The sequence below is a fragment of the Ostrea edulis genome, chromosome 4, assembly GCF_947568905.1.
Source record: "Ostrea edulis chromosome 4, xbOstEdul1.1, whole genome shotgun sequence".
Taxonomy (NCBI): domain Eukaryota; kingdom Metazoa; phylum Mollusca; class Bivalvia; order Ostreida; family Ostreidae; genus Ostrea; species Ostrea edulis.
The window spans coordinates 20,107,873-20,252,051 of record NC_079167.1 but is presented as its reverse complement, the minus strand read 5'-3'; the positions used below and the strand labels follow the sequence as shown (position 1 = coordinate 20,252,051).

Below are 144,179 nucleotides of genomic sequence, written 5' to 3'. Positions count from 1 at the left end.
AATTGAAAAGTCGCTCTTATGTGATTTTGTAAGTATCTGAGTGTAAAAAAAAAAAAATCCTATAAAAACCAATGACAGTATGAAAGGTCATTTGTCTTTTCTTTTTATATGCCAAGCGACTAATTCAGAAAAGACTAATTTGTTTATGATTATTAAATCTAATATTCTACCTTATTTTTTTTTAATTTTTATTTTTGTCCGAATATGTATATTCACTGCATTTTGTTTTTCAATGTCAAATAGTTGCTCTGACATTACTGTTGCGATTACTATCGATCGTTCTATTCTCTTGATTTTTAAGCCACTGTTTTCCGTCACGTATCACAATATCTGATGTAAAACCATTATTTTCCAAATACATGTTGTGAAAATATAGCCACATCTATTAGATCCCCCTATCTGTGCCGCGCGGGTCGTCTACCAAAGGAGCCGGGGCCGCGGTTTTATCGAAGCCTCGCGTCACTTTATCTCTCCCTCTGAACTTAATGTCAGAAAAAATCTTGATGATACAAACCTTTTCATTCTTTATTTCAATGCTTTTCATAAGATTGTGAAACAAAAATTGCAACATTAAATATTTCAATCTTTGGTTGAAAGCAACAAATATCACTTAATAGCAATCTAAAGATTTTACGCAAAATATACAGGGTTGTTTTTTTTGGGGGGGGGGTTGGGGGGTTGGGTTACATCTTCAACAGAAACATGTTTTCATGACCCCGGAACCGGAGTGGGGCCATATTTGACGCTGTTAAGCAATTAGCAATTAAATTCTTCTAGTGTAATTGCGGCTTTAAAATCAGCCCGTGATGCATTCATGAAAATCACGTTAATGTGCATGCAACCATTGATTTCGATAAACTAAAAATGCATAACAATATTGTTAGATGCCTGCATTAAAACAAAAACTCGTGTGTAAAGTTTTACTTCGAATGTAAAAGATTATCGTAACAGAGCGACTGATTGCATTGGGTCATATGATCGTATTCCATTTTTTGCAATCGAGACGAGTTCTCCGATTCCGCATTGATTTGTCAAATCAAATCAAATACTGAAAGCAATTCTGTTTTACAGGTTTGATCTGTCGTTTTCCCACAGCACACATAAACCGACAATGAAGTTCTCCTGGAATATTAGAAACAGAAGGCAAACCGTCCTAACGAGGCGATAGATCTCTTTGCTAAGTAATCAAGACGTCTTCAGATAATTTCAAAACAAATAGCCTTTTAGTGCCTTCTCTATAGGCTTTCGTCATTATGACCTTTTTATTGTACTATAAGCGTGTAGATATACAAGCAGCGTCAGCACCAGTGTTTTTCTGTCGGGGTAAATATACAAGCAACGCGCATACCACTTATAACAAGATACTCTCGGCGTGCACTCGCCTAATGACGACCATTAGTGACAGAGATCGGGCACCTGCAGCCTCTTGGAGTAACTGTCCTTTTTCTGGTGCTTCCTTGCAGCCGTTCCGTTCTAGCTACCTGTAGAAGACTACTGGATACGTGGTTATGGCGGGTGTTTGTGGGGGCTGTTTATTCTGGATGCTTATTGTCTATGTGGGATTCGTGTGTCCCATACAGAACTCTAAGAAATCCCCAGTGCGAGAGACAGAGTATGGCCAGGTTCAGGGTGTCACTACAGAGCCCATACCCGGACGGACTGTCGCCAACTATCTAGGAATCCCCTACGCAAAACCACCAGTCAACAAACTTAGATTTGAGGTAAGAAAATAGGTCATTTTGAATTCGTATGTATACCTCTGAGAGAGAGAGAGAGAGAGAGAGAGAGAGAGAGAGAGAGAGTTTTAGAGAGAGAGTTTTCCACACTTCTCAGTAGAAGTGACACCTGACTTATTACTGTCGTGATTCTTGCTGCTTTCCCTTTCAATATTAATCCACTACAAGGTTAGGCTACATATTTTTAGACCGAAGGGTATACTGCTATTTATCTGCAACACTGTAAGCATCTCTCTTTTGTTTTTCGAACAACAAAATGTTGAAGTAACTGTTGACTTTGATGTGTTCACTTTGAAATTCTTTAAGTATTTATATTGGGAGCTTATTGGCCTTTGTTTCCTTTATTCCTAAAACCTAGTATCCTCTTGAAAAAAAGCATATCGCATTAATCAACCGACTATAACTCAAAGGATGTTTCGACAAGTAAAACAACATGCGAGTTGTGTCAATGAAATATTGGTTTCCTGGCAATTCTTCCTTCTGCGTGATACCTTATCGCTAGACGCCTCATTATTCCATTCCGAATAACTTCATCGTGTTCACAACTTATCGTCCTTACTATAATTAATAATGCTGTTGGTCTCTTTATAAAGAACACAAATCACGTCTCGGAACGGTCAAGACATGACGATGAATGAATGAGATTAACGGCAACTTTTTGAGATAGAAAATGATAAAACGAACGAAAACAGTCTAAAGTTTCGTGACCCAGTTTTAAGAGGTTGTGGTGAATCCTTTTTGTCATGATAAGAAAACAAGAACATTTTTTAAAGGAAGTGCGCGTCTTTGATAAAATCCAGGGGCGGGTAGTCGTTGGTGAGATTATAAAACCGACCTCAGTATCTAAAGATTGTTACTGTTTGACTTTAAAATATATCGCCTTCTTAACATCTTTACATTCCCTGCATCAATCATCTACAACGAGATAACCAAACAAGATATTTTGTATCAAGCCCAATATACTCCAAGAATTACAGATCTACGACTCTTTCATATTGAACGCGGATTGAAAGAACACGTGTTATATGTAAACAATACGCAATCAGACCTGTTTATGCAATTAGGATTCTGGTATGCTGGTGGCGGAGCCTTCCAGATATTGAATGGTCATATGTGTTATAGTGTCAATAATTTAGGTGTTTATTGGCATCCGGGCTGAGCTCCTAAAATATAAACCATCTTCTCACGATATTGATACAGTACAAACACGGTCCTCATTATAACATATTCTCATTATATTGATACAGTACAACCACGCTCCTCATATTAACGTATTCTCACTATATTGATACAGTACAAACACGGTCCTCACTATAACGTATTCTCACTAGATTGATATAGTACAAACACAGTCCTCACTATAACGTATTCTCACTATATTGATATAGTACAAACAGGGTCCTCACTATAACGTATTCTCACTATATTGATACAGTACAAACACGGTACTCACTATAACGTATTCTCACTATATTGATATAGTACAAACACGGTCCTCACTATAACCTATTCTCACTATATTGATATAGTACAAACACAGTCCTCGCTATAACCTATTCTCCCTATATTGATACAGTACAAACACAGTCCTCGCTATAACCTATTCTCACTATATTGATACAGTACAAACACGGTCCTCACTATAACGTATTCTCACTATATTGATATAGTACAAACACGGTCCTCATTATAACGTATTCTCACTATATTGATATAGTACAAACACGGTCCTCACTATAACGTATTCTCACTATATTGATACAGTACAAACACGGTCCTCACTATAACCTATTCTCACTATATTGATACAGTACAAACACGGTCCTCACTATAACGTATTCTCACTATATTGATACAGTACAAACACGGTCCTCACTATAACGTATTCTCACTATATTGATACAGTACAAACACGGTCCTCACTATAACGTATTCTCACTATATTGATATAGTACAAACACGGTCCTCACTATAACGTATTCTCTCTATATTGATACAGTACAAACACGGTCCTCACTATAACGTATTCTCACTATATTGATACAGTACAAACACGGTCCTCACTATAACGTATTCTCACTATATTGATACAGTACAAACACGGTCCTCACTATAACGTATTCTCACTATATTGATACAGTACAAACACGGTCCTCACTATAACGTATTCTCACTATATTGATACAGTACAAACACGGTCCTCACTATAACGTATTCTCACTATATTGATACAGTACAAACACGGTACTCTCTATAACCTATTCTCACTATATTGATATAGTACAAACACGGTCCTCATTATTACGTATTCTCACTATATTGATACAGTACAAATGCGGTCCTGGCCTCGCTATAATGTATTTCACTATAACGTATTCTTACAATATTGATATAATATAAACAGGGTCCTGATCTCGCTATAACGAATTCGCACAGTACAAAGTTTTCTGACCGTACTAAAACCGTACTAAAACATCTTCTCACTTATTGATACAGTCCAGATACGGTTATTTTCCCTTAGTTCTGTTGTTTTTAGTCCAGTACCGGTGATACCAGCGGGGGCTATAAACGGTGTCTATCCGTCAGTCTGTCTGTTTAGCTGTCATTCAGTCTGTTACACTTGGTTTTCCGCACGTTTTTCTTCACGCTTTTCAGTGTGTGGTTTATTACTGCATGTTCACAGATTTAATTCTCGGCACAGTTGAGTGATTTTAAGAGATATATGGGACTATGTTCCGAAGATGGGTTTCCGGACTTTTTCCAAATATGTTTTAACTTAAAAATCTTAAATTTGATGTGTGGTTACCTAATTAGCAGATACAGATTACGTTTTACTTTTGTTACAATTGACCTATATTCTAACGAAAATTATAAGATTTAGTTTCATGGTTGAATCAACTTCAAGTTTTGTATTCCAGACGTTTTATGTTACCCGAGTCATTCAGTTGACCCGTTGCTATTGATCTTCGTCTGTCGTCGTGCGTTTTTAACTTTTTGATAACTAACCATTCGATTTTTAAAATTCAAATTTTTTGAAGCATCTTGGTATGAAGAATGTTTGAGACAAGGGGGTTATGAATTGTAAATTTCAGTACAACTGCACCCCTTGGACTTTAGAGGTGAGTAAAAAGCTGCCAAACTTTAACCATTTTTTAAAAATCTTCATCTCTACAACCGCACATCTGTAAAAAAAAAAAAAAAAAATACACCCCTCCCCCCCTCCCCCCCCAAAAAAAGAAGAAAAAAAAACTAAGAAAAAACAACTAGATACATAGTCATATAAATCAGGAAGTAATTTCTTATTGATCTTGTACATGTATATATACATGCATATAATGCAGCTGTAAAGACTCTCATCAGCATGGACATCAGTGTTGGATCACATCTTGGTTTATACTGCTGCTGAATATTAGAATTTAGCTTAGATAAGCAGAACTGAAACATTAATATTGATCATAAACCTCGGGGCTAGTGATACATGTACTTTTAACTAATACTCAGATGACCGATGGGACCTGTGGGTCTTTTGTTTTACCATGCTTTGATTTAGGAAGCTGATTTTTGGAATGTGATTTATGTTCACAGATCAAGTTTAAGTCACAGTGGATTGACTTTTACGAGATTTATGGAACTTTGTGCTAATGTAGTTTTCAGACTTTTCACCGCAGTGCCGATATGTGGTTATCGAATGAGGAGGTACACATTGAATTTCACATTTGCTAAAGATGAATTATTCTGACATTAATTCTTGTTCTCTGTCTAGTTCTCTGGGGTTTTTTTGTTGTTGTTGCTTTTTTTGGTTTTTTTTGTATTGTGCGAGATCTACATGTATATAATCTGAGGCATACCGATTTGTAATCGAGTTCGTCTGATACACTGCATTTACTTACAAGAGGTCAAAATTATAGTATTTCCTGGTGTTGAAAAATAATATCCGCCCCCTCGTCCAAATATACATGCACATAATCTGCAGATAATGACATTCTCAAATAAATAGGGGCGCCGGTAGGGTACATATATTGCTTCTGCAATAATCTCGAATGCTAGTTTGACGAGATATATTTTCTAGTAAAATATTTCTTCTAGCATGCTCTATTTTGCAAGTGTCAGATGTCGTCTCTTTCTATACTAAATAGTCAACAGCGAAGACACTGTGGGGATAGAGGACGAGTTTTCTCAGCTGGGGTCAACGTCATAAGCGTCAAATTAGTTCACGTCCACCGCAGTTGTAGCGTAGCAAAACTCTACACTCCATTGCGGTCTAGCGTAGCTATGAATGTTACTGGCGGTCTAGTGTGGCAATGAAATAATATACTAACGTTACAGGCGGTCTAGCGTAGTAATGAAACAATATAGTAACGTTACAGGCGGTCTAGCGTAGCAATGAAACAAGATTTAAACGTCACAGTCCATTACAGTTTAGTTTAGCAATAAAACAATATCTAAACTTTTAAAAGAACTTCAATGACGTCACCCATTGTTATTTGTTGTGTATTTTAACTATTCAATAAAAACTAGTTGGATATTTTAAGTATCCATCTGAAAATCGGTATTTTTTGTTTTCAAGATTATTTCAAAAATGATATCTATCTATCATGCAAAATGTCCAAAGGAATAGTATAAGTATAAAGTTCTTAAGACCATTTGAAAAGACATGACATACACTCTTGAAACATGAATATATTTTGAATGTGTAGAAATAACCCAATTATTCTTGAAAACTGTCAGTCACGTGGCTTCAACTACAGTCACATTGATGAGAAACAAGTGCTCTAAGCAATGCTCTGGCCAGGCACCTTATGAACATAGTACTGGAACAAAAGGTCGACGTTACTGTTCACAGTGGGATATTCATGCAAAATAATGTCTTCTATTTTCAGAAAACACAGAAACCGGACTCCTGGAATGGAGTGCGGTTCGTAGGAGAACTCCCCCCGGCATGTCCACAGAACCCGAATATGAATTACGTCAATCAGCACAGCCCAGGGTTCAATAAAGAGGATGAAGATTGTCTCTATATCAACGTTTACGTCCCAGAGGTAAAATGGCGTCCGCGGCCACCATCACCAAGTCTGTACAATCTAATTTGTTTTATGTTCTCTTGTGTCGCGACTCACTACCTTGCATGACATGCTTATCGCATGAAGGCATCTGAAGTTCCGTCTGCCCTTGTTAGAGTCTGGGTGACTCTACTCAAGGCATAGATTATGCAGTTAAAATGAATTATTTTGTCATTTATTGGTGGACTATCTTCCTAACGTAAAACCCCAGTGTCCCTGAAAACTATAACTTCGGGTACTGATTCTCAATTAAAAAGTATATAGCAATCATCCTCGGGCAAATGAATTGTACCGAGTGATTGGAGGATATAATGAAAACCAAACTTGAGTACCAACGTTCACTTCAAAAGCAAAATGATCCTTAGGACTTAATATTTAGAGAAACATCTGTATAGTGTCACAAGGGTCTATCCAATAACAGTTGATAACATTTAATCTAGAACGACAATTAACTCTTGAACTCTTGAACCAGCATAGTTCTATACTGGTACAACAACCAGAAACTATAATCAGCACAATTCTACACTGGTACAGAAACTACAATCAGCATAGTTCTATACTAGTACAGAAACTAGAATCAGTATAGTTCTATATTAGTACAGAAACTAAAATCAGCATAGTTCTTCACTGGCACAGAAACTGTAATCAGCATAGTTCTATACTGGTACAACAACCAGAAACTAGAATCAGCACAATTCTACACTGGTACAGAAACTACAATCAGTATAGTTCTTCACTGGCACAGAAACTGTAATCAGCATAGTTCTATATTAGTACAGAAACTAAAATCAGCATAGTTCTTCACTGGTACAGAAACTAGAATCAGCATAGTCCTATACTGGTACAGAAACTGTAATCAGTATAGTCCTATACTGGTACAGAAACTGTAATCAGCATAGTTCTATACTGGTACAGAAACTAGAATCAGTATAGTTCTATATTAGTACAGAAACTAAAATCAGCATAGTTCTTCACTGGTAAAGAAACTGTAATCAGCATATAGTCCTACACTGGTACAGAAACTACAATCAGCATAGTTCTATACTGGTACAGAAATTAGAATCAGTATAGTTCTATATTAGTACAGAAACTAAAATCAGCATAGTTCTTCACTGGTACAGAAACTAGAATCAGCATAGTCCTATACTGGTACAGAAACTGTAATCAGTATAGTTCTATATTAGTACAGAAACTAAAATCAGCATAGTTCTTCACTGGTAAAGAAACTGTAATCAGCATATAGTCCTACACTGGTACAGAAACTAGAATCAGCATAGTTCTATACTGGTACAGAAATTAGAATCAGCATAGTTCTATACTGGTACAGAAACTAGAATCGGCATAGTTCTATACTAGTAAAGAAACTAGAATCAGCATAGTTCTATACTAGTACAGAAACTAGAATCAGCATAGGTCTTCACTAGTACAGAAACTAGAATCAGCATAGTCCTATACTAGTACAGAAACTAGATTCGGCATAGTTCTATACTAGTACAGAAACTAGAATCAGCATAGGTCTTCACTGGTACAGAAACTAGAATCAGCATAGTCCTATACTAGTACAGAAACTAGAATCGGCATAGTTCTATACTAGTACAGAAACTAGAATCAGCATAGTCCTATACTGGTACAGAAACTAGAATCAGCAAAGTTCTTCACTGGTACAGAAACTAGAATCAGCACAGTCCTATACTGGTAGAGAAACTAGAATCAGCATAGTTCTATATTAGTACAGAAAATAGAATCAGCATAGTTTTTCACTGGTACAGAAACTAGAATCAGCATAGTCCTATACTGGTACAGAAACAAGAATCAGCATAGTTCTATATTAGTATAGAAAATAGAATCAGCATAGTCCTATACTAGTACAGAAACTAGAATCAGCACAGTCCTATACTGGTACAGAAACCAGAATCAGCATAGTCCTATACTAACAACTCAACTGTATGACAAACGGGATGATTTCAGCTTCTCCATCATCAACTTCCCACATTTATGTAGCAATATTCCATTATCACCTGCATATGGTGTTTATATATCTCAACTGATTCGATATGCAAGAGCTTGTTCTGGGTATAGTCAGTTTTTCAATCGAGGTAAGCTACTGACAAACAAGTTGATGGTACAGGGATTTCAACAGTCTCGATTGAAGTCAGCATTTCGCAAATTCTATGGTCGTTATAACGATCTAGTTCGTCAATACAACCTCGCATTTGGTCAAATGCTGTCTGACGTGTTTCATACCGATTGTTAAGCCGTTCTTGGCACACTGATTTTGACTGCGGATAACTCCGTTTACCTGATCAGGATATGGGGCTCACGGCGGGTGTGACCGACCAACAGGGGATGCTTACTCCTCCTAGGCACCTGATCCCACCTCTGGTGTGTCCAGGGGTCCGTGTTTGCCCAACTATCTATTTTGTATTGCTTGTAGGAGTTATGAAATTGATCACTGTTCGTTATCTTCACCTTGCATACTAGTACAGACACTAGAATCAGCACAGTCCTATACTGGTACAGAAACTAGAATCGGCATAGTTCTATACTAGTACAGATACTAGAATCAGCATAGTCCTATACTAGTACAGACACTAGAATCAGCACAGTCCTATACTGGTACAGAAACTAGAATCGGCATAGTTCTATACTAGTTACTACAGAAACGAGGATGGTTCGATGAAAATCATAACACGTGAAATTTTCCCGAAATTTATTCATGTACTTTGTAGAAATGAATAATGTAAAAGCAATGGCTATATACAAAATTCGAACTTTAAAAAAAAAATTGTTTTCATTTTTGAATTGTCATTCACGAGGAATAGCCTAGTGTGCCATCCGGCTGATAATAGACACAGGTCAGCGATGGTGCTGATAGCCTTTAAAAGTTCGCCACTTAAACAAAAGCACCATGCAATACAATACACATGAAAATGGCGAAGTGCTTTAATGAAATGTTGACCCTGAACTATGGCCTTGAATTCTGTCTGACATATAACTTCCATCTACACCTTACATTTCACCAAAACTTGTATCATGTTTATAATTTAAACGTTATGACCAAATTTAAAATTGCGGACAAATAGCAAAGCAGCCACGCATTTAGGAAGCAGATAACATCCGATCTTAAACCTCGGTCGTGGCAATTTTTTTTTTCGGAATGATTCCGGGAACATGTACTACCGTATTGTCATATAGCATTTCACTCTTCTTTCTAGGGTGGAGTGGGTTTTTTGTTACCCCCTTCCCACCCACCCGGTAGGACACAGTTTTTTCTAAGACGTCAGTTTTACAGTTTGCTCGAATATCTAAAACTTCACAATAGACATCAGTCGTCGTATTACACTCTCATAATAGACGTTAAAAGTAACGATTTTACAGCAGCTGTTGTCCTGTGGACCATTGGTTTTGTAAATAAGTAGCACCATATGGAACTAATGAATTTCCATTAAATGTCAGTATTCTATATAACTACACGTACTGTTGACTTACAGTTCAATAAAATGAAAGGTGAAGATAACGAACAGCGATCAATGACTCATAACTCCTATAAGCAATATGAAATAGAGAGTTGGGTAAACACGGACCCCTGGATATATCAGAGATGTTTAATATGTTTATAACATAGTTATTTATTTGATTGATTCACCAAGGAAACAGTGAGGGTATATACACTTTTGAAGACTGACCCGCAAGAAAAGTATTCACTAAGTCTATAAACATTCTATAGAACCTATGATTATCTAACTTCTACATCAATTGGGTTGTGGTTTATTGTAATATCATAGAAATTTCCCATTTGAAATGAATTATTACATTTAACAGAAGTATAATTTGGTGTATGAAATAAACAAATCTGTATACATATACTTAACTAATCTAAGTTGCAAAAAGTGAATCTGTAGGATGTAGTATTTTGTTTGATTTTATCAATCTGCATTTTCTATCTATTAAAAAGTCTGACTCAGTGATAAGATTCCCAATAATTTCCCAGACAGAAATTCACACAATCTTATCCCCCATGACGACGATAATCAGATTGCATATTGAGAATCCTTATGTTTTAATTCCATTCTACTTTTCTTTTACAGCGAGTGTCTGAGAACACTCCCGTATTCCTCTATGTGCATGGCGGCTCGAACCGAGTCGGAATGGGGGCGATGCTTCGGGGAGATATTTTGGCAGCATTTGGAGACATTATAGTTGTCAATTTTAATTATCGTCTCGGATCTCTCGGTAAATACTGCTAATTACTTGTTCATTTGTGCATGTCGATTTCATCTGCATGGTTAACTGACATCCATCGCGGTATTTCGCCTGCATTAGACTCTTCTTTTACTGTAGGGTTTTACGCCGCTAGAGACGTGGCGTTGACGGGGAACTATGGCTTTTTTGACCAGCTAATGGCCCTGCACTGGGTCAAAGACAACATAAAGAGGTTTGGTGGAGACCCTGAAATGATCACAATAGCTGGTCACAGCGCAGGCGCGGCTGACGTCGGATTCCACGTGATCTCACCATTGAGCAAGGGTGAAGTATCGATAGTGTCCTAATGTATCATTTTGACCTGGATTTTGATTGTAAAAAAATCAAACATGCTTTACAAAGTGTGTCGACATCACATTTTAAAAGATGAACGTTCCTTTTATGCCCATACTTATTCTCTTTAGGCATGCAATGGCAATGTCCAATAGATACAGTTAAATATTAATTTTCTATACACAAAAAGTGTTATTGTTGTATTATAGTATGCTAGTTATACTTTTGTATTCGATACGTCAGAACATGTTCTACGTATAATTAATTTTCAAATCGAGGCAGGTTACTGACAAATAGGTTGATGTTCATCAGTCTCGTTTAAAGTCAACATTTCGCAAATTCTATGGTCGTCATAATGATCTAATTTGCAAATACCACTTGTCATTAGTTTGAATGCTGTCTAACGTGTTTCATATCAAATGTTAAGATGCTTACTTTACAAACTGATCTTGACTACGGATTACTCCGTTTACCTGATCAAGATATAGGGCTCACGACGGCTGTGACCGGTTAACAGGAAATGCTTGGGCCTCCTAGGCACCTGATTCCACCTCTGGTTTGTTCAGGGGTGCAGATTTGCCCTACTCTTAATCTTTGTATTCTGTAAAGGATATCTATATTTTTAATTAACCACTGTTCGTTATCTTCACATTATTGTGTGTTATTGTTGAGTTTTGTGTGTTATAGTCGTGTATTGTGTATTAGAGTTGTATCATGTGTGTTATAGTTAAGCATCCATTAGAGAAAGGTGAAAAGGTGAAGATAATGTACAGTGATCAATCTCACCACTCCTGTAAAGAATACAAATTGCGAGTTGGGCAAACACGGAACCCTGGATATACCAGAAGTGGAATCAGGTGCCTAGGAAGAGAAAGCATCCCCTGTCGACAGGAAATGAAAGAAGAAGAATCTCCAACCAAAGCTTACTGTATTTGGTTACATTGCATTCCTAATAAAAGTTGATAAGACGTTATGGTAGATGGTGAAAACTATTTCGACCGCTTTCACACGTAGAATGTATGCCTTTTGACTCTACAGGTTTATTTCACCGTGCCATGATCATGAGCGGATCTCCTATCGCTTTTTGGGGGCTGGCGGCGCCCCACTGGAGGGCAGGCTATAACATAGACGAGTTCTGTCTCAGAGACCTCTGCCCCAGACATCGTGACCCCAAAACATTCCGAGAGTATTTGATGAATCTGCCTTGGCAGGAATTTACCAACTACGAGACCACGCCCAGCCCCATAGACGTGAGTTATGTCTAACATGGAATCAGATCGCTCCAGTCAATTTACGTTTAAGCTATGTCTAACATGGAATCAGATCGCTCCAGTCAATTTACGTTTAAGCTATGTCTAACATGGAATCAGATCGCTCCAGTCAATTTACGTTTAAGCTATGTCTAACATGGAATCAGATCGCTCCAGTCAATTTACGTTTAAGCTATGTCTAACATCTAGTAAAAATCACGTCAAGCTACAAGCTTCAGTCACTGGGGTGCTGTACTACGTATTTTTTCTATATTTGTGTTTATTTTAGTATCGGGCAATTCTAACGTTTCCAGTGTCCATTATTGATGGAGAGTTCATCACAGAACGACCTGAAACAGCCATACAGGCCAAGAGGTTCAACTGCGATTCCTTCGTCTTCTCGGTTACGCGAGACGAAGGGTCCATTGACGGTAAAATAATAAAGGGGGTCAGCTTCTAAATTTAACAAAGATTTTTCTTTCCCATGAATATACCTACATGTATATGGATTATTACTATGGAAGTTTTTTTCCACTTCGTGGGACAGTAAATTTATTGTAAACCGCAAAATCTGGGATAAGGATTCCTTAGTACACTGAGACCTGTCTAATCCGATATGCTCCGGGATATAAATATTGCGTTGGATTGACTTGATGTCAGACTGCAGAATGTAAAAAAAAAAGTGGAATAAGAAAAATTGGGATTAAAAATAAAGTATAATTCCATAGTGAAAAGGATTACATAGACTGGTTTAACTGTACTTATAATTCAGAACCGTGGTTTGTTAATTTCGTTAATTAGCGAGTTCCATATTTTCTGTCGAAAATCACGATCGATGTGGTCTTTTGGGGGTTGCTGTTCTTCTAAAGTCAAATAAAATCACAAAATTGAAAAACAAATGCAAGTTGGGCTAACAGGGTTTCAACGTTACCGGCATATTGGAATCGCTTTATCATTTAACATTATATCATTTGGAAATTGCAGTAAAGTATGTGCGTGAAAGCAAGATGAGAGACACAGGCAAATTTGACGAGGAAACGTTCCGTGACGTTCTGGACTGGTACAAACCCATCTATCCCAAAGTCGGCGAACTTAAAAGTGAGTAGAAAGCTAGGACTCTCAGTGAGAAATATTGTCCAAACTAGCGGCAAACTAGTCAGGTTACGAAGTCAAAAACATACCCACCCCCAAAGTCACTAACTCATCCATCTAATTAAAATTAGATATTGGATCCGCTTGCATACTCGCTAAACTTATGCGCCATTCTTAGCGGTACAGTACAATATTGAATTCTCTATTGATAGTGCAGTCAAAACAAGGACCATTTATGCTCTGAAAACCGTGTAAATGTGCAGTTTGTTTTGTGCTAGCGTATGCAGAAACACGAGTGTCGGCTCAGGAAGAGGGTTATTTACGTAGCAGATCAACATAAAAACAAAAGGCCCATGGGCCACAACGATCACCTGAGTCAACCTGATCCTGGTGTTCTTCAGAAGAATTAAAACTCAAAGATTTCTATGCTCTTTATTCCCACAAAAAAATTGAACTCATATTATGACCCCATCTAAGCCAAACGGGGCCATGGCTTAACTTAAATCCACACAACATACGGATGCCCTATAATTCATGAATCATGTAAAATTTTATCCCCGATTCTATCCCTACTCCAACGTCGATATTTCTTAATAAAAGATTTTTTAAATCTTTACCTATACATTCTCATTTAAGAGTCCATATTGTGACCCAGCCTACCCCTCCCCCCTCAAGGCATTGATTTGAAGAAAATTGAATCTGCACTACACGGGGATACTTGGTTTGTCTATCTTAACGGCAAAAAATTATGTGGTGCATCATATTCATCCCTGAATCCGCCTCAAAGTTTCCATGGTTACTAATGACTACAAACTTCAATGTGTTTTAATTAAGTAATGGAAAAGCGTAAAATATAATTCGATTCCCCACAATAGTTCCAACTCTGACTTTTCAAAAGTTGTTATTCAGAGAATGTTGTAAAAATTGTCATAAAATACAATTTGATTCATTTTTGTTGCCAGACCTTATCATGCACGAATATGGTGGCTGGCAACATTTTCCAAATCACACGGAGGAAATTAACATTCTCCGGCGTTATACAGAGGTAAGCAGGGACGTAGTATTCGTCATTTTGAGTCAATGTACAGAAGCAGACGATTAACTTTATTTAAAGCAAATGGATCAAATTAGTTGTGTACTTCACTTTTTGTTGAGGACTTGCAAGATTGATAAAGTATTCCTTTCAGATGGAGAGCGACATTGTGTTCGTGGCCCCCATGGTAAAGTTAGCTGACCTTTTAACCTCAGCAGGGGTCGATGACATTACATTCTTTACCTTTGACTACCGATCAGAAGGCAATCTAAGCGAATGGGAAGGTAATATTTACATTGTCCTCAGCTAATATTTACATTGTCCTAAGGTAATATTTACATTGTCCTAAGGTAATATTTACATTGTCCTAATATTTACATTGCTCTTATGTAATATTTACATTGTCCTAAGGTAATATTTTACATTGTCCTAAGGTAATATTTACATTTACCCTAAAGTAATACAAGTATTTACATTGCCGTAAAGTAATACATGTATAAACATTGCCCTAAGGATTAGCCTTTTAGATGTTCACGTCGTCAAAACGCGATTGACTTGTCTATGTACACGCCATTAAAGGCTCTTCTACCTTCATGTCACAAATGAATATCTTTGTGTAAGTTTAAAAAGATATATGTGAATTATTGAATAATAGTCCATTTTTTACAGGAGTTCCGCACGGTGCCGATCTGTTTTATATATTTGGTATCCCATATGTTGGACACCGGTATTTTAACTATGATAAAACAGATAAACAAGCTAGTGCAATGGTGATGACTATGTGGACAAACTACGTAAAAACGGGGTATGTACCGAAAGGAAATTAGTAACATTTAACTACGTAAAGTCGTGGTGTGTACCGAAAGTAAATTAGTATCATTTAACTACATAAAGTCGAGGTGTGTACCGAAAGGAAATTAGTATCATTTAACTAAGTAAAGACGGGGTATGTACCGAAAGGAAATTAGTATCATTTAACTACGTAAAGACGGGGTATGTACCGAAAGGAAATTAGTACCATTTTATCAACTACATAAAAACGGGGTATGTACCGTAAAGAAATCAGTATTATTTTATTAACTACGTAAAAACGGTGTATGTACCGAAAGGAAATTAGTATCATTTAACTACGTAATGACGGGATGTGTATCGAAATGAAATTAGTATCATTTTCAAGACAGCTCGGGAGTATTTGACCTTGAATAACTCCAAGGAATATGTGAACAATTCGATCTTGAGAAGAAGCAACCTAAATTGTTTGCGATTGGCTGTCTTGTATATTGTCGATGGCCACTGAAATAGAATATATTTTGAGCATCTTTTGTAAAAATGGAAAAAAAAGAACGTATGTTCTGCGGAAATGATTCATCAAATGATCACAAGCTGTTCTGAAAATGTTGATATCTTCACGTTCAAGATGAATGAGATGATCACTGATCTGTAAACTGAAGGATGAACTCTCTCTTTTGGACTACTTTACATTTACGACTCTCATGATAACCTTTTAACTTTTTTCCAGGGTGTTTTCAACAGGTTCTACGGACTTCCTGAAGTACGCACAGTCGAGGTCATACAATAAGCTTCATTTGCAGAATGAGACCTTAGTGGTCAGTAAACTGGACAATTACAAACCTCGAAGGATGGCGTTTTGGAATTCCCTACTACCGTCACTCAGCCAATCAGTGCCGTGTTCCGCGGGTGCACAGTGCGCCTCAGTACTCTTATATATTGGTAGTATAGTGTGTCTTATCTTCTACACGACGAATGTATTGTTATGATGCAGCATGGATGAACGAGAGATCTGGACTCTGCTGTAACTAAAAGAACTGCGTGATGAAAACTGCCTCATATTGTGATAGAGTAAACGAGAGATCGACAGTGTGTGTGTAGGGATGTGTGTGTGTGCGTGGGCGTGTGTGTTGGTGCGTGCATGTGTACTTGAAATATCGGATAACAAAAGTCAAGAACAATAGACGAGTCTATGAGATGTTACTTGATGATTGTTTGACCGTTATTTGAGTATTTAAGACTGTATTTATATTTGGTTTCCATGACCGATATTCTGTAACGTTAGTCGCAATGACATTCTGTGACGTCAGTCACAATGATATTATAGCTGTTCCACTGGAGATCGCTTTCTCTCCCACCGAAAATGATGGCTGAAACATCATAGGTTTTACAAGAACCAACTCTCTTGATTCGATAACCATTTTAGAAGATCATACTAAAGTTCAAGGTCACCATAAAACCATGAATGATGACATCTTAAAATGCTTTGGTCTTGATATCTGAGATATTGAGAATTCCGTGATATCTGAGATATTGGGAATCCCATGATATCTGAGAGATTGGGAATTCTATCATATCTAGAGATATTGGGAATTCTGAGATATTGGGAATTCCGTGATATCTGAGATGTTGATAATTCCATGATATCTGAGATATTGGGAATTCCATGCTATCTGAGATATTGGGAATTCCGTGATATCTGAGATGTTGAGAATTCCATGATATCTGAGATATTGGGAATTCCTTGATATCTGATATATTGGGAATTCCTTGATATCTGATATATTGGGAATTCCTTGATATCTGAGATATTGGGAATTCTATGTTGTATGGCGATTGTCGACGTGTTCTGCTAGATCATTGTAGCAGAGTAGATGTATCATTTTGAGCGTGGCGGTCCACCTCTACCCCAGTCCCGCTTCCCTGTACTCCATTCTGTAATGTTTTATATCATTGTAAATTATTTACACCAGAAGTACATTATCTGTTTCGGAAAATAAAATATATATTTTCTACTTTTAAGTTGTGTGTTTAACATGCAATGTAGAATGGTTTTTCCCATCTAAACTTCGGCTCTAAATTTTCTGCGTATGTCAACGTGATTAGGAAAAAAAAGGAATCTTTCCAAAAAGATTTCTAGCAGCTTATGTAAATTATTTTCTTTTTAATCAGCAAATTAGTTTTGTTATCAATAGACGCAAAGAAAAATTTGTTTTGGGGTACAAATCGGCCATTAATATTTCTGATGTTTTATTACAATTGATAAACTGTTAATAACCGGTATCGTACCATTATGATAATGTAATCATTTACATCATACCCTAACATTGATCACAGTCAGGCGTGTAATTTTACCGCGAAAATTTCCCTCAAATCACGTCATTGACAATAAAATCTCTGAACTATCTAGGCCCTATCACTGAAAGGAACCATTAAATTACGAGCGCTAATAAAACATGATATTAAACATGTTAAGCCTAGACTTTAAGTAACTTTTTAAAAAATAAATATTTGAATGGAATGTCAACTTTATCAACATTTCGATAAGAAACTATCAAAAACAAGCACTCATGGCGTTACTTCACGTTCCCGATAAACATTAGAGGAATCTCATCTATACTAATTTGCCAATAAACTCCGAGACGCTTGCTCCAGAGTTACTGCTTGCACCTTTAATATTGTTCCATATGTGAGATGAAGTCTGTAAGCTATAATAGAATCTTACTTCATTAATAAATATCGTAAAATTATTTAAAAACCCACTTTCGATAAACTACCCTGAAATAGCAAAAATGAAAGTAGAGTGGTGGATCTAAGCCATTTTTTTTTAGAGTGACAACTTAAGGATGTACTCTACATCGTCATAATGGCTGACTTCCTTTTAAAACATGGTGGAAAATATAAATATCAGCAATATTTGTCTATTCATTTAAAAATTTCTCCCCTAGCTGAGTAGCTCAGTAGGTTAGCACGTCGACTGCTGAACTGTAGATCGCGTTTTCGAGTCCATCAGGGGTTTTCAATTTTTCTCAAGATTGTTTTCAACTAAAACTGTTTTCTTTTTTACTAAGTAAAGTAAATTTCAAAATATTGTTGTACATATTCTCCACTTTTCATTCATATCAAATTTCCCTGGTGTAGCATACTTCCTTTTAAGATAATCCGATATGAAGTTAATCCGTTGTTTATCGATGCTTGATTTTGATCCTATAGAAGAAATAAGTTTTGATAATTGTTGAATAAATAAAATATGCCTGTTCGTTTCTTCAATCCATGGTTTTAGTCTTGAATCAGACTTCTGGAAATTTCCTGAACAAAGCAAGGCAACATCACAACCAATCACACATTCTCGGGCCTTTCCGGTAAGCCGAGAAGTTGCGATTGGTTTAGAACATTTGTGTAGGTGTTCAGTGTTAGTTATACTTATAATAGTTTTGGCTAGGCCAGATTTCTCATTGTATGAAAATTCATAATTATATTACTTATATATATCTCATTCAACGAAGGTCACCCACCCCCTCCCGAGACCAATGATCTAACACATCGATTTTTTAAAAACGATATTCATCCGATATTTTCGATGTTCATAATTTTTTCCCATGATTATAGAAGTCACCGTTACGACTAGCTTTTTGTAATAAGTTATTAACAGTTACTGATATGTACAAACACATAGATAAACACAAAAAAAGTTTTATTTTGGTTGAACATTTTTGTGATGACACAGATCTTGAAAGTAATAAGTCGAAAAATGTCCAATATGTCAGATATCGAATGGTCCGGGACTGTTCTGGGAAGTTTGCGCCTTATAACTTAAAACATTTTACCGAAATTAGGTTGTACACTACCTGACAATGTCCAAGAAATCAGGCCACTGTTTACAATATAGCAGTTTTTCTATTTGTCATTCCAGTGGAGGATCCAGAGGGAGTCCCGGGGGGTCGGACCCTTTCGTCAAAAATTTTTGCTAAAAAAGGTAAAAATCACGTATTTTGAGGGTGGACCATCCCCCTTGATAACCAAAATTAATGTTAGAATCCCCCACCCCCCACCCTTTAAAAAATTCCTGGGTCCGCCTTTGCATTCATATCGTGCATTATGTTTTCGATTATTGCATTTGACGAGAAGAAACGACGTGTATTCATAATTTAAAATTGTCGCACTGGACAAAAATTACCAATATAAACACATTTGCAATACTCTTTTATTTTAGATTTTGAAATTATGAACTACCGTTCATTTTGTCTTTGGTCAACTATCGGCATGACAGATTACAATTGCATTCGTAAAATCATTATCTAATTTTCAAAACGGAGAGAGATCATATGTGTTACATATGGAACATTTAACTTGGAGCGCTAAGTGACTTCCTAATAACCAAGTTTTATTTACTGTATATCACATCAATAAATGTAACATAACTAATGCACGCGATTATTCAGAAATTGTTCATAATTGAAGTCCTTCCTTTATGCAATATTATTTAATTTTGATTTCCCGCGCTTGCGCGGGATTTCATCTAGTAATATACAAATGTATATTATGTAAAGTCTTTCATCAGAATGCGCATGTTCTGGAACGTTTATGTTTTAAGAACGCATCTTGTTTTATACTGCTGCTGAATACTAGATGTAGATTAGAACAGGAAAATTGTTAAAGACTGGGGCTAGTGATAATTTTAACCAATACTCGGGCGACCGATGAGGTCTGTGGATTGTAAATAAATATACCTTTCCTATCAAATGTATTCCTAGTCTGAATTATGAATGTAAAGTGTTCATTTTAATAGCCAAAAATCAATATTTTTGATGTTAATATTCTCAAAGTTCTCGGAATATCGCTTATGTCAATTAAGTACAAGTGCTCGAGATACCCCCCGAAGGATTTCCGCTGTGTTTCGCTTCGTGCGATGTGACATTGGTGATAACCCCCTCAAATAAAATTCAGTGATATGAAGTAGAGCTACCATTGATGTCGCCATTTTTTAAACACTCACGACACACATACATCATAAATCTTTTTTTAAATCCAGTCACAATAAAGAAAATTGGAGAGAGTCAGATATTGTTATTTAAATATTTCATTCATTTTGTGTCAAAATATAATTTTTGCACCATTAAAGCTTTCCAAGAATAATTGCCATGTACAATTTTTGCCGTTTCGCAGCCTTCCTGATCTTGCTTTCATTATTTTAATATATTTATACCCATTCAAATTAGTACAAAACCAATCATTTCACACGAATGTATTGAAAATTGCTACCTCTGTGTTGGGTACAAGTTTTCTTTTCCTGCAATGTCGGACGTCTCAAAACAAAGCTTGACTATACGACATGTACACATATTGAACATATTACATCTGCTATTCAAGATTTAAAAATATGACTGGTTTTTTTTTTTGGGGGGGGGGGGGGTTATTTTATTTTATAAATGGCACATTCTCAAATACCATATTTAGTAAAAAAAATTGTTTTAATTTTCTTGACAAGGCAGATTTTGGCCAAAATAGGACCTTATTCTTTCAGTTTTGAAAATACATGATCGTGAGAACATGATCTGCAACACATCATGCCGGTACACATTACGCCGGTACACATCACGCCGGTACACATTACGCCGGTACACATCACGTCGGTACACATTACGCCGGTACACATCACGCCGGTACACATTACGCCGGTACACATCACGCCGGTACACATTACGCGTTACATGAAAACGTACCAATGTGAAGCGATGTCGTTCATATCCTCATGTATTTTCAATTTTTTATGTCGTATTTTCACATTCTACTTTCATTTCTATAGGAATTCCCAGCATGTTTATGTTCATGTGTTCTGTATTTATTCGCGTATTGTTAACAACTGCAGCTCGCGTTCAGAAGGAAAAGCCCATCATTGCAATTTGTAAAAATATCAAAGGTAAGCACATTGGAAAATGTAAAATATTATGAAATGATGTGTTATTATGGAAACATTCAAAATTGATAGAGCATAAGTAACACAAATATCGCGCTCTCGTAAATTTCATGTTGCAAAATTTTGATATTACCAAAAGGAACAAAAACTGTATAGTAAGGAGGCACCAATTCAACCCATATCATACTTTTGTGATGAAAATGTGACGCCACAAAATCGCTTTCTTGTAAGCTGTTTGGTAAATTTGTACGGTACTTTAGCAACGTACACGAGACTCTGGACGACACGTGGACACCATGTCGGCTCAGTTAAGCAGGATAAGGCACACTCATGAGAGTTGGCAGTGACTTTTTCGTTGAATCCAAGAGTTGATATGTTGTCGAATGTGTTGTAAAACAGGAATTTACATCTGTCAAAATGATTCATAGAAAGTCATAGAATCAGTTTAGTTGATAGTTTTGATTGAAAGCCTAACTCTGAAGCAGGTTTTTAATATACATGTATGTGGGGTAAAAAACCTACGGACCCTTGGTGAAGGTCGGTAGTTTCTGAATATTCTTGTATGTCATATTACAAGAACTGATAGTTTTATGCGCGGATCCAGAAAGGAGGTTCTAACTTACACCTATGCCAGGGTCTAACATATAGCATTTTAGAGAGGAAACGAAACATTAGGCCAGAGATATATTTTGACAAACTCAAGGGGTTCCGAGTCCCAACCACCCCCATGCCCTTGGATTGGCGATTGAGTTTGTAAACGATTTTTTAAAAATGTAAATAAATGATTATGTTCATACTCTGCTGAAATATTTTACTGCATGTCATTCATATAGACTCATTATCCTTCACGTGTATAAATATTATTAAAACAAACGAAAAACATGCAATCGATATAGATTATATTTTTGAGCGTAATTAAACATTACAATGCTTAATCATTGCATGTAAAGAGTACGTAACATCATTTTATCGATCAGTTGGTAATAAGATTTTTAGAGATTGTGAACACGTGTTAAGTTTTTGACACACGTCTTTATTAATTAGCGGGTGTGAGGTCAGCCGAATGCGTCCTGAATACAAGCTTTGTTACGTTCTGTTTAAATACAACGCTCTTTTAACTTCCCATCATATAAAACAATTGCAGTTATTGGCGCGCAGAACGTGAAGATAAGTTCTTTAATTTTTTGTCCTGGTATCTGTACAAATGTTAAAATAAACGTGGATGATAATTTTCCAGACGTTTCTGACTTATGCAAGATGTCCACGTAAGTATTTGTCTATACTGAGTTCTTGCATGCATCATTACAATCGAAATTTACTTCAAGTAAGCATATATTTTGTGACTATCAATAATTTTCTAGATTTTGGAAATGATGAACAGGTTGCACATAATTACCCAACTGCTCGGTTTTTTTTGTTTTGTTGTTGTTGTTTTTTTGTTTTGTTTTTTTAAATCTAGTACGATTAAAAAGACGTGTAAAATGTCGCTGTTATACAATATGCTATCAACATGATTATACACCAGGCTGAAGATTCATGTGAAGGTATTGCAACATAATGTCGTGATCATATTCAGTCAGGTAGATTGCACAATTCGTCGTCGGAAGGGGGGGGGGGTGCATTGGACAAACCTGTAATTTTACGTACTCGGTAGAACTGGACACGAGATCTGAAATTATTACGTAAATATTAAATAAAAGCATAAAGAGTATAATAAAATGGAAGAATCTAAAAAGACAGAAAACAAATAATAATTTTAAAAAAACCAAACACTCACGTTCATTCATGTAGCTTGTAAAGCATTACAATATTCAATTATGTTTTCAAATCTACCAATGATGTAAAACACTGGTGCTTGTATTTAAAAAATTCATTATTATTCTAAAAATCTCCAAAAGTATATGAAGAAATTGTGAAGTCCTTTGTGCATTCAAACTTTTGTGATTCATATGAAAATCTTGCAATTCAGAATACGATAATTTGCGTAACGAAAATATTTTTTTTTTAAAAATCTTTTTTTTCTTCACATTTTCCGATTTATTTCAGAAATCTGTGATGTAAACTCATTGAATACATAATGTTTACGTAACCGGTTTGTGATTATGAATTACGAAAGATTAAATACAAATTAATTTACAATAATTCAAGGACGGATTCTTGTCATCATTCTAAGAAATTGGATGACATGCACCACACGCGTGTGTATTTTCTTCAGTTATAAACCATCTGGGCCATGAGCCGCATTATTCTTTCTTACTTACAGTTGTAACATTGAATGCTAAACTTGAATTACATGTACAGGGAACTAAATTTTCAATCAACGGCGCAGTAAAATATCGTTTTCTTCTCTCAATTGAAAAATTGAAAGTACTGAATTTAATTTTGCTTGTCGCCAGTAGAACAAAATTAAAACAAGAAAATATTTTCAAAACAATGTGAGTAAATTGTAACTGACAAAAGCAACAAGGTATAGTAAATTTATATGGTTACCAAGAGAACCATTTTTCAAGTGCCCGAATCCTAATCTTTTTCCAAAGAAAGATTGAACAAAAATATATTTTCTCTTTCTTATACGATCCACTACCCCATTTTATGTCATTACGTACCTAATTGCAACAGTGCTTTGATATAAAAACTGCCACACAATATGAATAGTTGAAATATGCCAGAAAATTATCAGAGGAAATTCGGATTACCATTATGGTGTATCTCGAGTTTACCAGTGTTTATGAATTATGCTATACAAACAGACAGAAATATATTCATAAATAGTGATTAGGCTGTAAATTAAAACAAATTTTGTTATGAATCACATGTATCCAATATACACTGGAGCGCACACGTTTCCTCAACCGAAATATTGAATACACATGTATTCTGTTAACCAGACGATACAGCAAGAAATCCACGAAAGCCTTGTGCAGGAACGTAAGGTTTTTATTATGCCCTAAGTTTTAACCTACCCAAGAAAATCTCCGTCTTCTCTCCCAAACTACAGAATGAAAACTCCCTGAGCGCACAGAATCTACCCTTAATCACGTGATCCTTGAGGATTGAAAGGGATCTATATAAACCACGTGATCCTTGAGGATTGGAAGGTGATCTAGAACACGAAGGAGTTCCAGTAGCAGGGTGGGGTATTATGGTTTCGATTCCAATTATCGTCTCCATAGATACAATTCATATCTGCTCTAATGTAATATCTAGGTTCGCGTTCAATAGATATGAGAAGAATCCACCCTCTTTAAGTAATTAGCTATAACGTATTTTTGTTGTAAAAATGTGCTATTGTGATAGTTTTGTATGTAACTGTAACCAGTCATTGATAAAATTAAAACTAAGTTCAAGATTTTATCAAAATAAAGATTTCGGTTCTTTTGGATATATACATATATGTATAGCATTTTTGTGTACGGGAAGACAATAATGTATTTTGCTTTAATCAGAGCCTCTGGATAGGTTTTCTAATACAATCATTAATAACAAAAGCTTGTAAACCTTATTTTTGTCTGTAATTGAAATAGTAAATCACAATTTTGTAACAAAAATTTTCGACACCAAAATGACAGCTAGTTACATAATATTCACTAGATATTAAGATATATAAATAACAATATTTCGAGTATTCATCGTGATGTTTTTAATATAGATATTGTAAACAAGATTTCAAATAAATCACAGAGTTTGGGTATAAATTAATTACAAGCCTTTAAAGTGTGAAGATGCATTGTGTCAATTCTTTCTATTGTTTTATCCTTTATAGCTCTTGCAGGTCTTTTATTAGTATATTATCAATGATTATTAGCACAAACATTGTACAGCGCATAGAAACTATAGGTAATTTTGCGCTTTATAAATGAATAAAATAATAATATACTACTCAAAATTTGATAAGGATCACTAGGTTATATGTGTGTAATTTACCACTAACATAACAAAAGACATAAATTTGACTCAGAAACGTATTTACTCAGGTTATGAATGAAAATTCATGAACGGCATGAACTTTTATCAATACGAAATACTTGAAATCTGATAACAACACCAACAGGCATTTCATTACAAAAAGTTAACAGCAAACCAGAGAAAGAATTACACAGTTTTGGGGGATAGTCCATCATTACACTTAGTCGATGAAGTGTCAATACCGGGTATGGCCTCCCCTTGCATCAATGACGGCTTGACAACGTCGAGCCATGCTGTCAATAAGCACCCGGATGTTTCCAATGGGAAGGTTGTTCCACTCTTCCACGAGAGCGTTTCCGAGCTCTGCCAAAGTCGTGGGTTGTGCTCTACGACGTGAAAGAGTAACCTGCAGCATGTTCCATACATGCTCAATCGGGTTCAAGTCTGGCGAGCGCGCTGGCCAGTCCATACGAACAATTGTCTCCTGCTGAAGGTACTGCTCCACCACCCTGGCGCGATGAGGACGGGCGTTATCATCCATCAGGATGAACTCAGGGCCAACAGTACCAGCGTAGGGTCTGACGTAAACATCGAGGATCTCATCCCGGTACCGCACCCCCGTCATTGTTCCTCTCTCCAGGACATGAAGATCTGTTCTTCTATCCCTGCTGATTCCACCCCAGACCATGATGGAACCACCACCATAACGGTCATGTTCACTGATGTTGGCATCATGGAAACGTTCACGTTGTCGCCACACTCGGTGCCTCCTGTCTGTAAAGTGCAAACAATACCTGGACTCATCGGTGAACAGAACTTGAACCCAATCGTTCTGCGTCCAAGTGACATGACCTCCAGCGTCAAGCATATATTCCAATAAATCTGCCCAGTTGTTCTGTCGTCAGGCGACGCCTTACACGTTGAGGGGGCATTGTGTTGATAAACGTAGTGTAAACACTCAAGTGAGTTTGAAATTTAGAAAGAATCAGACACCGATGCCTGAGTGAAAATCGTGCAATGGTAGCAAAAGCATAAACTGTGATGAGAAACGCATTTCCCATGCCATGAAATGCACGTGCAAGTTTGTTGAAGACGTTTTTTTATTTCACTTGGACACAATATTGCCAGTTATGCAGTTATGAATTTTTTAAACAGAAAAATATCTATGATCCTTATCAAATTTTGAGTAGTATAATTGCATGGTTTTAAAATAAACATGGAAATGTGTTGCATATTATATCACAGGAAGTTTTGATACTGTAATGTTTTAAAAACTATATGAGTCACACGACATAATTCAAGCACATGTGGGTTTACAAGCATTCATACATTAACATGCGAGTTTATGTATATTGATAGCTACTATGGTGGTTATTTTTCTTAGGATGCAAGGTCAAAGAGCATTAACTCTAGCTCTTGCTGTAATCAGAATTTTACACAAAATGGCATTTTTTTTTTTTTTTTTTTTTTTTTTGCATGCACAGCTATCAACAGAGAAAGATAGAACATCATGAAGCATTGCGCCAAACGTTAATAAAAAGCTTCCTAAATGAAAAACTCACAAAGTTCAACAAAAACATAACAAAATGGAAGGCACAATTACGACGGTACTGCGATTCCCCCAAGCACGAGGGTGGGACGATACTGGATGACTTCCTATGTCTTGAAAGGAAGGGACGGATCGCTCCGGGCAAATATGATGAATTGATCACCATGTTCCAAATCATTGACATCCGTGCTGTCGACATCATCAATAAGACAACTGCTACTATTGCGAACATTGAAAAAGAGAGAAAAGGTATACAACCAGGGGTTTGAAAAGACGGCATTTACATGTATAAAAGTCATTCTCTTTTAAAAGTATCAAGATTTTCTTCATAAGGTGGATAGGCACCTTCATCAATTTTGCTGAAATTTGACATTATATAATGATTATTTGATACCCACCCATATAATTTGGCACCAAAAAATCGTAATTGAAGTGCCTTAGCTTTATGGTAACAAGTACACAAGTACACCTTCAAAATGGCTCCCAAGATGCTTTAAAATGCTCTGTTGTGGCCTGGTTTTTTTTTTTATATCAAAGAAAACAAATTAATCTGTTTGGATGAATAAATGCCTTTATTGTTTGCTTAAAGACCAGGTTCAGTATAACAAATACCTAATAAAACATCAATAATTCAAGATTGGATTACCTATTTTTTATAAAGTTGAATAATCAATGTTTTGGCATTTCAATTATTTAAAAAAAATTCAAATTAAGGCTATTTTATGGCATCATTTACAGAAAAATACATCAACAGATGTAGATGAAAAATATGTACAATTTATAATTTAATTCATTCCTTTATATAGAAAATACATAAAAACAACAAATGTGCCGGTCGTTGTCCACATTATTTCGATGCTTACATAGAATAACTCTTAATTTTTGACTAGTTTTGATATTTTTGATAGAGTAAGGATAGATATTGGGGAGGTCGATCTTTACAGTACATTACCAGTATGGTTGGACTATCATATCAGCAATGTATTTTTTTCATTATACGTAAACTCATGCAGTCAGTGACTGTCATAGCGAAGATACGAAGGTCTGACATTGTTTGAGTCTATATAAATAGTTTCTCTCCTTTTTAAGAAAAGAAGGCTGAAAAGAAAAAGTATGCTTCATTGAGATCCGTCATTAAGAAGAGCGAGATCACTCCTGACCAGCTATCGACCTTGTACGACATGATACAGCAAGTTCTACAACACAGCAAAGTCTCACCACACTGGGAGACCGACTTACAGGAAGTCCCAAAGAATGACAGGATATCAAAAACTCCCAGAAAAATCGGAACTTTACAGAAATGGAAATCTGCTGCAGATCCGGTAAAACTAAGACAGTCTGTTTTAGAAAAAGGAAATTCCATCTCCAAAACACAAACAATGGATTGGAAGGCACTGTCGCACATCATTAAGTTTGTGAATACTTTCCGGAAATTGAACGAGTACTCTCTTGAGAAGGTTTACCCGGACGGCATGTATGTTACGGGTTACGAAGACGAGCTTCGAAAAGACGATCAACAACTAACGGTGATACAGAATATAGGAGATTTCATGGTGACGTTTTTCTCTTTGGCTGGATACGATATGCAGGATGCGTCTGTTACGACACAAATGAACTTCATGGAACAGGATGCCTTTTCGAAATCCTTAAAACGACGTTTGCCAAGCCAATCAAAACCCAGACAGGTGCCCGAAGCCGGTAATAAATATTGTATCAGTGTTGTTGGAAGATAAAACTTTTTGTCTTTAAAGTTAATAAAAGGAAACGAATATTTTGAGAGATGTCATGACTGCCATGCTACTTGTAAATATTTCTCCCTTTCCAGGAAGAAATTATTGATAAGTGTAACAATACCTACCTCATTTCATTAAATTCTGTTGAACATATCGTTCAGATTACTCTTCAGAGGAAAAAGCCACAGGAAAACTGAAACACTTTGACGTGATGATAAGTTACCAGTGGGGATCAAAAGATGTGGTGCTGAGGGTGAAGAGTTTTCTGGAGAAAAGCAGGGTCAGCTGTTGGATTGACCTGGACAACATTAAAGGCTCCACATTACAGGCGATGGCGGAGGCAGTGGAATGCTCGGACCTCTTCCTAATGTGTTACTCCTTTAAATATTTCACCAGCAAAAACTGTCGACAAGGTACTGTGTCTGTAACTCTAGTATAAACAGGTGCGATATATGAGGATGAGCTGAAATAAAAAAAAACATCAGAATTACCCATATTATGTTCATCATGATATATAACACAACTTACATACGATCTCACTGTGTGTATTTTGTTTGCGTTCAAAATGCTGTTGCGATTAGTATATCAGTTGTAATATATAGTCAGTTTCGTCAAGTATTTCATGCTCGTTTCTTTATTAGTGTTATATTTTTTTACAACCCTCAGAGGCTGAGTACGCTAATAAGTTAAACAAAACAATTATTCCGCTGAAGATGGAGAGGGACTATGAACCGAGAGGATGGCTAGGGATGATTCTGGGGGCCAAACTGTTTTTCGAGTTTTCTGGAAAATATCCGTTTGACCAAAAGGCCCAAGAGCTGCTCAAGGAAATCAACAGTCATTTACAAAACATCCCGGAAGTGACGTCTTCAGAGAATGTCATGACAACAGAAAATGATGGTAGTAGGAAGCCTATGACATGTAATGGTTGCTATGATAACATATGAATGATAGAGCTCATTATGCATAGGCAAGAATTTCTGTATATGTGTGTTTTCCCTTATGTTTACAGCGAGATCGCAGAAACAGTTGGAGTCTAGAGAGAATGAAAAAAACGCAGGTAATTTTCTGTTATGATAACGAACAGAGATCTAATTAACATCGTTAAGGAAGTAAGAAGTAAGATTTGCTCGCTAAGAACTTTAACTTGATTCATGTAAAACAAAACAAAAGAATGTATGACACAATTCACACGCCCTTCTCTGATGTTGAAATAAAAGTCAGACATATTACTGTTTCTGATTTATGACGTGTCGGTATCTTTCATATTAATGAAAGCAAATTCTGACCGTGCTGCTTATTTATTGGCAGGATGATGATGTCGATATGGCGTACAAACTTAAATAGACTGGAATAAAAATGGATGCGCTATAAGGAAATTGTCAAAAATATCGATAAATAGAAATTTTCTATCTAAAACACAATGTAATAAAAGAATGTATGTACCTATATTCAAATCGATTACATAGATCTAAAAGTGACACAAGCTAGCAGTAATAATACAGTTAGTATATTGTGAATTTACAACAAAAGACGATCTCGAACTGAAGAAAACCGTAGCTATGTCGCAAATGCTGTGGAGGCTATACATGTATAAGAACAATTGAAAATAAGGAACAGTGATCAATCTCATAAATCCTAGAGAAGGGGAAGACATACCAGAGGTGGGATCAGGTGTGCCTATGAGGAGTAACCATCCCCTGTTGACTGGTACTGACGCCCTTAGCTCTATATCTTCATCATGTAAAGAATTAATCCGTAGTCGAAATCAATATGTAAAGAGCAGCCTTACAACTGGTATAAAACACGCCAGACAGCATTCGACCCAGTAATAGCTTGTACTTGCAAATTAGATTATCATAACGACCATAGAATTTGTAAAATGCTGACTTTAAACGAGACTGTTGAAACTCCTGTAACATCAATTTATTTGCCAATCTCGATTTAAAAAATCCGAGCGGCACGTTAAGGAACATTCATTGCTACGGCCCTGAGCGCTAAGCATAAATCTAAATGAATGGTATTCACCTACAGCTGGTGACGTCTCAATATGAGCGAAAAGTTCCTGACAGGACGTTAGACAAACGATTTAAAAATTGAGCATACGCAGAACATGTTCTCGCGTATCAAATCAATTAAGAGACATAAACACAATATGCAGGTGCTAATGGAATATTGCTACACAAATATAGGAAAGGTAACGCTGAAGAATCTGAAGTCATCTCGTTTGTCATAAAGTTGTGTTGCTAGTTTGATATGTTCAATAAAATATCCAAATACGAAGTAGATATGAAAAACTTTGTGGTGTCTATTATTTCGTGTTCACTGGGATATATCGAATCGACATATGAAAGAAAATAAAAAGAAGAAGACATGTATGTTTCATACCTTACGCATTTATATGTTGTAGACGGCGATAGATTGACTTCGATCAGGAGAATGAAAGCGAAAGTGAAACCTGGTATTGGTCAGATCACGTGTCGTGAGGGACTGACCTGGCTAGGAAACGGTAACAACGTGCTGATTTCTATCGACAAAGACGGAAAACAGAAGGACATGGTTTGTCTGCGAGATGAGGAAATTAAATATCACGCATTCACTGAGGAAGGTGATATCCTTCTCATTCACAAAAACAGCCTGATGAGGTACGTTAAGAGGCAGTTACGTCCCTTTATATCTTATTTTTCTGATGGTTATGTGGCCACGTTTGTCGCTTGTTCAGCGCAGAATGGCGATATTCTTATTGGACTTCTTAATAAAGATGAACAAAGTGCCAAAATTGTCAGATTTAACAAAATCGGAAAAGAACTTCACGTTTCAGAAAAAGAATCAAATGGAAAACCACTTTTTGAATCGCCTATGCATGTAGCAATTAAGAAAAATGAAGATGTTTGTATATCTGATTATAAGAAAGGTGTAGTTGTCATTGATAAAACTGGAAACCACCGTTTCACCAATCCAGTCGCTGATGCTATGGGACTGTGTATAGACAGCCAAGATAATATTCTAGTTTGTGATGGAAGCGATAAAATACATATCATTACGTCAGAAGGAAAATTACAGCGAACAGTATCTGTCAATAGACCGGGTGTGTCAGCCATTGCGATCGATACAAATTCTACGTTTTTGATTGGATTTAAAAAATCATGTGTAGTTGAAGTTTATCGTTACGAGTTCGTGTAGAGAAATGGCATCCTGTGGTAGTTGAAACTTTCTGTTTGGGTATATATTCTAACTGAAACTTGTTGTGTTCATAATCAGACCATAGATAAGTTGTTGCAATAAAATATTATGGATCGCCGATTTATCTATGTCACTTTTCAGGACGCGATTCATTTTCGGTGGAGTGCTAATCATTTTTGGCATATAGTTTGTAAAGTCAGTACCTCTATAGGGTTATCTTGATTGTGCTGATATAAATTTGTAATGATTATTATTTCCTACATGTATGTAGTTTATTTCTTAAGTAGTTTGTAAGACGAGTTCTGATTAGTTAACAAACCAGATGTTAATATCAAACTTCCACCAGAGTTCGTTTGCTCACAAACTATTCGTAGGTGACGTAATGAGGCCTCGACGGGGAGTTTGATGTTTTTAAAAAATATCTGATGATGCTAGAGGTCAATAAAATGACGTCACAATGCAATATGTATCTACACTCAAAGAAATAAACGTTTGTACCTTAGAACGTATTTTTTACGATTCAGTGTATTGTGACTTCAAGTTATTTACCCCCGACTTGTGAAACGCCTAGAATATCTGACATGAATTTCCTTATTTTAATCACTAGATAACTACATGTGATGTGATTTGGCTACATGGGATATAAATTCTTTATCTAGGTCCAATCAATGGGAATTTACCCTGGGTTATATTACATCCTCAGGACTCGGGTATGGAGCGCCAAATTGAAGATGTCGGAACTTATTTGAAGATATCCTTGGTTCAATTATTATGCGCATCAATTCAATTGATGCGCGCATCAAATCAATTATTGCTCTCATCAATTGAATAGATGCGCTAATCAATTCAATCATTAATCTTATCAATTCAGTTGATGCGCGCATCAATGTTCGTAAAACGTATTACTAGTATAGAGCTAGGTATAAATAATTTGATTATCTTTTTAATTCAGTCGGAGGTATCTTTAATTAATTACAATGATTTTTTTAAAAAATTAATGCACTCATCAATTCTTTTAAAGGAGCAACATCAATTAAAGAGGTCATTAATTCAATTGTGGATATGTTAAATTGAAGATATTCCTAATAAATATTTGCTCTTTTTAAAAGAATTATTGCGCACATTCATCGAATTAATAGTATCATTAATTCAATTGAAGATAGCAACAATTCAATTATTGCGCATATCAGTTCATCATAATAATTAATGTCAACAACAACTCAATAAATGCTCGCAATAATTCAGAATTGAAGATATCATTCATTATTTGAAGATATATTTAATTTAATTGTTGATATCTTCAAATAATTAAAGATATCATCAAGTATTTGACTTTATGTTACCGATAATTTGGCGGTCCATACTCAGGATGTACTTTGTACATTAGCATTCCTCTTCCTTCGTTTGAAAACTTCGACAACTGGTTCTGTGAACAAAATTGCTTTCTCCGAGGTTTAATTGTAGCTATTTTAACCGTATTCAGGAAGGCACTGAGCACAGTATATATATATATATATATATATATATATATATATATATATATATAATCCAAATAGAAAGAGTTGATATCACACAGTCAAAATAATTCAATAAAAAAGCAGGAAAATATACAGTTCCAAAATATATTTAAATCACTAGCGCTTTCTGGATTTTAACATCCATCCTCAGGTGATGTATATTTTCCTGCTTTTTTATTGAATTGTGTATATATATATATATATATATAAACACTAAAGTTCCAACAACACCCGATACCTCAAAGTGTCGGATCCACAACATGGATACAAGGTCAAATACAAAATTATCGGTATATATATATATATATATATATATATATATATATATATATGAAAGTAAAACTATTCAACACATAATTGTCCAAACACAGTGTTTTATTCGTGAAGTATCTTACACAGCTTTCTGTCCCCATCTACCATCTTCTTCATTTCGAATATCTAATAGGGTCCGCTTTTTTCTGTGAATTGAAGATGTAAAATAAAGAGGATTTAATAAATAAAACTTTTAAAAAGTGAATTTGTGGATTGTTTTAATTATATCAATAGAACAGTTTATCATGAACTTGATTTAAAAACACTTACGGGAGGGATAAGACCCGGAAGATCCGTAACTAGAGTCCCCATAACCGACAGATGAAGGACTTCCTCCATAAGTAGAGCCGCCTCCTAAACCGGAAGAACCGTCAATACCTGAGGGTCCTGAAAAACCACTTCCGCCAAATGGAGAACCTCCGCTCAATCCTGGCAAACTGCTTCCTCCGAGTGGAGAACCACCGCTCAATCCTGGCAAACCGCTTCCTCCGAATGGAGAACCACCCAAAGGAGAACCTCCGCTAAGTCCTGATAAACCGCCCAAAGGAGAACCTCCGCTTAATCCTGGCAAACCGCTTCCTCCAAATGGAGAACCACCCAAAGGAGAACCTCCGCTAAGTCCTGATAAACCGCCCAAAGGAGAACCTCCGCTTAATCCTGGCAAACCGCTTCCTCCAAATGGAGAACCACCCAAAGGAGAACCTCCGCTCAGTCCTGATAAACCGCCCAAAGGAGAACCTCCGCTCAATCCTGGTAAACCGCCCAAAGGAGAACCGCCACTCAATCCTGGCAAACCACTTCCACCAATTGGAGAACCACCCAAAGGAGAACCTCCGCTAAGTCCTGGTAAACCACCCAAAGGAGAACCGCCGCCCAATCCTGGCAAGCCGCTTCCTCCAAATGGAGAACCACCCAAAGGAGAACCTCCGCTCAATCCTGGCAAACCGCTTCCTCCAAATGGAGAACCACCCAAAGGAGAACCTCCGCTAAGTCCTGATAAACCACCCAAAGGAGAACCACCGCCCAATCCTGGCAAGCCGCTTCCTCCAAATGGAGAACCACCCAAAGGAGAACCTCCGCTCAATCCTGGCAAACCGCTTCCTCCAAATGGAGAACCACCCAAAGGAGAACCTCCACTAAGTCCTGGTAAACCACCCAAAGGAGAACCGCCGCCCAATCCTGGCAAGCCGCTTCCTCCAAATGGAGAACCACCCAAAGGAGAACCTCCGCTCAATCCTGGCAAACCGCTTCCTCCAAATGGAGAACCACCCAAAGGAGAACCTCCGCTAAGTCCTGATAAACCACCCAAAGGAGAACCTCCGCCCAATCCTGGCAAGCCGCTTCCTCCGAATGGAGAACCACCCAAAGGAGAACCTCCGCTAAGTCCGGATAAACCGCCCAAAGGAGAACCACCGCTCAATCCTGGCAAACCACTTCCTCCAAATGGAGAACCACCCAAAGGAGAACCTCCGCTAAGTCCGGGTAAACCACCCAAAGGAGATCCGCCGCTAAGTCCTGAAAAACCGCCCAAAGGAGAACCACCGCTCAAAGCTGGAAAGCCGCTTCCTCTAAAAGGTGAACCCCTGTTTGATGATGAGAAAGAAGTGAATGATGAGCCACTGGAAGTCTGTGATCCTGGACGACCACCAGCACCACCAAATGGCAGGCCTCCGCGCGGTAGTATGCCTCTCCTGCTGAGGTATTGGTAATACTGCTGGAAGCTTGAGGAGTTGGGTCCCTGGGTGCGGTACAGGTAGTACAAATACTGAATGTAATAGTAGGACGACGAACCAGAGCCTGGGAAACTTGGGAAATTACCGGGACCAGGAATAGAAATAGGAGGGCGCTGGAGGGAAGGGAGACCACCATGACCTAATGTTAGAAAATACCATGAGCAAAATTAAACCAAACCTCAACTTCTTATTGATTCAAACAACTATTAATAATAGCATGAACAAAATTGATCCAAGTCACAAATTCCTATTGATTCAATCAATTCTGCTTTTAGTATAAAAGAAATTTGGATGGAAACTCTTTAATTTTGATTTTTCAAAACAAAAACCGTTAAGGCGAAATATCGATACAACAAAACTCAATAATGCATTAATGTAAATCTTACCCAAATTTTTCGCGAACACTGTGGCCGCCATGACCGATAGAAGAACTCCTATTTTCACCATCATCATCATCTACAACGGAAAAAAATGTTAAGAGTTTGTGAATTTTCATATTTTACACTATTGCTGAATATAATGATACAGAACAGGGCAGTTGATTACCTTTCTTCCTTGGGGACTGTTTGATGTGTCTTTACCAGTGACTATCAGTATTTATATACCCATACCACAACATGACCACATCTGCAATTTTTATTTTAGAAGCAAAACATTTGTAAATCACTTCAGTTTCACAAAAACAAGTGCATTGTAAGTTTACATGTCTGAGCAAAATATGGGATGATTTACACTAAAACAGCATAGGAAACCTTGTAATCGTTTATGGAAACATTACGCAAACTTATGTCTGTTTGTTAGTCAAAATGCATTACAAATTTACAAATGTAAGAACAGACAGAAAAATCAAACATTTGAGTGACGCATCCATCTGGGTGAATAGTTTCACGTTTATTCAAAGTTCGTAACTTATATATACCTTATGAACTATTGGCGGAATCTTTCGACCAAACCTATGTTAAATTGTTCACCGGTCGGTGTTGTATGACTCTTATAATTTTATTAAATTGTCTTGGATTGTGTTGGAATGTTTTTACGAGCTGTAAGAAGGAATTGATGATATATTTTAATATTAAATGTCTTTGCCGTATTGAACCGCTTGGAATACTCTTACTGAGACTACTATCTGATGATTTTGATGACATAATTAGGGGAATTTTTATAAACCAGGTAGGGTCAGATTTAGTCCCGGATTTGCAATTCAGTTATTCATGCGTCCATCTTAAAGTTAGGAAACATATATATTTTTAATTACGTTTGGCTATATGTATGATAAATGTATTTTGATTAGTGTCAAATGGATATTTATGATAGAAGAAATAGCTAACCCTTTAACAGAGCTGGTGACGTCCAAATATGAATAAAAAATTCTCGACGGGACGCAAAACAATATTAATCAATTGATCAATATGAACTTGAAGAAGTTTCTGAAACTTCTGTGGTGGGTTTAACAATATCAACAGTGTGAAAATATTTAATGATGTTAACTAGTGTGAAAATATTTATAATTTAAATGAAGTTAAACAGTGTGAACACATTTGATGATGTAAACTAGTGTGGAAATATTAACTGAAGTTAAAGAGTGTGAAAACTATGTTAACTAGTGTGAAAACATTAAATGATGTTGAGTTTGAAAGAGAATTATAATGACGATATTCACTACTGCGAAAGAATTCATGTTAACAATAAGCACTGTATTGTGACCAAGGATAAACTTTGTGAAGTATTACGATATCAACGATGTTAAATATCGTAAAAATAAAGAAATTTTACGAACTGTTTAATAATAGAAATCCTAATTTATGTTTCATGCTTTGATAATGAAGTGCTCAGTTTGATTTTTCTGTGTGACCGGTCGACAAGGGATGCTTACCCCTCTTAGGCACATGTTTCCACCTCTGGTGTGTTTAGGGGTCCGTGTTTGTCCAACTCTTCGTTTTGTATTCCTTATAAGAGCTATGAGATTGACCACTGTTCGTTATCTTCCTTTCATGAAAAAAATAAAATACCATCGTTTTCATTTTATAAGTATCCTTGAACTATTTCATTAGAATGAGGAATAAAGCATTGCAGTTTCTTAAAACGATTTTTAAAACGTTGGAAATACTTCATAATTTTTTACATCATAGAAAGTTACTTCTTCAATAAAAATGGGAAAAGGATATATTCATATCTTATGATTAGTAAATCAAAAAATTACTTTCTTAAACACCACTCTGATTCTATGCACAAGTACTCTGAAGTTGATATTAAAAAGATGCAGGAGTTCCTCATTGACAATATCTTCGTAGTCGTTGCTGATTAGGTCTTCCAACAGTCTGTTGGAATTCTCATGGGCACGAATTGTGCTCCTTTATAAGCTGACCTCTTTTTATATTCTTACGAGGCAAAATTCATTGAAAATCTTCTACATGAGAAGAAATAATCTCTAGCTGTGGCCTTCAAATCGACATTTAGATATCATTTTCATTCATATGTCGATTCAATATACCCCAGTAAACTCGAAATAAAAGACATAACAGAGTTTTCCACATGTGCTTCATACTTAGATATTTTATTGAACATAGATGTGAACGAAAAATTAACAACTCAAGTTTATGACAAACGGGATGACTTCAACTTCTTCGTCAACTTCCCATATTTATTTAGCTATATTCCATTATCACCTGCAATAGTGTTTATGTCTCTGAACTGATTTGATACGCAAGAGCTTGTTCAGCGTATGATCCGTTTTTAAATCAGGGCAGGCTACTGACAAATAAGTCGATGTTACAGGGGTATCAACAGTCTCATTTAAAGTCAGCATTTCGCAAATTCTATGATCGTTATAATGATCTACAGTGTAGTTTGTCAATACAACATATCATTGGGTCAAATGTTGTATGACGTGTTTCATACCGATTGTTTGGCCGTTCTTTGCACACTGATTTGACTACGGATTACCCCGTTTACCTGATCAAGATATAGGGCCCACGGCGGGTGTGACCAATCGACAGGGTATACTTACTCCTCCTATGCACCTGACCCCACCTTTGGTATATCCAGGGGTCCGTCTTTGCCCAACTCTCTATTTTCTATTCCTCATAGGAGTTAAGAGATTGGTGACTGTTCGCTATCCTGATAAGTGACATTTCATGCAAAGAAGGTACGTTTTAATTATTTTATCAGCCCTGATGCATTTACGCAATGAATTATGACTTTTTGAAAGATGTAGTTGCATAATTGCAACGGTGTGTGCATAGAAATTGAGTAACGTGTGTTTCAAAAAATAATAACCCATTGCTTATATCAACATTTGATGTGTGCACCGGTCACGGTAGCTCAATGGTAGAGCGTTCGCTTCGTAACCAGGTCGGGCCTCCGTGGCCGAGTGGTTAGAGCATCGCGCTCAAAATCACATGGCCTCGCACCTCTGTCGGCGCGGGTTCGAATCCCGCTCGCGCCGGTAAGTGAGAAAGTTTCCCAGTTTACTTTCGGAAGGTCGGTGGTCTCTTCCCAGGTACATTGTATCTGGGTTCTCTCTTCCACCAATAAAAACTGGGCGCCACCAGATAACTGAAAAATTGTTGAGTGTGGCGGAAAACATCAATCAATCAATCAATTGTAACCAGGTCATGAGTTCAAGTCCCGCTCGTGCAATGGCCGTGTCAAACTTAAGGTAGTTCACTACAACTCTGTATGACACCACGTCACAAGATGGCGATTCAAATGTTGTGTGCAATTACTTGTATCGATCGATTTGTTTGTCTATCATCGTAGCTCAGTGGTTAAAACACTGGGCTGGTGAACCGTAGATTTCGAGTTCAAATCCCCCAGAGTCTTTTATTCATATGTGTTGAAATTTTTTTTTTTTAATCATGATTTTATCCGAATTTGCATATTTTTTGCTTTTTTTGGCATACATACTTATTGTATATCATCATATCTTTTATAATTAAATCAATTCTTACTGGTTTGAGAAACTATTTCTAGGTGTAGTGAGCCACCTAAGTCCCGTGTCGCGACAGGCGTTGACACATTAAAGAATCCTCACTGCTACGGCCCTGAGCGCTAAGCATAGACCTAAATTTGAGGTACTTCACCTACAGCTGGTGATGTCTCAATATGAGTGAAACATTTTTAACGGGACGTAAAACAGACAATCAATCAATTGATGTGTACATTTTTTTTTTTAAATTCCAGCCAAATCATTTTGGATAAGTAGCGATTAATGGAGCAGCCACTGATACAGTGCATACATGTATGATGTCATACGAAAGAAAAGAGTGCGTGATGCTGAAAAAATAATAAACCAAGCCTCGAGACCCTAAACTAAGAATAGACTAGCTTAAATCTAAAATCAGAATCTAACAAACTTCTGAAATAATATTCATAAACAAATAAAAATTTACAGTACAAGTTTTTATTTAATGTTTTTTGTTGTTGTTGTTGTTTTTAGATAAACAAGCAGTTTTTAAACATTAGTGCTAGATACATTGTACATCTTGATACAAGTGAACAAAATTTTGACAAAGTATATTCTCCGTGTTTTGTCTTGAGACCAATTCGTGAATTAATTTTCAATTAAATATCAAATTATTAACAAAGTTGTACAATCTGACCTTTAAACAATTCATTTATAATTTTTTTTTAATTTTCTAATCATAAACAGCGTAGATAGAATCACTGGTGCTCATCGGCCATGGTGTCACTTCGATAAATTGAAAGTACAATTACTGAGTGAAGAATTGTTGAAAAATCCCGCAATTGGAATAATTTCTTGTATTTGGTTGGTAATATTAACCACATCAGAGGTAGGATCAACTTCCCTAGGCATTTACGTTGTCTGAAATGGAAATGGGCAACGAATCTTTGTTTTCATTCTACACACGTGTAGGCCAAGCTCGAGAATGCTCATACGCCTGACTTCAGTGTTCGGTCTTTACAGTTATAAGAATATATCATTAAAACTTTCTGATGCTTTTTTATTGAAGGATAAAAAAGTAAATATTGGGGAATAAAAGGTAAAGTAGTGTGTATCACAAAGCAAAACCATCAATCCAAACGAACCGTCTCTCACATAATCATGACACCATCCAACGTGGCTTTGAAGGTTTGAAATACGGTTTGTAAGGAACAAAATTTTATAATCAATGGCGACTAAAAGCTGTCCCAGTTAAGAAGGTATCTTCGTCATTCTTGATGCATGTACATCATAAAGCCACATCACACTTTTCGCACCCAGATGTAACTTTTAACACTAGAATGGAAACTTGGGAACTTTCGTTAAAGGGGACTGTATTTTCCATGGAAATAGCGTCGTACTGAAGTGTCACTTTATCCCCTTAATCTAAAAAAAGAAGACTTTTTGTCCCCAGTAGAACACAATCACAGCAATGATTTTTTAGTAATACGAAAATTAGTTTTAATTGACAAAATTGCATATCCCTCAGGAGGACTTCCTGTTTCAATCTATTTTATAGGGAAAAAACAAAAGTCATGTTCTCACTCTAAAATACTCCCACGACCCCGATCTGATTAAAATACAGATCTCTCAAATAGCGCACAGCTCTGCGCTGTGCGCTATATGAAAGATCTGTATTTTAATCAGATTGCAAAGACACTATACCTTATTTTTTTGTCATCATGTAAAATTCGGTCTATCCTATATCCTATAGAATTGACAAATACTTGTGTCTGGTAGAAAGACAAGAATATCATATTTATATATATATATATATATATATATATAGAGAGAGAGAGAGAGAGAGAGAGAGGAAAAAATTCAGATGAAGATTTCACATATGCCTATACCAGGGACTTATTTTATTCATATATATATATATATATATATATATATATATATATAGCGCGCGATTGTGCTGCAAAGTCTTGATTCTCGTTGACAACAGATATAGCTCCATGAATGACCTTACAATGTGTGGACGTTCCGATTTTCCCTTACCTGTGTAGTTTAGTTTTAATGATAGTTTGTCTTTGTTTTTATTATATTAATTTGATTTTCGATTCTGTGTAAATATTCTCTCGTCCTGGAGAAGAGACATGTCGTCCAGAGATAATACGACAATTCCATATTGTTCGTGTCGTTAGTCATTTATGGTGATCAATAAACATTCGCAATTACTTTGTTTTTTACAAAGCGTTTTAAAACCCTGGGACGTTTGAAGATTGGTTATTTGTATTCCATTGATAACATACGAGGAAGAACACTTTCTTTATTCGGTGTGAAGTTAACAAGAACTGCCTCTTATACTTTTGTTACATCTTACAACCAGTACTCAAACATCAACTGTAGTTCTATACAAGACAACTTTGGGCGTCATTCTTTTTTATTCCACAATTTGAAAAGTAAGCCTATACATGAAATATTAATTCAGTGTCTTTACATTCATCCCAGTCAATATAGGAGCAGTTCAGTAATAACCTGGAAATATAAAAATACACATCTATGTCATATCTTCTTACTTTATAAAATTCATTTTGATTTGCCTTTGACAAAAATAAGGTATCAGAAACCTTTAAATCTTGTAAGAAATTGAAAAAGAAATGCAAGATTACCAAGCTTCTTTCTGCCTCTAATTCCTCCTCCTATTCCTCCTCCAATTCCTCCTCCTATTCCTCCACCAATTCCTCCTCCTATTCCTCCTCCAATTCCTCCACCGATTCCTCCAGGACCACCTCCGATACCGCCGGGACCACCACCTAAACTGCCGCTGCTCAGGAAGGAACTACCGCTAGAAAAACTGCTAGAGGAGAGTCCGCCTGGGAATCCACCACTTCCAGATCCGGGGAAAGATCCACCGGGGAATCCGCCGGAGGAAAGTCCGCCTGGGAATCCACCGCTAGGAAATCCGCCACTTGGGAAACTGCTTCCGGAACCGGGGAATCCGCCGGAGGAGAGTCCGCCTGGGAATCCACCGCTAGGAAATCCGCCACTTGGGAAACCGCTTCCGGAACCGGGGAATCCGCCGGAGGAGAGTCCGCCTGGGAATCCACCGCTAGGAAATCCGCCACTTGGGAAACCGCCTCCGGATCCAGAGAAAAATCCAGATCCACTTGATAAACTCAGAGAGCTTCCTCCTCTACCGCCGGGAAATCCTCCGCTGCTTCCTGGGAAACCACCACCTGGGATATATCCTCCTCCGATCGGGGTTATGCCGCTACCACCCCCTATAATTCTACCTCCACCAATACCACCTGGGAATCCGCCAGATCCAAAAGAGAATCCTTGAGGAATGATGTGCAATCTGATCAAGTATTGGTAATACTGAATGTATTGGACAGAGTTGGGACCGTACACAGCGTACAAGTAGTAGAGGTATTGGACGTAGACGACATAACGATATCCACTGTTGGGGTAGGTCGGGGCTGGATAGCTTGGTTGTGAGGGGTAACCTGTGAAAGTAAAGAAACGGGCATGCAATATCAAAATGTTCTATTGAACACGGAACTTATCAAGGATTCAGAGAAATTCAGCAATTATACCTGTGCCATAGGTTGCCACCACGTATGTGGCCATTAACAGAAAACAAAATTCCTTCAGCATGGTGATCTACAAAATAGATAGCCATCAGTTAGAGATTGTTTGATTTAAATTAAAAGCAATAACTTGGAACTAAAATATAAGATGATAAGACGAATAGTCATCCAATAATTAAGACTAGTAAAATACAAACAAATTGAAAAGAAAAGCTGAAGGTACCTTTTGGTTGTTTCTGTTCTTGGATGTCTCTTCTTTCGAATGGCAGCCCAAACTGCAAGAACTAGGGAGAACGGTCCTTTTATATGTTCGGAACACAAATACATCGATTGATTCTGATGAGTACGCAATTCTGAACACGGAAGTCTTTAACATCAAAGGCTTGATTATGCATGTTAACTGTTAAGAAAACCAAGAAACATTATTTTTGTGTTAAAATTGAAATTCTTGACGTTTATTGTTTGCTGACTTTTGGAAAATGTTGTAAAATTAAACAAAAGACAACGTTAGAATTAGTAGTGGTTTAATACATGGATTGCGTTTTTCGGAAATATTTCTCAATTCACGTAGTCATACTAGTTATTTGTAAGATTTTTATTTTTCTTCACGTTTTATAAAGAATACTTTTCCAATCAATGATTCATTTATTGAATGAAAAAATACTTGTTTCAGTAAATAATTATCTATACATGTAGCACGATTTATTAAATAGTACTGACGTCTCCATATGCGTGAATTGTTCTCGAGAGGGACTTTAAACAATATACAATTAATCAATCAATTTAATAGTACTGAACTTACAAGTTGTGATACAGGTAGTTTATTATTATACGTGTTTTATAGATATTGACCATGGATTTCCCTCACATGCTGCTATCATACCTGTGATTATGGCGTGTAAAATGTTACAATATTGTAAAAATCTTGATTTGTATAGGTGCAAAAATTCAAGATTGATTCCTATTCGATAATCTTGATACTTATATGTGAAAATTTTGATATATATTCAATAATCTTGATATATATGCGTATTAAGTTTTTGATGTACATTCTATAATCTTGATATTTATCTGTGAAAACTTTGATTTATATGCAATGTTGTTTTATCGGGTGATGAAGGTTACTCGCGTAAGCGGGTTATGTATTTTGTGTGTGCAATGATTGCTACCTTCATTACTCGATGAAACAACAAAGAGAGACATTCTATTGTTTATATTTAACATAATTTATGGCAATAAATTATTCATATTGCATCCAATATGGATTGTTATCTGCCAATCTGCACTTTTTTTTTTATAGACGACTAATTTAATCTCTGATCGAGTTACTTGAACTGATGCGCATTCCACTTTATGTAAACAAAGAGACCTCCGGCCACCCTTACTCCTGGGGAGATAGCGCTCCCATTGGGGGGCATTTATCACGGGTAATAATTGTGATATAGCTGTATGTAACATTACTCATTTATTTCTAGTATTGGGGTATGATATGCTAGTCACACTTTGATGATGTACAGTATTGCATTTTTCGCCTTTTGAGGATGTCCAGTTACATTTTTGCGATAGAACTGTAAGTAGTTAAACTTGTATTTTGACATAGGTACAGTGTATATCTGCGTTATATGCTCTTTAGTATGTTTTTTCTGGTTCTGTTAAAACATTGTTTTCCACCCTCATGTACCATACGGTATGTTTTGTATTCATCATAATAATTGTTTTAAACATGAAGGTATTATTTTTATTTGTGTATTCTTTCTATGTCATTTATTTTCATCCGCACATTTTGCTATATTCTTACATGGAATATGATTGACATTCAGCTCTCAGATGTTATGACCCATTCGTTACGATAAACGGAACAGCCAATGCACTCCTTGACCTTGATGACGCTCCATATTTGGTAATGATTACATGGACAGGTGGTACTAAAAACCGGATCGAACTAGTTAACAACAAACATGCATTCATTGTCTATGATGAAAGCAATGCCAATTTTACAAGAAATATAAGAGAAAAGATTAAGTGACTGTACACCGTGATTAATATTCGATGATCTTGTTATTTCTATTCCATAAAGTTTGATTTATATTCGATAACCTTGATACAGTTGTATCTATATGCGAAAATTTTGATTTGTATTTAAAAAAAATTAATGTTCCTATTCGAAAATTTTGATTTGTATTCGATAATCTTGATATTTATTTGCGAACATTGTATAATTCTTATACATGTGCAATAAACAGGACCTACAAAATGTATGTTCTGTGACGAAATCAGCGAGGACCGCGGTGTTTATTGCATCTATTCTGAAGAATTTATCAGATGCAAATCGTAGGTCTGAAAAAGCTTGTATCTAAGGTCATTTTCTATTATCTATATTTCCAATGCTTTTGCCTTGGATATCTTAACAAATAGTAATGATGGACATAAACGCGCTGCGGTTGTAAACAATACGAATATAATCTTGTTAAATACGTCTATCTATTTTATCGCCTGGGAATTCGACAGAAATGATTGATTGATTGTATCTTGTTTAACGTCTCTACGTCTCTCTCTCTCTCTCTCTCTCTCTCGATCGAGAATTTTTCACTCATATGGAGACGTCACCAAGACCCATGAAGGGCTTCAAATTTAGGGACATCCGTTTTTAAAGTAATCTCCGAGGACTCGTGACATTCACACCTGATGCCGAGCGTTTGGCGATGGAATTGTCACTACCTGTTTTAAAGAATTAGGTCTGTCGCGGCCGGGATTCGAACCCCGGCCTTCCGCATGCAGGGCGAACGCTCTAACCTCTAGATCACCGCGACAGAAATGAAAGTAGAATGTAAATATACATGTAAAAATGATTTTTAGCCAAGTTGCAACGAAGTTGAACTCGGCTATTGTTATTTTTTAAAATACTTGAGGGTATGAACTGCGATGTTTCATAATACCCTCATGCATTTTTTAAAAAAGAGATGAAATTTGTTTCTTACAAGCGCGAAATGTAATTTGTTTTGATTTAAAAAGTGTTATGCACACATTTCATGATATAGCAAAATACTTTCAGTTTTATTTAAAATGTCTTCAATTACAGATGATTCACCTTTATCTGTCAAAGCTTTTATCTATAAATAAATGCAATATCAATATCTCATTTATCAAGCTATTTGTAATTTCCAACATTGTCGTGTGCGGTAAGGCAGTCTAAATAGATAGATCGTGTCGTGTAATCAAGTTCATCGCCATCGAAAGCACGTCTATAAAGGGGAAAAACATACCAGATAAATCTGATGTAGATGAAAGTGGTGGTTATGTAATATAATATTTTGAATTAAATACTTTGGATTTTGCCTTATTTATTTTTTAGAAATGCAGTTTTAAAACAGAAATATTTAAAATCCCTGCTGATATGGCGTGTAAAATGTTGCTATATTCGATAATCTTGTGATGCATGTTCAATTTCTTGTGATGTATGTTCAATATCTTGTGATGTATGTTCGATAATCTTGTGATGTATGTTCAATATCTTGTGATGTATGTTCGATAATCTTGTGATGTATGTTCAATATCTTGTGATGTATGTTCGATAATCTTGTGATGTATGTTCAATATCTTGTGATGTATGTTCGGATAATCTTTTGATGTATGTTCCCTGTGTGATTTTTTGTATGAAATAAAATACAATATTCTTTTCCATGATGATGGTGATGATGATGATAATGATAATAACATTAAACTGAAAAAGGTCATCATGAGAAATTTCGATTAAGTAGTCATCATAAGAGAGATAAAATCAACAGAAATTCTGGAAATACCTGTACATATGCATTTCCGATCAAATTGATTTCATCTCATCTGTAAAGTAAAGGTGAAAAATCTTCTTTCTATTTTGAAATCAATTCCCGTGAGAAGAGATATTATTAATTCATTCCCATAAGAGGAGAGAATTTTTAATTCATTCCCGTGAGTAGAGGGTTTTTTAATCCATTCCCGTGAGAAGAGATATTCTTAATTCATTCCCGTGAGTAGAGAGATTTTTTTCATTCATTCCCGTGAAGTAGAGGTTTTTTTTTTATTCATTCCCGTGAGTAGAGAGATTTTTAAATTCATTCCCATGAGTAGATAATTTTAATTCATTCCAATGAGAGAGAAGATATGTTTAATCCATTCCGATGAGAGAAGATACGTTTAATCCATTCCCATGAGAGAAGATATTTTTAATTCATTCCCGTGAGTGGAGAGATTTTTTAATTCATTTCCGTGAGTAGAGGGATTTTTAAATCCATCTGGTGGGCGATGCTTAAGTTACGTGTTAAAGAATGGATTAGTTAATAAAGTGTAGATCATATACCCTAATGCGAGAAGCCGTGTTCGAGTAGGAGATTGCTACAGGGATGAGTTTAATGTCAATATTGGTGTTCATCAAGGATCTGTTTTGAGTCCGTTGCTGTTTATCGTTGTTCTGGAAGCGCTGTCAATCCAATTTCGTAAAGATGCCCTTAATTAAAAGCTCCTATATACTAATGATCTAGCAGCTGTCTCTGATTGAAAGAGTGGCCAAGTGGAAGAAGAGCTTGGAGGAGAAAGGATTCAAGGTCAACATGGGTAAGACCAAAAAGATGATATCAGGCTGAATATGGAATTTATGAGAAGTTAAGGAAAGTACCCATATGCAGTCTGTCTAAAAGCCAGAGACAGGAACTCCGTCTTCTGTAACAGCTGCTCACGCTGGGTCCATAAGAAATGTAGTGGAATCAATGGTCCTCTTAAATCTAATCCAAGATACAAGTGCCCGCGTTGTCATGGACTCGCTCGACCTTTTGATAGAGGTAAAAATTGGTGAGGTGACACTTGAAGTTTTAGCGGACTTCTGTTACCTTGTGAACACTCTCGCGATGGCTGTGAACTTGTAGCAACAACACGGTGTAAGTCTGTTTGGAAAAAATTCAGAGAACTTCTTCCAATCCTGACGAGCAAACATCTGGCAATCACAACCAGGGACCGTCTATATCCAATCTACATTAGACGTGTTGCTATATGGTTCTGAAACATGGGCATTAACAACCTCCACTCTAAGGAAACTGATGCGCAACGACAAAGCCAAGATAGGATAAATTTGCCTTGTCAATCCTGAAATAATGTCCCCTTTTGAGTCGCTTACAGGAGTTATGATTTTGATAACTGTTCGTTATCTTCAAATTTCATTAATTAGCTTAACAGGGCTTAACAGGATGCTTGCTCCTCCTGGGCACCTGGTTCCACCTCTGGTATGTCCAGGAGTTCGTGTTTGCCCGACTCTTTATTTTGTATTCCTAGTGGGAGTTGTGAGATTGATCGCTCCTCGTTATCCTCGCCTTCCATGAGAAACATTAACGATATTCTCCAGACATGTAGGCTGGGATGGTTAGGCTATGTTGAGCGTAGTACAGGTCGGATATCACAGGTTCGTACACTGAATGTCACTAGATATCGAGTTCCAGACAGACCAAAGCTGACGCGGGATGAGTTAGTAAAACGTGACCTAGAATGTGCAGTATCGCCAAGTATGGAAAGAAAGACTTCGATCACGACGGGACAGCCAGGCCTCACACTTTCTAAAGGATTAATAAAAGGTCTGGATGATAAAATGAATAATGATGATGTATCCGTGAGTAGAGGGATTTTGTTTTGTATGTTTGTCTATTAAAAAGTATAAAAAGGTTGACAACGTCTTGATAATTATGGTACTACGGTTGCCATAGCATTCCTTCCTTATCATCCGTCTGCAATCACTACTTTATTTGTAATGGATATCGTTGTATTGACTCATTGTAATTTATATATAAATGATCTAGTCTTCTTTTCAATAATCTCGATTGTAGCTCATATGAGCGGAAAGCTCATGTGAGCTTTTTTTATATAACTTTTTGTCCGGCGCCCATCGGTTTCTACATAAATATGTAACATTTTCAACTTCTCAAGAACTGTATGGTTGTTTCCACCACACTTGCCACAAAGCATGCTTGGGTAAAAAGGATTAAAGTTTGTTCAAATGAAGTGCCATGCTCTTTTTGAAGAGAAGATAATAAGGAATTAGTAATATGAATTGTGGTATCGTTTAAAAATCTTCCTTACTAAGAAGCACTGGGCCAATTTCAAACAAATTTGGCACAAATCATCCTTAGGTGAAGGGGATTCATGTTTGTTCAAATGAAGGGCCGTGCTCTCTCTCCAACGAAGAGATAATCAAGAAAATGCAAAATTAGGATAATTTTATTTTTTTATTGTTAAAAACTTCTTTTCAAGAACCATTGTGCCAGAAAAGTTGAAACTTACATAAAAGCTTCCTGACATAGTGTAGATTTAAGTTTGTTCGAATCATAGCCCCCGCGGGTAGGGTGTGACCAGAATAGGGGATCAAAGTTTTGCATGGGAATATATAGGATGATGTAAACCTTTAAAAATCTTCTTCTCCTGAACAAGGTCCTGATTATTATTAATATTCAAGCAGCCTAGTGTAGATTAATGTTTGATCAAATCATGAACCCCAGGGTAGGATGGGGCCACAATAGGGGATCAATGTTTCAAATTGGAATATATTGCATAAATCTTTAAAAAATCTTCTCAAGAACAATATAGCCATGGTTAATTTACTCTTATTAATATGCAAGCATCAAATTGGGAACCCCGATTGAAGGATGAGTCCACAGTATGATCAAAATCTTACGTGTGAATATATAGGAAAAATCTTCTCAATAACAACAGGATTATGATTAGTCATATTAATATACAAGCAATCCCAGGTAGTGTTGATTGAATTGTGTTCAAATGATAATCCCCGGGAATAGGATAGGATCACAATAGAGGATCAATATTTGATTTGGGAATATATAGGGAAACGTCTTTATAAAAATCTTTTTGTCAAGAACAGAGGAGTCATGATAAGTCATATTGATATACAAGCATCTTCAGGTCACGCAAATTCAAGTTTCTTCAGTATACGGGCTCTGGGGGTAGGGATGGAGCCATAATAGGATATCAAAATCTGATATGGGATTATACAGGACATTAAAACCAAACATTTTCAAGATTGGCAGATCCACACTAAATCATATCAAAGGTAAATATTCCTTTGTGCTGATTCAATTTTGTGCCTCCGTGACTAAGGTAAGGGGGATATTGTTTTTGTCCTATCTGTTTGAAACTTGATCCTTGCTCAGAAGTTTTTAATGGTTAGTGATAGGGCTTTCATATTTCATATGTGGATATGTCCCGTAGGGATCCAGGTTATAATAGGTCCCCCGTACCCCTTGCTTGTGATAAGAGGCGACTAAATGGGGCGGTCCTTCGGATGAGAACATAAAAACTGAGTGTCACAGCAGGTGTGGCACGATAAAGACCCCTCTCTGCTCAAAGGTCGTATGTGCCAAGCATAGACCTAAATTTTGCAGCCTTTCACCGGCAATGGTGACGTCTCCATATGAATAAAAGATTCTCGAAAGGGACGTTAAACAATATTCAATCAATCTTTCATATTTGGCTACCTTGTGATACTACCTTTCTTTTGGTATCAACGTTTTTGACCTTGACTTTTGGGTTTTACCTACTTTTATGAGACCTAACTTAGGCAGTATCTCCTGAACTATTAAGTTAGGGCTTTCATATTCCTTATGGCAATATCTTATATTTTATACCATTTTTTTTTATCTTGTGACGTTGTATCATGGTTATACCGTGACCCTATTGGACTAGGTTGGGGCCACAATATGAAGGTCAAACTTTTTGATGGTAATAAAGATTGCAAAAAGCAAATCTTTTAAAAATCACAATAGCTGAACAACAGCATGGCCAAAGTGACTCATGTGAGCGATGTGACCCATGGGCCTCTTGTTGATTTGATCATCTTTGCGTTTTATTCATTAATTTAGTTTTCTAACCAGTTATTTTATACTTTCATTTAGTTTTTTCTTCCAGATTATCTATCTGGTTTGCACTTATGAGTTTCCATATAATTCTTATGAAACATTCTATATATTATACGAAGTATTCCATTCCAACTACGCCAATAGTCAAGTTTTAACAATACTAAAACCTCCTTAAGCAAAATTAATACAAGACAATTTGGGCGTCATTTGTTTATTCCACAACCTAACAAATAAGTAAATCACATGAAATGCAGGTTCAAGGTCAAATCCATCTCAGTCAATCCGGGAACAGTCTAGTAAAAACCTGAAATACAAATATAGTAACATTTATGTTTTTCAAAGTCTTGCTTTGAATCTTTAGAAAGAAATATCATAAATCTTAAAGCAATGATAAAGAACCATAAGATTACCAAGTTTCTTTCTGCCTCCAATTCCTCCTCCGATACCACCAGGACGACCTCCAATACCACCAGGACCACCACCTAAACTGCCGCTGCTCAGGATGGAACTACCGCTAGAAAAACTGCTAGAGGAGAGTCCGCCTGGAAATCCTCCACTGGATAATCCACCGCTTGGAAAACCAGATCCGCTGGGGAATCCACCGGAGGAGAGTCCTCCTGGGAATCCACCACTAGGGAAACCGCTTCCAGATCCAGGGAAAAGATCAGATCCGCTGGGGAAGCCACCAGAGGAGAGTCCGCCTGGGAATCCACCACTTGGGGAACCGCTTCCGGATCCGGAGAAAAAACCAGATCCGCTGGAAATGCTACCAGAAGAGATACTTCCTGGGAATCCACCACTAGGTAATCCACCACTTGGGAAACCACTTCCGGATCCAGGGAAAGATCCGCTGGGGAATCCGCCGGAGGAAAGTCCGCCTGGGAATCCACCACTAGGGAAACCACTTCCGGATCCAGAGAAAAAACCAGATCCGCTAGAGAAACTCAGAGAGCTTCCTCTGCTACCGCTGGGAAATCCTCCGCTGCTTCCTGGAAAACCACCACCCGGGATAAACCCCCCTCCGATCGGGGTTATGCCGCTACCACCCCCTATAATTCTACTTCCACCGATACCACCTGGGAATCCGCCTGGGAATCTGCCAGGTCCAAAAGAGAATCCTTGAGGAATGATGTGCAATCTGATCAAGTATTGGTAATACTGAATGTATTGGACAGAGTTGGGACCGTACACAGCGTACAAGTAGTAGAGGTATTGGACGTAGACGACATAACGATATCCACTGTTGGGGTAGGTCGGGGCTGGATAGCTTGGTTGTGAGGGGTAACCTGTGAAAGTAAAGAAACGGGCATGTAATACAAAAATGTTCTATTGAACACGGAACTTATCAAGGATTCAGAAAAATTCAGCAATTATACCTGTGCCATAGGTTGCCGCCACGTATGTGGCCATTAACAGAAAACAAACTTCCTTCAGCATGGTGATCTACAAAATAAATAACCATCAGTTAGAGATCGTTTGATTTAAACCAAAGGCAGTTCTTAGAACTAAAATATGAAATGATAAGACGAATAGCTATCCAATAATTAAGTCTGGCAAGATAGGAACAAATTGAAAAGAAAAGTTAAAGGTACCTTTTGGTTGTTTCTGTTCTTGGTTGTTTCTTCTTTTGAATGGCAGCCCAAACTGCAAGAACTAAGGAGAACGGTCCTTTTATATGTTCGCCAGCGGATCGGAACACAAATACATCGATTGATTCTGATGAGTTATGCAATTCTGAATACGGAAGTGTTTAACATCAAAGGCTTGATTATGCATGTCGACTGTTAAGAAAACCAAGAAATTTTTGTTTGCATTAGATTTGAAGTTCTTGATGCTTCTTATTTGCTGACTTTCGTCAGAATGTTGTAAAATTAAACAAAAGACAACGACAGTCTTAAGAGTGGTTTCATACATGGATTCCTTCTTGTTTCGAAAATATTTCTCAATTCATTTTCATCGTGTTTGTAAGATTTTTTTCTATCTTTTTTCTTTACGTTTTATGACAAGAATTGTTACTATCATTCATATGTTTAATGGAAAATTATTCATTTTCTGTAAATCATTATCCTTAGTACGATTCGTTTAATACTGTTTAAGGTATTTAATGTATCATGGCCATATTTCATATCTAGTAAATGGATGATGGGATTTTTGTAACCATGGTATAATTTTGAAGGGTTCATGAAATAAAAATAATCCAACAGAGGAAGTTTCATAATTTTGATTACTGTTAGATTTATTTCACCTAGAATATTACGTTGAAGTGTATGGGAAGCGCACGTTTTATTAATCTTTTTTAAATCATATTTTACATACAAATCTCTTGGTGAAAAGTTACATACACTCTCTGTTTATGAAATATGGTTGTTAGTTGTATATTGTTTAACGTCTTCCTTGTGAATTTTTCACTCTGATGGTGACGTCATGAAAATATGAAATAAGATTACAAACATTCTCAGAAAATTATATTTTTCTTATTTTTTACAAAGGGCAGATAACTCTGCAAAAAGGTCAGTTTCTAATCATTTACCTGTCATGTGAATTTTATCTACTTTGGGCTAACATCATCATTTTTAACAATAAACATTTATTTTGATTTAAATTATTCAAAATTGTTCAGTACGCAGTGAGGTTAATAAGGTGTACCGAGTAAATTAACAAGTAATAACTGCATATTCAAATTAAAGTAAAATTCTTCCAAGCGTCGCATATTTTACTACAAATCGTTTGTCAATACATAAACATCGTATCACATGGGAATTCCCTCGCTTACCGTAACTATTACATCATCATACAAGTGATGTAGAGCTATTTTTATCCGCTATACATTCAGTCGTTTATCACCTCAACACAGGTGAAAAATGCACTCAAATCATTTGCAGTTTAGACTTGATCTGTAGAAAGTGATCTGGAGCAGTACAATATCCTTTCTATTTAGCAATTTCATAATCTCGATTGAAATGTTGAGTTTTCCCACACTCACTGCCAAATTTTATTTAAACGAGGCAAAAAAATCCTACCTTCTGTATCAAAATCCTCCATCTGCAACTATAGGTACCTTTTGGAAAATACCTTGATCGAAGTAAGATATCATCACTTTTCACCTGTACCAAGTCGATATGTATACAGGATTGACCCTCTTTATTCTAAATGACTATACACATCGGGGGCGATTTCAAAGTCACAATGTAATATAAAGATTATTGTAACTAGTGCACACTATATATAAAAACTTGAGACATCTATTATCAAAGAAAACTGGAAATGAATCATCTGACGAACAGATTTACACATGTACAGCTTGAACATTTGATAACGGTAGTAACTAACGGTAAAATATCATGACATTTTCCCCGCGACACAACTATAAACTAGTGACGTACTTTTATATTGTGACGCCATAGTGTGAAAACTATAGAATTATGGGTAGTACGGTGCACTGATTACTCGGGGGCACCTACCTCACTGCGTAACCTTTCGTTATACATTGAATAAGTTAATTTAGTACTCTCATGCTGAAAGATGAGACTTAAAAGTTGTGATGCACTGAAACTTATTTAAAAACTTGTGATGCAGAACATGTACATATGTAGTTTTTAATTACGTAGTTTAAATTTATTGGATTTCCGTGATATATTGCTGTCATACCCGTGATAGAAATATTCAGACTGTTGTAATGCTGTGAATAACTTGGTTGTTATTCAGACTGTTGTAATGCTGTGAATGACTTGGTTGTTATTCAGACTGTTGTAATGCTGTGAATGACTTGGTTGGTATTCAGACTGTTGTAATGCTGTGAATGACTTGGTCGGTATTCAGACTGTTATAATGCTGTGAATGGCTTGGTTGTTATTCAGACTGTTGTAATACTGTGAATGACTTGGTCGGTATTCAGACTGTTATAATGCTGTGAATGACTTGGTTGTTATTCAGACTGTTATAATGCTGTGAATGACTTGGTTGGTATTCAGACTGTTATAATGCTGTGAATAACTTGGTTGGTATTCAGACTGTTATAGTGCTGTGAATGACTTGGTTGGTATTCAGACTGTTATAATGCTGTGAATAACTTGGTTGGTATTCAGACTGTTATAATGCTGTGAATGACTTGGTTGGTATTCAGACTGTTATAATGTTGTGAATAACTTGGTTGGTATTCAGACTGTTATAATGCTGTGAATGACTTGGTTGTTATTCAGACTGTTATAATGCTGTGAATGACTTGGTTGTTATTCAGACTGTTATAATGCTGTGAATAACTTGGTTGGTATTCAGACTGTTATAGTGCTGTGAATGACTTGGTTGGTATTCAGACTGTTATAATGCTGTGAATAACTTGGTTGGTATTCATACTGTTGTAATGCTGTGAATGACTTGGTTGGTATTCAGACTGTTATAATGTTGTGAATAACTTGGTTGGTATTCAGACTGTTATAATGCTGTGAATGACTTGGTTGGTATTCAGACTGTTATAATGCTGTGAATAACTTGGTTGGTATTCAGACTGTTATAATGCTGTGAATAACTTGGTTGTTATTCAGACTGTTATAGTGCTGTGAATGACTTGGTTGGTATTCAGACTGTTATAGTGCTGTGAATAACTTGGTTGGTATTCAGACTGTTGTAATGCTGTGAATAACTTGGTTGTTATTCAGACTGTTATAGTGCTGTGAATGACTTGGTTGGTATTCAGACTGTTATAGTGCTGTGAATGACTTGGTTGGTATTCAAACTGTTGTAATGCTGTGAATGACTTGGTTGTTATTCAGACTGTTGTAATGCTGTGAATGACTTGGTTGTTATTCAGACTGTTGTAATGCTGTGAATGACTTGGTTGTTATTCAGACTGTTATAATGCTGTGAATGACTTGGTTGTTATTCAGACTGTTATAATGCTGTGAATGACTTGGTTGTTATTCAGACTGTTATAATGCTGTGAATGACTTGGTTGTTATTCAGACTGTTGTAATGCTGTGAATGACGTGGTTGGTATTCAGACTGTTGTAATGCTGTGAATGACTTGGTCGGTATTCAGACTGTTATAATGCTGTGAATGGCTTGGTTGTTATTCAGACTGTTATAATGCTGTGAATGACTTGGTTGGTATTCAGACTGTTGTAATGCTGTGAATGACGTGGTTGGTATTCAAACTGTTGTAATGCTGTGAATGACTTGGTTGTTATTCAGACTGTTATAATGCTGTGAATGACTTGGTTGGTATTCAGACTGTTGTAATTCTGTGAATGACTTGGTTGTTATTCAGACTGTTGTAATACTGTGAATGACTTGGTTGTTATTCAGACTGTTATAGTGCTGTGAATGACTTGGTTGGTATTCAGACTGTTATAGTGCTGTGAATGACTTGGTTGGTATTCAGACTGTTATAATGCTGTGAATGACTTGGTTGTTATTCAGACTGTTGTAATGCTGTGAATGACTTGGTCGGTATTCAGTAGACATACTATTGTAATGCTGTGAATGACTTTTAGTTACTAAATAATTAGGGACCATTGTCCGATATCCCATAACGTAAAAGGATACTTTTCAAATGTAACACATTGTTCCCACTGGTTTGGTTTTGAAGTTTAGCAAATTCAGGCCACTTTGAGAAGTGACCAAAGCAAAATTGTCTAGAGTGGTTTGTGAACACTCTCCACCAATATGCGGCTACCAAATACATACTGTTGAATTTTGTTACATTCATACCATATACATTTGTAGCTAAGGCCTCCTTTTCAACAGTTTTCCTGACTTTTAGTTAAAGCACGTGACCCACATGCAACAGACTGACCTTCCTGAACAAGAGCAGCACCAAGGCCCTCTGAGCTAGCATCTACAGTCAAGGTTAGTGGCTTTTCGGGTCATAATAACGCAGGACAGGTGTGTTAGTGACGAGACACTTTAACGTTTGAAAGCTTTCTTCTTGTGTTTTGTCAAAGTGGAAGCAGAAATCCTTTTTCAGGAGTGTTCTGAGTGGTGAACTCACTTCAGATAAGTTTGGTAAGAACTTTCCAAGGTATTGTATAAAACCAAGAAATGTTTGAAGTTCCGAAATATTCTGTGGAGCAGGCATGTCTTTAACAGCACGAATTTTCTCAGGATTGGGCTGGATCCCTTCAGGAGTAAGTAAATGACCTACATATGCGACGTGGCTCTTACGAAACTTACACTTTTCAGGACTCGGTTTCAGATTGTACTCACAGATGCGATTCATGACACCTTTTAGTCTGTTATCTTGTTCCTTGATGTGTTTTCCCCATATCAGTATGTCATCAATTAATGCTTCATATCCTTCTAGATCCCTCACCATATCTGAAATTGTGCGTTGATACATTTCAGAAGCAAAGTTTATGCCAAATGGTAGCATAGTAAACCTATAGCGCCCATATGGAGTATTGAAGGTGCAGAATTTCGAACTTTCTTCTGTAAGCCCAATTTGCCAAAAGCCCGATGTATCGTCTAATTTAGAAAATTCCTTGGATCAGTGATCCGCTGTATGACGTCCTCATTGGTCTTGAGCGGGAAATGTTCTCTGTGAATGGCTTTGTTAAGATTCTTAGGATCTGTACAAATATGGAATTTTCCATTTGGTTTAAGCACAGTCACCATGGAATTAACCCATGCTGTGGATTTGTTTTGTTGAACGATAACACCAGTTTGTTCCATGTGAAAGTGATCAAGTTCGTCCTTAATTTTGTCACGGGATGGTAACGGCACACGACGAGGTGGGTGTATCACTGGGGGACCAATGGATCAATCTTGATTTCTTGTTTAACAGGTAAGAGTCATAAAAAACATCACCATATTCAGATTGAATGTCTTTAGGAATGTTTGTTGTTTCTGAATAGTCAAGTTTGTAAGCTCACCTAACAAGTCCCAGCACTGAGCAAGAGGCAGATCCTAGAGTAGGTTCTGAAGGTAGGTCAACATCCTCAAAAGAGATTTCAGTCACGCGGTCTTCATATTTACATTGGAGTATACTGTTTCCAACAGGTTCCACTTTAGATCTCATGTTTGCTTTGGATGAAGCAAGTTAGTGATGTTTTAAGCCTAGTTCATTGAAAGTTTTCAATGGTAGCACATTACACTTATTACCAGTGTCCAACTGAAGCATGCTGGCTTGTTAATTTCTATGGACTCGGTCCGCTCTGTATCCAGCATATTGATGTCCGTATCAATGTAACCTAGAAATAGTTATTCGGTATCAGAGTTATCTACAGTGTCCACTTTAACGACACTTTTTCGCAAAGTGACCAAGTCGACAACATTTGTGGCACTTGTTCCCTTTGGCTGAACATGATGAAGTACTGTGTGTGTATCCACAACGTGAACAATCATCTATTTGCTGTAGCTTAATATGATGCGAATTAGATTTCTGTTGTTGTTTATTGTTGTTTTGGAGAACAGCCGTGATTGGTTTGGTGGATTACCTAAACTTACCTTTAGACTGCAGTTTGTTTCGAATGGCATGAACTCATGTATCCTCACCAAACATTTGTCTAGCTTGAGTTGTGGATTGTTCATGAAAGGTGAAGAAGTCATGCAATGTCTAATGACTTCTGTAGAGTCAAATCAAACCCAGCATTATGAGTTTCTCACGTATTTTATGTGATTTCACACCAATGACAATTCGATCTCGAACCACTTCCTCACTTCTCGCCTAATCATATCACATGCTTTCATTGTGCTTTTAAAATTCTAGGTGTCTGTTGTATTTTTTATATAGATTACTATTGAAATTCTCGGTATTAATTGCATTATAACTTGGACAGAAATAAACGTCAAATACGCCTAGATTAACATCCCTTCCCCAACTCTACAATTTAACGAAGTGCATATTTTAAAAAGTTTTCTACATAAAATCGAAGAAATTAAACTTTCATTTTGTCATAGGTATATTACAAACCGTAAAAACTCAGCATAATAAAAAATCTGGTAACGTAAGCTTTACCATACACTATTTGTTAATACTATTTATGTGAAGCTTGGGACTACAATCGAAAGTGCCCCCTTCAACTTCCGGTGTAAGAGGAGTAACTGTAAAAATGTAGGACATTATGAAATACAGTCACAGTGGCGGATTTCATAAAGGAAGGGGGGTGGGGCAAAAATATTAAATTGGTCTGCTGTGTAGAAAAAAAAGATAGAGGTTACTCTCAGAGAAATAAATGTCAAGATCTTTTGATTTATTCTTACTTTTCTTGTGAGAACTCATATTTCATTCCCAAGAAACCCTTTAAGATTTATATAATTTTATTAATTTTATCTCATTAAAAATTACAGAAAATACATGTAGTAAAAATGACTCTATATGGGACGTATTACAAGCCCTATAAAATCCAGGATCTTCCGGGCCCCCACCATCCTATGGCGGCCTCCAGACCCCCTGCTTCATGAAGTTGCACCCCTAACTTCAATTCCTTGATCCGCCCCTGGTAAAAATAGTGTATCTCCAATATTAGCCCGAGGGTCGTAGGTCCAAAGACTGATATTGGTCGAGGGTTGATATGGAGAGCTACAGATTTTACCATGTTTTGTTGTTTTTATCATAGATTTGAAGATAGTAAATTTTAAAGGCTTATTAACGGATAAAAGTTCAAAACAACGACTACTGTTTTTGAATGATTTAAGACATTTAATGAATAAGAAGCTACATGTACTGGTATATGACATAAGGTAACAATTTAGATAAATTGTTTCCATTCTTTATAATGTTTACCATTTACTAAAAATTATCGTTACATTTTGATCAATTCCTAAAGTTCTCCAATTCTCCTCGCTAACGATTCCAACGTTCTCTTTTCCATTTATATTTGTCTTCCTGTTTGTTTCTCCATTTGTTTACAATGTAAAACTTATTCGATACCAAATTTGATGCACCAGATGCGCATTTCGACAAATAATGTCTCTTCAGTGATGCTCAACCGAAATGTTTGAAATCCGAAATAACAATGAAGTTTTAGAGTTATTATAGGGAAAAACAGTGTGTCAAAAGAGTGGAGTTAAATTCCTCTAAGGATAAGAGCTATGCGTGAGGGAGATAATCCTTAATTTTGAAATGAATTTCTAAATTTTATAACAGCAATTAAATATATATCCGTATTTTCAAGCTAGTAACGAAGTACTTAGCTACTGGGCTGTAGAGACCCTCGGGGACTAACAGTCCACCAACAGAGGCCTCGACCCAGGGATCATAATGTAAAACTTTACAATATATTATATCGTCTGCTTTCAAGCAGAAAAAATCCGAAGTACTCCGATTAAAAACTACAGAGGCGTTTCAGAAAGGTACGATAAGGGGTGAAATAAAGGTTAAAATAAAGGGTGTTGATACATGTACAGGGTGTGTGATGAATTGTGCATGTCTGTGTTCATATCAGGGATGCAGAAATCCGGTATTATATAACAAATATATGATAAAACAGTGTGATGTTCAGTTGATAAAGATAAAGCAATAAAATATACAGTTAATAAAAACAATCATCTACAGGTTGTTTGATGTTTCACTCACCACATTGTATGCTTTGCGCCGAGGGCCATAGTAGTGACTTTCTTTAACGTGCCAACGTCTGCCGCGACATGGGATATCCAAAAGACCCGTGATTCTCACTTCTGGAAGCCGAGTGTTTGGCGAAAGAGAATTCACTACCTATGTTGACGTCTTAGTTTTGACGAGACTGATTATGTTGTATCACCCTTCTCTTACCAATTCTACACGTGTAATGGACATCATTGTAGTTTATGAATGATATAGTTTTCCTTTCAACAATCCAATTTTTCTGATTTTCTAATTTTCCTTTAGGTGATAATTTACATATGTAGTTTTCTAATCAATAATTTTCTACTTTTATTTTGTAATTTGTTTTCAGATCTTATGAGCTTCCGTAGAAAGGCTATGCGTTTGTGTGGGTCAATATGTTATCATATGTATATTTTAAAAAGAGAAGAAGAAACAATACGTATTTTTAATAGTATTAATGATTCTAAACAAAAATGTATTTTGTTTATTTTTGACAATAGAAACAAGGTTCAAAGCATTATTTCATCCAATCCTGATCAAACAGTCGTTTCAATGTTCGTTCGGGATATCATTGCATCTAAGGTGTTCGGCATCATCTAAACACGGATGGATTCAAATAAATCCCTATATACTCTGTGTTTTCAAAGATATATATATTTAGAATTTTCATGAAATTATGTATGTTTACCCTGTCTTAACAAAAATCGTATTTAATTCAGGTTTTTAGATATAGGACAGTCCAAGATGAAAGGTGAAGATAACGAACAGTGATCAATCTCATAACTCCTATAAGCAATACAATATAGATAGTTGGGCGAACATGGACCCCTGGACACACCAGAGGTGGGATTAGGTGCCTAGGAGGAGTAAGCATCTCCTGTCGATAGGTCACAACCGCCGTGAGCACTATATCCTGATAAGGTAAATGGAGTTATTCGTAGTCAAAATCAGTGTACCAAGAACGGCCTAACAATCGGTATGAAACACGTCAGACAGAATTTGACCCAATTATAGGTTGTATTGACGAACTAGATCGTTATAACGACCATAGAATTTGCGAAATGACTTCAATCGAGACTGTTGAAATCCCTGTACCATCAACAATGTCAGTAGCTTGCCTAGATTTAATAACTGACTATACGCAGAACAAGCTCTTGCGTATCGAATCAGTTGAGAAATATAAACATCATATGCAGGTGATAATGGAATATTTCTACATAGATATGGGAAGCTGACGATGGAGAAGCTGAAATCATCCGGTTTGTTACATAGTTGAGTTGTCAGTTTGCCGTTAATGTCTACTTTCAATAAAATATCTAAGTATGAAGCAGAAGTGGACGACTCTGTGGTGTCTTTTATTTCGAGCTCTCAGGGATATATCGAATCGACATATGAACGAAAGTTATTATTGTCAATAGACAAAACGTCGTCGATATATCTAAATGTCGAATTGAAGGCCACAGCAAGAGATTTTTTCTTCTCACGTAGAAGTTTTTGAATAAATTCTGCTTCATATGAATATAGAAACAGGTCATCAAACAAAGGAGCACAATTCGTGCCCATGGGAATTCCAACAGACTGTTGGAAAACCTGATCACCAAAGACCATGAAGATATTGTCAATGAGAAACTCTAGCATATTTTTAATTTCAAGTTCATAGTACTTGTGCGTGGAATTAGAGTGTTGTTTAACAAAGTAAGTTTTTGGATGACTGATCACTAGATATGAAAATTTCCTTTTTCCATTTTTGTTGAAGAAGCAACTTTCTATGATGTCAAAAAGTCTAGTCTTTAATTTATCGTTAGGAATGGTCGTGTATAGTGTTGAAAAGTCATAGGTTTTGTTGTTATTGATTTGAGAAAAGTTGTTTTGTTTTTTTTAAGTTTTGCGATTTCAAGTTTACTAAGAGTTCTATAGAATTTTTTAGAATCCACATTTGATTAACACCACTTCTGGCATATGTAGTTGCACAGTACGTTTGAAGCTTCTCCTTCACAGCTGTTAATATTTTCGTGAGGAGCAAAGATAGGGGCTTGGTAGAGCACTTAATGGTTCCAGCAATGTATCTTTGTAAGGGGTTTTATGTAGTTTAGGAATCCAGTATAGGTATGGTAACTCATATTCATTCGACACATTGACTGGGATATTAAATGTGTCTAAAACTGAAGCATGGTTTTGAAGAATTTCATCTTTTGGAAGGACTGTTGGAGTATAAGTACGATTACCAAAAGTTGAATTAATGCCAGGTTCGTTTAAAATACAGTTGTAATAATGAGCCTTACAAACAAAGACAATGTTGTTACAAGCTTTGTCAGCTGGAACCAAAACATATCCCTCATGTAACCTATCTAATTCTTTTATCACTTCTGGTTTACTAAACACAGAAGGATAGATGGTACGTATTTTTGTTTTAAGATATCTAATGCGGGATTTTAATATTCCTCTTATGCTTTTAAACCATTCTGACAATGTATCAAGTTCTTTTTCATATTTAGCCCATGTCTGGCATAATCTTCGACAGAATTCATAATAGAGATGAAGTTCTGTTGCCAATTAAAAGACCGAGGTTCTCTGTATTTAGGACCTTTAGAATAAGTAATTCGAGGTCCTCATTTTCAACTATATCAACATCCCCAGTAATGACATGTCCAGCTGGACTATAGTTGAAAGAAGATGAATAACAAGAACACGTTGGTGGATGGTCTATATCTAGGCACTGTAATGATTGTTTATAATAGGGCTTGGTATAGTTAAGATAGGGCTTTCAGCAAACATGCAGAAGTCGCGTTTACCACATTACGGCAAGTGATATCACTAGCTGCAATAATGTAGCCCTCTCCGATTGGGGGGGGGGGGATCTCCGTAATGGTGCAAATGCGGGAGTGATTCACTCCCGCAATATTTTCGATCATTCTAAACATTTGCTGAATTTCTTTACGTAAATAAAGTAATATTCTATGTTTCTTAGTCAATATATGAAATTACAACCTGCAACTTACAATTTGTGAGGCTCTATTCTTCCGTTTTCAACATATTCTAAATACATGTATTCCAATTTGTGCGCCATGTTTGATGTACTGAAGTTTGAACTTCCGATTATCAAGTTATTTGAATATGCCATATAAGGCGGTATTTACATCAATGGACAAGTACGGAGGAGAAAGCCATTTCGTCTGTATTAAAAAGGTTTAGATTTAATATCAAGTTAAAATACGAACAGCAGAGTGTAAATTCTTTCTGCAACCATATGATTTTTCTTTCTTTGTCGGAGTGGCTCGAGTAACTACATTTTCGCGCAGATTGTCAATGTTTAGGTTTTACAATAGATCCGCCTACGAAATTTCGAGGTAGCAAGCATGGCGGGACAGACGAGGAATTTTGCATGCTGTACATGATGTTTAATGAAAAGCACCTTTATTAGACATACCCAAGCACAAAGTTGGTACTCCTTTTGGTGTAAACATTTGGGAAAAATACACGGAGCTTATTATCGGTTATTGATAAAATTATTTTGCACCATTACGGAGATCCTATAGAATTGTAGCCCTATCCCCAAAACGTCAAAATAAAAAAAGTCGGATAGGGCTACATTATTGCAGCTAGTCCCTACTGTGCCTCCATGATAATGAAGGGAACGCGCCACACAGATAAACTATGATTGACCCTGAAAAATCTAGATTCAAGTTGTTCAAATGATAGTCCCGGGGGTATGGTGGGTTCACAAACGAGGAACAAAGTTTTATATTTGAATATGTAAGGGAAATTGTTTTTACAGCAACATTGCCACGATTAGACGTATAAAATGTGCAAGCATCTACAGGTGTTACAGATTTAAGTTTGTTCAAATTATGGCCACAGAGCCTACAATGGGACTTCAATAGGAGATCCAACTATCACATGCAATATATGGGGAAATCGTTTTATCAGTGCCAGCAAGGCCATGATAAGTTGTATCGATATATGCAAGCATCTTTAGGTAGTGTAGATTCCAATTTATTCAAATCATAGCCCTGTAAAGACGAGGTGACAATAGGGGATCAAAGTTTAACAATATATGATGAATTGATACTTGTTCTCTTGCAAAATTGACATTTTATACGATCGGTGAAATAAAACAAATTATTTGCGGCCTTTCTTTGAAGCTTGTGTGAATGTGTTTCTTGTGAAACATTCTGTTAAACAAAATTCCATCAATAGTCCAGTTTTAACAATACTGGAACCTCCTTAAGCAAAATTAATACAAGACAATTTGGGCGTCATTTGTTTATTCCACAACCTAACAAAAAAGCAAATCACATGAAATGCAGGTTCAAGGCCAAATCCATCTCAGTCAATCCGGGAACAGTTTAGTAAAAACCTAAAATAAAAATATAGTAAAATTATTCTTTTTCAAAATCTTGCTTTGCAATTGTTAGAAAAAACTATGATAACCTTTAACCAATTATAAAACAAACAAACAATAAGATTACCAAGTTTCTTTCTGCCTCCTATTCCTCCTCCTATTCCTCCTCCAATTCCTCCTCCTATTCCTCCTCCAATTCCTCCACCGATTCCTCCAGGACCACCTCCAATACCACCAGGACCACCACCTAAACTGCCGCTGCTCAGGAAGGAACTACCGCTAGAAAAACTGCTAGAGGAGAGTCCGCCTGGGAATCCACCACTTGGAAAACCACTTCCAGATCCGGGGAAAGATCCGCTGGGGAATCCGCCGGAAGAGAGTCCACTTGGGAACCCACCGCTAGGAAGTCCGCCACTTGGGAAACCGCTTCCAGAACCGGGGAATCCGCCGGAGGAGAGTCCGCCTGGGAATCCACCGCTAGGAAATCCGCCACTTGGGAAACCGCCTCCGGAACCGGGGAATCCACCGGAGGAGAGTCCGCCTGGGAATCCACCGCTAGGAAATCCGCCACTTGGGAAACCGCTTCCGGAACCGGGGAATCCGCCGGAGGAGAGTCCGCCGGGGAATCCACCGCTAGGAAATCCGCCACTTGGGAAACCGCCTCCGGATCCAGAGAAAAATCCAGATCCACTTGAGAAACTCAGAGAGCTTCCTCCTCTACCGCCGGGAAATCCTCCGCTGCTTCCTGGGAAACCACCACCCGGGATATATCCTCCTCCGATTGGGGTTATGCCGCTACCGCCCCCTATAATTCTACTTCCACCAATACCACCTGGGAATCCACCTGGGAATCCGCCAGATCCAAAAGAGAATCCTTGAGGAATGATGTGCAATCTGATCAAGTATTGGTAATACTGAATGTATTGTACAGAGTTGGGACCGTACACAGCGTACAAGTAGTAGAGGTATTGGACGTAGACGACATAACGATATCCACTGTTGGGGTAGGTCGGGGCTGGATAGCTTGGTTGTGAGGGGTAACCTGTGAAAGTAAAGAAACGGGCATGCAATATCAAAATGTTCTATTGAACACGGAACTTATCAAGGATTCAGAGAAATTCTGCAGTTATACCTGTGCCATAGGTTGTCGCCACGTATGTGGCCATTAACAGAAAACAAACTTCCTTCAGCATGGTGATCTACAAAATAAATAACCATCAGTTAGAGATCGTTTGATTTAAACCAAAGGCAGTTCTTAGAACTAAAATATGAAATGATAAGACGAATAGCCATCCAATAATTAAGTCTGGCAAAATAGGAACAAATTGAAAAGAAAAGCTGAAGGTACCTTTTGGTTGTTTCTGTTCTTGGTTGTTTCTTCTTTTGAATGGCAGCCCAAACTACAAGAACTAGGGAGAGCGGTCCTTTTATATGTTCGCCAGCGGATCAGAACACAAATACATCGATTGATTCTGATGAGTTATGCAATTCTGAACACGGAAGTGTTTAACCTCAAAGGCTTGATTATGCATGTCGACTGTTAAGAAAACCAAGATTTTTTTTGCATTAGATTTGAAGTTCTTGATGCTTCTTATTTGCTGACTTTTGCAGAATGTTGTTAAATTAAACAAAATTACGTCATTCTTACGAGTGGTTTCATACATGGATTCCCTTTTTTCGGAAATATTTCTTAATTCATTTTCATCGTGTTTGGAAGATTTTTTTCTATCTTTTTTCTTTACGTTTTATGACAAGTACTGTTGCTATCATTCATATGTTTAATGAAAAATTATTCATTTTCTGTAAATCGTTATCCTTAGTACGATTCGTTTAATACTGTTTAAAGCTGACATGAATTAATAAATATAGTATAATTCTATACGTCCGCCATATGTCTCTGCTAATCTGCCATATTAGCTGAATATTCTATTGTTATATGTATCAGGGTTCGCATGGTATACAAGGGGAAGAGTTCTGCTACGCTTCACTTCACATCAGTGTCTTCAATTTACCTGTGCGGGTAGCTTCGACATGTAACACGTACATCTCCGATACTAATTTATAGGGCATCAAGAAGAAATGAAATCACGTTTTGGAACACCACGCAGTGCTCAAAATTATAATAAACATATCGTACAGTAGTAAATCATTCTAAAAGCTTTGGATAAATATATATAGAATGCCTTTTCTTCTCACCGAGAAAGAAAATATAAATTGGTATAACAAACCTGGCAATATTGACAATCAATATAACGTATAACTGTCAAGACAATTCAATAGTTAATACAACAAATATGTCATTCCAGGCTAAAAATATAACTGGTAATAAATGTATTACAAAATGGTTCAAATAATAGCAAATTCCGCTAACTACAGAAAAGGTTAAACAGTAGTAAATTACGTTTTGTAAATACAAAATTTCAAAGAATTCCTTTTCTTAAAATGTTAATTTACTGAAACTCAATATGAAAGTTTGGCTACTCAGCACAATTCAATTGAACGCCACGTCACACTTGGCACAACCAGGCCTCCATACAGCGCGAACAGCCCCTCCGCTTCCATTCCCGGACTCACAGGTCTCTCACTGAACAACGATACTGGGTAACGCCGACTTCAAAACAATGCCAACACTAGGCCCACAAAATAATTGTCGAGTCCACCACGTGGAACACCCAAGTACAGCTGTACAGCGCTGCCTCACGTGTTCTGATTCCCACGCCGAGCACCTACTGAAACGCTTATAATACTGCCTGATATGGCCCATATAGCTTCTTAAATCCCCTCTGCACTGAAATAGCAATTACTTAACCTAAAACCTATACACAAAGCGACTTGGTTAACAAGAAAATTGAAAACACAATACACGTGAAAACTAACCCGAAACCTCGCAAATATTTCACACACAAAAATAGCTTACCGGCTGGAGGAAACGAATGCCCACACAGTAAAATGTTTGTCTCTCTGGCTACCCATTACCCAGACTAACTTCTGGAATTCGCCAAGAAAAGACCCCTGCTGGACAGCATGAAAACATGGCCGCACGCTTGACAAACAGCCGCTACTCTGACTGACCAAACCGATATACTAAAAATAGCCTTATCGACCAACACTCACACTACGGAAACACCTTACAAGCATAAACAACTATTTACTGGGCAACACCACAAAAACTAACTAAATGAAAATTAACTTCATCACAATCTCAATGTCATAATGCTGTAAGATGAGCAGTGGTAACTATAGTCGAGAAGGCGCTTGATAAAGGGATTTCCGAAAAATTGTCTACAGTGGTTTGTGATCACTCCCCACCAATATGTGGCGATCAAACTGATGAAATTTTGTACATTCATACCATATAAAGTTGTAGCTAAGGCCTCCTTTTCAATCTGGGCATAGTTTTGCTGACTTTTAGTTTAAGCACGTGACCCACATGCAACAGGCTGACCTTCCTGAACAAGAGCAGCACCAAGGCCCTCTGAGTTGGCATCTACAGCCAAGGTTAGTGGCTTTTTCGTGATAACGCAGGACAGGTGTGTTACTGACGAGACACTTTAACGTTTGAAAGCTTTCTTCTTGTGTTTTGTCAAAGTGGAAGCAGAAATCCTTTTTTGGGAGTGTTCTGAGTGGTGAACTCACTTCAGATAAGTTTGGTAAGAACTTTCCAAGGTATTGTATAAAACCAAGAAATGTTTGAAGTTCCGAAATATTCTGTGGAGTAGGCATGTCTTTAACAGCACGAATTTTCTCAGGATTGGGTTGGGTCCCTTTAAGAGTAAGTACATGACCTACAAATGCGACGTGGCTCTTACGAAACTTACACTTTTCTGGACTCGGTTTCAGATTGTAGTCATGGATGCGATTCATGACCTTTTAGTCTGCTATATTGTTCTTTGATGTCTTTTCCCCATATCAGTATGTCATCAATTATTGCTTCATATCCTTCTAGATCCCTCACCATATCTGAAATTGTGCGTTGATAAATTTCAGAAGCAGAGTTTATGCCAAATGGTAGCATAGTAAACCTATAGCGCTCATATGGAGTATTGAAGGTGCAGAATTTCGAACTTTCTTCTGTAAGCCCAATTTGCCAAAAGCCCGATGTATCGTCTAATTTAGAAAATTGCTTGGATCAGTGATCCGCTGTATGACGTCCTCATTGGTCTTGAGCGGGAAATGTTCTCTGTGAATGGCTTTGTTACGATTCTTAGGATCTGTACAAATACGGAATTTTCCATTTGGTTTAAACACAGTCACCATGGAATTAACCCATGCTGTGGGTTCGTTTTGTTGAATGATAACACCAGTTTGTTCCATGTGATCAAGTTCGTCCTTGATTTTGTCACGGAATGTAAACGGCACACGACGAGGTCAATGTATCAACGGGGGGACCAATGGATCAATCTTGATTTCTTGTTTAACAGGTAAGAGTCCAAAAACATCACCATATTCAGTAGGGCTGGGACGATTCAGGGTTAGCTCGATTCGGTTCGGTTTCGATTCAGAACAGCACGGTTCGGTTATTTTCGATTCGCTTCATGTTAGGTCCAATTTATCTAATGACACCACAAAAATTAACAATTTTAATGAGTAGCATATTTGATTTGATTTAATTCAAGTTATATAACTATATGTTGTCATTTGTAAACATCATATCTATTCATAATGGCATTTTATAACTTTGATAGAAAAAAGAAAACACTGACAGTCTATCAAAATTTGTTATATTAATGTGCTGCATAAGTTTTGGATTATTAAACAAATCTATAGTGAATCTAAAAATCTATATGATATCGTTTTCATTGATATGCAAAAATTCTATCAATTGAGAGTCTTTGAAAATCTCTCCTTTATTGATTTACTTCTTTCATGTTAACTGTCAAATCTGTGTCATTACCTACGATGTTGATTTCACTCCACCACTGACAGAAATGCTATATGTCATGTAAAGATAAACTGCAATGATCTTACGGACCATATTCTGTTGGTATCTGAGTGGTGAAAATGCTAACTCTTAACACAGTAGTGATTTAAATCTCCGTTGCATAAAAAACCACATGTTTTCAACATCACTCGGACGACATATTTGTTGTTTTGGTGTAAGTAAAATCTAAACCGAACCGAACCGAAATCCGGAATTTGTAATCGGTGCATCGAATCGAATGGTATGAATCGCGGTGCACCGAAATTTTCGGTGCACCGCACAGCCCTAATATTCAGATTGAATGTCTGTAGGAATGTTTGTTGTTTCTGAATAGTCAAGTTTGTAAGCTCGCCTAACAAGTCCCGGAGCTGAGCAAGAGGCAGATCCTAGAGTAGGTTCTGAAGGTAGGTCAACATCCTCAAAAGAGATTTCAGTCACGCGGTCTTCATATTTACATTGGAGTATAATGTTTCTAACAGGTTCCACTTTAGATCTCATGTTTGCTTTGGATGAAGCAAGTTAGTGATGTTTTAAGCCTAGTTCATTGAAAGTTTTCAATGGTAGCACATTACACTTATTACCAGTGTCCAACTGAAGCCTACTGGCTTGTTAATTTTTATGTACTCGGTCCACTCTATATCCAGCATGTTGATGTCCGTATCAATGTATCCTAGAAATAGTTCTTCGGTATCAGAGTTATCTACAGTGTTCACGCACTTTCCACTTGAATGACACTTTTTTGCAAAGTGACCAAGTCGACAGCATTTGTGGCACTAATTCCCTTTGGTTGAACATGATGAAGTACTGTGTGTGTATCCACAACGTGAACAATCATCTATTTGCTGTGGCTTAATATGATGCGAATTAGATTTGTTGTTTAATTGTTGTTTTGGAGAACAACCGTGATTGGTTTGGTGGATTGCCTAAACTTACCTTTAGACTGTAGTTTGTTTCGAATGGCATGAACTCATGTATCCTCACCAAACATTTGTCTAGCTTGAGTTGTGGATTGTTCATGAAAGGTGAAGAAGTCATGCAATGTCAAGTGACTTCTGTAGAGTCAAATCAAATCCAACATTATGAGTTTCTCACGTATTTTATGTGATTTCACACCAATGACAATTCGATCTCGAACCACTTCCTCACTTCTCGCCTAATTATATCACATGCTTTCATTGTGCTTTTAAAATTCTAGGTGTCTGTTGTATTTTTTATATAGATTACTATTGAAATTCTCGGTATTAATTGCATTATAACTTGGACAGAAATAAACGTCAAATACGCCTAGATTAACATCCCTTCCCCAACTCTACAATTTAACGAAGTGCATATTTTAAAAAGTTTTCTACATAAAATCGAAGAAATTAAACTTTCATTTTGTCATAGGTATATTACAAACCGTTAAAACTCGACATAATGAAGAATTTGGTAACGTAAACTTTACCATACACTATTTGTTAATACTATTTATGTGAAGTTTAGGACTGCAATTGCAAGTGCAACTTCCGGTGTAAGGGGAGTAACTGCAAAAATGTAGGACATTATGAAATACAGTCAGAGTGGCGGATTTCATAAAGGAAGGGGGGCCTAAAATATCAAATTGGTCTTTTGTGAAGAAAATAAAAAGAAGGTTACTCTCAGAAATAAATGACAAGATCTTTTGATTTATTCTTACTTTTCTTGTGAGAACTCATATTTCATTCCCATAAAAACCCCTTAAGATTTATATCATTTTATTAATTTCATCTCATTAAAAATTACAGAAAATACATGTAGTAAAAATGACTCTATATGGGACGTATTACAAGCCCTATAAAATCCAGGAGCTTCCGGGCCCCCACCACCCTATGGCGGCCTCCAGACCCCCTGCTTCATGAAATTGCGCCCCTAACTTCAATTCCTTGATCCGCCCCTGGTAAAAAAAATAGTGTACCTCCAATATCAGCCCAAGGGTTGTAGGCCCAAAGACTGATATTGGTCGAGGGTTGATATGGAGTGCTACAAATTTTGCCATGTTTTGTTGTTTTTATTATAGATTCGAAGATAGTAAAATTTTAAAGGCTTATTAACGGATAAAAGTTAAAAACAACGATTACTGTTTTTGAATGATTTAAAATATTTAATGAATAAGAAGCTACATGTACTGGTATATGACATAAGGTAACAATTTAGATAAATTGTTTCCATTCATTATGATTTTTACTATTACTAAAAATTATCGTTACATTTTGATCAATTCCTCAAGTTCTCCAATTCTCCTCGCTAACGATTCCAACGTTCTCTTTTCCATTTCTATCTGTCTTCCTGTTTGTTTCTCCATTTGTTTACAATATATTATATCGTCTGCTTTGAAGCAGAAAAAAATCGAAGTACCGGTACTCCGATTAAAAATTACAGAGGCGTTCTAGAAACGTACGATAAGGGGTGAAATAAAGGGTAAAATAAAGGGTGCTGATACAGGGTGAGTGATAAAGGGCGCGTGTCTGTGTTCATATCAGGGATGCAGAAATCCTGTATTATATAACAAATACATGTATAACATTGTGATGTTCAGTTGATAAAGATGAAGCAATAAAATATACAGTTAATAAAAACAGAGTCATCTACAGGTTGTTTGATGTTTCACTCACCAGCTGTAGATGAAATACCAAACTACACCTACATTGTATGCTTTGCGCCGAGGGCCATAGCAGTGACTTTTTCGACATGGGATATCCAAAAAACCCGTGATTCTCACTTCTGGAAGCCGAGTGTTTGGCGAAAGAGCATTCACTACCTATGTTGACGTCTTAGATTTGGCGAGACTGATTATGTTGTATCACCCATCTCTTACTAATTCTACATGTGTAATGGACATCATTGTAGTTTATGAATGATATACTAGAAGTTTTCTTTTCAACAATCTAATTTTTCTGATTTTCTCATTTTGCTTTAGGTGATAATTTAGTTTTCTAATCAATAATGTTCTACTTTTATTTTGTAATTTGTTTTCTATGGTGTTGACGGTACAGTATATTGTACAGGTAGAATGGAATGATCCATTATTATCCAATAGAATGTGAGTTAGAAAAACAGGTTTTCGAGCTGCAATTCAGGTATTCACTTCTAGCCGCCGCTCGTCACGAGATAGACGAAACTTAATGCACAATTAAATCTTATGTTTTCATTCATGCCATGCAAAGGAAAAAATTAACACATAAGTTGTGAGGTCCGTTCACAACTCCCTGCATCCAGCGGCACTTGGCAACGGACTCAGGTTTTCTAGAGTTTTTTGCGATTTTCATCGTTTAATTTCAAGGGGTTTTTTTTCCTGGCCGGTCCTGATGCAATATAGAGGGGATTATGAGGTATATTCAAAAGTGATTGTTATTTATGTATTGTTCATATTCTGTATATGGAGTTGGAAGGTTATCTTAATTTTTGTATATGGGGAAATAACGACTTCTTTTTCTGCGAATTCTGTAATGTGTATTTAAAATACAAGAAATTACGGGCGTCCAGCAATCACGACTGGCTGTCATGCAATGTATATTAATGTTATGTTGTTTGTGTTAAAATGAAGTATAGTTAATACTATGTTATCATATGTATATCTAAAAAAAAAAAAAAAAGAAGAAGAAGAAACAATACGTATTTTTAATAGTATTAATGATTCTTAACAAAAATGTGTTTTGTTTGTTTCTGACAATGGAAACAAGGTTCAAGGCATTATTGATAATAATAATACTTATTTATATAGCGCCCTATATGACTATGAATAACCACTCTAAAGTGCTGTACACAATAAAAATGATACAGCATGTTATAAAAGTAGTAAAAGGAAATTGTAATATCAAAACAGTGCTAGAAAAACATCCATAATGTGAAGTAAAATTACTAAAATCTAAAACATGATGTGTATGAAAAAAGTTCCACGCCGTACAATCAACTGATATAAAATACAATAGTTGAAATAAATATACAATTATACAATTGAAAAGGTCAAGTTAAAATGATGGTAAAGAAACCATAAAGATTTAACCACCTATAATACTAGTAATATGCAAGTCTAAAAAGATGTGTTTTTTTTAAAAATGTTCAAATTCTGACAAGGCAGAGAGTTCCAGAGTGTAGCTGCTGCCACATCCAAGCGCCTGTTTCCACATGTGGAGGTTCGACATCTAGATCTAACTAATGTCAGTGAATTTTTAAATCTTAGGGAACGATTTGGTTGGTAAACAGTGATCACCTCCTCCAAGTATTTTGGTGCCATCTTATGGATCACCTTATATACGTAGAGATTTTGTATTGGGCTGCACCTGTCAATAGGAAGCCAATGTAAAGAAATCAGCACTGTAGTAATGTGATCACTTCTCTTGGTACGAGAGATGATTCGAGCTACCATATTCTGTATCCACTGCAGTTTTGCCAAGTTGGTTGTGTTAATTCCGAAAAGAAGATCATTGGCGTAGTCGAGCCGAGATGCCACGAGGGCACATACTAGAGTCTTGCACGCATCTTCTGTGATGAGCGACCGTATTCGTCCGATGTTACGTAGTTGATGATAGCAAGCACGAGACACAGATGAGATTTGCTTTTGCATGCAAAGTGTCTTATCAAACCATACATCTAGATTCTTCACAAACGGTATTTCACTGATGATAGTTTCGGCAAAGTTCAGATGGTACGATGGTGAGTCAGTGACTATGGTTTTCGGTGAAAAAACAATGAGCTCTGTTTTGTCCTGATTTAATTTTACATGTAGCATGTTAGCGGACATCCACATCTTTATTTCATCCATACAAGCCTCAAAGTGGCTAGCGGTATTTTGCCAGTCATGTTTAGGTTTGAAGACTAGATGGGCTTGTGTGTCATCTGCGTAACAGTGATGTAGAACATTGTTTTTACGACATATTCCACCAATAGGTTTGGAGAAAATGGCATAGAGCCGAGGTCCTAGGACAGATCCTTGTGGTACGCCGCAATTGAGACGGAAATCATCGGAGAAGGTAGATCCTATGGCCACTTTTTGGGTCCTCTCTGAGAAATATGACTTAATCCAATTAAGGACCGAGCCAGAAATACCAAAAGCAAACTCAAGACGTCTTATCAGAATAGGATGATCGATGACATTAAAGGTCGCCGAAAGATCTAACATGATTAATGCAACGCTGAAACCACAATCTAATGCTGCTACAATGTCGTGGTGGACACGAAGTAGAGCTGTCTCCGTTGAATGGCAGGCACGGTATGCTGACTGTACATTGTTGTGTAAATGATTCAACTCTATGTGATGATCCAAACGTTTCGCAACAATCTTTTCAAGAATCCAATCCAATCCTGATCAAATAGAGTCGTTTCCATGTTCGTTCGGGATATCATTGTATCTACGGTGTTCGGCATCATCTAAAACACGGATGGATTCAAATAAATCCCTAAATACTCTCTGTATTTTCAAAGAGACATATATTTAGAATTTTCATGAAATTATGTATGTTTACCCTGTCTTAGATAAACGTTCAACAAAAATCGTGTTTAATTCAGTTTCTCAGACATAGAACAGTACAAGGTAGGGCTTTCAGCAAACATGCAGAAGTCGCGTTTTACACATTACGCCAAGGGATATACTACGTCTTCATTAGCTGCAATAATGTGGGGGTGAGGGGGCTACAACTCCTTAGGATCTCCGTAATGGTGCAAATGCGGGAGTGATTCACCCTCGCAACATTTTCGATCATTCTAAACATTTGCTGAATTTCTTTACGTAAATAAAATGATATTCTATGTTTCTTAGTCAATATATAAATTTACAACCTGCAATTTACGATTTGTGAGGCTCTATTCTACCGTTTTCAACAATTTCGATATATTCCAATTTGTGCGCCATGGTTGATGTACTGAAGTTTGAACTTCCGATTATCAAGTTATTTGCATATGCCATATACATGTAAGGCGGTATTTACATCAATGGACAAGTACGGAGGAGAAAGCTATTTCGTCTGTATAAAAAAGGTTTAGATTTGATATCAAGTTAAAAACGAACAGCAGAGTGTAAATTCTTTCTGCAACCAAATGATTTTCCTATCTTTGTCGGAGTGGCTCGAGTAACTACATTTTCGCGCAGATTGTTAATGTTTAAGTTTTACAGAGATCTTGCGATAACAAGCTTGGCGGAGCAGACGAAGAATTTTGCATGCTGTACATGATTTTTTATGAAAAACACCTTTATTATACATGCCCAAGCACAAAGTTGGTACTCCTTTTTGTGTAAACAACATTTGGGACAAATACACGGAGCTTATTATCGGTTATTCATGAAATTATTTTGCACCATTACGGAGATCCTATGGAATTGTAGCCCTATCCCTATCCCCAAAACGTCAGAATAAAAAAATCGGATAAAATATACCTACATTATTGCAGCTAGTCCCTACTGTGCCTTCATAATAATAAAGGGAACGCGTCACACCTTTAGATAAACTATGATTGACCCTGAAAAATCTAGATTCAAGTTGTTCAAATGATAGTCCCGGGGGTATGGTGGGTTCACAAATGAGGAACAAAGTTTTATATTTGAATATGCAAGGGAAACATTGTCATGATTAGACGTATTAATATGCAAGCATCTACAGGTATTACAGATTTAAGTTTGTTCAAATTATGGCCACAGAGCCTACAATGGGACTTCAATAGGAGATCCAACTATCACATGCAATATATGGGGAAATCGTTTTCTCAGTGCCAGCAGGGTCATGATAAGTTGTATCGATATATGCAAGCATCATTAGGTAGTGTAGATTCCAATTTATTCAAATCATAGCCCTGTAAAGACGAGACGACAATAGGGGATCAAATTTTAACAATATAATATGATGAAAGTAATCTGCATCATTGATACTTGTTCTCTTGCAAAATTAACATTTTATACGATCGGTTAAATAAAACAAATTATTTGCGGCCTTTCTTTGAAGCTTGCGTCAATGTGTTTCTTGTGAAACATTCTGTTATACAAAATTCGATCAATAGTCCAGTTTTAACAATACTGGAACCACCTTAAGCAAAATTAATACAAGACAATTTGGGCATCATTTGTTTATTCCACAACCTAACAAAAAAGCAAATCACATGAAATGCAAGTTCAAGGCCAAATCCATCTCAGTCAATCCGGGAACAGTTTAGTAAAAACCTAAAATAAAAATATAGTAAAACTTTTCTTTTTCAAAATCTTGCTTTGGAATTTTTAGAAAAAAACTATCATAACCTTTGAGCAATTATCAAAAAAAAAAATAAGGTTACCAAGTTTCTTTCTGCCTCCAATTCTTCCTCCTATTCCTCCTCCAATTCCTCCTCCTATTCCTCCTCCAATTCCTCCTATTCCTCCTCCAATTCCTCCTCCAATTCCTCCTATTCCTCCTCCAATTCCTCCTCCTATTCCTCCTCCAATTCCTCCTCCTATTCCTCCTCCAATTCCTCCTATTCCTCCACCGATTCCTCCAGGACCACCTCCGATACCGCCAGGACCACCACCTAAACTGCCGCTGCTCAGGAAGGAACTACCGCTAGAAAAACTGCTAGATGAGAGTCCGCCTGGGAACCCACCACTTCCAGATCCGGGGAAAGATCCACCGGGGAATCCGCCGGAGGAAAGTCCGCCTGGGAATCCACCGCTAGGAAATCCGCCACTTGGGAAACCGCTTCCGGAACCGGGGAATCCGCCGGAGGAGAGTCCGCCGGGGAATCCACCGCTAGGAAATCCGCCACTTGGGAAACCGCCTCCGGATCCAGAGAAAAATCCAGATCCACTTGAGAAACTCAGAGAGCTTCCTCCTCTACCACCGGGAAATCCTCTGCTGCTTCCTGGGAAACCACCACCTGGGATATATCCTCCTCCGATTGGGGTTATGCCGCTACCGCCCCCTATAATTCTACTTCCGCCAATACCGCCTGGGAATCCGCCAGATCCAAATGAGAATCCTTGAGGAATGATGTGCAATCTGATCAAGTATTGGTAATACTGAATGTATTGTACAGAGTTGGGACCGTACACAGCGTACAAGTAGTAGAGGTATTGGACGTAGATGACATAACGATATCCACTGTTGGGGTAGGTCGGGGCTGGATAGCTTGGTTGTGAGGGGTAACCTGTGAAAGTAAAGAAACGGGCATGTAATACAAAAATGTTCTATTGAACACGGAACTTATCAAGGATTCAGAGAAATTCTGCAGTTATACCTGTGCCATAGGTTGCCGCCACGTATGTGGCCATTAACAGAAAACAAACTTCCTTCAACATGGTGATCTACAAAATAAATAACCATTAATTAGATATTGTTTGTCTTTGTGTTAGAGAAAGATTTGCGTTCGAAAATTTAAATATAAGATTGATTTGCAATTATTTATCCGATGAAAGAAACTACACACATGTAATTTAGCAATGCCAATTTGTATAAAACTACAACAAATCATATTCAATTAAGAGACCATCACGATCTCGTGTGCAGCACCAATCAGCGTGGAACCAGTTTATGAACTGTGGTACCTACATATTTTTAATAGGCAGCTTTACTGGACGTTCCAATAAGAATCTCGTTTTCATTTTTGATAAGGTAACTATTAGTTAGTGTGAATATATAGTAAGAACGTTAAAGATCACAAAATTATTTGAAATAATATTGATTTAATTTAATGTGAACTGATAAGAAAAGCATTTTACCTGTTTGTTGGTCCTTCTCTGGGATGTTGATTCAAACTGTGATGGTTCAGGAGAGCGGTCCCTTTATATACACACCGATCAACGACCTGGCATCAGTTCGGTACAAAAAGCTTTGATTGATTCTGATGACTCGTACTATTCCGAACACGGAAGTCAAAACTTAAATATCAAAGAAATGCATGTCCAAACAATTGTTTAAATGAACGGACATGTACAAATAAACATCAATTATATCGTTATTATGTAACGGACATAAAAATCTTTACTTCATACAGTTACAAGTTTAGAGAATTTCGCAATAATATTCAATTTCATCATTGATTTCTTGAATTTGACGAGGAAATAACTACTTATAAATTTGTAGGGATGGCTTTTTTAAACAAAGTTAGATCATTCAGTTTTGCCACGTCCTCGTCTCTCAATAAAACGGGTCTTATGTTTCATTCATTGAGGCAGACCTTAGGTTTGGATTGTGCGAACAGTTCTACACTAAAAACGTTTCTACTGCCGCATGATGTAAATCTCTTTGTGCTGGAATCAAATTTTTGGTTAGGAAAATCAAAGATTGAGGGCAAAAGACATCATAGAAAAAAACATGAATATACCCGACTCATGTTGAAATCAGTTCTTAAGAGAGTTCAAGTAAAATTCGATGGATCTTGCCTTTTACATTTAATTCGACATGGAGGGTTTTGTGTGTTTTGGTGGCTGTTTCACACGTGGCACGTCTGTTTGCCACGAACAGTTTCATCTATGTTGAAACAGTACGAACGTTTTAACTGTGTTTTAGCTTCATTGAACAAAAGGCAAGTCAGAATCAACATTATATGGGGGTATTTTCACCAGAATCAACATTATATGGGGGTATTTTCACTTTCATTTTTTATTCCTTTGATAAATTGTGTTCCTTTGTTAGGTGAAACAGTAATGGCTGAATAATAAAGATTTTCATTGAGAATTTATGAGTTGTTGAATACTCCTACAAGTAAGAGCCTTGGTTAACGTTACCAAGCTCCCTATATACCTCGGACTCTTGCATCCGAACGCCATTTTTAACGAGCTCGTTCCGACTGATATTGGTAGAAAGGATTTCTAAGTAAAAGCTACACAAGTACATCAATCTATAGGTACTAAAATCCTGTATTGTCATTGAATAGTTGTGGTCTAATCAGCTAATTCCTAAAATCGGTTGGATATATCAAAACTGCATATATTTAATCCCATTCGAATCGGTGCATAGGATTTGTTATGAGTTGACGTCAATTCAGTTGGGTTTTTTTTTTTTTTTTTTTGGTTTTTTTTGGAACGATTTTTCAGAAAAGGTTGAAAAGTTCAATATGACATAGTTTTTCAAAAACATGTCTTTTTTGAAAACCAAACATTCTTTTATCTTTTATCATGCTTATAAGAAATTCGTACACATCTTTTAATTATTATTCCTACTTTCCCGAAAGTTTCCTTGCCTCTGTTGCATGGGCTCAATTTTCGTTTTGTTACTTTTTTATATTTCATTCTGAATTGTTAACTCAATCGCCTTCACCTTGTATATTGGATTTCGTTTTTGAAATATTGATGATCGAGTGCTGTGATTTATGTCACACATTTTATTTGGGTTATATAAAGTTAGACAAGGATGAAACATGACTTTGTGAACCTCAAATGGAAGTGGAATACATCTGACGTTTCGTTAAGCAAGATATTCCCAGGGAAGTGGTTTCAGTGATGAGAATGGATGCTAGAGGTTCTGCGGTAATAAAGATGAATATACGAAATGAGATGAAAATAAATGGCAATAAAAATATAAAATACAGATATACATGATACCAGTATCGTCGTCGATAAACCTCAAGATGGCTGGAATAGGCTGTTGTGTAGTGTAGGTAGTTTCGATATTCAGATTAAGGGGGTGTTTTATTCTTGTTGCTGTTTTCGATGTTGGAGCGGGGTTGCCTGTTTATTTTCTCGGTGCTGTTGATGTAGTTATATTTACTGGTAGTTTTTTCTTTGATTTTGTTTTGTTACTTTAATATGAGTCTTTTTCTTGTTGTTTCTGTTTATTTCATTATTTTATTTATTTATTTTTGCTGGACAATATCTATGCATGTGCAAAATTGTAAATTATTAAATTACATAATGAATTACTAACTGGCCACGGAAGTAACCGTCTTCATTTACAGTGACCATGTGGATGTGATGACAAAACTTGTGAGATTGCTATTTAGAAAGGAAAAACCACACCAAATAGCCCTAGACAAAATGGCATTTATGTCTACACTTCCTACATTTCAACCAAAACATCTCCATACTGTTTCACAATGAAAAAAATTACAGATGTAATTTATAATGATGCTGTCATATCTAAACAGAAAGTCAAAAAATTTAGATGGCAGGTTCACTTTGTTCAAGAAACAGAATTACTGGTGATGCTTGACACTACGTGACAGGACGAAAGGGTTATGTATCGATATTGCACATACATGAGTACTTTGAATTGTCATCAGCAAACGTGGCCATTCTAGAAAAAATGTCACTGTTTATAAAACAAATTGAAAAAGTAATTTGTTCACATTGTTTTCTTCATGTTGACAATTAATGTAGTGCAATGCAAATGTTGTGTATTTTATTAATCTATAAGCGAATGAATGATTTCTTTAAAGGTGGCATCCTTAATCTCATGTGTCTATCTTTTACCATCATTTCAAAGATAACCATCGACGTAAAAACATTGTACATGTTGAAGCTGGGTTTTGAAGTTAGGGTGACGTTTTAATAAATGCTTGAACCTGTGTTTGAAAACAGGTGTAGGGAAAAATATGTTTGAAATTTTTACAAATTCTACAGTTATAGCTACGTATCAGAGCTACAGTTCTACATGTATAGCTACGTATTAGAGCTACAGTTCTACATATAGCTACATATTAGAGCTACAGTTCTATAGCTATGTATTAGAGCTACAGTTCTATAGCTACATATTAGAGCTACAGTTCTATAGCTACATATTAGAGCTACAGTTCTATAGCTACATATTAGAGCTACAGTTCTATAGCTACATATTAGAGCTACAGTTCTATAGCTACTTATCAGAGCTACAGTTCTATAGCTACGTATTAGAGCTACAGTTCTATAGCTACATATTAGAGCTACAGTTCTATAGCTATGTATTAGAGCTACAGTTCTACATATAGCTACATATTAGAGCTACAGTTCTATAGCTACATATTAGAGCTACAGTTCTATAGCTACATATTAGAGCTACAGTTATATAGCTACGTATTAGAGCTACAGTTCTATAGCTACGTATTAGAGCTACAGTTCTACATATAGCTACGTATTAGATCTACAGTTCTATAGCTACATATTAGAGCTACAGTTCTATAGCTATGTATTAGAGCTACAGTTCTACATATAGCTACATATTAGAGCTACAGTTCTATAGCTACATATTAGAGCTACAGTTCTATAGCTATGTATTAGAGCTACAGTTCTACATATAGCTACATATTAGAGCTACAGTTCTATAGCTACATATTAGAGCTACAGTTCTATAGCTACGTATTAGAGCTACAGTTCTATAGCTACTTATTAGAGCTACATTTCTATAACTACGGATTAGAGGTACAGTTCTATAGCTACGGATGAGAGGTACAGTTCTATAGCTGTATATTTTGATGCTGAGATTATGTAGAATCCTGTCATTAAGTGATTTTATATGAACTCTAATAAATGAAGTTTCTATCTCCTCAATATTTTACTTTATTATATAGCTAATAAATAGTCTATTATAAAATCTGCGTAAAATTTAGAGAATGTTAGCGTTCAATATCCTGAGAATTTATTGAACGCTAACTTTGCATTGGGTAAATTGTGTGTGCCCGAAACATTCCGAGTATGAGCGTTCAATATTGACCTTACCATAGGTAGCAGGGGACAGTTTCGCACTATAGGCCCGTCAACTTTTTCAAAAAATGGAATTACCCTGTATTTGAAGTGATATTACATGTGTAAAAATGTATACAATAATTTTAGGATGCATGTCAAATGTAGCTGAGTGCTTAGTAAAAATGTTGATATACAACATGTAGGTGTCACCATGATTCCTAGCATATAGATGGGTGCAAATACGAAACTAAGACACGTGGTCAGTTGCTGAAGAAATTCCGGTGAAAACATGCAGGGTCTAGCAAAAGGTCTGTAGCTGTGAGGGAAGGTGGATGGCCCCATATGAGAGGTAGATTTTTGAGAAGGGCAGATAGGGTTCTTGATTGTGCACAGTGTCTAAATCCCCATGTTTGGTACTGTGATGGTGTGGGGGTGGTGCGGATTAGCCCAAATGAGGGAAAATCAAAGCAAAAAAGGGGAACCTGCTCAGAGCATGTTTTGTGCACCAGCACCAGTATTTATAGATTACATGTAATTTAGGGTCATAATTTATTAACTACACTAATATGAAATACAAGTATTGACATAAAAGGGAAATATGATTTTTCATTAGTCTGTCATAATCTGACTTTGGTGTATACCCCCTATCCACATGTTTCAAAACCAAAGAAACTGTCCCCTGCCACCATAACGACGTAAACAGCCAAATTAATGGCAGACGACAGTCCTCCGAATCTGATAGAGCCGGTATTTGAGTATCTATTGCACTAAAAACAAATATTCATTTTATTTACTAGAACAAAATGTCCCCATTCACAAAATCAGTTTGCTTCATGCATCAATGACGAGTTTGATATTGAACAATTAAGAAATGCATGCTCAGTTTGCTGATATTGCACACTTTCACCATAGATGCCAATGTTGATGAATTATCGTCGATTTTGGAGTATTTTGCACGAAAAGGGATATAATTTAACAACTAAATACTTTAGTTATATAATAAAAAGGTTATTGAACTTATTTTGGTGAATATTGGCACTCGCAAGCTTGTGCATTTTGACAGCCAAGTCGTGTCAATATTCACCAATAGAAGTTCAATAACCCTATAATACTATACAGGTTTGATAGTAAATAAATAGATGAAAAGGTGAAGATAACGAACAGTGATCAATCTCATAAATCCTATAAAGAAAACAATATAAGAGGAGCGGAAACATGGATTCCTGTTCACACCAGAGGCAGATCATAAATTCATACGCAGCTTATACATAAATTGGGAATAAATTCACACATTCATGCGTTTTGTTTTGCTATGAAAAGGGTAAATGTTAATCTGGAAAAAGATATAAAATTTAAGAGATTTTCATATGGCTTTCCATTCAACAGACACAATACTGTCATCTTCGTCATTTGTATTGACAGGATTTCATAATTATGTTATTTTGAACTGTTGCATTTAATTAAAATTTTATGGCAAATTTTTTTCCTTTCGTGAACAAAAAAAATCCCACCAGCCTTACGACCTCTTCCTGACGAGTAAACTTTAACTTATCCATCCCCTACCAAAACATCTAAAAGACATCTGAAACACGCCATGCTTGAAAGTACGAACTGAAATAAATGTGTTCAAACAAAAATAAGCTATTGGTAAACATATTTGAAATATTCATTCCTTCAAGAATTCGACTACATTTTCTCACCATCCATCAAGTAAAACGTGAGGAATTATTAACAAAGGACACACATTCATATAAAGATACAGAGATCTCAAGTATTTTACACTTTTCACAATGCTTCACAATGATAAGGACGTGTGAATTTCCTTCAAACATACGTGCATACAAAAATAACTGTAACACACTAAAATTAAAAACAAAAGGTGGCAGGAAAATACAACGGCCACAAACCAATGACCATTTTACGTAAAATTTATGTAACATAACATAAACCCCATTTTGCCCAAAATCTTCAATTCACCATGATGAAATTCGACATTTACATTGTCGGAATGTAAGATTTAAAGCAAAACTTCCTTAAAATTGCAGCAAGATCCTTTCAATCTTCATCAGCATACCGCAAGTGTGTTGTTCATTCCCAATTTGTCTATCATAATGCACCGCCTTTCTGAATAAGTTTTTTCCGGGAGGTGGGAGATGCCAGTTGGAATTGATTTGACACTCCATGTGCTATTGTTCATTCCTAAGTTGTCTATAAAAATCTCATAATCCCAGCTAAAAATATCTATTGGTTATTTGTTGATTAACCCCTTAATGCGCCACGTTACGAATTTCAACCAACGCCTTCACATAAAAAGATGATATAGCTTGTCTAAAAGATTTTTTTTCCCCACATATTCAGAAAATTGAGAAAAACGCAAATATTTAATTTCATATGGAACAAAACTGATAGGATAAAACGGAATACCATGATTGGAAGAAAGGTGAAGATAACGAACAGTGATCAATCTCATAACTCCTACAAGCAATACAAACTAGATAGTTGGGCAAAAACGGACCCCTGGACACACCAGAGGTGGGATCAGGTGCCTAGGAGGAGTAAGGATCCCCTGTCGACCGGTCACACCCGCCGTGAGCCCTATATCCGGATCAGGTAAACGGAGTTATCCGTAGTCAGAATCAGTGTGCCAAAAATGTTAAAGATGAAGGGTTAGATATAACAGATGCTGAATCGAAGATTAAAGCCCTAAAGGCCTCGTAGGTCCGCAAATTGAAAGAGACAAAACATCTTATGGTTGACTGAACTGTGTGAGTTCCATATAAATGTGAAACGAATTTTATTTTCCTCAGTAATCCTTTGTTATGACTATACATAAACTGTTGACGTAAGATTACTCACTCAGAATATTACGTGAACGACTTAATTTGGAGCTGGGAGGGAACATAATAAACTGGTTCCCCGCTGATTGGTGCTACACACAAACACCGGGTCAGCGGCCGAAATGAACCGATTTCATTGGTAAATTGATTCACCGTATACATTCGCAACGTAGTGTAGTTGACTGTGGTGTCATAGCTAGCGTCGTTGTTGTTTTGAAATGAACTCTCCTTATTCGCGTGAGATAACGCTACAGCTCAAATCCTGGCTCTCTAAAATTAGCGCTGACCTGTTGTACATGAGAGAAGCGAGGTCAACAGGGTACCAGTGTAGGAACATAATACACGTATTTACTAGTCTGGATCATCCCGGCGTTTGTATATACGTCGACTTTCCAGAAGATGTGGGGTACATAAACGTCGGGATGATCCAGACTAAATACTTACAGAATGCTTTATAATCATTACATATTGGGTTCTCTTTACAAGATCATGGAACCACAAAGATTATTTTCTATCAATAGGAAAAGATTTGGCCCTTGAAGGGTTAAGGAATAAATTTATCATTTTCTTAATTCTTTCATACAGATGCATGGAGCAAACAAAGCAAAAAACGAACAAAATCCAAACGGCGGAAATGCCAACAGTGAGAATCTACAAGATCCAATTCTGGACGTAAAACTTCTGGAGTATTTGAACATATATACAATAGATTGGAATGTTGCATAGCATATTGCTAAGTATATTGCTTAAATGATCTTGGTGCTGATGACCACTATCAGCACACTCTTAAGTGTTGGGCATCGGTCTGTTTTATGTTGAATTTCATGAGGATGTTTGTTCTTCGGCATGACAGTCATCAGGAAATATTGCAAAATAGATTTTATGATCAATATATAATATGATTTATTGCAAAGTTGGAGACAGATGGCATTGAATTTGATTTTTGCACTTAGCCCTCGACATTTCAAAATTGCGCTTTCTGTGATTCGCATGATTAAATATCTATAACAGATATACTATGAAATAAAGTTAAATAATCTAATTTTACAAACCTAGCAACAGAAATATTCATATAATTTCTTTTTGTATTCGTTGTGACATGAAAAAAACCCGCCACAAAATATAGTTACTTAAGAATATTTTATGTAGCATAATTTTTTAAAATTTAAAATCATACAGTAATGAGAACAGAGTTTGATATAATGTTAAATCGAAATTCTGGCCAACAGAACAAACTATAAGATATAGCTCAAGTTATACATTGCAAAAAGATAAGGATTAAGTATTTCGGTTAACATGTTTCTTTTGCTTAAATAGTGATTAAAAATCTGTAGGTGTTATAAAATCCTACGATTGCGAAATAATTGAATAACCTAATGTAAATATTGAGAATGCAATCCTCTTCTTTATGAACGCATGTTTATATTGAATTGTATAGTTGTTTTATTGGAATATTGTTTGGGTTTTTTTTCACTCATGTAGAGAGTCACCAGATTTAAATGATGCGCAACAAATGTTGACCTATACATAGCTCTTAGGGCTGATGTAGTGTGGTTATTTAGATATACCGAGACACGGGACCTTCAACTTTATGGTCATATCTGAAAGACACGTGACTTTCACTTCTAGTACCGGATGCTGTTAACCGTCTTAAGTTTGACTTGGCACCGGGAGGATCGAACTTACCGGTTACAAAGCGGGATCGCTAAGCACTAGGCTGCCGCCACCGGTATAAATGTTTAACTTTGCCTTTTTAACACGTTTCTCAATTTGTAGACTTGAACTAACCTCAACACGGAGATAAGAACCGTGACATTCATTTTAAAATCGATACATTTTTATACGGTAGGTGCCAAACACAGTACTGATGTTTTTGAGAAAACACAATTAGATATGAGTAAGAAAGCGTGTATGCTGTGGCTGACCAGTACCGCGAGTATACCAGCTATACAGCCAACTAAATTCTAACTGAAGTTCGTGACCTAACTTCCTTAAATATGAGCACGAAGAAATATTTGGGTGTCTTCAATTTATTCCATAACCATGCATATATTTACAATTAGACGTCGAAGTCGGGGACGGTTCCAGTCATAAAATACGGGTTTGGGATCCAGTTTTTAAAGCTGAAGTTCAGTAGTCCTACCTACAAAAAAAAAATCAGAATTCTTAAGTGTATGATAATGGACAATTGATAATGCATACTTTATGATATGCAATTTCGTATGACATAAGGATGATTTGAATTACCCTTTCTTGGGTTTATATCCACCATGGCCTCCTGAATATCCGCCGTTAAATCCACCTGGAAATCCCCCACTTCCTGGGAATCCCCCACTTCCTGGGAATCCCCCACTTCCTGGGAATCCCCCACTTGGGAATCCAGAACTGCCAGATGAGAAGGAAGAACCACTGCTGGTGAAACTTATGGAGCTATCGCCAGATGGAAATCCACTTCCACCACTTGGAAAACCAGATCCTCCAAGAGGAAAGCCACCACCAATTCCGCCACCGAGACCACCTCCTAATGGAGAGCCAGATCCACCAAGAGGGAAACCACCACCTAGACTACCTCCTCCAAGAGGGAAACCTGAACCACCACTTGGGAATCCGGAACCTCCGAGTGGGAATCCTCCAAGACCTCCGCCTCCCAAAGGTGAACCACCGAGACCACCTCCTAATGGAGAGCCAGATCCACCAAGAGGGAAACCACCACCTAGACTACCTCCTCCAAGAGGGAAACCTGAACCACCGCTTGGGAATCCGGAACCTCCGAGTGGGAATCCTCCTCCAAGACCTCCGCCTCCCAAAGGTGAACCGCCGAGACCACCTCCTAATGGAGAGCCAGATCCACCAAGAGGGAAACCACCACCTAGACTACCTCCTCCAAGAGGGAAACCTGAACCACCACTTGGGAATCCGGAACCTCCGAGTGGGAATCCTCCAAGACCTCCGCCTCCCAAAGGTGAACCGCCGAAACCACCTCCTAATGGAGAGCCAGATCCACCAAGAGGGAAACCACCACCTAGACTACCTCCTCCAAGAGGGAAACCTGAACCACCGCTTGGGAATCCGGAACCTCCGAGAGGGAATCCTCCTCCAAGACCTCCGCCTCCCAAAGGTGAACCGCCGAGACCACCTCCTAATGGAGAGCCAGATCCACCAAGAGGGAAACCACCACCTAGACTACCTCCTCCAAGAGGGAAACCTGAACCACCGCTTGGGAATCCGGAACCTCCGAGTGGGAATCCTCCTCCAAGACCTCCGCCTCCCAAAGGTGAACCGCCGAGACCACCTCCTAATGGAGAGCCAGATCCACCAAGAGGGAAACCACCACCTAGACTACCTCCTCCAAGAGGGAAACCTGAACCACCACTTGGGAATCCGGAACCTCCGAGTGGGAATCCTCCTCCAAGACCTCCGCCTCCCAAAGGTAAACCGCCTAGACCACCTCCTAATGGAGAGCCAGATCCACCAAGTGGAAGACCTCCTAATCCACCGCCAATTGGAAATCCACCTGTTGAACCTCCACCAATAGGGATAATTCCACTTCTACCTCCTAATGGGATGATTCTGCTACCACTAAACCGAGGATATCCACCGCCACCAAAGTTGAATCCGTATGGGATGATGTGCAGTCTGACTAAATAGTAGTAATACTGGAGATATTGTACGGAGTTGGGTCCATACACAGCGTACAAATAGTAGAGGTATTGGACGTAGACGACATAACGATATCCACTGTTGGGGTAGGTCGGGGTTGGATAGCTTGGTGTGGAGGGGTAACCTGTGAAAGTAAAGAAGCATGATAATCGTTTAAAAATGTATCATTGAATATTGGACTTTATCAAAGATTAAGTGAAAATATGGAATCTTACCTATGTTATAGGTCAGAGATTAAGTGAAAATATAGAATCTTACCTATATAATAGGTCAGAGATTAGGTGAAAATATGGAATCTTACCTATGTTATAGGTAGCCGCCACATATGTGACCAAAAGCAGCAGGCAGAATTCCTTCAGCATGGTTTTCTGAAAAATATATTCTCAAGATAAACTAGTGTATAGAGTGACGGCGCGGAAATCTCTTTTACATGTTGGACTTTTTAAAGCTATTTCAAAGACAAAATCTAAAGTTCCAAATGAATCGGGCTTTTGAGTTTTCCAAGGGAGATAATCCGTAATTATCGACAATACATGATAAAGCCAAAAATCAAACCATACAGATATTGAATTGGTTTACATAATAGTTGATACCTGTCAGTTTATCTTCCGGAGAACCACTGTACTGCGATGGACTGTTTGGAAGAGCCTTATATACACTTATTTCATTACACAACGACAACGATTGTAGTACAATGATCGATTTTCGATTATAAGTGCAAATCGAATTCTGATCAGGAAGACATTTTTTTAACATCACAATATTGAATGTTTAACAGATGTAAGTTATTCCAATGACATAATTATCTATATCGCTGTGTTCAAATTGCGATGTTCTTTAATTATGTTAGATGTACAACCATTCATAGCCCGTGTTTTAAAGTTTAGAGCGAACATGTCAACATGGAATGGTCGAGACATTGAGTCACGTTGACCTTTGCTTTGAAATTTTGCAACATAGACAACTCATACAGACATACATGGTTAAATGTCAACATTTTAAGAGGATTTTTTTATTTAAAAAAAACCCACATTCTATTAAAAATTTGGTAAATCACATTTCAATTTAGATTGTTTTCAGTGTGCTGTGGGAATTGGGACACAGAAGCATTCAGGATCATACAACTTGCAATCAATCATTTAAAAAAGATAAGTAGAATCTATGTTAGTAAATAAAACATCTTGTGATTAGTGACTTAAAAAGATAAGTATAATTTATATAATGATTTTGAAAACCAAGTATGATTTATAGAAGTAGAACCAGACGCTTTAGAGGACTATACAGCTTGGTTTCGAAAATAATAACCTACCCATATTTTGAAAAAAAAATCCTCTTTTTCATACTTTTAGCCTAATACATGGTAATAGAATCTTGTTATGGTGGTGACAAAGTAATTCACCTGATTTGAATCCAATCGCGGATGTTTAGGATGTTATGAAAACAGAAATTGGTTCAAGATCCAGTGATTTCTGGAATGAAATTACCCATGATACAGTTCAAAGTGAAACATCCTTCACAGTTTTCATTAACTTATACACAAACATGAGACTTTACTACAAAAGTAGAGACAGGCTGAGAGTGTTCGGAATCCTTGTTCTCGAACGCCATTTCTATTTATAGAAAGTATCGCGAACGCCGAGAACCATAATACAATATCAAATAATTATCTGTTTATTAATATTGTAAGTGAAATATTTTGACGCGACTCAAAATAAGAAAAACCTGATCGTTTAGTTACAAAGCGTTTGTTTCTCTTGAATCGAAACTCTATATCATACAGCTGGATTTCTCGAAAAAATCTCAAACTTTAATTTGAGCGGTTAAAATTTGAGTAAAATCTTCTTTTTTTTTTAACTGATTTTCAATTTTTGAAAGAAATCTTACTTTATTTTCATGAAGTGTGTATGTATAACTATTACGTTGGTATTTTTAAAAAGAAAATTGCTGGTAACTGCGTGCGTGACAGAAATATAAGCCGGACGTTTTCATATTTGATGAAATCATGCACACTTTCGAATGATTTACTTTCCGAAATGTGGAGCGAATTCCTGAACAGAATCCATATTGTTACTGCAGAAGCATTGTTCAATGGAAAGTAGAAATGTTATTATTCTTCATGGTTCGTGGGTCATGTTCATTGATGTCTGGTTTTGAATTTTAAGGACATACGCAACGGTTCTCAATAATATATAATTTTTCGTGAAATTTCACGTACAATTCACTTCCATTATATCTCGTTTCTAAAAAGAAACAACTTGGGGTATATTACCATGTCTGGTTTAGAGCTAGCATATTTTGATAGTCCCTGGTTGTTTTTAAGTATAAATGTAAAGTCAGCTCTTGTGTAATTCGCTCTTATGTATGCCAGAAAATTGTAAACATGGACAATATTGCAGCAAAAAATGGAGAACAATCTTTGGCACAATTGGATATCGAATCCGAAACCTTTATATTACTATTGAGGTAATCTAACCACTGAGCTACGCTCACCTTTATACAAAGTATGGTAATATTACTACCGTATAGAATTTAAATCTATTTCGGAAAGCATACAAAAACTCTTCATATTGAGGAGATGAAAAAAATTATTTTAGAGAAAATGTCAGAAACATCGCGTATTTCCTTGATAAGTAATTCAAGAAAATATCCTTAAAATCTCACTAAAACTTACGTTTTCCATAAAAAGAAAGATATTTAAGATAATGATAATGATGAATAAACAAGCGGAAAAATAAAAATACGGTAAATTTATTCATTTCTAACAACTGGATGCAACAAATGGCGTAAAATTGGTGGTTGTTCAATGTTTATCACTTTGGAACTAAAATTTGAAACTTCACTCAAATATCTGGGTTTTGAAGGTCTGAACCAGGCCAAAGTCATATACATGTATGCATAATCCTTTTGCTATATGAATTTGTTAATCTAATTGTGAGCAAATTTAAAAAAAAGATGCAATTTATATTGTGTTCAGCGCATCGTCGGAAACCCACGGTCGGTCGCCATTCTCTACCCAGAGTTCCGTACGCTACTCGCACTACATTCTCTCACCAGAGGGCGCGTTACGCAAGTGAGAGGAGCGCACGGAACTCTGGGTAAAGAATGACTCGCACTACTGCAGTCTCTACCCAGAGTTGTCGTTCCTTGCTCTCACTTGCACCTCTGTTAATGTCTCAAAATAAACAATGTTATTCCACATGTAAATCCCCCTCTTTTTTTCTTTTCTTTTTTACGGCTAATAAAACTAAGAACTATTTTATAAAATATCGGGAAAACGTAGGACAAGCAACTATTTGTAGATTTTTCCCCATTACTATATATTCTTCATGTACCTATGTATAGGCCTGGTGCAATAGAACTACCCAATATCCACGTTTCAACCCAAATCAATGCTTCTTGTGTCACAAAAAGACTTGACATCTGCTCAATATTTATTTATTTACGTATATTTTTGTAACTGAAGTCAAAACCATACTTTATTTGAGCATACGTGCCATTACAAAAATCTTGTAAACCCCTTGAGACGTTGACAGAGGTGCAAGTGAGTGTAAGGAACGATAACTCTGGGTAGAGGTTGGCACTACTGAAGTTTGTGTAACACGCCCTCTGGTGAGAGAATGGGTCGGTCACACTCCATTTACCGACGGAGTGCGACCGACTGTGGGTTTCCGACGATGTGTTCAGAGTTACTATCTCATATCAAATCATGAATGATTGTTGGTTTCATTATTTTGCTATTTTCAAAATCACTCTATTCTATTGGGGGAGGGGGGGGGGGGCATAGCTGAGGTTTGAATTCTGGAATTTTTATGACATATTTTTTTGGAAATTAAAAGTTAAGTAAACATAAGAAATAATCAAAGCCTTAAATAATACAGGCTGCAAAGGTTTTATCGATAAGTTTTTGAAAGCGAAATATTCTTTCTTTTCTTTTTTTCTTGTAAAGAACTGTAAACTATATAATGTTTATGAAAGACACTGGCATGAAATAAATGATAAACCGTGTGATCAAATTGTGGTCAGATGCATATGTCTATTTTTTTTTTCAAATAATGGGAAAATGTACGTTTCACATACCACCAGAAATTCAATATCTTATTCACTTTTTCTCTTTCAAAATGCACTTTCGCTTGTGATATACATCTATGAAAATAGAAAAAAAATATCTACTAGTATCCTACAAAGAAAGTAACATATCAATTAAGTTTAGTTACTAGTATTTTGAAACACATAGGAGTTAACCCTGTATTTGTATATATAAATGTTTTATTGTTTTATAGTGTGAGAACACCTGTTCTGATGATAGCTGTTACCTGGGCGACACGAGCTCGATCTGACCTGGTTTTGTAATACACGATTCCACCTGTCCGCCTGTCAGGGCAGACCCCATGCCGTCTGTTTACACGTCAGGTCATGTCCATCTCCGTGTCCTCATCCCGCGGCTTTCATGTGGAAAACTTACCTGTCAGCAAGAAAACGACGGGGACAGTGAATGAACGCTTCACAAACCTCAAGAATTCAAATATTTCTCTCAGTTCATGAACGCTTCACAAATCTCAAGAAGTCATACATTTCTCTCAGTTCATGAACGCTTCACATATCTCAAGAATTCAAACATTTCTCTCAGTTCATGAACGCTTCACAAATGTCAAGAATTCAAACATTTCTCGCAGTCGATGAACGCTTCACAAATCTCAAGAATTCAAACATTTCTCGCAGTCGATGAACGCTTCACAAATCTCAAGAATTCAAATATTTCTCGCAGTCGATGAACGCTTCACAAATCTCAAGAATTCAAATATTTCTCGCAGTCGATGAACGCTTCACAAATCTCAAGAATTCAAACATTTCTCACAATTAATGAACGCTTCACAAATCTCAAGAATTCAAACATTTCTTTTTAAATTCTATACTGGTATCTAGATTCCTGTCATTAAACATTAACATTTCTATACAAATATTTATCTGCATCAAAAGTATTAAACACAATACACAATTGTTAAAAATAAACAAATATATAGTACTGTTCATGAAATAGGTTTATTCTGCTGGTTAGGCTGGATACGAAAAAGATGTAGGGGCCCAGAAAGACTGGTGTCATTCATAGTCTTTTGTAACGAAAATCTTGCCAAATATGAAATAATCGAAAGAATTGATATAGGAAGTGAAGTGCTATAGACCTACGCATGGTGCTAAGGGTTCTTGATGGTTCTTTATTGTGTCAACGCCTGACAATTACGACCTTATCCGAAAGATCTACAACTTTCACTTCGAAATCTGAATGTTTGGCGAGGAGTCGTCACTGCTATATTGTGATATACATGTATTATCATGATATATGATATATTAGTATTCATATTTAATGTTAAGCCGTTTTTTGTACACCGATTTTGACTACGGATTACTCAGTTTACCTAATCAAGATGGCGGGTGTGACCGGTCGACAGGGGATGCTTGCTCCTTCTGGGCACCTGATCCCATCTCTGGTATGTCCAGGGGTCCGTGTTTGCCCAATTCTTGATTTTATATTCCTTATAGGAGTTATTAGAATGAACAATGTTCGTTATCTTCACCTTTTTATTAAATGGTTCATTTATGTAATGAAATTACAAGTATTTCAGAATGTTTTCCTTTTACTTTTTGTTTTACATTTTCAGAATTGAACGTCCGGTTTGTATAGTAAGGATGAACAGCTTATTTTTCTTCCTTCATGGAGCGTAACAAAGAACATTAGATGTCATACATCATTGATAAAAATTGTACCTGAAAAGTTCCTGTAAATCTATCGAATACAAAGGCAATATTCCACAGTACTACAGGTTGAACAAGACATCTGATTTATATTAACGTTTTGGTTCGAACATTTTAGACAGTTTGTTTTACGCCCAATGAACAATTCAACATTTGGTATAAAAGGTAAGTTAGTCTTAAAAATACATGTAATAGTTTCCAATTTTTTTTTTTCAAAACTACAATTCTTATTGATGTACCTAAGCCTAAGAAGGGACGATTCTTGTCTCGACCAATAAGATTGCAATTCCTGTTCGATTTGATCGTTTGACTGCCAGTTTGTTAGCAGGGTTTCATTACTCTGCTTGCTAAATCTCTCTCTCTCTCTCTCTCTCTCTCTCTCTCTCTCTTCTCTCTCTCTCTCTCTCTCTCTCTCTCTCTCTCTCTCTCTCTCTCTCTCTCTCTCTCTCTCTCTCTTAGCACAACTACCATAGTTTTGTATAAGAATATACATATGATATATCTCGAGACTGGAAAAATTGCAGATATTTGGATGTACTGGATCTGAGCTGATAGACTGCTCACCTTTAGAATGGAATGCTAAGTTCGTCACCTCTGATGTTAAATCACTCATCTTTGGAATGGAATAATAGATTGCTGATATCAAACATTGTTCGCCTTTGACATGGGATGGTAGTAAATTAATTGCTAACCCTTGGTGGGGACTGATAGATTTTAAACTTACGGTGTGGGCTTTTAAATTTTCATATTTGGCATCGACTGAAAAAGTACTCACCTTTGATCAGTGGTTTCTTTTATCTATTGTGCGAGATGCTAGCATTCTTACTTTTATTTGTAATATAGGGTATTGTTATCTAATTACACAAATGTATTAGAAAGGTTGGCTATAAACAACGCACGTAATCCTTGTAAACCTTAAGTCAAACTGGCTTGATTTCTTCTATGTGTTTCAGCTCAGTTTCCAATCTTATACAACGTGTTTGTGTTCCATGAACTGATTCCGACTACGGATTACTCCGTTTACTTGATCAAGATCTAGGGCTCACGACGTGTGTGACCAGTCGACAGGGGACGCCTACTCCTCCGAGGCACCTGGTCCCACCTCTGGTATATCCAGGGGTCCCTGTTTGCCCAACTCTTAATTTTGTATTCCTTATATAAGTTATGAGATTGATCACTGTTCCTTGTTTTCACCTTTTCATGTTTTACATAAATATGTTCGTCTTTTTTCATAAACAGAAGGGGAAAAAATCTGTCAATTCCCTAGCCTATAATACAGCGATCATATCTTAGACGATATATCAAAACAATTCCCAAATTTCCAGGAAATGGAAATATATTTCTAAATGCTTTAGGACTACAGGTTATGCTTAAAATATTTTCTTAAACATTAATGTAGGACATTTCAGAAATGTTGTTTTGGGGAAACATATATGTTTACTGCAGCAGAATGTGGTAATATTTGAAAGTGAAATTAGAAATAGCTGCTTTCACTTTACATTTTAACTTAGATCGGCTCAATTGTTGCTTCATATAAAAGTCACGTTTGGCCCTCTATTGATTTGCAATAAAACATTTTCAAGCATTATTTCCCTCTGAGAGCATCTAGAAAGAAACGTTGCTCCGGAATCAAATTTTCAGAATGATATAGTGAGTGTATTTGTATTCTTTGTTAGGAAACAGAATATTTTCATAAAGTATAGCAGATGGGCTAAATAATTTCAGGTGAAAATTGGTCCAGAAGAACTATCATGTAAGTTTGATGTAGGTGGATCCTTAAAGAATGAACACTTGATCTGGCTAACTTTAAACCAGTTTGAATCAGATGTTTAATTTTTATAATAAGGCACTGGAGTCAGACAAGGATAGTTCATGTCACCTCCACTCTTCGTCATAATTATACATTGGGTTATAGTCTAGACAACACTGAACCTTCAGCTCAGATAAACCATTAAATCAAGTTGAAAACTTAGTAATTTTTCAGAAGTGTTCAAACCTTTTGTATCTTCATTACAATAAAATATGTTCAAACCAAGCCATTAAATCATTGGAAGTGGCTAGCTCATGCTCATCGTAAGGACATACGCCTAGACAACATAAAAAAGGCATCTGAATGCAAAAGAAGAATCGATACTTAAGACCCAATATGACATAGCCGAGATCATAGCGCAACAGAAAGATCCGATTCTACGTCAACCACACAACTGACCTCGACCTTAGGAAATTACTTTAGGTTGGAATCATGGCACACCGCCTGGTTATAAACAAAAAGTATATATATCAGAAATGGGTTCCTAAAAAGCGCATTCATTGCTAAATGACCCTGAACGCTTTCCATGGGTCTAAAAATCGTGGCCCTTCATCTAAAGCTATTAAAGTCGGTGAAAAATCCTCGAAGAAACGTAAAACTCCAGACAGCCAATCAACCCAATGTCTCTCCAATACAAAAAATTGCCTGAATCAAAATGCAGACTTTTAACAATGACTTCTGTGCAGGCACTTTGTCTGGTCAGAAGCAACCTTTGTGCCAAATGTAAGCTTTTAATGTCCTTGCATTACCTGGTCTGAACAAATTTTGCTAATGAAGAGAGACGAGTGCAAAGACAAATTTGCGGGTGATATAATTAGTGTGGGGCATTTTACAGAATCACGGAGGACATCTGCTGTTTAAGTCTGGGCATAAATACAATGACAGAGAACTTCTGCCCTGCACGACAAGGGCATATACATCTAAAGACGGGGGTTTTCTGCCCTACATACTGATATCGATGGTATAAATATACCAGTAATATTTATAACGTATAAAACTATGCAATGGGTTTTATGTGTTAAAAACTTGTGATTAGATAAGTGTGTAAAATTCTGTGATGAATATTCAAAAACTTGTTATATAGGTACAAAAACTTGTTTTATATGTATAGGTATAAAACTTTGTAATAAGGTACAAAAAACTTTACAGAGATTAACTTGACTTTCTAAAGTCGTTTAACCGGGAAAAGTCTTACATAAATTTATAATCATGTCAGTTTTAGATAGACAGCATTTTTCTGTAATATATGTCAGAAATGCACCTGTGAAATTAGCTTTAGAAAAATGAAAATTGTTGTAAATTTTGTTTTTTGTCTTGCTTTTCAAGTCAATTTATAAAAGAAACAGTGACCTTTGGTTTAAAATCATTGGATATGACAGATTATCAATCTTATCATACATTCCGCTTTGCGTCGCGAGCTGAACAATATGTTGGTGTACATCTAGCTAGTTTTGAATGTCACATTAGAAACATCTTATCCTGACTGGTACACAGTGGCCTTAAAAAGGTCAATGGTCCAAAAAAGGTTAATGCTGACAGAAATATTAATTTAGGTAACTGAACTTCAGGGGCAATTGTTCACTATGTAAAACTGATTTTGGAAACGAGGTTAAAGAAGAAAAAACTTCAAATGCTGCGGTTGCATTATCATGTAGAAATTAAACGGTTTGTTTGTTGGGAGACACAGGGGGTCAGGCCATGGCATCAATCAAGTAGTTTGATAACATCGCCAGTAAAACGCACAACACGAAGAAAAATGATATACATATGTATAATAAATATTCTATAAAACCATTCATTAAATATTGAAGACTGATAAGTTGCTATAAAATACTACAAGGACACCATAACGCAATCTACGTCATCAAAGGCCCGTGACAAGCACGACACCATAACGCAGCTACGTCATCAAAGGTCCCGTGACAAGCATGGTACCATAACGCTCTCTACATCATTAAAGACCCCGTGACAAACATGGCACCATGACGCAGTCTACGTCATCAAAGGCCCCGTGACAAGCATATTTGATCATAGAACTGTGAACTTCAAACTTCCACCAGAGTTCGTTTGCTCACAAACCAAACTCTTCCACTTAGGCATTATGGGATAGCGATTTCTTAGGCCGCGTATACTGTGACGTCATTGTAGAATGACGAAAAAACATAACGTCAAACGTAAACAACTTTCAAAACAAGTACGTAAACATCAAGTTCATTACTTTACACAATAATTTGAACAGAGTCTCCGTACTTTTTAATGATCTTTTGATCATTTCATGTTTAAAATAAAATCCATACTTTTATATTTATGCTCTTAATATCAATATCTTCAAACTTTTAAGTGCGAACTACTTCTTTAGTGTTATTTGCCTGCGTGATAATCGCGGACTCACAATATACAAATCTGTATATTGTGGTGCGTCACATAGGAGAGGTCTATTCGTAGGTGACGTAATGAGGCCTCGACGGGGAGTTTGCTGTGAACTTATGTATTACATTTGTGTTCTACGAAATTTTCTTTAACTGGGAAAACGAAATTTCTTCTTGCAGGCATATGTATGGTGGCTGATTGTGCCACTTTACAATTTGTCGTTTTTTCGAGGTGAAAAGACGACAAAACGATAATTGGCGACTTTTAGCCCCGAAATAACGAAAAGATGACAGAACGAAAAGACGACAAATTGTAGGCGAAAAGACTACAAATAAAACCCGCAAATTAGCGATCTAATTTGTCGTCTTTTCGCTTGGCGTCTTGTCGAGGTGAAAAGATGACAAATCGATAATTAGCGACTTTTCGCCTCGAAATAACGAAAAGTCTACAAGACGACAAAACGAAAAGACTACAAATTACAGGCGAAAAGACGACAATCAAAATCCGCAAATTAGCGACATAATTTTGTCGTCTTTTCGCCTTTTTTTTTTTTCGAGACCCTCTATTAATTAATTTACAAAAAGGAAACAGCTAAAATCAAATTATAGATCTTATGTACTTGAAGAAATCTTTGTTGTTGTTGTTGTTGTGTTTTTTTTGGTAAATTTTATACCAGGCATATTGAATTGGAAGTTGGAGTGGAAAGGGGCCCTGGCCTCTCCCCTTTTTACAATTTACTTTTCTCGTTATTTTTACATACAAATCTCATATTTTCTACATGCAAAGTTTGATTGATTGCCCCCCCCCCTCCCCTCTTTTCATTTTCAAAGTAGTACTGAAAGGTAGTTGAGTTTGAAGTGCTGAATTGAAGAATACGTGCAATTAACTACCCCCCCCCCCCCTTCTACGCAGTAGGGGAGGGGGAAGCCGGAATTCATTTCACACTTGCAATGAAATTCTTGACAAGTAAGAAAAAATGGATTTAGGGTACTTCTGCCCAAATCTCAATATCCTATACATCGTAGGAGGGGGGAGGGTAGTTCATTGTACGTATTCTTCAATTCAGCACTTCAAACATCTACTACCTTTAACTACTACTTTAAAAATGAAAAGAGGGGAGGGGGGGGGCAAATCAATCGAAATTTGCATGTAGAAAATATGAAATTTGTATGTAAAAAATAAAGGGAAAATTATAATTAATTGTAAAAAGGGGAGAGACCAGGGTGCCTTCCCATCCCAACTTCCAATTCAACATGCCTGGTATAACTTTAAAAAAAAAAAGAAAACAGATTTCTTCAGTAGAATACAAGTACATAAGAACTAGAATTTAATTTCAGCTGTTTCCTTTTTGTAAATGTAATTAATAATTATCGAAAACACAGCAAATTTCATATTGAATTCCTAGAAAATCAGATAGCAAAATAACGGGGAAATCTGTATTTTATCGTCTTGTAGACTTTTCGTTATTTCGAGGCGAAAAGTCGCTTATTATCGTTTTGTCGTCTTTTCACCTCGAAAAAACCTCGACAAAACGACAAATTGTAAAGTGGCACAAATCAGCCACCATACATTTGAATAAATGTTTATGACCACAACAGGTTTTTTGAAGAAGAGACATATATTGACCGTGTTTTCCAAGTCTCTGACAATTTGTTTTACCATCTGACAATTTAGGAGAATTCAATAAAACCTTTTCCTTTGACTCGAATACTGACGTAATATGTGGACTCACGAGAATCATTTTTACATATCTACGCTATCAATTATTTAGCATTGAATTCGAAAATCGGAGAATGCATTGATTTGGTCTGTTTGTATAAGCATGCTTTTCACTTTTGAATTCTGTAAGCTAGAGAATGTTTAACAGATGATGGTCAGGATTTTAGGACAAGGAGCACCAATATTGAATTGGTCACAATAAGGAGCTTGTCGTTGTGGGTTTTTTTCTTTCTTTCTTTCTTTTTTTAAACACATTTTACTGCTTTTTCATCGATATTGTCGTCAATTATTCATCAGTTTGAAGAAATGAACATGAAAACTACTACAATAGAAACTTGCAGATATTTATTACTACAAACACATACACCTTTCTACGATGATTTGATGATGGGCGTCGTTACTGGGCGTTCATTGCAATCAATAGTACTTCTTTCCTGAAAAATAAAACCATTGAAATGTATATACGAAAAATGAATATATTATCTGTAAGAAGTACTCGTTTGTGTACCGTTAAAATTTTACAATGTAAATTTCTTTGCGCTTTATTGTTTTCACTACTTTATAAAGTATGAAGGAACCGTACGTGGATATCCCCCGTGACCTCCTCCGTGGCCAAAACCTCCTCCACTTCCAATACCTCCTAGTCCACCGCCAAGTCCTCCCCCTAGTCCACCGCCAAGTCCTCCTCCTAGTCCACCGCCAAGTCCCCCTCCTAGTCCACCAAATCCACCACTCCCGCCGAGACCACCTAAACCACTGAAACCGCCTCCAGTACCACCGAGGCTACCACCACCGATGCCACCGAATCCACCGAGACTGCCACCGCCGATACCACCTAATCCACCTCCATAAGAAATACCACCAGTTCCACCTAATCCGCCTCCGATTCCACCTAATCCGCCTCCCATTCCACCTAATCCGCCTCCGATTCCACCTAATCCGCCTCCAATTCCACCTAATCCGCCTCCGATTCCACCTAATCCGCCGCCCATTCCACCTAATCCGCCTCCGATTCCACCTAATCCGCCTCCAATTCCACCTAATCCGCCTCCAATTCCACCTAATCCGCCCCTTGGGAATCCCCCTCCGTAGGAAATGCCACCAGTTCCACCATATGGAAAACCGCCGCCGCCGCCAATAGGACCTCCATAGAAGGGTCCCAATATTCTCAACAAGTAGATGATGTATTGAATATAATAGTAATAACTGCGGCTTCCACCTCCTGGGTAGTAGCCTCCAAATCCTCCCGGGCCTGAACCTCCTCTTAACCCTCCTCCTAGACCTCTTAATCCTCCTAGACCACCAGAACCTAATCCAAATCCGCCGGAGCCTGGTCCTCCTAGTCCGCCATAGCTAATTCCTCCTAGTCCACCGGAGCCTAGTCCTAGTCCGCCAGAGCCTAGTCCTAATCCGCCGGAGCCTGGTCCTCCTAGCCCACCATAGCTAATTCCTCCTAGTCCGCCGGAGCTTAGTCCTCCTCCAAGTCCGCCACCGCTTCCGAGGCCTCCACCCAGGGCACCTCCTCCTAAACCACCGAAGCCTCCCCCACCGAGTGCCCCTCCGTGTCCGCTACCTCCGTAACCACCGCTGCCATAACTCTTAACTGTAAGTTTAAAGTGAGCATATATATGTCAAACCATAGACATCAGTCCAATTAGATTTAAATAGAGCATGTCTATATAGTATGCTGTAATATTTGCTTTATCCAACGAGCTGAGATGGTGTATATATTTGCTATTGGATGTTCTTTTTATCTCATGCCAATTAAATTCTCGAGAGGGACGTTAAACAATATACAATCAATCAATCAACTTTTAGATTTCATCAACGTCACTAATTTGACTTAACACAAGATTACGTAGTGGGTTTTTTTTGTTTTTGTTTTTGTTTTTTTGGTTTTTTTGTTGTTTTTTTTTGTTCTTGTTTTTACTTATGCGCAACAACCAGAAGTGTCGTTATCCAACAAGTGTTGGATATACCTATAGTTTATCCAATGGGGAAACAATTTAACTTTGTAAATTACATACATGAATAATGGTAAATAAAATATACTTACAGCTGGCTTGTGTACTGGCGGCAACAACCAGAAGGACTGCAAGCTTCAACATCATCCTAAAAGGTCAGAAAATGAAATATATAGTATGCTATATTTTTTTTTAATTCTAGTGAATATGAATCAACTTTCCTACAGAAGTTCATGAGATGTCGTTACCTGAGATTTTGTGAGGTTGATGTGTCGGTGGAGGACTACTCCGCTATATATATACCCCCTCCCTTCCTCCTCCCAACTGTTTTATTGACCTGTGCGGTGTATTCCGGGGTTAGGAACATGGTTCGATATTAACGATATGACATTAAGAACAATAAATTACATGTTAACAATCTTTGTAGTTTCTTGTGTTTTAAAACAATTCTGCCGATAAACCTCTCATCAGAGCGCGAAGTGATCATTGTTAAAAATTCAAATGTCTCCCCGGGACAAGGATTGATTTTGTGGAAATCGTTTCTCCGTGCGTTTCCGGGTCATTCCCCACCAAAAAACAGTAAAAAATTATGTTCTTTTATTTGTTAATTTAAAACAGGAAAAACAAATATACACAAAACATTTAAGGATTTTTGAGAAAAAATGTTATTTAGAAACATATGTTAAATCAAAAAGTCTTCCATATTTGATTCCTGCATGGTAAGTTGCTCTAAAAATATTTCCCGAATTTGCAGCAAATCAAATTAATCAAATTAATTCTTTTAACATTAAATAAACAATTTCATATTGAATATTTTCAATTTCTACAGAAGTATATTAAATGGTATCAATTCAGAGGAATGATTGCACTTTAAACAACTAATATTGTAAGTTGAAGGGGGGGGGGTATCATTATGATCTCTATTTCTAACTACTAAATCAAGAAAAAGAGTCCAGTATTTATCTAAGTGAAATAATTCGATACTTTTTTCGCTAGGTGTGTTTTAATAGTAAACCGGGAGTCGGCGATCTCTTGACTGATTTTGGGATTTATTTACAACCAGTAGTCAACGTTATTGTTATTGAACGTATCTCGTCTGTAATTTTACTCCTAAAGTAACGGAATCTAATAAACTGGGTGCTATCAAACGACGTATATACACGTATACGTCCGGGTGCTATTTATAGATGAATATCTTAATATTTTCTGAAGCAAAGTGCAGGATCAATTTGTTGCAACTTGCATTGGCATTGATCTGGGGGGGTTTGTTGGTGTTTTTTTTTTTTGTTTTTTTTTGTTGGTATTCATTTACAAAATGCGGAGTCGCATGAAAGGTAAAGCTTTTTAAAGTAAATAATTGTATTTCTGATTAAGGTTTTACACTTTTAAATTCTCGCCGACTCCACAAAATTATCGTATGGCTTGTAAAAATACTTACTCCAAATTGATATTTTAAAAATGTTTGTAAATTGATACTATGTAGCTTTAATCTCTGACTTTCAAGCGCAAAGAGTTTCGGGTCGCACTGAATTATTGAGCGCAGTGAAGCAAGTTTCGTACACATTCCTAGAAACCCTTCCAAAAATGCATAGATTAGTCAGTCTCTATCAAAATAGGACAAATTCAAAAATGAATGAGATTTATATCAAAGGATTCAATTTCATTATATAATTTTTTCATTCAAAGCTACATTCAGGAAAGGAAGGCAAGATTGCATGGCGTACCAGATTAACATAAATTCAAATAATTGAACATATCTTTAATAATCAATTCATTTGCTGCGCGCATTAATTCAATTAAAGGTCTCTTCAAATGATATCTTCAATGCGGAACTTTCGGGATGTGCCGGAACGACCTATTATATTTGACGTTTATACACCACGGTCACGTAGGCCCTAATAATAACCAAATGTAGGGCAATGGTGTTTTGCTAGCAGACGGTCCGTAAAGAGCTATGCGCAGTCCCATGATGACGATCCAAGTCACTATTGGTACTTAGTACCTGGGTGTAAATTAGATGGAAGGGAAAAGGTGCATTTAGACACGTATCATTGGATGGAAGGCGTGAAGTTTTACCGATATCCTCAAGATATTCCCTATAGATTTATTTCCCTGGCCAACTCGCATATTTTAATCAAATGCATTTCCCTATAAAATGGTTGTAGTAATTCCTTTCTTTCAAAGATAGCATTTAAATGCAGGAATTTGATAGCAAATGAAGAATTCCATGCTTGTTTACTTAGTTGTTATTGTAAGTGACATGCCCTACAACGCGCGGTGAAAGTCAGAGTGGATCCGTATCTCGAAAGTCCCGTATTCTGAATTATGGTGCAAAATTATTGTATTGCTAATAGCGAAAATCATTCTACGCAATTGATGCACGCTACAACTGAATTGTTGCTCTCTTTAATTGAATGAATTAATGATATCAACAAGGGAATTGATGCGCGCTATAATTCCATTGAAGATAGCAATAATTCAATTAATGATATCAATAATACAACGGATGCGTGCAATAATTTCTCTGATAAGAAAAATCTTCAATTCAATGATCTCTTTAAAAGAATTGATGCGTACATTAATTCCTTTTATGAAATCGTTGTAAATGATTAAATATATATCTTCAATTGAATTAAAGAGGTCATCAAATCATTTATACCGAGCTCAAAATTTAAATTTTGCGAGCACCAATTCTGCCACATTGATTCGCGCATCAATAATTCATTTATATAACGCATCAATTTGATGTTTTGCTTTCAGCAATTCAATTGAAGTGCGCATCAAATCAATTATTGCTCTAATCAATTTGATTGAAGAGAGCAATACTTCAATTGATACGCACATCAATTCAGTTGATGAAAACAATACTATAGTAATTGATTTGTCGCGCGCATCAACTGAATAATAATACCGATATCTCCATCTATTTGAATTCATGTTAATTTGGCGATCTATAACATTGACATAATGATTAATTTACTGTGGGATTTTAGAATATGCACTCAGAACTAAGAAAATATCATACAGTATCATTTTGTGAAATTTTTAGCATGTTACATAAAAAAAAACATCTCCCATACTAAGTGGAACTCTCTTGCTTTTGAAATCACATTTGGCGTACTCCGAATAACAATTATTCAACATTCTGTTTGTTGTCAATGCCGCGAAATCGTGATTGTACATGTATGTGCGATGTGGATCACTCTCTATACCTTAAAAACTTAGATTATAAGTTTATCATAATACATTGCGCTGGGAATTCAATGACTTGCTGTAAACACATAAGTCCTTTCAAGAAAACATTGAACCAAGAAAATATCTGTGGTATCGGTTGTATCAGATACCTCTTATCCGCTCTGTTCTCCATTACACCAGATACCTCTTATCCTCTCTGTTCTCTATTACACATATGACGAATAGTGTATTTATTATACATGTAATGGAGAATAGAGCGGATAAGAGGCCCCTGTGCTTGAATGATCTATATTAAGAAATTTCTCATGTCCCTCAATCAGTGCCAGGTTTCTAATTTTAGTTTTAGAGTCGTATCGGTTTCAGAATACTATCAATAGTGAACGTTATCATACACATTTTCTTTTTGTGCATCTTCTCTAGCTCTACAGGAAGTTCGGCCATGTTTCTTCGGAGTTCATCAAATAACAGATTCAACTTCCCTATCACAAATGAAGAAAACTACATCCTTGCGCCTGTTTGGACTCGGTCTGAGATCACAGTCACATAATGCAATGTTAAGGTTGCACTACTCTGTGGATCAGAAACGTGGCGGACAATTTTAACTACAACAGGATCCAGACATTTATAAACACCTGTCTGAGAAGAATCCCCCAGATTAGATGACCCAACACAATCAACAACAAAGAAAATGTGACAGAAGATAAAATACAATAGAGAGGGGACCCACTGAGATGGATAGGAAACAACTTTGACAAGTCACAAACCAACACCACTAGACAGGCCCTATCCTGGAACTCCAGGGGAAGCAGAATTAATCTGTTGTTACATTAGGTTTCACAATTTTGTTCAAAGTCTGCATTTCACAAATTCTATGGTCCTTAAATGATTTTCCTTGGGTTGAATGTTATCTGATGTGTTTCATACAGATGAATAAGCCATTCTTTTCATACTTATCTGATGAACACAGTGGGCTTATGGCAGATGTGGTCAGTCGACAGGGGATGCTTACTCCCTCTAGGCACCTGACTCCCACCTCTGGTGAGTCGGGAGGTCGGTGCTTGCCCTTTTCTAAAATTTGCAGTTTATAGGATTTATGAAATCTAGTGATCAGTCATCCCCAAAAAAAAATTACTTGTAAAAAAAAACAACACTGCTCTGATTCCTCGCACAAGTACTCAAGTTGAAATACAAAATATATTGGAGTTCCTCATTGACAATATCTTCGAGGTCTTTGAAGATCAGGTTTTCCAACAGTCTGCTGGAATTCCCATAGCCATGAATTGTGCTCCTTTGTCAGCTGATCTGTTTTTATATCTATATGAAGCAGGGATTATTCAAAAGATTCTACATGAGAAGAAAAAATCTCTCGCTGAGGCCTTCAACTCAACATTTATATACAACGACGACGTTTTATCTATTAACAATAATCATTTTCATTTATATATCGATTCGATATATCCCAATGAACTCGAGATAAACGACACCACAGAGCCCTCAACATCTGCTTCGTACTTAGATCTTAATTGAAAATCAATATAACTCAACTTTATGAAAAACGGAATTATTTCAGCTTCTCCATTGTCAACTTCCCATATTTATGTAGCAACATTCCATTATCACCGGCATATGGTGCTTATATCACTCAACTGATTCGATACAAAAGAGCTTGTTCTGCGTATGATCAGTTTTTAAATTGAGGCAGGATACTGACAAGCAAGGTTATGTATACAGGGGTTTCGTTTAAATTCAGCATTTCGCAAATTCTATGGTCGTTATAATGATCTAGTTCGCCAATACAACCTATAATGGGGTCAAATGCTGTCTGACGTGTTTCATGGCGATTGTTAGACGTTCTTGGAACACTTATCTCGACTATGGATTACTCCGTTTACCTGATCAAGACATAGGGCTCACGGCGGGTGTGAACGGTCGACAGGGGATGCTTACTCCTCCTAGACACCTGATCCCATCTCTGTTATGTTCAGAGGTCCGTGTTTGCCTAACTCCTTATCTTGTATTCCTTATTGGAGTTATGAGATTAATCACTATTTGTTATCTTCATCTTTCATTGGTCCCGTGGGCATCCGGGTTAGAATAGGTCTTCAGCACACCTTGCTTTTCGTAAGAGGCGACTAAATGGGGCTGTCCTTCGGATGAGACCGCAAAAACCGAGGTCCCGTGTCACAGCAGTTGTGGTACGATAAAGATCCCTCCCTGCTCAATGGCCGTAGGCGCCGAGCATAGGCCTAAATTTTGCAACCCTTCAACGGCAGTGGTGACGTCTCCATCTGAGTGAAACATTCTCGAGTGGGACGTTAAGGAGGTATGCTACACCAGAGAAATTTGATGTGGATGAAAAGTGGAGGATATGTACAACAATATTTTGAAGTTGAAAATTTTCAAATTTACTTTATTTTGTCAAAAAATACAGTTTTAATAGAAAGTAATCTGGAAAAAAATTAAAACCCCTGCTGGACTCGAACCTGCGACCTACAGGTCAGCAGTCGTTATTCTAACCTACTGAGCTACTCGGCTAGATATTGAAATTGAAAAGGAAAAGTCAAGTATTGCTGATATCGATTTTTTCATCCATGTTTTTACAGGAAGTCAGCCATTATGACGATGTAGAGTACTACCTTAAACAATTTAAAATAAATCAATCAATCAGCTTTCATTGATCACTGTTCGGTATCTTCGCCTTTTGCATAAGGTAAAATCTACACTTATGTGTATATAATTGCACACAAATTCAAATACCGTTATGCAAGCTAAATTGTCGAACAGAAATAGTGAGGGTGCATCTAGCGCTATTTTTGGTACTTTTATGGGGCAGAGCTTATTCAAATGATTCTACGTGAGAAGTAGAAATCTCTTGTTGTGGCCTTCGACTCGACATTTAGATACATCGACGACGTTTTATCTGTAAACAACATTCATTTTCATTCATATTTTGATTTGATATATCCCAGTAAACTCGACATAAAGGACACCACAGAGTCTTCCACATCTGCTTCTTATTTGGATGTTTTACTGAACATAGACATTAACGGCAAACTAACGATCCAAGATTATGACAAACAGGCTCAGTTATCATAAATTGATAATAGATTTTTTAAGGTCAAAAATGAGATTTTGCATATATACCCATGGCTTGTTAAAATTACAAATTCCTTTCTGAAATTTTTAATCATAATCTCAACATGAATTTTATTGACTGTTTACATCAATACTACATGTATATTGATTAAATGGATTTGGAAAATTGACTTTGTCTACTCCAAGTTTATGGTAATGGAGCCGGGATTACTTCATCCTCTCCATCGTCAACTTCCCATATTCATGTAGCAATATGTTTCGTTATTGCCTCCATGTGGTGTTTATGTCTCTCACCTGATTCGACACACGAGAACATGTTCTGCGTATGATTAATTTTTAAACCGAGACAGGCTACTGACCGGAGGTTTCAACAGTTTTGTTAAAATCAGTTAGCATTTAGCAAATTCTATGTTGTAACAATGATATTATTTGCATATACGACCTGTTATTAGGTTGAATCCTGAGCTGTTCTTTAAAATATTTTTTTGCCTATGAACGTCATTTATTAAAAGCTTGCGAAAATCCATGAATGTGACATACATCAAACATTTTTAAAGAGTTGATTTACGTTACTCAACACAGTCTATATATCTATTGAAGGTTAGAAATTATAAATAAACACAGTTTTCCCGTTATCTTTAAATCGTTGGTACCTCTCACAAACTACGAGGATCTTTGACCGCATGTCGCAGCACATGGGACCGGAATACCCCCTGTTAAAGTCTGCTTCACAAGTAGCAGTCGGAATAGAACTCTGTAGACGGAGCATAGATTTACGCTTGTAAGAAAAATACTCCGATCTTGTGTGACACGTGATGATTGTACTTCCACAGGAAGTCAGTGCCGTTATGTCCTCACCGCCCGTTGATCCTAGATGTCCAAGATCCTCTAAGCTTGATGGTCCTGTAATTTGGAATTGTTGGACTTTTCCATCATTGGCTAAAAACAGGATCTGATTTCGGAATGGGCAGAAATTAAAGTACCCCTCACTAATGTAAAACGAACTTCCCAATCTGTCTTTTTCAATGACTTGCAGTAGTTTGTTATCGTTTCCGTACACACAAAACTGCCAAGTCTGAGACCCTATAAACTGATACATGTATCCAGACAAATGGCATGACACAACTAGTCTTTGTCCCCCGCATTCAACCCCAAAACACTTACCCCTTGTAGTAATGACGCCCCTATGTTCCACGGTATTTCTGGTAGCAATTGCAATGATACGAATTTGCCATTTATCTGGTAGCGACACACAGAAACCTTGGTCACTTTCTGTGATGTCAAACGGAGGACTGTCTACTTTAACGTAGCCCATAAACGAACCATTTGCTGCGAATAGTTTAATTGAAGAGTTCAGCCTGTCGACCAATGCAATGCCACCATCCCTGAGTATAGTACAACCTGAAATATATGCCTTATTCTCTGAACCCTGTCTGGTGTCCAGTGTTCCAGTGAGATTAAGATTAGGGTGAACTTCCGGCGGGTAAATGCTGTCGATCAGCTGACTGCTCAGTATTGCCTGTTGGATCGTGACAATCCGGTCAGGGTCAAACAATCGAGCGAGGTTTACTGTTAACAAATAGTTTAAGTCACACGAATCCAGTTCCTTTCTTTTGGCGTCTATAACTTTCTTATACTCCTCAGATAGATGATAAATATGCGTAACATCTTGTGTGTTCTCGCAAAGCGCCTTCATGTGCTTTCCAACTTCTGTTAAAACATTACCAGAATCAGATTGTATGGAGGCATATTTCCTCAGACAATTTGTTTTAGTTTCATCACTGCATTTTTCTGTTTCTTCTTGTAAAATATTAACTTTCGATTTAAACTCCTTGAAGAGTGTATCCAGACTGTCTCTCTGGTGTGTTGGTGACTTTTGCTGTAGATCACAGCATTTGATTTGAAGATGGCGGGCGCTCCTATAATTTTCAACACACCGATCGTAACAGTTTCCTCTTTCGGTACCCGGTGCTGGAAACTCGTCCGTTATTCCAAGAGTGTCTTTTGGACAGGATGCGTGTCGTTCAGCAAATCTGCACTGTGGACACATCGGTTCTTTATGGTACAAACACAAATAGTCTGCTGGAGTTCCATGAACACATTTTCGTTCAGTCGACATCATGGCGTTGTAATCTGAAAATTAAAACGAAGCACAATAAATGTTTGCAAATCTAGAAATAAACATTGCTATCTATCTATCTATCTATATATATATCCCTCCCTTCCTCAGGACAAACGAAAAAGTTTATTAATAATGGGCCGGGGGAACACGGACCCCTGGACACACCAGAGGTGGGAGCAGGTGCCTAGGAGGAGTGAGCATCTCCAGTCGACCGGTCACACCCGACATGAGCCCGATAAGATAAGTCGTACGTTGAATTAAATTTACCACTAAATTAGATTTGAATGAATCAGTTTGGGAATACAAAAATCCGGAACAATACAATAATGATATGATTTGAAAGCTCAAGGCCGAAACGAAGTTATATGAGTTGTGCTTGAATTGCTGTCTTTAAAAGACAGAAATATGTGAAAAGATTCAATAATGGTACGATTTAGAATCACAAGGTCGACACTCAAGGCCGAAACAAAGTAAATTGAGATACATGTTGAAACATTATTTTGGGAGACAAATTTACGTGAAAGAATCTGGAACAATACAATAATGGTACAACTTGGAAAACTCAAGGTCGACACGAAAGAAGAGACGTTGAACGTTTAATTATAAATAAATTGAATTAAGGCGTGTCAACCAACAAATATTAGTCAAACGACACCCAAGGCCGAAACGAAAGAAAATATAAGTTGTACGTTCAATTATATTGTATTAGGTATTAAATAAATCAATTTAGGGCGAGCAACAAATAAGAGTCAAAAGACAATGACACATGCACGAAAACAATGGCAAACAAATGATTTGTAAATGGGGGGTTAGTTGAGACAAACTATGAAAACTTGAATCTACTCTATATCAGGAAGCCTTCAATAAAATCACCACTCTTCTGGTCCAGTGGTTCTTGAGAAGATTTTTACAGATTTTCTTTATATATTCGCATGTATAACTTTCACCCCCTATTGTGGTCCCAATATACCCCCAGGGGTCATGATTTTAACAAACTTGAATTTCCACTATGTCAGGAAGCTTTCATGTAAATTTTAGCTTTTACAGCATGACCCTTCATTTGAACAAACTTGAAAACCCTTCATCCAAGGATGCTTTGTGCTAAGTTTGGTTGAAATTGGCCCAGTGATTCTGGAGAAGAAGATGAAAATGTGAAAAGTTTACGACGACGACGCCAACGACAGGCAATGGAAAGTGAAAAAGTAAAAGTTTACATTTACATGCATGCAACTTTCTAAAGAGATCGTTTGAATAATCACTCTTTTTAAAATTCGTAAAACTTTAACAATATAACCATTCAGTAAACATGAATTATGACAGATCTACCATAGCTCCCCTCACAGACAAAATTGTATCTGTGAGAAATCATATCTTTTTCGAGAATGCTGGCAAAACAACTGGGGTTTGGGCTGTATATTTAACATGGGGTACGTAATCATTTGAAGCTGTGAGGTTTCAGGTTGTATGGGACTTAAATTAATATTTGAAGGTATGTTTGGACATAAGTATATAATGGGAAAATATGTTAAGCATTTTTTATATCAAAATTTATGAGACGGCAATACAAGAATGCAGCGGATATAGGGCCTCAACAGTGTGCATTTTTTTTTTCGTGAGCAATAAATCGAAGGGTTTTATAAGGGGTGGATCTGTAGCTCTCTGATCTGTCTTAATATATTTTTTCAGAGAGTTGCAGCTAGTCTATGTGGAGACGTCAGCTTTAAGAGAAGCGCCGCAGTTTGGACCAGTGTAGGGCGCTCAAAATGCGCTCCATTCACTCACTTCAAATGTTCGATCAGATGTAAAAACTCTTGAAATGCCTGTGTTGCTACATTCCATTCAAAAAATCCTACCATTATAGGAGAGAGAATAGGTCTGAATTCAATTTTGGCGAGTTCGATATCGACACAATATCGCCAGGAAGAGAAATGAATCATGTTAGTCTTCATACAACCATTACAAAAACGATCATGATTCGATATCGACACAATGTCGTCAGTAAAGGTATGCGATTATTAGAGAGGTACTTATCGATATAGGTAAGATATTATGTTTGGTTTGTCGATATCGTATCTACATCGTGTCTTGGACACAACTTTTCAAATCGTGTCCATGCCCCTTTAATAAGTAAAGGGCCGTAAATTTTGATCCATGCATGTCATTTTAAGCCTGTAGCAGTAAGGGTTCCTAATCGTGTCGTACTCAAAGCTAGCTGCAGAACTGTAGCTTTCTGAAAATATATTAGGACAGATCTTTCCCCAACATTTTTTCCGATTAATAATGACCATATCAAAAAGACGTGTGATTTGGGGCAATTTAATTTGTTCGAGAGCGCCTTACGTCGTATGTTGCCGGTCATATGATCGTGTAAAGCGTCGCACTGACAAATGAAATTAATGCGGAAGACATTGCTATCGCTCTTGTCACTTTCATGATATATTCCAATCGTCCAAATCCTTGACATAACTCACGACAATTCCATGAAAGCACGACTACGATAGATGCATACATTGATTGATTGTATATTGTTTAACGCCCCACTCGAGAATTTTTAACTCATATGGAGACGTCACCAATACCGGTGAATGTCTGCAAAATAAACTTTCTTTCGTAGGCAAAGCCTCATTGCACAGTCCACACACCACCCAATCTCTCACCAGAGGGCGTATTACGCTGCGCTACAACCTCTGTCAACGTCTGAATGTCAAGATTCTTGGCAAAACTTATTTCTACCTATTGCATTATAAAGTATGATTTTACAAGTTTTAGTGTTAAGCTTAAAATCTTACAGTAAGTTCACAAAAACAACGAATTCCATGATTATTCTAGTATTATTGGATGAATGAATATTTATATAAAACCAGGTCCCTGATAAAACCTTTTAATTCGCTCAGGTGTCTCATATTTACCAGCTTCTGCGTTTATAAAATGTGTTTGATTTGCTTAGATATGATCATTACAGTTTAATATGCTAAGTTAGTTTTAGTACGTTTTGATATGATTTTTAGACGTTGACAGAGGTATTAGTGGAGCGTAGCGGGAACGATAACTCTGGGTAGAGATTGCACACCACCATGTTGTATGGAGACTATGAAAATCTGATTAAATGGAAGCATTTTGAAGACAATGACTAATTATTTACACACTCCTTCGTCTTGCACGTGTTATGACGTAACGCTCTCTGGTTAGATGCAGAGGACTTCATATGGAGGAAAATGTTGTCACGAAAATCGTGCTAACGCAGCCAAGGGTTGTAGAGTAGCGGAGCGGATCGTAAACCCTTGGCTAGCGAATATGACTTGGTTTTTGTGGTCTCCTCCTAAGGACCGACCCATTTAGTCTCCCTTAACGACAAACAAGGGGTGCTGAGGACCTATTCTAACCCGGATCCTCACGGGATTAAATGCATACAAAATAAACGGGAATTCTGTTTAGGCACAATAAAATAACAAATTTATTAAAATATGATTATTGGCACATTTCTACGCATCCTTAATTTGACATTATAAAATATGCGCATAGTGGAGTTTTACGATGAGGCTTACTTTTACAATCGACGGCTGACTTTTACAATTTAAAGGGGCAAACTCCAAATTGAAAAATTTGGAAGCGGTATTTGCAAAATTCAAAGACTTTATCGCATTCATTAGTTGTATTTATTGTTTAACGTCCCACTCGATAATTTTACACCCATGTAGGGTCGCGGTAGCTCAATAGTAGAGCGTTCGCTTCGTAACCGGGAGGTCGTGAGTTTGAGCCTAAGACTGGTTGATTTAATATTGTTTAACGTCCCTCTCAAGAATTTTTCACTCATATGGCAAACCTAAGGCGTTATAATAGGTAGTGATTGCTCCTTCGCCAAACGCTCTCGGCATTTAGAAGTGAGAATCACGGGTCGTTCAGTCCCGTGGGAATTCAGGTTAGAATAGGTCCTCAGTACCCTTTGCTTGTCGTAAGAGGCGACTAAATGGAGTGGTCCTTCGGATGAGACCGCAAAAACCGAGGTCCCGTGTCACAGCAGGTGTGGCATGATAAAGATCCCTCCCTGCTCAATGGCCATAAGTGCTAAGCATAGGCCTAAATTTTGCAACCCTTCACTGGCAGTGGTGAAGTCGCCATATGAGTAAAATATTCTCGAGAGGGACGGTAAACAATAATTAATCAATCAATCACGGGTCGTTCAGGTATGACCTTAAAATGGAGATGCGTTGGCACGATAAAGAACCCACACTACTACGGCGCTGAGCGCTAAACATAGACTGGGTCTACATTTGTGGTACATCACCTACAGATGGTGACCTCTCAATATGAGTGAAAAATCCAGGAAGGGACGTAAAAGCAACCGATCAATCATGCATATGGAGACGTCACTATTGCCGGTGAAGGGTTGCAAAATGTAGGCCTATGTTCGGCGCTTACGGCCTTTGAGCAGGGAGGGATCTTTATCGTGCCACACCTGTTGTGACATGGGACCTCGGTTTTTCCGGTCTTATCCGAAGGATCGCCTTATTTAGTCGCCTCTTACGACAAGCAAGGGGTACTGCAGAGGACCTATTCTAACCCGGATATGCAAGGGGTACAGCATTTCTAAAGGACAAGCACATGTCAATTGTTTTATATCGATGATGTATAGAATATACTAGGGAGTAATCGATTTTCATGGGGGCCAATTTTCATGAGTCATCACAAACATTGTTGATTCCACTGTGTATTATGATATACATGTATACAATTACACATCACTTATTGGTTGTCTTTACATTTAAACCTAGAGATTCAACACGAAAGAGAGGGAAACAAGGACGTAGCATTTTTCTTTTAAAATAAGAGGGAGGGGCTATGAAAAAAATATATCTCGACAAGCCTACCCCCCTCAACGTTTTGGTCTAGTATACAGCTGTCGTACAAAGGTATGTGTGGGTGGGTGGGTAGGGGTTGCTTTGCTCCTGGGGGGAGCCAGAATCCTAAGATGTGAGGTATAGAGAACTTTTAAGCTTTCAGAGCTGATGACACATTTAGAAATGTCAGGATAACTTGAGGTCGTCTGCTTACATTGAGCGCGCTGTGGTACACTTGTGATACATGGTAAAGTTTAAAAACACTCTTTCTTTTTATGGCAATTTTCTGGGTCCCTTCATGCATTTCTCAGCTCGTCATTCGCAGTTAATAAATTACATGTACGTTTGAATACCGATAAATTTAACTCAATGAAATATTAAAACGAGTATTGCATTGTGAAAGTGTCGAACAAATGTAGAAAGAATAAGAGTTGCTAAAGAGTTTACAATACTCTTATAATAGACATAATTGTCGGTTTTGGTGTTTTTACTGAAGCAGTCTGTATACTCATTTCGGTCCAATTTCTGTAGTTGGAGTTGATCCCTTTAAATAGTTAAAAGTCAGCCGTCGATTGTAAAAGTAAGCCCCTTCGTAAAACTCCACTAATGATATTTGCACCTCTACATTCTGAACATCGTCTTTACTTGTGTTAACCGCCATATAATGGAAGGTGAAGATAACGAACATTGATCAATCCCATAACTCCTATAAGCAATACAAATAGAGTTGGACAAACACGGACTCCTGGATATACCAGAGACGGGATCAGGTGCCTAGGAGGAGTAAGCATCCCCTGTCGATCGGTCACACCCACCGTGAGCCCCATATAACAAAGCGTAGCAAGAACATTGTCGCTCTTGCGAAACCAAAAAACAATTAGCATTGATCCTAGCGATCTGGCGCACTCGGGTAAACCAGCGATCCACACTTGATTGTGAACTGGAATTGCCCACGCATACCACCGGGTGAGCCGATTGAGTCGAGAGAGAAAAACTGATAGGCGCAGGCGACTTCAAGACTGCCGCTTCGGCAAACCACGTTCAGGGCCGTAAATTACATGGAGGCGGAGGAGGCAGCTGCCTCCTCCAACTTTTGAGCCAAAAAAATTAAAATTTGAAGTTCATTAGAATTCATGTTGTTTCCAATAACTAAGAACATGATACCTCCCTTAAAAAGCATTCCAAATCTTTCTTTTAGAATGAGTTAGTCAAGTAACATCTTAGAAGGCCCTAGAATCAAGGATTTTGCACGAAACGTGTTCAGTGTGCACAAAATGTGCTCAGCGTCTGGGGGCCTGGGCGGCCCCCAGACCCCCGCCTAATTTCCTGCCTCCTCCAAATTGAAGGTTAATTTACGGCCCTGACGTTTCACTAGAAATGCCAGAAAATTCCCCATGTTCCCGGTTATGAAGCAAACGTTTTAATACCTCATGGATAACATGGCCGATTGAATGAAAGACGACTTCAAATAAAACTGAAACATGTACTTACGAAATGTTACACTCTTTGGTCGTCTGCTATGATGAATTCTTCATCTCCTGGGTGTTTGTTTCTTTAATTACGTAGTCTCGCCTTTAAGGTACCACCTACCAGATGCAAATAACACGTGTTGCAAATACCAAGTAACTTGAATGAGCACGAAAAAGATTTTCATGAGCATTCCAAAGCTTACGTGACTTCCTTGTACCGTCTTTCTATCGATATATAACACGACAATACAAATTTAAAACCCTTAAATGACTGCCTTTTGAAATCGGTCACTGATATTCCTCCAGTTCTTGATAAAATACTGATAATGTCTGCAGTTTATATACACACTGTTATCAGATATTTAAATTCCTGCAATAGATTCCCGTCAAATACAGTGTGCAGTAATATTACGATGAGACTCGGGATCTTGGCTAGGGTTAAACATCGACAACCAGCGAAGATTGACCCAGTATCGTCACAGCTTTAAAAGGAATTATGAATTCTACACGTGTTCAGAAAGATAAAATAACGATATATAACACCATCTCTTTTCAACCAAATATAATGGATAGTAGTGAAATAACACCCCCCCCCCAATAAAAACAGGTCCCAGGTACTATGGTAACGTAGACATCCCAACATTGTCATGATTAAAGGAATTACAGAGAACAAGGTGTGATGTAAGCGATCCTGAACTGAAGAACAGACTGAACGTAGATATATCTAAAAGACCACGGGGGTGGGGGTAACAAAACTGTCACCAATGCATACAGTACAATATAACAACAAAATCCTAAGTCAAAGTAGTAGGAAACAGTTGTAAATCAGGTGTGTGACAATTTCGCATATTTTGACAGTAAACTTTTTCTAATGAAAATATTACGACGGCATATATCCATGTTTAAACAAGAGGCCCATGGGCCACATCGCTCACCTAAGTCACCTTGGCCCATATCTGAAGACTTTCCATATATATTTGCATGTAAATCCTTAGTCCCTATTATGGCCCAAACTACCCTTTGCAAACTTGAATCTACACTATGTCAGAAAGCTTTCAGATAAATGTCAACTTCTTTGGCCCAATGGTTCTTGAGAAGAAGATTTTTAAAGCTTTTTCCTATATTTGTATGTAAAACTTTGAACCACCCCCACTCTACCCCCCGGGGGCCATGATTTAAACAAACTTGAATCTGCACTATGTCAGAAAGTTTTCTTGTAAATATCAGCTTGTCTGACTCAGTGGTTATTGAGAAAAAGATTACTATATATTTGTATGTAAAACATTGATCCTCCTTGTGGCCCCATCCTACCCCCGGGGGCCATGATTTGAACAAACTTGAATCTGCACTATGTCAGAAAGTTTTCATGTAAAAATCAGCTTTTCTGGCTCAGTGGTTCTTGAGAAGAAGATTATTTTAAAGATTTTTCCTATATATTTGTATGTAAAACTTTGATCCCCTATTGTGGCCCCATCCAACCCCCTGAGCCCATGATTTGAACAAACTTGAATCTGCACTATGTCAGAAAGCTTTCATGTAAAAATCAGCTTTTCTGGCTCAGTGGTTCTTGAGAAGATTATTTTAAAGATTTTTCCTATATATTTGTATGTAAAACTTTGATCCCCCCTTGTGGCCCCATCCTACCCCCGGGGACCATGATTTGAACAAACCTGAATCTGCACTATGTCAGAAAGTTTTCATGTAAAAATCAGCTTTCCTGGCTCAGTGGTTATTGAGAAGAAGATTATTTTAAAGATTTTTCCTATATATTTGTATGTAAAACTTTGATCCCCTATTGTGGCCCCATCCAACCCCCGGAGCCCATGATTTGAACAAACTTGAATCTGCATTATGTCAGGAAGCTTTCATGTAAATCTCAGCTTTTCTGGCTTAGTGGTTCTTAAGAAGAAGATTTTAAAAGTTTTTCCCTATATATTTGTATGTAAAACTTTGATCCCCCCTTGTGGCCCCATCCTATCCCTGGGGACCATGATTTGAACAAACCTGAATCTGCACTATGTCAGAAAAATTTCATGTAAAAATCAGCTTTTTTGACTCAGTGGTTCTTGAGAAGAAGATTTTTCCTATATATTTGTATGTAAAACTTTGATCCCCTATTGTGGCCCAATCCAACCCCCGGGGCCCATGATTTGAACAAAACTTGAATTTGCACTATGTCAGAAAGTTTTCTTGTAAATCTCAGCTTTTCTGACTCAGTGGTTATTGAGATGAAGATTTTTAAAGTTTTTCCCTATATATTTGTGTGTAAAACTTTGACCCCCCCCCCTTGGGGCCCCATCTTATCCCCGGAGGCCATGATTTGAACAAACTTGAATCTGCACTATGTCAGAAAGTTTTCATGTAAAAATCAGCTTTTCTGGCTCAGTGGTTCTTGAGAAGAAGATTTTTTAAAGATTTTTCCTATATATTTGTATGTAAAACTTTGATCCCCTTTTGTGGCCCCATCCAACCCCAGGGGCTTTAAAATTAAAATTTTACAGAAGTTATTGCTCTTGTACGTTAAAAATTATCCACTGTTATTTCCAAACTTTTTTTTTAAGCAAATGCTTGTAGATAATAATTGATAGTGTGTGCCTTTCTTTTTAATGTCATTTAGAAATTTAATTAAGTTTCACTCATTATTTACTGATCCACTTTTACCAGGATCATTGCCATTTGTGTAAAAAAAAAATATCCAAGTAAGTAATTTATTCAATCTAATTAAAATTAGATCCTTTGATCCGTTCACGTATATCGCTACCTTGTGTAGCGATATACGTGAGCGGATCAAAGGATCTAATTTTAATTAGATTGGTAATCTATTTTTCATTCGACTTTATAAGTATACATCAATCAAGTGAACATTATTAAATAAACAAATGGTGTTGATGGGTTTTTTCCCCAATTTGTTACGAAGTATGTCAAAGTGTTGCAAAAATCGCCATCTAAATTTAAAATATCAAAATATTTTATATCACATATATTATATATATATATATATTATATAATATCAAAATCTTTTTGTCAGCTTGTTTTTATGTTTTCAGTAAAGGCACTATTCAATATAAAATCTCAATAAAGCGTAAAATTCAATGTTTCTTTCTACATCAAACGAGTGTCTTAGTAATTAAGGAAAACAAAAGCAGTATATGGAGTATTGTACTTTTTGTTTTATTTGCAGATAAAACTCTATATGTCATCAGGATGTCATATTGATAAACCTAGTTAAAAACTGCTTAATTCTACGATTTACGAAATTGTTTGAGTGATTTTAAAATCGTTTGTACTATTTTCTAATTCGTAGAAACGAAATTTTTTTTTAACAAAATCATTTATACTATTTGAAATTTTAAAATCATTTCTACAATTTACTGTATCATAGAAACGATTAATTTTTTTCGAACAGGCTAAAATGGCACGAATACGCCGTCATGAAATATAACCCTCTTACAGATTGTCATGCTAGATTCACTCATCCATTATTCTTTGTTGTGTCGACGCCCATCATAACCTCGGCTTCAAGGTCATACCCGAGAGGTCATTGACTTGTATTTATAATCCCAGGGCGCTTCTCATGATGTCGTACTGGGATCGAGCCCCGGAAACCAGGGGCGCTTCTCATGATGCAGTACTGGGATCAAGCCCCGGAAATCAGGGGCGCCTCTCGTGATGCAGTACTGGCATCAAGCCCCAGAAATCAGGGGCGCTTCTAATGATGCAGTACTGGGATCGAGCCCCGGAAACCAGTGGTTGACGCGATCGGCCTCTGACGTGCTAAAAAACATTTTCCTTTGCCTCTGTCCAATAAATCATACACGATAATTAATTTTACCAGGTATTACCGGATTATGGTTTGAAGGTTATAAAGTCAAGTCCAGTGTAACTATGTGTGCGGTAATGACATCAACAAGAGATTAATGTTTCTGATTTCATTCCACAAGAACCAATACTTTGATTTGTTGCAAGAAAATGGATTTTTTATTCACACTTTCTACGTCTATCGAATTTCTAAATAATAATATAGTGTAGTAAAAATTACAGTGATAGCGTACTCCATTTTGCATTTGTAGCATATAATTTTGAATATGCCAAACGGAAGCACAATTAGATATATGCATCATTGTCATGGCAAGTGTCACAAAGGGACCAAGCTTTGTGGCATTATTTACCAAGTTCAAGGTCCACAACTCTCAAAAATAGGTCAACAAAGCCCAAACTTGACATGTGACCCATTGATGCAAGTTCATGTACATTCAAAACAGGAAAGAGTTTTCCTATATATCATCATACAACACTTCGATCCCCTATTGTGGCCCCATCCTACCCTTGCGGACTATGAATTGCCCAAACTTGGATCTACTCTATGTCAAGAAGCTTTCATGTAAATTTGTACTTTTCTGGCCAGGTGGTTTTTGAGAAGATTTTCCCTATATCCTCACATGTAAAACTTTGAACCCCTGTTGTAGCCCCATCCTACCTCCGGGGGCAATGATTTTAACAAACTTGAATCTACACTATGTATGGAACCTTTCATGTAAATTTTAACTTTTCTGACCTAGTGGGTCTTGAGAAGATTTTTAAAGATTTTCTCTATAAACTTACATGTAAAACTTTGATCCCCTAATGTGTATGGAGTGCCAAATTAACATAAACTCAAATAATTGAAGATATCTTCAATTATTTGAAGATATCATCAATTCATTTGATGCGCGCAACAATTGAATTAAAGATCTCTTCAAATAATTAATGATATCTTCAATTCTGAATTATTGCGCGCATTAATTGAATTGATGATATCATCAATTCTTCAGCTGAATTGATGCACGCTTTAATTGAATTAATGATCTCTTCAAATGAATTAATGATATCAACAATTGAATTGATGCGCGCTACAATTCAATTGAAGAGAGCAATAACTGATATAATGCGCGCATTAATTCATTTTATGAGAGCAATAATTGATTTAATGCGCACATTAATTCAATTATTGCTCTCTTCAATTTAATTAATGATATCTTTAATTCATTTGAAGATAGCAATAATACTTTTAGAGAGAGCAACTATATAATTAAAGATATCTTCAATTCAACATATCCACAATTGAATTAATGATCTCTTTAATTGAATTGTTGCTCTCTTTAAAAGAATTGATGCGCGCATTAATTCATTATACAAAAGCATTGTAAATGATTTAAAGATATCTTCAATTGAATTAAAGAGATCATCAAATTATTTATACCAAGCTCTAAATTAATTATTGCGAGCAATAATTCTACTAAATTGATGCTCTCATCAAATGAATTGAAGAGAGCAATAATTGAATTAATGCGCGCATCAAATCTATTATTGCTCTCATTATTTGAATTAATGCGCGCATCAATTGAATTGAAGAGAGCAATAATTGAATTAATACGCGCATCAAATCTTATTGCTCTCATTATTTGAATTAATGCGCGCATCAATTGAATTGAAGAGAGCAATAATTGAATTGAAGCACGCATTAATTCATTTGATGAGAGCAATAATTGATTTAATGCGCGCATTAATTCAATTAAAGAGAGCAATAATTGAATTGATGATATCTTCAAATAATTGAAGATATCTTCAATTATTTGAGTTTATGTTAATTTGGCGCTCCATAAATGTGGACCCATCCTATCCCCGGGCACCATGATTTGAACAAACTTGAATCTGCACTATGTCTGGAACCTTCATTTAAATTTGAACTTTCCTGGCCCCACCCTATTTTTTACATTTTCGAGATTATCTCCTCTTGGAGAAGGGCATTGCCCTCGATTTGAACAATCTTGAATCCCCTTCACCCAAGGATGCTTTTTGCTAAGTTTGGTTGAAATTGGCCCTGTGGTTCTGGAAGTCGAAAATGTGAAAAATTTACAGACGGACAGACGATGATGGACAACAGGAATAGCTCACTTGAGCTTTCAGCTCAGGTGAGTTAAAAATAAATGTTTATTTGGTATATACATATATATATACAAATATCCATACATACTAAGGATAACCCATGAAAGCTCGAAAGCTCATTTCCAATGGGGTCCTTCGATGGACAGATATTGGCGCTTGGGGGTCATCAAAAGGTGTTTTACTTTTCTATTTAAGTATTTATTTTTATAAATTTTCACAAACTAAGATCTGTGTAAGACTCCAGATTTTCCAACTCTTGCAGAAATGTTGTTCTTATTTACACATGGTGTAGAGAATTCGGACTTCTCTCTCGTAGATATCATCATTAGGACAGGGAGTCTCAAGTATCATTGGAATGCTGTTCAGTCGTGGATCATTCATTATCCGCCGGAATCCATCGATGCCAATCCGACCTTTACCAATGTTTTCATGTCTATCCAGATGGTTTCCTACCTCTCCTGAAATATAAGACAAGTTTACAAGCTTTGTGATCCATTCTTGTAATACAAAGTGCTTGAGAGTGACCATGCATGCTTAGTTGTAGACCTTCATTCTGATGAATAACCTTGACCTTTTACATCTCCTTGCTTTGACCTTCAACTTTCAGTTCAATAAGAATGAAGTCTCCATCTTAATATATTTTTCCAGTGCATGGTTCAGGTTTTTTTTACATTAAGACCTCAAAAAAGGACTTGCTAATGCATTTCCCTGTTATACTTGCATCAAGACACACCTTCAAACATTTATTTCACTCCAATTTAAACTGAAAACTCACAGCTTTAGTCAAATTTGCCAGTTTATGTAGCCATGTTAGATTGCTAGCTAACTCAAACTAAAAATTTTAAGTCACCTTTAAAATCATTCAGATTTTTATCAACTTTACTATCATTCAGATTTTTATCATCATTACTATCATTCAGATTTCTATCATCTTTACTATATCATTCAGATTTTTATAATCTTTACTACATGTATATCATTCAGATTTTAAATCACCTTTACTATCATTCAAATGTATGGCTTTCAGATATTTCAGACCCACGATGCGGTCGAATCCCTCCATCATGTCCTGGTATCCCTTCTCTGTGGAGATGTTATAACCTGCAACAGAAAGTCACCCCCTGTCACATTTCTCTTCAACAAAAAATCACCCCCTGTCACATTTCTCTTCAACAGAAAGTCACCCCCTGTCACATTTCTCTTCAACAGAAAATCACCCCCTGTCACATTTCTCTTCAACAGAAAGTCACCCCCTGTCACATTTCTCTTCAACAGAAAGTCACCCCCTGGTCACATTTATCTGAATGAGCAATCAATTTTATAATTTTGTTGTTGGAAGTAGTGATTGATTATGGACAATGTAATTGATTTTAGATATAAATGATTAAATATTTACTTAAACCTTACATACTACTCACAATATTTGTGTGTGCCTTATTCAAAATATGTAGGCATAACTATGCCATGTGAAATTAGACAGTCACCTATGCTCCAGCTAAATCCTGGAGCAGCAGGAAAAGTACCATATTTGATGGTGTGACACCCCCCTCCCCCTTTCCCATTGAGAATTTTCTGGATCTGCTTCTACAAATATTTGTGTCTCTATTTTTCACAAATTCATTTAGGTATTGAAAAATTTAAATAACTAGGAATTGTCACTGTCAGTCTATATTTAGGTGAAATTAACACGAGGTATTACAGAAGTAATGGAAATCTTTTAAATGTGTCAGCTATTAAATGGGTGATGATTAATAACAAACGAAACAAAATTAACTTATTATCCTAGTGGTAATTATGTACATTAAATGGATATGAAATACATAAAATCGGTGATGGCACATCCCTAGACCTGCATTCTATAAATTCTAAAGCAAAGTTTGGCTAAAATTTTAAACTAGAGAACATTGGGAAATTGCTCATATGTGTCACTATAAAAACAATTATTGTAAACAGCCCATGTAAGTTTTTGCTTAGCATGTATTTGCTATAGAGTGTTTACTCCAAGTTTTAATTATTTGAAAAAAAAATTAAAATATTTTAATGTGCCTTTACAAGGAAGGAGAGCCCTTTCTTAACTTCTCTCAAACAATGGATAACTCAAAGAAAAAATAATTCCTTTACTTCAATCATAATATATATGCTGTGATAATGTTACCTGCAGCAAACATGTGACAGGTATCCAGGCAGATGCCAACACGTGTTTTGTCATGGACACGGTTTATTATTCCCTTCAGCTCCTCGAACTTTCCACCAACAGTGTTTCCCTGGCAACACATGTTCTCAATCACTACAATATTAAATTTATACTGTGCTGTGTCATGGTAAATAAATGATTAAATTGTGCTATGTAATGGTAAATAAATGATTAAATTGTGCTATGTCATGGTAAATAAATGATTAAATTGTGCTATGTCATGGTAAATAAATTATTAAACGGTGCTATGTCATGATAAATAAATGATAAAACTGTGCTATGTCATGGTAAATAAATGATTAAATTGTGCTATGTCATGGTAAATAAATGATTAAATGGTGCTATGGCATGGTAAATAAATGATTAAATTGTGCTATGGCATGGTAAATAAATGATTAAATTGTGCTATGTCATGGTAAATAAATGATTAAATGGTGCTATGTCATGGTAAATAAATGATTAAATGGTGCTATGGCATGGTAAATAAATGATTAAATTGTGCTATGGCATGGTAAATAAATGATTAAATTGTGCTATGTCATGGTAAATAAATGATTAAATTGTGCTATGTCATGGTAAATAAATGATTAAACTGTGCTATGTCATGATAAATAAATGATAAAACTGTGCTATGTCATGGTAAAAAAATGATTAAATTGTGCTATATCATGGTAAATAAATGATAAAACTGTGCTATGTCATGGTAAATAAATGATTAAATTGTGCTATGTCATGGTAAATAAATGATTAAATGGTGCTATGTCATGGTAAATAAATGATTAAATTGTGCTATGGCATGGTAAATAAATGATTAGATTGTGCTATGGCATGGTAAATAAATGATTAAATTGTGCTATGGCATGGTAAATAAATGATTAAATTGTGCTATGTTATGGTAAATAAATGATTAAATTGTGCTATGTCATGGTAAACAAATGATTAAATTGTGCTATGTCATGGTAAATAAATGATTAAATTGTGCTATGTCATGGTAAATAAATGATTAAATTGTGCTATGTCATGGTAAATAAATGATTAGATTGTGCTATGTCATGGTAAATAAATGATTAAATTGTGCTATGTCATGGTAAATAAATGATTAAACTGTGCTATGTCATGGTAAATAAATGATTAAACTGTGCTATGTCATGGTAAATAAATGATTAAATTGTGCTATGTCATATGGTAAACAAATGATTGAATTGTGTTGTGTCGTGGTAAACCAATTTGTACACTGTGCTTTTGTTGTAAACCAATTCATGCATTGTGCTATGTCAGTGTTTGAAACTCGCTGTATAATTAGCTAGACATGCAATGCTGACTGCTTGTAAAAGTTGTTAGTCCTGCCAAAGACCTACTAGTCCTGAGAAAGTAACTGCATTTTTTAAAACTACTTTTATTACTACATGTATCTATCTTCTAATGAAGTATGATGGACCCAAGTAATTTCTACTATATTATATTTTATTCAAATTTTGATATATGGTAGAATATGCAGTAATGAATTAAAATTAATGAAGAAAACATGGTCATCAGCTTCGATTATCAGCAGGGGTGCTTCAAAAGTAGGCTTTGAAAATTCACAGAGCATAAATGAGAGTACAATGGGAGCACGTCAATGCGTGACTTTTGACCAATTCTCAAGGAAAATGTGATATCAAAGAATCGATAAGTTTATTTTACTTGTGTTTTTTATACTTTTCCTTTATATTATATTAAATAATCATATGGATTTGGAAAAAAGTTTATCATATATACATGTACATAAGTATTGAATCATCGTATATATTCCAACATTTAGTGATTCCGATATAGAGGTTGAGACGACAGATTTGTGATATATAATTAGTGTGCAGGTGTTGGGTTTTTTCTTTCTTCTTCTCATTTTTAGGGTATTTTAATGATTTACCAAAAGTGTGTAGATATTCTTTTATTTTTTTTTGTAAATGTATACATACGACAGTTTGATTCAGGACACACTGTACATGCAGAATCACGAAATCTGAACTAAACTGATGAGGTCTGTCCACTCTGTTACCAGTATGATAATGAATTTGATACATCTAAATTTTATTTAGCAGAAATTTTAACATGTCCGGTCGAGCGTCTATACCAAGAAATTCATTCGTCTGTGGCAAAATTTATGCATCTCAGGCAGTCGGGCGCACGGTTATTTCAAACACTTATGACTATGTCATATGGTAAAGTTAAATCTGTATGTTGTGATAAACAAACTATGTCATGGTAAACCAATTAGTGCACTGTGCTGTGTCATGGTAAACCAATTAGTGCACTGTGCTGTGTCATGGTAAACAAACTATGTCATGGTAAATATGGCAGATACAGTGCAGCTCAATTTTATCCAAACATTTCCCTGCATGTCAAAATTCCTTAGACAAGCGGCGTTCTTCAGTGAACTGAAGACGCAGACAAATGAACTTCTACAACTTAACGAACAAATCATTTACAAAGAAGATCAGTACAAATATCAAATATTGTAGATGATTAAATAGGCAAAGTATAGGCATCTTATTTAATAAAACCAACCAGATAGTGGCAAAAACAGCCAATGAAAATCACCCCAGACTAATTATCAATGCAAGGAATAGTATATTCCAAATTGATTTTTAAACAAAAATATACAGTACATGTATATCAAAGGCAAGAAGCTAGTGTTTGGAAAACACCTGGAACACCACCACCCAAAAAGGTCAGTTTCAAAACCTGTCAGTAAGCTCATGTTTAAAAAGTGGACTGATCAGCATAGCTAATGTACTGTGTATAATGGTGAATACTCCCGAGACAGAATAGGAAAGACGCTCCTTGTAGAACTTTCAGTTTAAGAGCTATAAAGGACAATGCCTTTGTTTTTCCTCTTCTGATTTATGAAAAGTAAAGGAATTTACACAAAGGTTTAGATTATTTCATATGATAAGAAGAATCTACAACTTTGTGGCTGATTTTTCACATCACACATTGTGCCGCCCCACCTAACACTATAGAACTAAATATCGTTTTTCTCAAGAAAAAAAATCTCATGTGGATCCGGGTTAGAATAGGTCCTCAGTGCCCCTTGCTTGTTGTAAGAGGCAACTAAATGGGGCGGTCCTCCGGATGAGACCACAAAAACCGAAGTTCTCTGGCATGATAAAGATCCCTCGCTGCTGCAGCCCTTCACCGGCAATGGTAACATCTTCATATGAGTGAAATATTCTCAAGAGGGACGTTAAACAATATTCAATCAGTCAATTCAATCTCAAGAAAAAACTATATACATCACTGAAATATAAGTTATCACTCAACAAAAGCCCAAGGAAGAAAATATAATAGTACAATATAATGAAACTCTGCTAAATAATTTGAAAGTTTTGTGTTCTGTCTATAGAAATTTGGGACAACCCTCATCAAATGTTTTTCTTTCTATATCAAAAGGTTATAGTTTACCTGTTGTGACCCCCTTCTTACCTGCTGTAACCCCTTTTGTTTTGACCAGTGCCTGGTTGATGCTCTCTCCAATCCTGTCCAAACATTCTTCTACAGATATCTTCCCACAAGTGGAACCTGAATATTTAAAATACAACAAGATTGCTACACGTAGCCATGTCCCCCACCGCAAAAAAAGTTGAAGCACAAAAGTCCCATAACTCCTGTAAAATTTGTCGAATCAAAATGGCGGCGCAATATGATCAACTACATATGGTGACTAACAATCCTACAAAATTTGAATGAAATCCAGTGAGCGGTTTTGGAGGAGTTGCGTCCACAAAGTGTTCCTATAGTGTACTATGTACAAATTCAACAAAGTCCAATAACTCCTATAAAATTTGTCGAATCAAAATGGTAGCACAATATGTTCAACTACACATGGTGACTAACAATCCCACAAAATATGAACAAAATCCACTGAGCGGTTTCGGAGGAGTTGCGTCCACAAAGTGCTCCTATAGTGTACCATGTACAAATTCAACAGTCCCATAACTCCTGTCAAAATTGCAGTGAAATATGATCAATTACACATTGTGACTAACAATCCTACAAAATATGAACAAAATCTGTCGAGTGGTTTCTGAGGAGTTGCATCCACAAAGTGAAGTGGCACGGACGAACACACGGACGGACACCGGTATTTCTATGTCCCCTTCCGCGTTGCGGTGGGGGACCAAAAAAAAAAAAAACTAGGAAAAACATCATCCTAACATACTTACATTGAAAACGTTTTACCTTCAATATCTTTACCGATTAAAATGATACAGGTAACCATTTCCTCATGAATGTGAATGATGCGCACATGAAATTATGAATCTTGATAAACATGTCAGCACAACTATTTTAACAGCTGGACATTCTTCCAGAAATGAAAGTAAAATGTAAATATAAAACAAAAGATTTCAATTTTGAAAATACACGAGGGTATGAACTGCAACGCTTTATGCCAGCATACTTCATGAAGCAGGTTTGTGCTTCATGAAAAATGTGTGGGCATGAAGCATTGCAGTTCATACCCTCGTGTATTTTCAAAACTGATATCCATTTCATAGAAAACAAAATTATGCTCTCTTCTTTAAAAAAACCCACCTAAACCTAGAGAGTGGTGTTGAGCTACCTGGATACAAGTCTTTGTTTATCATGTACCTAAGATAAGTTACCTGGATGGAAGCCTCTGTTTATCATGTACTGTGTCGAGTTACCTGTGTCGAGTTACCTGTGATAAGTTTACCTATGATGGGTTACCTGTGATAAGTTACCTGTGATAAGTTTACCTGTGATAAGTTACCTGTGATAAGTTACCTGTGATAAGTTTACCTGTGATAAGTTACCTGTGATAAGTTTACCTGTGATAAGTTACCTATGATAATTTACCTGGATGGAAGTTGAATTTTGTTAGCCCCAGTTTCTCACACCTCTGGAGTTCCTCCACCAGGAGATCCCTACTCTTGCGAAGGTTTTCACTGTCTGGGGAGCCGCAGTTCATCAAATAGGACCCATGGGGGATAATCATGTCAGCATGGTAACCATGTACCTAGCAACCATGTAAAAATACATCACTGTACCATTACTTCATCAGATCCAATGTATAATCAATATGTAGATCTATTTATTAGTGAACATGTAGATTTATGTTTTAGTGAACATGTAGATCTATCTATAGTGAACATATAGATCAATATTATAGTGAACATGTAGATCAATGTTATAGTGAACATGTAGATCTATATTATAGTTAACATGTAGATCAATATTACAGCGAACATGTAGATTTGTTTTAGTGAACATGCTGGTCTATATTATAATGAACATGTAGATCTATCTATAGTGAGCATGTAGATCTATATTATAGTGAACATGTAGATCAATATCATAGTGAACATGTAGATCAATATCATAGTGAACATGTAGATTTATGCCATAAATAGTAAACATGTGATATTACAGACCAAGAACTGAAGCTCAACATACTTATTGCATAAGCTGTTCACAGAGGGAAACTGTTTGTAAAGCCAAAATAAAATATATGTGTGTTTCCTCTTTCACTCCCCCCAAAATTAGGTAGGGTAGGTAGGTAAAACATTTTATTTTATTGATACATTTTATTTGAAATTCTAGATTTTTTATAAACTTTGAACACATGTCTATATATATTACATTACTTTTCAAACATTTTGAAGATCAAAAGTAGTCAAAATGTAAATCCGCAAAAACAAAAACAAATTCCAGTTTGACATTTTTTTTTTTTTACAGTTAACTCTCAAATTATCGCCACTCAATTCATTGCCATTTTCATTTTAATGCCATATTTTTCTAAAAACATTTTTCCAATTACTTAAAATTCTCATTAAAACGCAAACTCGCTATCGCCATTTGCCACAGTATTTTTATCACAGTCTATTTCAAAGTGTTAATTATCTCGATAAACTGGCTTGGGTGCAAATGGTCAGTGAAGCAGAAAATCGGTCATTATCAATCTCAGGCGTACACCTGGGCAGTAGGATCTCAGTAACTGCTCTATTAAATAAACAAGAAATTTCTTAATATGAACTGTATTCTTGTTCTTTTCACATCATGGGAAAATATGTCAGTTTAGCTATGGCTTTGCCACAAAAGAGGCTTCGGAATTCGTTGAATTTCAAAGAAAATAAGCGAATTATTACATATCACAGAAATCATCCACAATGTACACAACAGGATATCACCAACAAGTCCATAAAAAGGATCAGGACAATGACAATGAGTGATATTTTGGTTACAAAGGATGAAATTATTGTCACCCTGGTCCACTTAATGACGGCTCACCTGCCAGGAAATGGCCAAGCAGTGCGCAAAATAATGACACTGCGCGGGTATGTTAAGGCAGGTCATGTTTCATTTATGCACGTAAACTGCATAATTTTTAAAATCTGTCTTACACAGAGAGAGGGAGCTACTACCTCTTAAAAACTATTTTGGTTGTTTCCATGAGAACATTTTGTATCATAACAACATGCGCTTCCGTATGACATCATTGCATGACTGTTATATATAGATCATGGAGGTACCTTAATAGAAAATGTAAAAGTAGCACATTATCCCAAGATTTAAATATTGGTCTAACTGGCGATAATGACGGTAAAATACCCATAGTATATCAGAATTACTGATAGAATCCTACCACTTTTAATAACAAATAATTATTGAACATTTAAACATGAAACCATCTAGCCCATGTTTTAAATTTTGCACTGATGCTATGCAGTTTTCTTTAAAAGTTTTCTTAACAGACGACTCTATCAGTAATTGCCGTGTACATTAGTTTATGACCTTTCACACGGTGTATAAAAAGTCTCTAAAAGTATGCGGCCTAATGTGCTACTTCTGCAGTTTTATTTCACTGTGTGACAGAGGAAAATCAGATCGACATGCTAAATGGAATGTTTTCTCCGTTAAACAAAATTGTCAATGAATGATATCAACATACCTTCTTAACATCAATAAATTCTCGGCGTTTCACATACATATTCCATATATCCCATGTCAAATACTCCACAATTTGTCGATATTTGCATGGCACACATAAACAAATTCCTTGCATGTGTCAACGTCACTCGATGTATAGTCATGATGTCATCAGTTTACTTTCATATCGATCAGACAGAAATTACACAACAGCAGTATAGCATTTCGAATTTCATTGGATCTTAGTAGCTGCATGGTTTATTTTATGCATGAATAAAACTTAAATAAAAAAAAAATAAAAAATAAAATCGGAATTTAATATATAATTAGTGATATACTTATTTCAATTATGATGTCACATTGTTTCACGGATTTTATCCCAGTAAAATTTTTCATAATCTGCCTTAACGTACCCACGTGGACAAGGAATTTAAATAACTTGGAACATACTGTGTACATGATTGTGTCTTGTACGTTTATTGTTTTAAAATGGAAGCCTTATAGATAAAACTATTTTAATCATGTTAGAAAATTTTAAAATATATTTTACGAGACATTTTTTATGTTATCGTAATTACATTGTAAGTTAAGGAAAGATAACTCTTACGCATACAAGAATGTGGCAAAGATGACGGAATTTCAATTCATCAAATTTGTTACAATGCCATAAATTCAAAAGGTGGCAGTTTACTGTATTTTATTTATATAAATTGTCAAAATCTTTAAGGTTGGCAGCTAAACAGTAGCTAGAGTCGGGAAACCGGAAACACAGATACATTTTATTTTGGCCTATTATAATGAGATCAGAAAATCATTTCACAAAACACACTTTGCACGTATCTCGAAACTTCTGTGCATCCACGTCAGCGAGAGGCTTACTGGCCCACTGTCTCTGTGATCTGAGGAATAATCCAAATGCTCGGGCTCCCATCTCTTCTGCCTCCAGTACAGCCTTGTACACCCCACCTATAATACAGTCACCGTATACAGTACAAATATCCCATTTCATTAAATATCAGTTTTATGCAGTACAAGTATTCTACCTAAATACCAATGTTAGGCAGTGCATAATTGCTAATACTTTTACAGATACTTTTGATATTCCTAACATATCCAATGTTGTGACATACCTGCTATGGACACATGGCCCCCTACATACTTTTTCTTTGCACTGTCTGCCCACTTGTACTTGATGAAATTCTCTTCCCACTTGCATGTCCTTTGCTCTTGGACATCCTTCTTGTTTCCTTTCCATTTCCTCGCAGTCTGCACTGCACCATCTTCTTCTGTGGTCTCCACTAGTGTCCCCTTCTTCCTATCTGAGGTCTGTACAGCATTATTTGGAGAGTCTTTACTTGCTTGTGTGTGATACTTCCTTGGAGTTGATTTAGCGTTTGCTTCATTCTGTCCTCGTTTCTTTCTCCCGAGCGTTTGTACTGTGACCTTAACATCGTCTTGTGTATCAGATTTGACAATAGTCTGCCTAGTTAATCTTCTTTTCTTAGTGGTCTCTGGACGCTCCTCACTGTTGGCCTTATTGGTTCCTGCTTTACCATTTTTTTGTCTTCCTTTTCTTTTCTTGATGGGAGAAGTATCCAGAGTATCTTCTCCAACATCTTGCAGAGTCCCCTGATCATTCGATATTGCCATAACTTTATTTCGTTTTCCATTCCTAGTCTGTGCTGAGATCATTTGGACATCACTGTCTTTAGTGTCTTCCATACTACCTTCTTTTTTAACTTCATTCTGCCTGCCTCTCTTTGGCCTTCCATGCTTGCAGGACTCCTTTGCCTCTGATTCAGTTTTAACACCTCTCTTATTCGGTTTTGTTTTCTTTGGACCACTAGACATGAAATCCACAGCATCCTCTATTTTGACTTTACAGCCTGTCACTACTGCTGGGTGTCTGGAGTCGATTTCAGTTTTAACATTATTGTTTTGGTTTGCCCCCTGTTGGGTGCTGTGGCTCCCTGTGTCTTCCTTCCCTGACTCTCCTGTTTCGTTCTCATCTGATTTCCCATCCTCCATTGTCAGAGGACTTTCTGTGCCTTTGGTATTCTTATCCATCTTCTTCACTTCTGTTTTATCCATCTCACCCCAGTCAGTTTCCTCTTCGTCATCTACAGTATTTTTCTTTGTCCCGTTCACACCAGTTGAATTCTTAGCGTTTTTCTTAACCCTGTCTCTGTTGACTTTATTTCTAGAAGCCCGATCATATTTCCCATCAATAATATTCTCCCCTAACACCAATTTCTTTCTTCTTTCTTGCGTTAAAAGAACTTTGGCATCCATGTCTGTTGTACAAGATTCAATCAAATCCTTCATATATCCACAGTGATTCAGAAATGATCTAAAATAATTTCTTAAATTATTAATTTGAAATGCAACCAAACATAAATTGATTTAGTGGCTATTTCAGTATTTAAAAAATCTATCCAATCCCAAAACAAGAGGCCCATGGGCCACATCGCTCACCTGAGTCACCTTGGTCCATATCAGAAGACTTTCCATATATATTTGCATGTAAAACCGTAGTCCCTATTAGGGTCCCAACCTACCCCTGGAGGCCATGGTTTTTGCAAACTTGAATCTACACTATGTCAGAAAGCTTTCATGTAAATGTGAACTTCTTTGGCCCAATGGTTCTTGATAAGAAGATTTTTCCTATATATTTGTATGTAAAACTTTGATCCCCCTTGTGGCCCCATCCTACCCCCAGGGGCCATGATTTGAACAAACTTGAATCTGCACTATGTCAGAAAGCTTTCATGTAAATATCAGCTTTTCTGGCTCAGTGGTTCTTGAGAAGAAGATTTTTAAAGATTTTCCCTATATATTTGTACATGTATGTAAAACTTTGATCCCCTATTGTGGCCCCATCCGACCCATGGGGGGGCATCATTTTAACAAACTTGAATCTGCATTATATCAGGAAGCTTTCATGTAAATATCAGCTTTTCTGGTACAGTGGTTCTTGAGAAGAAGATTTTTAAAGATTGTCCCTATATATTTGTATGTAAAACTTTGATTCCCTATTGTGGCCCCATCCGACCCCCAGGGACCATGATTTTAACAAACCTGAATCTGCACTATATCAGAAAGCTTTCATATAAATCTCAGTTTTTCTGGCTCAGTGGTTCTTGAGAAGATATTTAAAGATTTTTCCTATATATTTGTATGTAAAACTTTGATCCCCCTTGTGGCCCCATCCTACCCCCGAGGGCCATGATTTTAACAAACTTGAATCTGCATTATACCAGGAAGCTTTCATATAAATCTCAACTTTTCTGGCTCAGTGGTTCTTGAGAAAAGAGTTTTCCTATATATTTGTATGTAAAACTTTGATCTCATATTGTGGCCCCATCCAACCCCCGGGGGCCATGATTTTGACAATTTAGAATCTTCATTACTTCATTACATAGCTTTTAGCTCAGGTGAGCTAATGACAAAAACGATAGCATTTAATTCATGGTGATGATGTGAACAAAGTTAAACTTGAATCTACACTACATGCGGATGCTCGCATATTAATTTAGCGAATTGCATCCTTGTGCTTCTGGAAAAGATTCTAAAATATTTTCCATTATATTCCTATGTAAGATTTTAAATCCCCCTTGTTGCACCATCATGAATTTGAGGTTCATGATTTGGGGGGGGGGGGAAATTGAATTTTCATTATAAAATGAAGTTCTAATACACGTTTGAACATTACTGGTACAGTAGTTTATTTTTAATCAACTCACTCTTATTTCACTATTCCTTGCATAGCCTTTCATTTGAAAATTTTTAATCCAATTCACCCAGTCTGTTTTTTGGTTGTTGGTGTTTTGGGGTGTTTTTTTTTTCATTGGCTGGTAGTGTGATTCTTGAGAAGTGAATAGTGAACAGACAGACTGATAGACAAACTTTAATCAGAAAACTCAAGTAAACTAATAACTATATAAAACAAGAGGAAGGCTTGCCTTTGGTTATATTTATTACAAAGGTCAACCCAGTGTGTCGTGGAACTATGTTTCTAATCAATTCATGCAAATAGAACATACACTAAAGGAAGACATATAGTTGCATTTTTAGTTTTCTTTCTTTTTGTTACAATGAAAGTGTCGCACAAAAAGAGAATGTCACGACATTTGAATGAACAAAGTTAGTATTTGAACACTAGCGTGCAGCAATACATAGACGATATTAACAGAATCTGTACAAGTGCAGTCTGAGGTATAAATTATTTCTCATAGCATCAATATAGTGCCAAAAGGAAGATTATGTATGGGCTTTTCTTTAGAAATTTCACATAGGAGACTCACTTTAGCCTCTATAGCATTACTTTGTTGGGCACCATGAAAATAAGAAAAGAAATCATTCAAAGCATTATATTTAGCTCTTTTTTTATTAACTTTACATAGTTTGTGTAAAAACCCCTCAATGCAGGTGCACAGAAAAAACTGCGCTGTGAATCAAAGATTTTTATAAGGGGTAGATTTGTAGTACATGCATGTGGTATATGTCTCAAATTTTTTCCGAGAGAGCTACAAAGTCTTCTTTACAGCTATTCCAAACTCTGCATCACCGCAGGTGCTTATGTCATTATAACATGTAAATAGCATATAGATATATATGTAAATAAACTTACATGTGTATATTTGCATATCATATAAACCTATTATCAAAATACTTGAGTTGAACAAAAGGAAAATTTATGGCTGGACCAGGAATCGGAATCGAACCTGGGACCCCTGCGTTACTAGTCCAGGCTGACAATATTCCACAGCCCACCAGTCCTACTTTAATATTAAGAAACAAGCACCTGGGTCACATACTCTATTCACAAAGCTATCCAAGCTGATGTTCATTATCCATCTGCCATATCACAAAAGCTCAGTAGATGACAGATCTTTAATTATAAGCATTTATAGGAGATTGTGCTGGACCTGTCCACAGGGATTGTCACATTCATTTACTATGAGATATATAGTCTATAAAGGTCAAGTATAATATCTAGTATATCTGAGCTAATTAGCTTTATATAATAAAATTTCTTTGTGTTTTAACTGTCCGTGCACTTCCCTGTGTGCATGGAGGCACACAAAAGTATCTGATTTCGTGGTTGCCTATATATCCATTATTCTCTTGATCCTCATTGACTGCTGAATATATAGGATAGCTGTTGCTTAATCATATAGCTCTGTAAAGCTACATAGCTTAGCTAAATATATTGATTCATTGATCCTGAACCTGCATATGTTGTTCAATAGTGTAGTCAATAGCTAGACCCTCTACTAGCGACAGATCATGGCTTCCATGGAGAAGTTTTGTACCACTTACAATATCCACGTTTTGCTTTTGTCGCAGTTTTATTATTCAGATCTAGTCTACGCTCTACTGAAACTACTCTCGTAACACTCACCAGCTAGCAAGACTTTCCCGCCACTGTTGGTTTCGTAATATCAAAATTCCGATCCCGATCAGAAATTGAAAAAAGAAAGCATGTCTGATACTAGACCGTACTAGTCCGATACATGTAACTATTTACAGGTCATTGCACTGGGAACGTGACCAAATTTTATGCTTGACTGCATGTTTAAATCACATTACCTTGCATAAGCATTATATTCATGTGTGTAAAAAAAAAAAAATGAACTGATTCGTTATACATATACATTATCTTATCTTATCTTATACCCATCATATCATACAATATACATGTATATAATATGAGTATGTCACACAATGAAGTACTTTCCTCATGATTTACAGTATATTACTGTACCTGTTATTGACATCACAGTTGTACTCACTAGAGTTCAATTCTTATTGATTTATCACGACATAGATCGATGTATTATAACAAAAAATGTTTTGAATACATGTACAAATGTATAAGCTTATACTGATTTGATTATTAAATATCACACAGTTATGAATCTAATACAAGGCCCATGGGCAAAAACACTCGATCACTTGAGTCGACTTGCCTCTGTTCTGGACCTGCTCTACTTCAGTGCATAAGGGGCATAAGTTGAAGAAATCTTAATTTACACTACGTAATTTTGAATTAAACTTTTTAACCTCGTTGATTATGGGTGAAGACCTTGGTTTTTTCATAAACCAAACCTGATTTTTTTTTACCTGACACTATGGATGGCTATGTTGTTGACCCCCCCACCCCCCCCACCCCCCCCCCCACCCCCACCCCCCGATTATTTGTTGGTTTTCGGCCGACAGACATGCATGTGTTAAAGTTAAGCAGTGGTGAAATGGCAAAGTGATTGTTATGGAGAAAAAGTCAAAAATATGATAATGACAACAGATTATCGGGCCCGTAGCTGCCTATACGCAAGTACGCAAAAATCATTTGAGAGAGAGAGAGAGAGACCTTTGGCGGTAGAATATTTCTGCCTCAAAAATATCTGCATTGTATAGTCCCGATTTATAATTTAATGAGTATCATAATGTTTATGCAATCAAATTATATCGAATCGATTGAAACATTCTTCTGTTCCCATGTGTAATAAATGATTATACAATTTCTTTTCGGTTAATTCAATTGATGAACGAAGTAATGACAGAGAAAACTGTAACAAAGTCAATGGCTTTATGACAATGCAGCAGTACACACAATCAGAATCATTTTGTCTTTTTTAAAGTAGTTCCGTTATTTTGCTTTCATTCAATGGGCAGAAATATCAATCACAATTTCTAAACATCTGCATTTATAAGTTTTGTCTTTTTAATATTTTTCTTCAAACATTGTGGTTATTAGGATTTCTTTATGTGAAATATCAAAGTCCACCGTTGGTTCAGAAGGTAAAGCCTAAGTTACATTTTTTCCATCCAGTGTCGACGCCGACCCCAGGGCCCTGATCATGACAATTGATTCCAAGACATTCATCCCAGCGAGCTAAAAAGACATTTGAAATTGTAAGAGTCATTCAAAAGTGCCAGAATTCCTGTAAAGTACAGTTAATCAATCATCCTGATATTAACAAAATTACTGTGAGGTACAATTAATTTTTTATCATATCAACATTTTAAAACCGATGCCACCCATACAGTCCAACAACAGCGACAATAAAAATAAAATGAACTAAGCACTGTAAAGTTCTACGTCAGAGAGTGCAATGATTTATCAAACCACTCTATACTTTTTCTGTTTTGTGTGTTCATGAATGCAATATCTTCTTTGCAGGTTGTGTCCATATGCTTATGATTCCATGAAAACATATTATAGCATTACTGACGTATTAAACTTAGCTATCTATGAATACTGGTGTAATGCAGATGACAAAATCAAAGATTCTTATTGCTTTGTAAGATGAAAATCCGTCATCTGAAATATTATTTTACTAAGTTTGCATATTTCAGATAGAACATACAAAGTTTCGTGTTTTGTCACTGGGTTGAATGCTGTCTGACGTGTTTCATTCCAACTGTTTGGCCGTTCTTTTCATGCTGATTTTGACTACGAATTAATCCGCTTACCTGATTATGACATGGAGCTCACGACAGGTATGGCTGGTCAACAGGGAATGCTTACTCCTCCTTGGCACCTGATCACTTCTCTGGTGTGTCCAGGGGTCCGTGTTTGTCCTACTCTTGATTTTGTTTTCTTGATAGAATTTATGAGATTGATCACTGTTCGTTATCTTCACTTGTTCATACACGACGTGCCTTAATGTGGCATTACCCATGGTCACGTAAAATACTATTGTAAAACCGTTTCAATTCATGCTTTTTGATTATATTAGATTATTACTGAATGACTGGTGAAGATTACGAGCAATGAATACTTCCAAAATCCCTTGATTTTGATTAGATTAGAGTAGAGTACGGGCGATGAATATTGATAAAACTCAAAGTACGATATAGACATGATCTCTGAGTTTAATATCATTGAGATATAGCGGACGGAGATTTTAAGATAGAAGGAGCAAGTATTATTCACGGACCTGATTTCCATGAATATTACAATTAATTAATTAACTCGTATCACTACCTAGTTGACTTGTTTTGTTGGGTTGTTTTTTTTTTTGGGGGGGGGGGGTATTTTTACTGTCTCGTGACTAAATTTCTGAACCTTAATTGTGTTATGATTTATGGAGAATTTATTTTCAAATGATTTAGTTTTAGAAAACCAGTTTTGACTTTTGAATTTGGTTGGCATCATGGCTTATCAACCCAGGGGATGTGATTGTTGGACTAGGTGAATATCACACCCACTTAGTTGATAAATCAAGATGTCAACCTCGCCAAATGTGAATAATTGTGTATTATATTAAGATATCACTAATTAACTAGATCACTGCTTCGAAAATACAATACAAATCTGCAAAACTATTATGATAAATCAGTCCTATTGCAGAGGTTGGCTCAAAATTTTCTCTCTTTGTTTAAAAACACAGGGTTAATATTGAATGGAAATAGGTCCTGTAAACAACATAAAGCAAGAAGAGACTCCGTTGTTTTGATATCACAAGTAAGACTTGAATCACCGCCTTTCTGTATAACAAGAGGCCCAAAGACCTTATCGGTCACCTGAGTATTAGTTAAAAATATCGTTAACCGCAATGGTTATGAAATCTATGATAATTTTCCTGTTCTGCATATCTAAGCTAAATTCTAAAACAGGGGTCATGGCGGATATGACCAGTCGACAGGGGACGCTTACTCCTCCTAGACACCAGACTGATCCCACCTCTGGTGTCCAGGGGTCCGTGTTTGCCCAACTCTCCATTTTGTATTCATCATAGGAGTTATGGTGTGCTAGTGGTAGTGGTAGACATGTAATACATGGATACATGGATACTGCAAAATGCCACAGGGGCTGGATATGCGTCTAGTACAGGGGGAGTCGAAGACTCTGCTTCTGCCGCTGGCTAACCTACTTGTAGGTGAAAGGAAAGCCGAGTGCGTCAGTCTTTCTTGCCGGTACAAAGCCTCTACCAGTCCAAGACTTTTACAGTGCCTCCAAGCGACAGCACACGACAAACTAGGGTCTAGCATCCTAGGCTAAACTGTAAAGGATCTCGGAGTAGCAAGGACCCTAGAGGTGCAGTGTGTAGGCCCACCGGCGTGTGGATATGCCCTAGCACTCACCAACCTTGCCCCAGCTATGGGTAAAATAGCCCCACTGCCTTGTGGGTGGCTTGGGAAAGTCAAAGGCTACGGAAGTAAATCCAGACAGAAAATCCGGGTTGATAGAGCTCGAAAGTAGTGGGAACTGCAATCGTATATGGGAAGGACAATCCTGAAAGAAAACCCGGCCCAACAGTGCGGAGGTTTGGCGTGGTGTTAACTGCTCCACCCTGTAAAAAAGTTCTTGTTACGGAAACTGAAAACCAGAACCAAACTCAACATCAGGACAATAATGGTGATCTCCCATCTGGAAACCAGACTGGACAAATGAATGCTCACAGCACGACTAGAACATCATTATTGCGTCCAAAGCAATCTTGTTACATTGGGGCATGGAACGTGCGGACAATGTACGAGACGGGCAAAGCTGCACAGATAGAAAGAGAGATGAATAGATATAACATTCAAATTCTGGGAGTTAGTGAAAGCAGATGGACAGGAAACGGAATAATAACAACTAACTCTCGTAATACCATCATATACTCAGGAAGAGAGGATAACAACCACAGAGAAGGGGTAGCCATCATCATGACACCAACAGCAAAGAAAAGCATGATAGAATGGGAACCAATTAATGAACGGTTAATGACAGCAAGATTTAATGGTAAATACGTCAAAACATCAATTATAGTCTGCTATGCTCCAACAAATGATGCAGAGGAAGAACAGAAAGACACCTTCTACCAACAACTACAGAAGGCAGTAGATAAAATACCAACACATGATGTACTCCTGATAATTGGAGACCTGAATGCCAAAGTTGGAAGTTCAAATGAAGGACGTGAGAAATCAATGGGAAAACATGGATGTGGGACTATAAACGACAATGGTGAAAGATTGGTTGACATCTGTGAGTTGAACAACTGTGTGATAGGTGGCATTATATTCCCACACAAAGAAATACATAAGAAAACATGGATATCTCCAAATGGTAGGGACAGTAACCAAATTGACCACATCATAATAAATGGAAAATGGAGGCACTCGTTAAAAAATGTCATCGTTCGACGGGGTGCAGATGTAGGCAGTGGTCATCACTTATTGTTACCAAAAATCAGAATCCACCTGAGAAAAGCTGTGAAAAGATCAGAGACAACAAGAATAAAGTACCATACAGCAAGACTGAGAGATCCAGGTATACAGAAAAAGTTCTCTTTGACACTGAGAAATAGATTTCAGACACTTGGAGATATAGGAGAAGGTTTGGAAAATAACTGGAATGCGTTTCGAGACAGTATCATACAGACCAGTGCAGATGTGCTTGGCACAAAGACAAGATCAGACAAAGACTGGATACAACTAGATACATGGAAGCTGATTGACAAGAGAAAACTTCTTAAACAGAAAAAGCATAATGCAAGATCAGAACGAGTAACGGCTAAATACAGTAAAGAATACTCGGAATGCAATAAAGAGACCAAAAGAAAGTTAAGGAAAGATAAAAGGGAATACTTTGAAGCAAAAGCAAGCGAGGCAGAAGAGGCAGGAAAAAAAAAGGTCAACAAGGAGAAATTTTCAAAATCACATGAGAATTATTTGGGAAATATAACAGCGGAAGCTCCATCATAAAAGATAAAAATGGAAATAAGATAACCTTAGATGAAAAACAACTAGAGAGATGGGCAGAACACTTTAGCGAGGTTCTTAATAGACCAATGCCCTCAGCCTTCCCAGACAGAAACGAAGCTATTGGTGACACATTAGAAACATTCAAAACATTCCAAGCAAATCTTGAACCACCAACCAAAGATGAAATATTAAAAGCAATAAACAGTCTGAAGAACAACAAGCCATCAGGTATCGACAACATCAGTGCAGAAATGCTAAAAGCAGATCCGAAACCAATAGCTGATAAACTTTACGAACTTTTTAATAAGATATGGGCCAACGAAGTACTACCTGCGGACTGGTTAAAGGGTCTTATTGTAAAGCTTCCAAAGAAAGGGGATAAAACAGAATGTACAAACTAGCGTGGTGTTACCCTGTTGTCTGTGCCAAGCAAAATATTCTGCAAAATCATCTGTAGGAGACTCAGCGATGCCATAAATGATATCACCAGAAAAGAACAGGCTGGATTTCGACCAGGTGTAGGCTGTATCGACCATATATTTACATTAAGAAATATCATAGAACAGTGTATTGAGTGGAACAGCAAAATACACATAAATTTCATTGACTTTGAAAAGGCTTTTGACAGCATACACAGAGAGAGCCTTTGGAAGATACTCAAAACGTATGGATTACCAGAAAAATTCATTAACACCATCAAAAGTTTTTACAGCAACTTCTCATGCAGTGTCATACATAGCAACACACTGACAAACTGGTTTAACATAACAAGTGGAATACGCCAGGGATGCTGTATGTCACCTATGCTTTTCTTAATTGCAATCGATTGGGTTATGAGAAGAACTGTTGGGAACAAACGCAGAGGAATAAGATGGACACTGACATCTATACTAGAAGACATAGATTTTGCTGACGACATCGCATTAATATCATCTACTGCTGACCATCTTCAAAAGAAAACAAACGAACTGAATATAAATGTTAACAAGATCGGCCTTAAAATAAACGAGAAGAAAACAAAGACCATGCAGTTTGTTCCTGCACCACCACAAATAAAATTAGAAAATGAGATCTTGGAAGAAGTAAATGAGTTTACATACCTTGGAAGCACAATTAGCAAAAACAACGCAACAGAAAAAGACATCACCAGCAGATTACAAAAGACAAAAGCTTCCTTTCACCAACTTAATAAAATATGGAGGACTAGTAACATCAGCGAAAAGACAAAAATCAGAATATACCAGAGAAATGTCCTATCAGTCTTGCTATATGGTGCAGAATGTTGGAGACTAACGCAAAAAGATAATCAAAGGCTGTCCGGATTCCACACAAAACATCTAAGGAAAATATGCAAGATTTACTGGCCCAGGAAAATATCAAACAAAGATCTATATAAAAGAACAGGGCAGAAAGATCTAATCACAATGATTAAACAAAGACAGTTTAGATGGCTTGGTCATGTCATCAGAAAAGGAAACGAATCCATTACAAAAACAGCACTTAAATGGACTCCAGCAGAAGGAAAGGGAA

The 144,179-nt window shown here is 36.7% G+C and overlaps 10 protein-coding genes across 13 annotated transcripts; 2 read left to right on the top strand and 8 right to left on the bottom strand.

Moving 5' to 3' along the window:
- Window positions 1-1,274: 1,274 nt before the first annotated feature.
- On the top strand, window positions 1,275-31,902 carry LOC125668898 (uncharacterized). The gene is made up of 18 exons (XM_056161315.1): window positions 1,275-1,721; window positions 6,617-6,775; window positions 10,885-11,029; window positions 11,138-11,323; window positions 12,371-12,582; window positions 12,872-13,013; window positions 13,567-13,680; window positions 14,637-14,719; window positions 14,862-14,991; window positions 15,377-15,512; window positions 16,227-16,479; window positions 22,530-22,678; window positions 26,804-27,117; window positions 27,958-28,566; window positions 28,763-29,014; window positions 29,268-29,501; window positions 29,614-29,661; window positions 31,012-31,902. Exons 1-18 carry the CDS (start codon window positions 1,509-1,511, stop codon window positions 31,782-31,784), a joined length of 4,152 nt encoding a protein of 1,383 aa, XP_056017290.1. The 5' UTR covers window positions 1,275-1,508; the 3' UTR covers window positions 31,785-31,902.
- Window positions 31,903-33,639: 1,737 nt separating this feature from the next.
- LOC125668897 (uncharacterized) lies at window positions 33,640-35,798 on the bottom strand. The gene is made up of 3 exons (XM_056161292.1): window positions 35,733-35,798; window positions 33,884-35,485; window positions 33,640-33,759 (listed from the first exon to the last, which is right to left on the bottom strand). Exons 1-3 carry the CDS (start codon window positions 35,794-35,796, stop codon window positions 33,740-33,742), a joined length of 1,686 nt encoding a protein of 561 aa, XP_056017267.1. The 5' UTR covers window positions 35,797-35,798; the 3' UTR covers window positions 33,640-33,739.
- Window positions 35,799-41,657: 5,859 nt separating this feature from the next.
- On the bottom strand, window positions 41,658-43,100 carry LOC130053755 (uncharacterized). Its single transcript, XM_056161296.1, has 4 exons — window positions 43,049-43,100; window positions 42,832-42,898; window positions 41,905-42,741; window positions 41,658-41,770 (listed from the first exon to the last, which is right to left on the bottom strand). Exons 2-4 carry the CDS (start codon window positions 42,890-42,892, stop codon window positions 41,760-41,762), a joined length of 909 nt encoding a protein of 302 aa, XP_056017271.1. The 5' UTR covers window positions 42,893-42,898; window positions 43,049-43,100; the 3' UTR covers window positions 41,658-41,759.
- Window positions 43,101-50,909: 7,809 nt separating this feature from the next.
- On the bottom strand, window positions 50,910-52,383 carry LOC130046296 (keratin, type I cytoskeletal 9-like). The gene is made up of 4 exons (XM_056161293.1): window positions 52,307-52,383; window positions 52,091-52,157; window positions 51,125-52,000; window positions 50,910-51,018 (listed from the first exon to the last, which is right to left on the bottom strand). Exons 2-4 carry the CDS (start codon window positions 52,149-52,151, stop codon window positions 51,008-51,010), a joined length of 948 nt encoding a protein of 315 aa, XP_056017268.1. The 5' UTR covers window positions 52,152-52,157; window positions 52,307-52,383; the 3' UTR covers window positions 50,910-51,007.
- A 12,098-nt stretch (window positions 52,384-64,481) lies between these two features.
- LOC125669388 (uncharacterized) lies at window positions 64,482-66,011 on the bottom strand. Its single transcript, XM_048903850.2, has 4 exons — window positions 65,925-66,011; window positions 65,709-65,775; window positions 64,704-65,618; window positions 64,482-64,591 (listed from the first exon to the last, which is right to left on the bottom strand). Exons 2-4 carry the CDS (start codon window positions 65,767-65,769, stop codon window positions 64,581-64,583), a joined length of 987 nt encoding a protein of 328 aa, XP_048759807.2. The 5' UTR covers window positions 65,770-65,775; window positions 65,925-66,011; the 3' UTR covers window positions 64,482-64,580.
- Window positions 66,012-76,553: 10,542 nt separating this feature from the next.
- On the bottom strand, window positions 76,554-78,245 carry LOC125669389 (uncharacterized). Of its 2 annotated transcripts, XM_056161295.1 has the most exons (5): window positions 78,190-78,245; window positions 77,709-77,775; window positions 76,962-77,618; window positions 76,773-76,904; window positions 76,554-76,662 (listed from the first exon to the last, which is right to left on the bottom strand). In XM_056161295.1, the coding sequence occupies exons 2-5, from the start codon at window positions 77,767-77,769 to the stop codon at window positions 76,652-76,654; spliced, it is 861 nt and encodes a 286-aa protein (XP_056017270.1). In that variant the 5' UTR covers window positions 77,770-77,775; window positions 78,190-78,245; the 3' UTR covers window positions 76,554-76,651. The 2 variants fall into 2 exon arrangements, with proteins under 2 accessions (XP_056017270.1, XP_056017269.1); XM_056161294.1 differs by having other exon boundaries at window positions 76,773-77,618; window positions 78,190-78,244.
- Window positions 78,246-86,918: 8,673 nt separating this feature from the next.
- LOC125669387 (uncharacterized) lies at window positions 86,919-89,205 on the bottom strand. 2 transcript variants are annotated; one of them, XM_056161291.1, is made up of 5 exons: window positions 89,159-89,186; window positions 88,867-88,933; window positions 88,354-88,689; window positions 87,153-88,170; window positions 86,919-87,048 (listed from the first exon to the last, which is right to left on the bottom strand). In XM_056161291.1, the coding sequence occupies exons 2-5, from the start codon at window positions 88,925-88,927 to the stop codon at window positions 87,045-87,047; spliced, it is 1,419 nt and encodes a 472-aa protein (XP_056017266.1). In that variant the 5' UTR covers window positions 88,928-88,933; window positions 89,159-89,186; the 3' UTR covers window positions 86,919-87,044. The 2 variants fall into 2 exon arrangements, with proteins under 2 accessions (XP_056017266.1, XP_056017265.1); XM_056161290.1 differs by having other exon boundaries at window positions 86,920-87,048; window positions 87,153-87,885; window positions 89,159-89,205.
- An 11,340-nt stretch (window positions 89,206-100,545) lies between these two features.
- Window positions 100,546-102,393, bottom strand: LOC125672218 (uncharacterized). The gene is made up of 3 exons (XM_048908377.2): window positions 102,272-102,393; window positions 100,799-101,818; window positions 100,546-100,649 (listed from the first exon to the last, which is right to left on the bottom strand). Exons 1-3 carry the CDS (start codon window positions 102,324-102,326, stop codon window positions 100,633-100,635), a joined length of 1,092 nt encoding a protein of 363 aa, XP_048764334.2. The 5' UTR covers window positions 102,327-102,393; the 3' UTR covers window positions 100,546-100,632.
- A 6,557-nt stretch (window positions 102,394-108,950) lies between these two features.
- On the bottom strand, window positions 108,951-137,708 carry LOC125670777 (apurinic-apyrimidinic endonuclease-like). 2 transcript variants are annotated; one of them, XR_008802112.1, is made up of 10 exons: window positions 137,353-137,708; window positions 133,079-134,298; window positions 132,778-132,914; window positions 129,879-130,038; window positions 128,484-128,579; window positions 124,980-125,111; window positions 123,821-123,925; window positions 123,047-123,282; window positions 116,922-117,016; window positions 108,951-110,603 (listed from the first exon to the last, which is right to left on the bottom strand). XR_008802112.1 is itself a non-coding variant. In XM_056161289.1 (8 exons), exons 2-8 carry the CDS (start codon window positions 134,271-134,273, stop codon window positions 123,098-123,100), a joined length of 2,010 nt encoding a protein of 669 aa, XP_056017264.1. In that variant the 5' UTR covers window positions 134,274-134,298; window positions 137,353-137,708; the 3' UTR covers window positions 122,810-123,097. The 2 variants fall into 2 exon arrangements, 1 of the variants encoding a protein (XP_056017264.1); XM_056161289.1 differs by lacking the exons at window positions 108,951-110,603; window positions 116,922-117,016 and having other exon boundaries at window positions 122,810-123,282.
- Window positions 137,709-140,757: 3,049 nt separating this feature from the next.
- LOC130053761 (craniofacial development protein 2-like) lies at window positions 140,758-142,649 on the top strand. The gene is made up of 2 exons (XM_056161314.1): window positions 140,758-140,832; window positions 141,147-142,649. The coding sequence occupies exons 1-2, from the start codon at window positions 140,758-140,760 to the stop codon at window positions 142,647-142,649; spliced, it is 1,578 nt and encodes a 525-aa protein (XP_056017289.1).
- The last annotated feature ends 1,530 nt before the right edge of the window (window positions 142,650-144,179 follow it).

Excerpts from the sequence above, each read along its gene's own strand:
- LOC125668898 (XM_056161315.1), top strand. The coding sequence starts at position 1,509 with ATGGCGGGTGTTTGTGGGGGCTGTTTATTCTGGATGCTTATTGTCTAT. Across the intron at positions 6,776-10,884 it reads TCAACGTTTACGTCCCAGAG|CGAGTGTCTGAGAACACTCC; the intron begins GTAAAATGGCGT and ends TTTCTTTTACAG. Across the intron at positions 12,583-12,871 it reads CCACGCCCAGCCCCATAGAC|TATCGGGCAATTCTAACGTT; the intron begins GTGAGTTATGTC and ends TGTTTATTTTAG.
- LOC125668897 (XM_056161292.1), bottom strand. The coding sequence starts at position 35,796 with ATGATGGTGAAAATAGGAGTTCTTCTATCGGTCATGGCGGCCACAGTG. Across the intron at positions 35,486-35,732 it reads AGTGTTCGCGAAAAATTTGG|GTCATGGTGGTCTCCCTTCC; the intron begins GTAAGATTTACA and ends TTCTAACATTAG. Across the intron at positions 33,760-33,883 it reads TTCCGGGTCTTATCCCTCCC|AAAAAAGCGGACCCTATTAG; the intron begins GTAAGTGTTTTT and ends TTCAATTCACAG.
- LOC130053755 (XM_056161296.1), bottom strand. The coding sequence starts at position 42,892 with ATGCTGAAGGAATTTTGTTTTCTGTTAATGGCCACATACGTGGTGGCA. Across the intron at positions 42,742-42,831 it reads GGTGGCAACCTATGGCACAG|GTTACCCCTCACAACCAAGC; the intron begins GTATAATTGCTG and ends TTACTTTCACAG.
- LOC130046296 (XM_056161293.1), bottom strand. The coding sequence starts at position 52,151 with ATGCTGAAGGAAGTTTGTTTTCTGTTAATGGCCACATACGTGGCGGCA. Across the intron at positions 52,001-52,090 it reads GGCGGCAACCTATGGCACAG|GTTACCCCTCACAACCAAGC; the intron begins GTATAATTGCTG and ends TTACTTTCACAG.
- LOC125669388 (XM_048903850.2), bottom strand. The coding sequence starts at position 65,769 with ATGCTGAAGGAAGTTTGTTTTCTGTTAATGGCCACATACGTGGCGACA. Across the intron at positions 65,619-65,708 it reads GGCGACAACCTATGGCACAG|GTTACCCCTCACAACCAAGC; the intron begins GTATAACTGCAG and ends TTACTTTCACAG.
- LOC125669389 (XM_056161294.1), bottom strand. The coding sequence starts at position 77,769 with ATGTTGAAGGAAGTTTGTTTTCTGTTAATGGCCACATACGTGGCGGCA. Across the intron at positions 77,619-77,708 it reads GGCGGCAACCTATGGCACAG|GTTACCCCTCACAACCAAGC; the intron begins GTATAACTGCAG and ends TTACTTTCACAG.
- LOC125669387 (XM_056161291.1), bottom strand. The coding sequence starts at position 88,927 with ATGCTGAAGGAATTCTGCCTGCTGCTTTTGGTCACATATGTGGCGGCT. Across the intron at positions 88,690-88,866 it reads GGCGGCTACCTATAACATAG|GTTACCCCTCCACACCAAGC; the intron begins GTAAGATTCCAT and ends TTACTTTCACAG. Across the intron at positions 88,171-88,353 it reads ATCTGGCTCTCCATTAGGAG|GCGGAGGTCTTGGAGGAGGA; the intron begins GTGGTCTAGGCG and ends CACCTTTGGGAG.
- LOC125672218 (XM_048908377.2), bottom strand. The coding sequence starts at position 102,326 with ATGATGTTGAAGCTTGCAGTCCTTCTGGTTGTTGCCGCCAGTACACAA. Across the intron at positions 101,819-102,271 it reads CGCCAGTACACAAGCCAGCT|TTAAGAGTTATGGCAGCGGT; the intron begins GTAAGTATATTT and ends TTAAACTTACAG.
- LOC125670777 (XM_056161289.1), bottom strand. The coding sequence starts at position 134,273 with ATGAAGGATTTGATTGAATCTTGTACAACAGACATGGATGCCAAAGTT. Across the intron at positions 130,039-132,777 it reads AGTTTCGAGATACGTGCAAA|GTACATGGTTACCATGCTGA; the intron begins GTGTGTTTTGTG and ends CATGGTTGCTAG. Across the intron at positions 128,580-129,878 it reads AAAATTCAACTTCCATCCAG|GTTCCACTTGTGGGAAGATA; the intron begins GTAAATTATCAT and ends TTAAATATTCAG.
- LOC130053761 (XM_056161314.1), top strand. The coding sequence starts at position 140,758 with ATGCCACAGGGGCTGGATATGCGTCTAGTACAGGGGGAGTCGAAGACT. Across the intron at positions 140,833-141,146 it reads TGCCGCTGGCTAACCTACTT|AGCTCGAAAGTAGTGGGAAC; the intron begins GTAGGTGAAAGG and ends CCGGGTTGATAG.